This window comes from Suricata suricatta, chromosome 9, assembly GCF_006229205.1.
Source record: "Suricata suricatta isolate VVHF042 chromosome 9, meerkat_22Aug2017_6uvM2_HiC, whole genome shotgun sequence".
NCBI lineage: Eukaryota > Metazoa > Chordata > Mammalia > Carnivora > Herpestidae > Suricata > Suricata suricatta.
Genome location: NC_043708.1, coordinates 10,154,748 through 10,258,404, shown reverse-complemented (window position 1 = coordinate 10,258,404; position 103,657 = coordinate 10,154,748). Strand labels below are relative to the sequence as shown.

The 103,657-nt window shown below is 42.3% G+C and overlaps 2 protein-coding genes across 7 annotated transcripts in view; one reads left to right on the top strand and one right to left on the bottom strand.

The window, feature by feature from the left end:
- The window catches only part of UBR7 (ubiquitin protein ligase E3 component n-recognin 7 (putative)), a 20,261-nt gene extending 8,709 nt beyond the window's left edge, over positions 1 to 11,552 (top strand). Inside the window, exons 7-11 of the mRNA XM_029950783.1 lie at positions 1,011 to 1,219; positions 1,401 to 1,550; positions 2,136 to 2,298; positions 4,012 to 4,073; positions 9,313 to 11,552. Coding sequence (XP_029806643.1) covers positions 1,011 to 1,219; positions 1,401 to 1,550; positions 2,136 to 2,298; positions 4,012 to 4,073; positions 9,313 to 9,405 — 677 coding nt within the window. The 3' untranslated portion in view covers positions 9,406 to 11,552. The remainder of the gene's footprint in view (positions 1 to 1,010; positions 1,220 to 1,400; positions 1,551 to 2,135; positions 2,299 to 4,011; positions 4,074 to 9,312) is intronic.
- Positions 11,553 to 16,523: 4,971 nt separating this feature from the next.
- BTBD7 (BTB domain containing 7) lies at positions 16,524 to 95,883 on the bottom strand. Of its 6 annotated transcripts, XR_003912968.1 has the most exons (16): positions 95,747 to 95,881; positions 94,883 to 94,930; positions 75,597 to 75,784; positions 73,777 to 74,856; positions 44,864 to 45,072; positions 43,294 to 43,369; positions 38,743 to 38,903; positions 34,933 to 35,076; positions 32,942 to 33,131; positions 31,027 to 31,205; positions 29,077 to 29,517; positions 20,843 to 21,025; positions 19,532 to 19,614; positions 19,084 to 19,254; positions 18,403 to 18,521; positions 16,524 to 16,558 (listed from the first exon to the last, which is right to left on the bottom strand). XR_003912968.1 is itself a non-coding variant. In XM_029950771.1 (12 exons), the coding sequence occupies exons 3-12, from the start codon at positions 75,676 to 75,678 to the stop codon at positions 26,538 to 26,540; spliced, it is 3,378 nt and encodes a 1,125-aa protein (XP_029806631.1). In that variant the 5' UTR covers positions 75,679 to 75,784; positions 94,883 to 94,930; positions 95,747 to 95,880; the 3' UTR covers positions 25,531 to 26,537. The 6 variants fall into 6 exon arrangements, 5 of the variants coding, with proteins under 5 accessions (XP_029806631.1, XP_029806632.1, XP_029806633.1 ...); XM_029950771.1 differs by lacking the exons at positions 16,524 to 16,558; positions 18,403 to 18,521; positions 19,084 to 19,254; positions 19,532 to 19,614; positions 20,843 to 21,025 and adding an exon at positions 25,531 to 27,353 and having other exon boundaries at positions 95,747 to 95,880; XM_029950772.1 differs by lacking the exons at positions 16,524 to 16,558; positions 18,403 to 18,521; positions 19,084 to 19,254; ... (1 more) ...; positions 20,843 to 21,025; positions 94,883 to 94,930 and adding an exon at positions 25,531 to 27,353 and having other exon boundaries at positions 95,747 to 95,880.
- Positions 95,884 to 103,657: the final 7,774 nt, after the last annotated feature.

Below are 103,657 nucleotides of genomic sequence, written 5' to 3'. Positions count from 1 at the left end.
CAGTGCCGTCATTCGACATGAGCTTCCTTATCATGCTCTTCTCTTTTTGACAGTATTTCTGAGTCTGTATCCATCCTTTTTTTATTCCTTCCTTTCATTGAGAAAAGCTGGGTTTTTTTCCAGAACTACCCTTCTGCCTGTTTTTGTAGTTAAACCTCTTCCTGCTTCTTGCTTCCTGAGGTCTCCATCCTCTTTTTTACGTCTGCAATATTTTTCTTTTTCCTTTGCAGAGAAAATGCTTAAGTAGTGATTGGCATTTTTATTTCTTCTTTTAATGTTTATTTTTTAAGAGAGACAGAGTGCAAGTGAGGGAGGGGCAGAGAGAGAAGGAGACACAGAATCCAAGGAAGGCCTGATGTGGGGCTTGAACCCACAAACCACGAGATCATGACTTGAGCCGAGGTCAGATGCTTAACTGACTGAGCCACCAGGCGTCCCTATTTTTTTTTTAATTTTTAATTTTATTTATTTATTTTTAATTTTTTAAATGTTTATTTATTTTTTGAGAGAGAGACAGCATGCAAGCAGGGGAGGAAGAGAGAGAGGGAGACACAGAATTGGAAGCTCAGGCTCTAGGCTCCAAGCTGTCAGCATAGAGCCCAAAGCAGGGCTCGAATCCATTAACTATGGTTCATGACCTGAGCTGAAGTCACACACTCAACCGACTGAGCCACCCAGGCGCCCCTATTTATTTATTTTTAATGATTTATTTATCTAAGTAATCTCTACACCAAATGTGGGGCTTGAACTCATGACTCTGAGATCAAGAGTCACATACTCTTCCAACTGAACCAATTAGGTACTCCGTGATTGATATTTTTAAATGAACTGTTCAATTATTTGAATTCTGGATTAGATAGGCATAACCTAAGGAAAAGTCGATAATTCCTTTCTCATTATTCCAGAGATTAAGGTTGACTTTCTCTTTTTCCAGATTTTGAAATCTTTTTTAATCAGACTAAGTGATTTCACTGTGGATATGTGTGTGTTTCCTTTCATTGAACCCACAGTAACCAAAGTATCTGCGGAGGATGATGGGTTGGTGCTGAACGTTGATGGAATAGGTGATCAGGAAGTCCTCAAACCTGAAAATGGAGATCATCAAGACAGTACCCTCAGAGAGGATGTTCCAGAACACGGAAAGGATGCGGTCAAGGAAGTTAACGCAGAGCAGAGTAACGAACCATGTACCAGCTCTAGTTCTGCATCTGATCTCCAGGTAACATATGAAGTCTAAGCCATCAAAGAAATAAAGCTTAAGCAAAATTAATTCCGCAGGCTCTGTAGCTGTGGATCTCAACTATAAAGTACCCTTTGCCTAAAGAAATTCCTTTTATACAGTCTAAGCTATGAAAACTGTCACTGTAAAAAACACACTTCAAAACTTAATTTTATTTCAGACAGGACTTAAGAATCAACATCTCAACCCAGAATCACAGTCTGGCTGCAAACTTCAAGAGCTTAAGGCTAAGCAGTTTATAAAGAAAGACACAGCCGCCTACTGGCCCCTGAACTGGCGTAGCAAGTTATGTACCTGCAGAGACTGTATGGTGAGCGCCTGGTCAAGGGCAAGGTTACTCTGGTATATCGACTGGTGCTTAGAATAAGACCTTCTGAAAAATATGTGTATGAAATTGATGTTAGGACTGTAGAGAACTCGGAAATATTTCATAGTAAACACATTTGTGAAATGCTATTTGTAGTCTGAATGCTTGGGGAAGAAATTAAGAATTATGCAATACTTTTTATTATCTTCATTTTTTTTTACTTCATTTTAGTGGAAAATAGAAATTCTTATCTTTTATATCAGAATTTGCTTGGGAATAAAAATTACTTGAACGTTACAGTAAGTCAGTGGCTTTCATTTTTAATTAAAAAAATTTTTTTAAATGGTTTTTAAATAAAGATCTTTGAGACCATAGAACACCTACTGGGAAGTTGGGAGATTCCTAAAAGAGATTTGGGCAAAAAGAATAAATCATTCTCATTCACACAATTCTGTACTATAAGGCTCAGGCTTTTCTGGCAATTAATCTAAAAAATAAATAAATAAATTTTTAGTGATTCTCCTGAGGTTGACTTTCCGGGAATGATGTACGTATGTTCTAATGGTAAACCGGTTTTACTTTTTGAAGAAAATGTATGGCGACCTCGACGTGCTGTTCCTGACGGATGAATATGACACGGTTCTGGCTTACGAAAACAAGGGCAAGGTCGACCAGGCAGCTGACAGGAGAGACCCGCTAATGGACACCCTTAACAGCATGGACAGAGTCCAGCAGGTGGAACTTATTTGTGGTAAGTGCTGTTTGAACCAGAAGTCTTGAAGTTCATAAAGCTTCTTGTACTGTCAAAATACATATAAGGAAAACTTGTAATACCTACAGTTTTAATATAACACAGAAAAAGCTTAAGATTGGAATTATGGAGTAGGCTTCAGTGACGCTTGCCGACGGTAGCGCTGCTGTGAGTTTCGCGGTGATTACCACTGAGTCAGCGTTAGGTGCTAGAGTGGTTACGTGCTTGGGAGACCTTACGTGCCGTTCTGCCTCAGCGAAGATGTATGAGTACGGAGTAACAATTTCTTTGCCCATCTGTTGAAACAGTTTTCATGGAGCATTACGCGTCCTCTTTCTGAGCAACTCGTGTCATCTTTTTGAGGTCCTTGAGGCTGCTTTAGGGGTTCACAGGGAACCGCCAGAGGGGCAGATATCCCTGAGCCCTGGACTGCAGGCGTCTACATTTTTTCCCTCCAGCATGACCCACTGATTTTAGTAATTTCCACCCCAGTCAGTCTCAGATGCCGCCACCTCTGGGGCATTGATCATTTCTATCTTATTTTTAACTCTCTGATTGATTTCTTTTCTCTTTATTAAACTTAAAAGCTTTTTGAGGATGGAGGCTGCATTTGAAGGATTTTTGTAGCACTCAGGGTGCCTCATACATAATATGAGCTGTTGGGTGAGTGAAACGAGTTTGAAACTTAAAGTTTGAGGAGTCCAAGATTATTTCAACTACTAGAATTCCAGAGAGATAGGAAACCCTTTAAAAAATTCTTAGCTAGGGGCATCTAGGTGACTCAGTCAGTTAAGCGTCTGACTTCATCTCAGGTCATGATCTCACAGTTTGTGAGTTCGAGCCCCTCTGTGGGCTCTGTGCTGACAGCTCAGAGCCTGGACCTACTTCAGAGTCTGTGTCTCCTTCTCTCTCTGCCCCTCCCCCATTTGTGCTCTGTCTCTCTCTGTCTCTAAAAATAAATAAATGAGGGGCGCCTGGGTGGCTCAGTCAGTTCAATGTCTGACTTTGGCTCAGGTCATGATCTCACTGCTTGAGTTCGAGTCCCATATCAGGCTCTGCTGGCTGCTCAGAGCCTGGAGCCTGCTTTACATTCTGTCTTGCTCTCTCTCTCGGCCCCTCCCCCACTCATGCTCTGTCTCTCTTTCACTCTAACATAAATAAAACATTAAAAAAAATTTTTTTAAAGAAAAAAATAAGTGAAAAAACATTCTTAGCTAATCTTTTTGGAATGAGGATTTTTTTTTTAGTTTTTTGTTTGTTGTTTGTTTTGCTTGCTTATTTGTTTTAAGAAGTAGGATCCTCAGTATCAAAATGAAAGAACTTGAGGGGCGCCTGGGTGGCTCAGTTGGTTAAACATCCGGCTTCAGCTCAGGTCATGATCTCACGGTTTGTGGGTTTGAGCCCCGCGTCGGGCTCTGTTCTGACCGCTCAGAGCCTGGAGCCTGCTTCAGATTCTGTGTTCCCCTCTCTCTCTGACCCTCCCCTCTCTATCTGTCTCTCAAAAACAAATTAAAAAAAAACATAAAAAAATTATTTAAAAAAACCAAAATGAAAGAACTTGAGAGAAATTGGGAGCAAGTTTCCATGCATGTTTCATTTAGAGAAAAATTTAAAGTATTAACCTACTCAACCATCAGTGGGAAAGAAGCTCTTTGTTTTAAAAGCAAATGACTCATCTAAAGTCTATGTACCTTTTTGGTTGTTTTGATTTAGAATACAATGACTTGAAGACTGAACTTAAAGATTATCTCAAGAGATTTGCTGATGAAGGCACGGTATGTATGTTGCATTACAGAATGTTACTCATAGCTCTGCATTTTGAAAAAACTGTTTATTATCTTGGATGAAAAAATGACTGTGTGTCTTAACCTGGATCTTTAAGAGGGGATTGCGGGCAGGGCTCGGGAATCAGGAGCAGGTGGTCGGTCAGTCAAGGGCCTGGCCTCACCGGGAGTCCTTTCCAGCTCTGGGCTTGGGGAGGAGTGGGAGGCAGTCACACGGGGTCTGGAGAGCGCCTCTGCGGCTGAGGGGAGGCCGGGACCCTGGCAGAGGTCCTTGGAGGAGGAAGAGGAAATGACCAGCAGGGAAAAATTAATTCCAGATCCCTTATTTTGGACTTTGGATTCTATAATTTAGAATAAAAGAATATCAAAATTGAGGCTAAAATATTTTTCTGGCTAGTAAGAGAGTCTATCTACTTTCAAGAGTGACACTGATTCTAAAATGAATAATATTTAAAATCATCATGGGGCGCCTGTGTGGCTCAATTGGTTGAGCGTCCGACTTTGGCTCAGGTCATAATCTCGCGGTTCATGGGTTTGAGCCCCGTGTCAGGGTCTGTGCTGACAGCTTGGAGCCTGGAGCCTGCTTTGGATTTGATCTGTCTCTCTCTCTGACTCTCCCCGGCTCACACTGTGTCTCTCTCAAAAAAATGAGTAAACATTAAAAAAAAATGGTTTAAATAATCTTCCAGATTAATTTATAAGTACTACCTCGCTCTTTATTATTCATACGTTTGTGACAGAATTTTTTCCTGAAATACTTTTCTGTCTTCCAAAGGCAGATATAAAACAAAATTTAACTTTTCTTGTTCTAAGGCTGTCCTTATAGACAGTTGATGCTTTGTTCTGCTATGTCTGGACACAGAAATCAAGTCACATGTGGGTCTGACGGGTACTGGGAAGTGTGCTAAGGCTTGCTTGCTTGCCTTTTGTAATGTTTGTTTTATTTTGAGGGGGAGAGAGAGAAAATCCCAGGCGGACTCTGCATTGTCAGTGTGGCTCAGTCTTATAACCCTGGGGTCATGACCTGAGCCAAAAGCAAGAGTGAACCGCCCGAGCCCCCTAGGCGCCCCCAGACTTGTTTTCTTGGAAGGAGTGTCTGCCATGTTGCGTGGGCCGCTCTCCTTGCTCGTGAAGGTGGGACGGACTTGGGGCTTTTGGGGGCACAGGATCGCAGCGCTGCCTTTCTGCAAAGTGAGTTGTGAAGTCAGAAGTTTAGAGTTTTGTCTTTAGTAGATTTCTTATTTGTTTAGAGATTGTTCTCTGTGGTCACTGTCTACATCCTCCTGTGTCTCCGCAGTTCTGAAACGAGTTATTCCCGTCCCTCTGCCTACCGCAGACTCACGCTTCTCTTTTGCTAGAACTAAGAATGCTCATAGGTGTAACTGGTTTTCACTTTGGCCCGATTTCATTTCTTTAATGTTTATTCATTTGTGAGAGAGCACAGAGAGCGGGACAGAGAATCCCAAGCTGGCTCTGTGCTGACAGCAGAGAGCCTGATGCGAGGCTCGAACTCATGAACCACGAGATTGTGACCTGAGCTGAAGTCGGACCCTCAACCGACTGAGCCACCCAGGTGCACTTGGCACTATTGTTTTTGTTTTTAATGTTATTTATTTTTGAGAGAGAGAGAGAATGAGTGGGGAAAGGGCAGAGAAAGAGGGAGACACAGACTCTGAAGCAGATTCCAGGCTCTGAGCTGTAGAGCCTCATGTTGAACCCATTATCTGTGAGATCATGACCTGAGCCAAAGTCAGACGCTTAACCAACTGAGCCCCCCAGGTCCCCAGCACTTTTGTTTTTTAATCACAATAAAGTTGGCACACACTCTTATATTAGTTTCAGGTGCATGTTGATATCTGTACTATTAATGGCCATTTCAGGTCTTTGCATATGTGTTAAAGCATGTGTGTCTTTTTTTTTTTTAATTTTTAAAAAATGTTTATTTTTGAGAAAAAGAGAGCAAGCAGAGGAGGGGCAGAGAGAGACAAAGACACAGAATCTTAAGCAGGCTCTGATGCGGGGCTCAAACTCACAAACTGAAATCATGACCTGAGCCGAGGTTGGACACTTAACTGACTGAGCCCCCCGCCAGGCGCCCAGAGTATGTGTGTTCTTGACTCTACTCTTGTGCGGTTTGTGGTCAGAAGGCTCTTTATTGATTTGACCACACGTACTTAAGATCATGTAAAAGATACAGTCTTTTTCCATTCACATTTGAAACAAGCAATTTTTTTAAAAAAGTTTATTCATTTATTTTGAGGGAGAGAGAGTGCGCAAGCAGGGAAGAGGCAGAGAGAGAGTGGGAGAGAGAGAATCCTAAGCAGGCTCTGTTCTCTCAGTGCAGAGCCCAACGCGGGGCTCAATCCCATGAACTGTGATATCCTGACCTAAGCTGAAATCAAGAGTCGGACACTTGACTGAGCCTCCCCAGGCGCCCCTGAAACCAGCAATGGTCTTCAGTCTTCACTTGGATCTTCAACATAGGGATCTTTGTCATCACTAGGGCCGCTTTTTATGAATCTATGATAATTTTTTAATCTAATATGATGAGTTAAAAAGACATGAAAATATACTTATTGTTTATTCTATGACATTATGAACTAGGTCTTTACAAAAACAAATAAAAACTTTAAGTTTTGGGGGCGCCTGGGTGGAGCAGTTGGTTAAGCATCCAGCTTCGGCTCAGGTCATGATCTCCTAGTTCGCCAGTTCGAGTCCTGTGTCAGGTTCTGTGCTGATAGCAAAGCTCAGAACCTGGAGCTTCTTCAAATTCTGTCTCCCTCTCTCTCTGCCCCTCCCCTGCTCAGGCTCTGTCTCTCTGTCTCTCAAAAATAAACAAACTTTAAAAAAAAAAAAAACGAACTTCAAATTTCAATAAGTTTAATCTACTTTGGTTGTATTTGTTCACATAAGATTATAAATTCTAGATGTTCTCAGGTGATGGACTGCCTTTTATTTTATATTTGTGTCTGACTATAAAAGAAGAACACTCAGGGGCCCTGGATAGCTCAGTCAGTTGAGTGTCCCACTTCAGCTCAGGTCATGGTTTCGGAGTTTGTGAGTTCGAGCCCCACATCGGGCTTGCTACTGCTGTTGGCCTAGACTTGCTTTGGATCCTCTGTCCCCTTCTCTCTCTCCCCCTCCTCCACTCAGGCTCTCTCAAAAATAAATATTAAAAATAAGTAAGATTTAAAAAACACTTAGGAACTACAAAACTTCTGAAAGAAACCAATATATAATGATTTATATTGAGCCCCAGTATTTATTCGTTAACATTTCTCCTCTGCATGTTGGCCGTGACCATTTTGAGGGTCAGAAGCTAAAAATTACATGCTCTGACTTACGTGCTTTTACATCCCCTCTCCTAACATCCTGGCAGGAAATTTTTTTTTTTTTTTTTGCCTTTCAGTGTTTAGTGTTGGCCATCCAAGGTAGGGACAGATCCTTCCAGTTGGAATTTCTAAGTGTCCTTTATATTAGCATTTTGTAAGTGTGAATTTCCAAGCCAGTTAGCAAATATATTAGAGCTTTGAGCTTTCATATCAAAAGCATCTTCAGTATCTAGATCTTGAATCCATCAAGGGTTCTGAGTCCTCCCTGCCTGACTCGGTGCTTGTGAAATCGGTGTATCAGTTACTAGTCTGTGGTTTTCCATTTCGAGGATGAATGAGTGTTTTCCCCCGTGGAACTGACTCACGTCTGCTGGGTGTGTGTGTGTGTGTGTGTGTGGGTGGGTGGGGGTGTGGGGGTGTGTGGTGTGTGGGTGTGTTGGCAGCACTTGCCCTTGGGGGGGGGAGCATTTTATATCCAAGTATTTATCTACCTTCTTGGTTTTTCCCCTCCCTCTGGCTCACCTGCATTCACGAGCTTCTTCTCTTCCCCGCCCTCGCCCTGCGGCACCTGCGTTCCTTCAGAACTACCAGAATGTGTTACCTTTGTAATTAACAAGTAAATTAGCACACCTGTCTCCTGTGATAGACCGGAGGCAGCTGTTGGGTCAGGGCAGCTGGCGGAGGCACCCCTGGGTGGGGCTCCTGCCAGATTTTCCCAGTTTACTTTTTGGTCCATATTGTCCCTTTGTCTCCTTTTCTTATTTCTAGTGTTTTATTTTGCTAATATTTTGAACACCTATGTGTGATGCTCTGATCTTTTCCCAATCAGATGGAAGACAAATTTCTCGTTGCATAAAGTGCATATTCCATTGACTTAGAGCTGTGCTGCTTTACCTTTTTGTTGCCAGTTATTCTTTTTAGGCGGCAAACATCTCTAAATTTGGACTCCTGAAGAGGGAAAAGTTTCTTAGTTCCTTTTTTCCATTAAGGAAGAAAACATAAATCTCAAAGCAAAACAGACTTTCCTGTGGGCACTCACGCAGTGCTGAAGGGTGTTCCCAAGAGACAGCTGTGGTCCTGGGCGCGGGCAGTGGGCTTGGGAGAACTTCAGGCGCTCAGTTAACAACTTACTCCGTGGGGCGTCTGGGGGGCTCAGTTGGTTACACTTCCAGCTTCGGGTCAGGTCATGATCTCATGGCTTACGAGTTCGAGCCTCTGTTGGAGTCCGTGCTGACAGCTCAGAGCCTGGAGCCTGCTCCCGATTCTGTGTGTCCCTCTCTCTGCCCTCTGCTGCTTGTGCACTCACTCTCTCTGAAAATAATTAAACATTTAAAAAATTTAAAAAACCCAAGGACTTACTATGTGCCAGGCAGTGTTTTACAAGCATTAAATCCGATCGAATCGTCCATCCTGGTAGATGGGTGCTGCTTTTATTTCATTTCGGGTCAGGAAGGCACGGTGGGTTGTGGAAGCTGCGCTCTCCGCACTGCTCCGCTCTTCGTGGCCGTGTGACCAGGGCCCAGCCGCGTCCGTGCGCCTGCACGAATGAGCGCCCTATCGGACAGCGATAGGGTGATTAGTTACACATTCAAATCATTCTCTTTTTTCTTTTTAAGTTTATTTATTTTGAGAGAGAGCACGAGCAGGGGAGAGTGACAGGGAGACACAGAGAGAATCCCAGGCAGGCTCCGTGCCATCAGTGCAGAGCCCGACACGGGTCTTGAACTTACGAAAATGGTGAGATTGTGACCTGAGCTGAAATCAGCTCAACCGAGCCGCCCGGTGCCCCGAGAAGACTTCTCATCAGCCACGTCGTCCAGCCCGCCCGGGAGCAGTGGGCCGTGACTGCTGCTCCGCACCGCGTCTCCCTTTCCTCATCTTCGCTTTTTCTTCCACAGGTTGTTAAGAGAGAGGACATCCAGCAGTTCTTTGAAGAGTTTCAGTCAAAAAAGCGGAGGAGAGTGGACGGGATGCAGTACTACTGCAGCTAGAGGGGACGGTGGCGCCTGCCCATCCGGGCCAGCGCCAAGGCCACTTACTGTGCCGGGAATAAAAGAGGCGTGTCTCACATCTGGTCCTGTTCCGGCCTCCCCTTGGAGAGGCCCCCCCCCCCCTCGCCCTTGAGCTTCCTTTCCTCCTTAACCGCTGTCGCCGCAATGTTTGTGCTGATTTCACAACGGCACCCCCGACTCCAACTCCGCTGTTGCAGCTCATTCCAGACTGCCGGCCGCCGGCGGACTGCTAGACAACCCCCAGGTCATTCGCTTAGAAGTTTTAAGAAGTTTGATTTGGTTTTGAGACAGTAAATTACTTGGTTTTTGTTTTTGTTTTTTTCCCTAACGATTTGTTCTTTAACTTCTGGACGTGTCTACTCTGCCACAGAGCTCTTCCGCCCTGGGCCCCCTCAGGCCGGGGCCTGGCGGGAGCGGCCTTCCTGGCCGCCGCAAGCCCTCCAGGGCCCTCACCCCTCCGATCGTGGTGCCTTGGGTCAGAGCTGCCTCAGGCCTGGTCTGCCTCTCCTGCCACATCCGAGCTTGGGCGAGTGTGGTGGCGGCTCAGAGGGCGTCTCCAAGGTCGCCTGCCCTGGGCCCGACCCCCGGCAGAGTCAGGGCTGATGGTTTTCTTGGCTGGACGTCGGTCACGAGCAGGGAGAGTGGCCGATGGCGGGACTGAGGAAGCCAGCCTTTGTTACGATTTTTACTAATAAAGTGACAACTTCACTCACAACTCCACTGGCACTAGAATACTAGCATTTCGGTACTGTCGTGCTCCCTGGGCTTCCGGCGGGAAATTCGCCAGTGTCCTAGCCCCTCTTCTGCTGCCTAGAAAACAGACCGGGTACGACCCTGTGAAATCTTAGTGGTTTACAAAGTCCTCTGGATTTCTTTACCTTATCAGGGATATTCATAAGCATATATTAAAAACGGACCTATTTTGATATTCTGTTATGAAAATGTTATTAGAACCCCAATAAATTATTTTCCCCTTAAATCTGTGCTGAAGGCGAAAACAGAACCGGTTTAGCTCACGTGTAGCGCAGAGCAGGGAGGGCCCTGGTGAGGAAGAGGCTCCGAACAAGGCCCCCGGGGCCCCGCGTGTTGAGCTTCATGTAAATAAATGTTCGAGTCCGCAGCCGGCTAACGACCACGAGACCGGCTTCTGAAGAACCTTGTGGAATGCTGGGTTTAAGGGGAATGTTGGGTTTCAGTTGGTAAGAAGTCTCTTTCCAGCCCTCGGCCTGTGCGGGAAACACCTTTGATAAACCCAGGCCTCAGTTGCTCTCCCGCTGGAGCAACACGGTCTCTCCTGACAACAGGGGACACACCTCAAGTATGTGACCCTAAGCACCGGAGGCTTTGGGGCCACACGTGTACACTGATTTTCCTTTGTGTGTGCAGCCGCTGCATAGGCCTGTCCCTGGAGGCGATGACCCGGCCTGCAGGACGGCAGGGCCTCCAGGACAGCGGCCGCCCTGTGGTGGTCTGCGTCTGCACCAGGTTCCTGATGGCACATCCCCACGAAGAGGGCTGCGTGGGGCCGCAGGAGGTGCTCACGTGCCCTGAGCTGGCCTTGCGGGAAAGCGAGGTGGAGACGCCGGGGCCTCCTCGAGGTCGTCCCCAGTCCCCAGCTCGGGGACCCTCTTCGAAGCCCGAGGATCCCTGAGCACCCGCTGTGGTTGCGCTGGCATGTCGCTGTGGCCGGAAAGCGGCTGTCTCCTCCGACGTTTGCTTTCACTGCCAGGACGTCCCTTGCTCTGATGACGGGTCAGGACCGGGTCTCGGAGGCGACGCCTGACCGCGCAGCGCGGTAACACGCCTCACGCAGGGCTGAAGGGCTCGTTGAGAAAGGTACTGCTCCTCCTTTTACATTAACCAGAAAACCTCTTTTCTTTCCGTCTGTGTTCACACCCAGTTTTCTTACTGACCGTAACGGACCGTCTCTTCTCGTAGAGACTGATTTTGGCCAACACGCGGCAGTTGATACGGATGCATGTTTTATGCCGAACGAGAATATGATCTTAGTTGCTTTTAAGGAATTCTGGCCTCGTATGTGCATTTTTGTAGACTTGTTACTGGACTTACAATTATACACTTCAATCAGGTTTCCGTAAAATTTAAATAAAACCAGTTCCACAAAATAGTGGCTTTTCAGACTCTTTCTAGTCCTATTTAAATGTGCACAGCCTCCCTCTGCAGCTTCTAAGACACACGAAGACGATGTATTATTGCAGCGCTCCTGCCCTGGGGCCCTGCTCACGCAGAGACTGGCCAACTTCTCCCCTGCTGTTCTAGAGGATGTGGCCTGGTCTGAGGCCCGCCAGCAGAGCCCCTGCTACCGGGAGGGGCCGGGGCTCCTGTCGGCCACCCCCCCCCCCCCCCGTCCCTGGGGCCTGGGTTGTGGCCAGGGGCAGTGTGTCCAAGTGCCACTGTGTGTGGAGAGAAGCCAGGAGCCCATGGTGTGGGGAAAGGGAGGTCCGCCTAGAGGCCCATCTTTGGCCTCACCCCAGCTCTTGCTTCTGTGAAAATTATTCAGACTTGTGGTCGCCACCAATGGGGAGTTAAGCTCAGGTGAACGGAGTGCTTGCCGTCTGTGGCCCCGGAACTGCCCACATGTCTGGAAACTCAGTGGAAAAGTCCAGAAAGCCACAACCAGCCTTTTTGCTTGGGAAAATACGCCAAGGACTGGGAGACCGAGGTGAGCACCGGGGACATTACCCTTGATGCCGGGAGAGCCCCGGTTCTCCCAGCTCCCGGAAGTACGGCAGGACCTCGGTAGGGACCTGGCTCAGCGCCCCAGTGACGAGTGTGGTCTGGGGAACGTGGGAACCGCGGGAAGCCAGCCCAGTTCCCAGCAGCCAGTGGCACTGTCTCCCAGCCAGGTCACCTTGAAGGGGCTGCTGGATGCAAGCCTTGGTCGGAGGAGGCACGTAGCATTTGGCACGGGGCGGAAGCCAAATGTGCCTCACTTGCCCCCCTGAACCCACTGGGCACTAGATGGTCTTCAGCTAACAATCACTGGGCCCCTAGGTTAGAAGGGACCGGAGAAGTCACCCAGCCTCCCCTTGTGACAGGACAGGAGATCCGCCCTCACGGATGATCCTCACAGGTGACCTATTCTGCTCTTGGCCATTTGACTCCCTTGTCTCCATGCTGTTGGTGCAGTGCCCCAATCTCTGCTCCCCCACTTCCTGCCATGTGGTTTGAGGTTCATTGATCACACTGTTCCAGCTGCTGGTATCAATCTAAGCACTGGAGGGGTCAGTCTTTGGAGGGAGTTGACACCATGGAAGGCAAAAAGGAAAGAGAGATTTGGTGATTCAGGCATCAAGCCCCTGGATCAAGCCCTACCTGAAGCATGACAACTAGTAGACTTTTCTGGAGCAGAGAACTCTACTATGGTTCACCTGCAGTGCCAGAGTGCTGGCTGCCTCAGGCGGCACTCAGATCCCCTGTTCTCCCAGTCCTTGGTGTATTTTCCCAAGAAAAAGGCTGGTTGTGGCTTCTGGACTTTTCCACCGGCCTCCCATCAAATCTTTGGTCTTCTCCCAGTGATGCCTCCGGCAGAGTGGGAGGGGCTGTTCATGACGCTCTCAGGCACCTGCCTTTGCCCACCTGGCAACTCCCACCTGGGCTTCTCCTCAGCCAACTCTCCTCCTGCCGGTGCGTGGCTTGGGCTCCCCCTTCCTCCCACCCACATCCCACATCCCAGTCTCCTGGCCTCCCTCTTGCCTCCGCCTCGGGCCTGAAGGCTCCTCAGTAGTTCGAGCAACAAGTTTTATAACTGGATGAGGGTTCTCTGGAGAAACAGAACTGATAGGACATAGAGACATATCCTATTGGGTACGTGTGTGTGTACACACGCACGTTCACCTGCAGACGATGCGTATTATCTGTACACATCATGAGGAATCGGCTCACATGACGATGGAGGCGGAGAAGTCCTGCCATCTGCCGTCCGTCAGCTGCCGTCGGAAACGCTGGAGGCGTGGCTCCAGTCTAGGGCTGAAGACCCAGACCCGAGGGGAGCTGGCGATGGAAGCCGCAGCTGAGAGCTGACGGGCTCTCCCGTTCAGAAGATCAATGTCCCGGCTCGGACAGTCGGGCGGAGAGTAGAGTGTTCGTTTCTCCACCTTTTTCTTCTTTTCAGATCCTCAACGGATCGGAGGATGCCCGCCTGCCCCCACCCCTGCCGGGAAGGGCTGCCTGCTGTACCCAGCCCCTCCATCTAACGCTACCCTCATCAGGAAGCCCCCTCACAGACACCCAGACATCATGCTGCCCCGATGTCTGGGCACCCCATGGCCGAGTCAGGCTGACGCATAAAATCAACCATCACAACAACCAACCCGTCTATGCTGTCTCACTCCCCAGCAAGCATGTTTGTGCAGTAAGGTCAGCCCCTGGGGTCTCCGGGGTCCTGGGTGCCCGTACCCTGGGATCAACAGGGTCCTCTCTTGCCCTGGGCACAGCTGTTCCCGATGTGAGAGGCGGGACGCCATGGTGGGGTGGGCGGCGTGTCAGGTCCCAGCACCCCGTGCGTGGGAAGGGGTCTCAGCTCCCTCAGGAGCGCTCACCCCAGTTAGCAGGCCCGGGCCCATCCGTAAAGTGGCATCAACCGGGGAAATAAGGAGCCACCTGGGAATGACAGCTGCACCTGCTCCGCAAGGTTTGTTCGTAGAAGCTACAGAGTCTGAAGTCACTAATTTCATTCCATAGATTCTCTGTCCGTTTGCAGGTCAACTGCTGCTGACTGAGGCTCCGGCGCTCCTGCCCGGCGTCCCCTCCCCTCGACGACCTCTCAGAGGAGGATGGAGACTCCTGGGCCGCAGGCGTGGCGCTCACTCCTTCACATTGTCCCGGCCTTGGCTCAGGCAGCCGTGACATATTCAGTTTATTTGCTTAATGTCTGTCCTCCCCGTTAAACTGGAAGTCCTGTGAGTCAGGGACTGTCTTTCCAGCTCGTTAATCCAGTGCTGGAGCCTGGCCCAACGCTTGCCCCCGGGGCCGTTGCTCCACCTCAACACACGCAGATGGGAGCCGGAAGCTTCTGGAAGCTTCTGTGAACATGATCTCACTTGTCCCTCATAGTCACCCTACAAATATCATTGTTCTTCCCCATTCAGAGACGTAGAAACCGAGTCTCTGAGAAGCAGTGACCCACTGCTCCCGCCTGGCCTCACTGGCCTCACTCCATCACAGGATTCCCGTTTTGCCCTAGGCTGAGAGGGAAAGGACACTTTTTGTGGTTTTATTGACTTAGACGCACCCGACACAATGGAACCGGCTTCCGGCATCTAAAGCACTTCAGGGAGGTTTCTCTAAACCTTCCAAGAACCGAGACACCAGCTCAGCCTCCCCAGGCCAGATGCAGGGATGGAAGGAGACCCCGAAGGAAGGCGCAGAGACTTCACCCTCCAGGGGAAGTGACGCAGGAGAGAGGACAAGGGCAGCAGTGGCCAGGCCGACCACTGGGGGGCCCTCGGCACCAGCGGCCACTGGGTGGCCGGAAAGAAGCACAGAGCTGTGGGCCCATCATGGAGCCTGTGGCCTTTCCTGGGGGCACCGAGCCCCGGACGCCCACTGGCAGTCCCCTCCCCAGCACCTCCGAGCTTAGCATCCTCTCCGGGCGGTGAGGCTCAGGACAGGGCCACGATGACCACGGGACAAGGGCGGTGAGGGGAACTGCAGCACGAGGCCGGGCAGACCTGCCCTCACACTTCCCCAGCCTCGGTCTCCCCTTCTGCCCAGTGGGGGTCATGACACTTCTGTGGCGAGAATTAGGGGCAGCTGTGCTGACAGCTGACCGGTTAATGGTTGGCAGTTAACCAAGTGGTGACCATTGCTATTACCGAGCGGCTGGCGAGGAAACAGGCTGGCGGAGCAGAGCCGAACCCGCGGTAACTCAGCAAGAGCGAGGCAAGACCAAGGTCTCTTGCTATGTGTTTGGTTCGGTGACTTTCTTTTAGTAGAGGAAGCCGAGTCTGTGACGTCATCAGGGTGAAAGCATTTAGAAAATGAAAATATGCTCCACCAAGTGGTTCCCATCTTCACCCTTTTGTCTCCAGCTCAGGGCCTGGCATGCAGGAGGCGCCCAATAAGTGTTTCTGAGTAACTAAGGAGCGTCGTCCAGAGCAATGTGGTGTCTGCACAGTCCTCTCCTCTCGGCGTGGCAGCTTTTGTCACATCGGCCGTTCGAACCTTTTTGGCCCACGGCCCGACAGGACCTAGGGGATCACCTTTCCACAACCTTGTCACTCTGTGTCCAGGGTGCCTTCTCGCCGACAGCTTGTGTCTCCCTGGGGGGCAAGGGAAGGGACTCCTGAAGGCAAGGCTGAAGTGAGGGTCAGTGTGCTGGACGCGCTAGTCCACAAGGTGGCGCCACGGTGAAGAGAGAGGCCGCGGCAGGCGCCTGGGTGGTTCACAGTCTGTTAAGCATCAGACTCGGCTCAGGGCATGATCTCATAGTCTGTGGGTTCGAGCCCCGTGTCAGGCTCTGTGCTGACAGCTCAGAGCCTGGAGCCTGCTTCCGATTCTGTCTGTCTCTCTCTGTCCCTTCCCTGCTTGCACTGTCTCTTTCTCAAAAATAAACAAACATTAAATTTTTTTTTTAAAAAGTGGGAGGCCGCTGGAGCTCGCCGTGTGATCCCAGGGTGTCCAAGGAAGACTGCGGTGTCCACTAGTGACTTGGGGGTCTGTGGACATGGAGTCTCCACCTTGCACGATGGCTGGGGCCCCGGAGTGGACAGCACAGAGGGAGGGACCAACTGCTCTGTGGCGGCACCGGGTAGGTTTGGGAGGACGGTGCTGGGTTGGATGGCCGTGCTTGGTGGGGGCGTCAGAGAGGAGGCGTCGTCAATGGGCCTGACGCCCAGGGGCCAAGGCAGGGGCGGAGCTGGGAGTCATCGGCAGGCTGAGTGAAGGAAGCCGTGGGAAAGAAGAAGCCCTCCCTCGGGGAGATGTGAAGAGTCAGGAGGGAGGATGCCAGGAGCGCCAAGGTCGGAAAGATGAGCTGAGGAGCACGCGGGTGTAAGCATCTGGCTTCGGCTCAGGTCATGTTCTCACAGTGCTGACTGCTCAGAGCCTGGAGCCTGCTTCGAATTCTGTATCTCCCTCTCTCTCCGACCCTTCCCTGCTTGTGCTGTCTCTGTCTCTCAAAAAAAAAAATAAATAAATAAATAAAAAAAAAAAAGAAGAAAGAAAAGAAAAGAATAGCGGAGAAACAGGAAGCCAAGAGGCAGCCAGAGCGGCAGGACAGGGCCCAGGAGCCACGGCACAGAAGCTACGGGTGTCATGGGGTCACTGTTGCCAAGTCACATAGGATGAAAAGTGTCTGTTGAGATCTAGACATGCTTAAGCCAACTGGGCCACGAGACAAAGAGGTGAGGTGGGTGGGTTTCTTCCCCACCCCTCCCCTTCATCCCTCATAAAGCCGATTTGGGTCACGTGACTCACTCTGTGGGGTCATGGGCCCCTGGTCCTGAACTCTGGGACTGGGCACACATGGCAGGCACCCCGACAGACAAACAGGGTCCCTACTGCCGGGCAGGCTTCCCTGTTGACCGAGGACGTTGCGGAGTTCCTGTCATCTGTGGGTAGCTGGTTCCCACGACAGAGGAAGGAGAGAAGAGGCCTGCCCAGGGACAGAGCCTTGCCAGCCTGTCCCCTAACATCGACTCCCAGCAGTCACGCACACTCCCCAGTGCCCTCCACACTTCATCACACGAAGGTGGTTGGGGACCAGGCCAGCGGTGGCGGCGGGGAGGGAGGGGAGCCAACAGCTGGCAGTACAGGGAGGAGGGTGGGCGGGAGAGGGAGGACATGCACCTGAGTCAGAGACACTAGGGTGACTAAGTGCTGTGTGAGGAGGTGACCCCCGGAGCAGAGGGGCTGCAGGTGAGAGCATCGCTGGCCAAGGGAGGCCTTAGGAGACAGGAGAGGGTGGGCTCCAGAGCCCACGGGGCCGGGGGCCAGGCTGCCTCCCTGCACCAGGAGCCGGGCGTGTGGGAGGTGTGTTAGTCCGAGGCCAGCGCTGAGTGTCCATTGGACGGCATCTGGCCTGCAAGGCCAAGGAGCAAGCAGTGAGCTGGAGGGGGGCCTTTTGGGAAGGTGGGGAGAGCAGGCGAGGGCTGGGGACCACATGACTGTCTTCAGCAGTCCCTCAAAGCTGGGTCTGGGCACAGGCCACGGCCGCGGCCATTGTTTATGCGTTGAGTTTGGCCAAGGGGATGGCCGTCGGACTGCAGAGGGGAGGAGGCAGACACTGCAGCGGGGGCGTGGGGAGGTCAGGGGCCGGAGTTCCAGAGAGGGCACAAGAGGGGCGTGGGGAGGACCTGGCCAGGGGAGATGGGGCCTGAGAGCAGGAAGTGAGGCGAGCCCTGCTGGGGACAAGGCGTGTCACGGAGTGGGCAGCGAAATGGAAGAGTGGGGAGCTGGAGGCGGTGAGGACGTGGGTGGGGAGGACAACAGCCGGGCTGAATCGGGGCCTGAAAGGAGAGCCCGTGGTGGGGGAGGTGGTGAGCAGGGCCGCAGGGCTGGCAGACGGTGGGAGCTTTGAGGTGCGACTGAGGGAGGCCACCGCCTACCTGCCATCCTGACCCCCAGTGCATGGAAGGTGCTGGAAGGAGCCCATGCTCAGGAGCAGGCTGCAGGGTGTCCGGAGAGCTGGGACCCCGCTGAGGTGGAAGTGGAAGAGGAAGAGGAAGGTGTTGAGGGGACGGGACACCCCGGGCAGGGCGGGGTGATGGGCGGGGTCAGGGACTTCCACGGGAGCCGGAGAGTCCCGGAGAGTCCCGAGGGCTGGGCGAGGCCCCGGCAGGGCGGGGAGCCCGGGGCAGTGGGAAGTGGGGGTGCCCTGGTCTCTCAGGGGTTGGGCGCACCTGCTGGGATAGGCAGAAAAGGGAAGAGCCGCTGCTTTTAGTTCAGGCCCAGAGGGTGGGGAGGTATTTATGGTACATCCCAGAGAAGATTCTGGATATGGAGGATACTCACGTAGCCGAACGGCGAGAGGGTGCAGGGTTTCAGGAGGAGTGTGCAGGAGGCCGCAGCTGCAAGGCGGGTCGGAGGAGTTTCTTGCTCGAGAACAGGAACAAGACTTTGGTTCAGGGTGCCTTGAGGATTAGGAGGCAAAAGAACACAAAGTCCACTGTCAGAGCTCAGCGAGTAACGGGCTGCCGCCCCATTTGAGGATGAGCCCCTGGGGTACCGTTAGCTGCTTGGCCCCAGGTCCCTGAGGCCCGGATGTGCCCTGGTTGGTGCCCCAGTGACTGTCCTGGCCTCACCTTCCTCACTCCCTCCGAAGACCGGCCACCATCCAGCAGATTCCCCAAGGTTTAGAGACAAGTGCTGCCGGCCTGCAAATCAGGGGCCCTGCCAGGACGTAAGGCTCCCGCCCGGGGGCCCTCGGAGGAGGACGCGGCCCAGGGGCTGAGCAGAGCTCAGGCGGGCGTCTGAGGAAACGTGCATGGCCAGCTCCAGGGCGGGCACGTGGGGAGGTCTCAGAGACTGAGTAACAAGGGGTTCAGGGGGCAGAAATATGCAGATGGAGGGACGTGTCAGGGGGTCACTGAAGTGAAGCCCATGAAAAATTCCAATGTCATTATCAATGACATGCATGCATTTGGAGTAGGGACAGTGCAAGGTTAGCAGGTGATGGAGGGCAGAGCCTTGTACCTTCCGTCCTTCCTGTCAAAGGGAACACCCTTCAAATCCAGACAAGAGAGCACGTGACAGGAGGATCTGGGGATCCTGAGGTTGACTTCCTGGGAGGCGGCAGGCCACTGTCCTCTGTACGGAAGATGACCACACACTAGGAACGACCACACATCTCCGTCCCTGGAACCACTAAGTGGGGAATGTAGGTACTGGTACCTGCGACCAGGGACCCTCCAGGGTGTTGAGGATTCTAAGACGAACATTCAGCTACTGCTGCCCGATCTCCGAACACCGCAGAAAGCAGCTGGATCAGGAATGGGGTCTCCCAGCTCCTCTCCCCCGCCCCCACCCCAGAGCCGCTCAGCTTGTGTCTGCATCTCACCTCCCACCCCGTCCCCCCAGCCTGCAGCCCCGCCAGCCCCCTGTCCTCCGCGGGCTGCCAGCTCAAAGCATCTTTGGGCCTTACCTTCCCAAATCTCTGAGCAGCAGCAGCCACTGGGTTGACTTCTGAGGAGGGCGTGGAATTGGCCTCTAACTTCTTTTAGTTAGCTTGAAAAGGGAATATATGCATGTAACTTGCAAATTCAACCCGTTAAGCCCCCACCCACTGACAACGCCCCTTCGGGCACCCTGGAATGCCCTGTGGACATCTTTACGTCTATGCGAGCGTATTACAGACCTCCATTGTCTTGTTTTCCCACAAGTAGGAGCATCATGTGCGTTACTGTGTATTTTCACTTCTTTTACTTTCTATATTCTGAAGATCATAGTCCCTGCTTTTTTTTTGTTTTGTTTGTTTTGTTTTGAGATGGCCAGGGAGAGTCCCAGGCAGGCTCTGCACTGTCAGCACAGAACCTGACATGGAGCTCGAACTTCACAGAACTACGAGATCATGACCTGAGCCAAAGTCTTAATAGACTGAGCCACCCACGTGCCTCATAGTCCTGGCTTTTTAAGCAGCCTGGCCTTTGGATGCCACACATGCTGGTTTCCTTTCTTCCTGGTGGGCGGCCTTAGCCAGCAGCTCCTGCTAGCTGAACTGGGAAGGTCAGAGTTCCCCCAAGTTGATTCCTGGGCCTTCTTTCCGTCATTTTCCCCCCAATGTTTATTTTTGAGATGTGTGTGAGCGGGGGAGGGGCAGAGAGGGAGACACAGAATCTGAAGCAGGCTCCAAGCTCTGAGCTGTCAGCAGAGCCCGACGCAGGGCTTGGACTCACAAACCATGAGATCATGACCTGAGCCGAAGTTGGACGCTTAACTGACAGAGCCCTCTTTTCATCTTAAACCTTCCCCCATAGTCACTCATCTACTCCTGAGGCTTTCCGCACCCCCACATATGTGGACAACTCCCACCCAGCACCCCCAGCTTGGACCCTTTCCCGAGCACCTAGCTTGCACCGAATGGCCAAGGGCACACGACCGACGTCAGACTCCCGACTCTCTGCCGGCCTGACTCCTCCTGCCTCAGGTTCTGCATCTCCCTAGAAACCCCTCCCCAGTCCCTCTCCTCCTTGCCCTGTGGCTTGGGCTTTCCCTTGACCACACTCTGCAGTGCACGTCCACATGGTCTTCCCAATCCCGGGACCAGTCAGACCCCAGCCTTAACCTCTGTAACAATCCAGGGTCTTTTATTCCTCGAGACCCAGAAATTGTTAGGGGCACGACTGTTTTGTTCATCACCATCACTTCAAAACTCGGCAGTCTGGCAGTTAGAAGTCACTTACTTCTTGAACAAATAAATGTTTGCAAAACAAACTCACGCCACGCTCATGCCTACCTCCGTTCCTGGCACGTTATGTCCCTGCCTGGGCCACCGTAATTCCTGGTGCGCCGTACAATTCCATGGTTGAGAACCTGGGCTCCAGAGCCACACTGGGTTTGAGCCTGGGGCCTCTACCAACTTATTAGCTGTGTGACCTTGGACAAGTTACTTGATATCCCTGTGCTTTGGTTTTCTCATCTGTAATAAAATAGTGATAGCATGTAATTCAAAGAGGATTAAAGGAAATAATATCTAATTCATTCGTTGATTAAAGAAAAAAAAAATAAAGTGCCTCCTACTGAATCTGGCACCCGTTTCTCCTCCCATTCATTCCCGGGCCATGTCAAGCCAGTCTTCCCCTCAGCCGCGATAACCTCCTACTGCTCTGCACTGCTTTGAGTCTGGGACAAAAGTCATTTCCAGCAAGAGTCCCAAGTTTCTGGGAAGAGGGGTCCTGTTGGCTCTGTGCGCTGCAGAGACTGGACCCAGGAACTGCTCCTCCATGCTCTGAGGAGGGGCCCGGATGTGGCTGCACCCGCCGTCCCAGGGCCCTCCGGAGTGAAAGCTGACTTATTCAATTTTCAATTTTTAAGAAGCTCACATACAAAAAACCCTTCTGTTTTATCTTAAAGCCACAATTAAACCTGAGATGGTCACAAAATACAGTGAATTGCCTTAGTAAGGCACAAAGGGGGAAAGGTTAGAATGAACTTATTAGTAAAGTGATTAAAGAATGATACTGATTTTATAGAAACTGGGAATTAGGAAACTTTCTATTTCACATACAGTTTTTCAGAAACCTGGGCTAGATCATGACTCCACTACTCTTTCAAGTTGAAAACTATGGATGAGCCCTAGTTTGAAAGAGAAAGCAGCACAGACACTTGGACACCTGTGCATCTGGACCTCTCACTGACGGAGCGCCGCGCTTGGCACCCTCCGGGCGGGGGTTCACTGGGCAGAACGCAGAACTTCCTTTGGAGACGCCTGTGTAAGTAACTTTGCTAAAGTCTGTAAGCTGAAATCTCTCAGAAATGTCCCATTGAAATAAAAGAATGAATCGGACTCAGACAACAATGCGGTATTCCGAGAAAACCGTAGTAATTTAAAAAAGCCCCTGATGGGTTGAAACCCTGGAAAGAGGGGACGTTCACCTTTCCTCCCAATTCTGCCCCTGGAGCGGCACAACGGCCGCAGAGTTGAGGACCGCACGCTCTGGGGCCGAAATAGACGATCCAAGCCAACAGGTTCTATACAAGCTGTTTATTGGAAATGCCAACTATATGGAGGATAAAGTCAGTGCTACATGCTCATCAGTAACAGTAGAAAAATAGAACCAGTGGAAACCTTTGTACAACCATAATGATACTCAAAAGAGAAATGTATCATTTTACAATGCTTCACACGGACGAATTCAAGTTTGGAGGTACCTAAATAAAAATACTATATATTTCTTTAAAAAACACTATGTACAATTGAAGCGTAAACAAGTTTTACAAAGTACTGGTTATGCAGGTTGTAGAAAACACTTGCATAGGACATGAAATCAGTTTAAGAAAAATTTCTGAGCCTTTAGCATTGAAGGCACTTGACTTTATACCAGTAACAGCACAACCACAAGAAATGCAGTGTTGTAGAAGACACCACCTCTCTGAAGTATAGACGTGGCGCATAAACAGCAAGAGGGGTTCAGGGACCTTTCTCTCAGCCAGCCGGTCTAAGAGCAGGGCCCCACCCGCCCACGGGACCCTGACGCAGAGTTACGGGTAGCACACAGCGAAGCGTCCAGAGCTCATCTCTTAGAACCCACGTAAACATACAAACACGAGAGGTTACTTTCAAGACACACACTTGCAAGTCAACTTTCTATAGAAACAGCCACAGCATTATAATATTCAGAATGTGGAAGATTGACACAGGGTCTGAGGGTTTTCTAGAATGAAAAACAAATCCCAATACTTGCCAACAATTATATAACCGCTGCTGCAATCTACAGGACAAGAAGACAACTTAACAGTTCACAAAACATTGTTCAGACAACAGTGTTAATGGAAAATAGTCAAATACTTTTTAGTGTGTGACGGCAACTCTTTTAGTAAGGTTATGCGCAATGAGGTTTGAAAGTAAACCACTTAGTAGACAAAGTAAACCATTGCAGAACCGGGAATAGCACCCATCACTGCTGCTGCAATAGTGACTTTCAACCCAAAGTTGAAAGTCAACCAAATAATAATTAAAAAAAAAAAAAATCAAACATTTCCCTTTGAGTTCATTCCTAAGATAAAAACATGAATGCCTTAGAATGGCAAAGTAAGTGTCTTAGAAGTGTTTCATGAAACATGTTTCCCCCTAAAAGGCAGATTACACATTATGTAAATACCTATTTTGTTGAGTAGTTACTGAGAAATGTTAACCCTTTCCCTCCAGAGTCTGGTGCAGGGTCTGCCGGGAGTCCCTGCCGCCCCCCCCCCCCCCCCCCCCCCCCCCCCCCCCCCCGCACTCTGCATCATCACCTGCATTCAAATGGACAAGGGCGACCACTGCCAGAAGGTGACCAACCAACCAACCAAAAGAAAATCCAATAAAGGATGGCAATCTTGTAATAAGTAGTTGAGGATGCAAAACCAAGAATTAGGTAAAGTTTCACAGTTCTACAAAAAGACTCAAATATAAAGAACTTGTTAAAAATCCTGAAGATCCAACTGGTTCTGGAAAACGCCAGGAGAGCTTAGGTCTAGGGACGTGTGCCTGGAGAAGGCTAAGGGGCGTGGGACAAAGGCCATGGTATGCGAAAACCCAAAGGGCTGCTTTTCAGTGATCGCTTTTGCCTTTCATGCTGCTATTTCTTTTTGAGTCGCAGGTGACCCTGAACATAAATCATCCATCAAAATCACAAAACTAAAACAACAATGTGAGAAAAAGACCAACAGCATCTTGAAGAAACACGACCTTCTCTTTGCGCTCCAGGAGCTGACCAGCAGTCCTCTGAACTGCCGCGCGCGGGCTCCGAGGGCGGAGATTGTCTGAGGCCTGATTGTCCGCGGTCTCAACAGGAGATCTGGGATTCTGAGATTTGGTTCTCATGAGATTTCTAAACCGAGTGAAATGCTGGGTCTTGTGGGCTAAATTTTATATTACACATACTGTTTTCCCCCTAAGAGCCATCTTACTCAGACTTCTCATTTACTGCAACTGCATTAGAAGGTTTCAACGCCCAGTTAGCATTACAAAAGACCGAAGAGGTGGGTCCCAGAGCCAGAGGCACACAGCGAGTGGCCCACCCTGGCCACCACACCTCACACGGTGCCTCAGAAGCCCACTGACGCCCACCGGAGCGCGCGCACACAAGCCACGTCTGCTTACCTTCTGCGCACCTTCTGCGCGTCACACCAGTCCACAATCCCACGGATTAGAGCGAGTTCCTCTCTACACACAGTTTAGTCAGAGCAGCTACCAAATTAGTAAAAGCAAACTTCATAAATTAAAGTGGGAACAGTGGCCACTTTTTTTTTTTTTTTTTTTTTTTACGTTTGGGGAACAAGAAAATATTTGATAAACTTTCATAAAAATGAACGTGTGACATCAAATAGCTTGTCTAACATTTTAAAAAATACAGGTCAGAGATGAGAAAGCGTTTTCCACCCAAATTAGCTCTACTCACTGTTATCTGTAGTATCGGCGCGGTATACAGTCTGAATTCAGAATAGAAACTTAAAACTATATCAAAATAATTCATGTCAATACACGTATAGAAATACACATTAAGGAATATGATGGGACTAACAGTTTTTGTTTCTGAAGAGAGACAGAATGCGATTGGCTTCAAAAGACACCATCATCTATTATAGAGTCAAACCTAAAACTGAGAACAGAGTCCTGTGTTTTTTTACCTCTAAAAAAAAAGAGCCTCGAAGGCGAAGCTAGCCAACCTCCCAGGGGCTGAGGGCTTGCTCCGGGAGGGTGGGCCCGGCGCGCACCCGGCAGCAGCTAACTAGGCGGGCGGGCGGCGCGGGGCAGCGGTCTGCCGGTGGACGTGGATAGACGGCGTGTTCCTCATCTTTGAGACTACCTACTGTTAGGGGTTTTTAATGTCAGATTATTCCTGAGTGTATATCCACAGGGTAAAGTAGGAAAGACTGTAAGAGAAACTACAGCTTCGGGAGAAACCAGAGTTGTTGACACCCAATAGAAACCTATTTACTTAAAAGTGCATGTAATTCATTTCTACGGTAGCTTGTACAGGCTCCCGAGCCCTGCATAGTTTTAGAGTGAGTGTGAGTGATTCATAGTTTTATATATATATACATACACAGAAATGAGGCTCCCAGACCTCCTTCATACGAGGGGATGTTAGGAAGTCTCTTTTCTTCTAAGTGCTACGGCTGTGTATGTGTTTGTAAAAATACAAAGTGAATGCTCAAATAATGTCAAAGTGATCTAAAAACTCAAATACTAACATATTTACACTGAAGAGTAAGAAAACAGAAACAGTCCTTAGCTCACACATTGCCCTTCCAAGGGAGAGGATCTCCAAAGATCCCACGTGCGCAGTGGTTCAGGAAAACCCCAAACCAGCGTCCCCAATGGAGTTCAAGTGGACACCTAGTGTTTCACTGAGGGGGGGAGGGGTAAAATGGGTTCCTTTTCTTTTTTTGGTGACAAAGCATTATGCATTCTACAACAACTTTTTCAGGACACCAAAATTCAGACACGCTTTGAAAAACATTTAAAAGAAAACATAGGCTTACAAACACCAAATGACATCCGTAAGACTGAAGCCCTTTTGTTTTTTTCCACAGAGAGCAAGACAACTGAAGGCAGCGAGCAGCCCTCAGCCGGAGAGTCGGAGCTCAGAACCCGAAATCCCGTAGCGCGTGCTGGAAGTCACTTCGCTGTTCCCACTGCCTTAGGATTCCAGGAAAGCTGATGTCTCTAGAACCTCATCTAGTGATCCGCTGGTCCACCTACCGGCATTCGCAGGGATTCTGACCGTGTCCACACTGGGAACAAAGCAAGAGCTTTAGCCTGGGCACAAAAGGCTTTGCTCCTTTCTATTCTTTACTGAACCAGCAGAAAACTCCAGGATCCTGATTGGACTCCCGCTGGAGGAATGAAGACCAGCTCCCAAGACTCGATAAGAAAGAATGATACTAGGTTTATGGAGACTGAGCAGGAAGCTTTCTGAACTAAAACAATTACCGAAAAGAGAGGAGCATTTTGATGTGCTGTTCTTTGGAATTTCTATAATTAAAAAATAAACACAGAACTATTTCATAAGAAAATACATCTTAGTGTGCAATCCAATGCACATGGAAACTGGTAGATGAAAGGTAAAATGCAAAAAAGTATGAAAATACAGTTCCTTTAAATGTGGCAATAAAGTTTAACATACTGATATAAAATCAACACATAAAATAAATGTACAAGTGCAAAAAAATCCCATCATTTGTAAAGAGAAAAAAAAAGTGCCAGCTTGCTTGCTCTTAGAAATGCCTCCCCACATAATTGTTCAAACACAAAATAGACAGATGCAGCATTCAAAATAACCCTCTTAGCATGCCATGTCTAATAAACATGTATATACAAAAACGAGAATAAAATAATGTGAAAATGAGTTAGCTGGCATCAATAAACTGGTCTCTAAGTTGTTGGGTTACATCATAAAATGGGATGTTTCACATCTCAGGCACGGACGACTTGGAGGTTGCTCTCAGAGGGCAGACTTTTTGTAGAGGAAGTCTGGCTTGCTTGGTGACCTCCTTCCCCTGCTTATTGAATCTTCCCTTTCTAAATCGGAATTTCGCTGAGCTCCATGGCCCAGGGACTCGCTGTCAGCCAGTCTCCTACCGGGTCTCTCTTCTGGAGCTTCAGAGCTGCATGCAGAATGTGAGGGTCTGTTGGGAGTCAGCCCAAAAGTCAAGTCAGTTTCTACTGCTGTCCGTCCCCTGACGTGGGCTGGGCCACTGCCGACACCTTCTGAGGCTGCCAAAGGCAAGTCTGACCGCTGCGGAGGTTGCTCCACGACATCAAGGTGTATCGGCTCATTCTTTTGTCTGTGTGGATGCCCATCAGGGGAAAGTGGATACTCTCTCCTAGCTTCTTCCTGCTTCTTAGGAGAGGTCTGGCTAGGTAGGTAGGCTGACTTTAAGCCATTTGGTGATGCCTTATTGTGGCTATACAAATCGGGACCAAAATATCCACCTTGCGAAGGGGAGGGGGTGCGTCTGCCAGGAGCAGGCGTAGAAGGTCTGCAAGCAGCATTTGAGAAGTCATAGAAATCCGGATATTCCTGCTGATTTTCTCGAGCGTCTGGTTTTTGCTCTAATGTGTGTTTCTTTCGAGACGTGTGTGTATGCCTCTGTGGAATACATGACAGGTGCTGGGGAGGCCCTGGTCCTCCTTCAGAAACTGACTGGCTCAATTCCGTGTCTACAGCCAGTTCTGGAAGCCTCCTGTCCTTGAGGGACAGTGTGGACACGCCCATGGCGATGTCCGGCATCAGATCATTGAGCACAGGCTGTGTGCACTGCAAACAGAGGTAAAGGAAAAGAGGTTAAAAGAAAAAGGCCCAGGAGTCCCTCTTAGTAAAAATAATGTTCAAAATGATTTTGCTTCCTCATTATAAAAGTAATTCACGCTTATTTTTAAGAATGATAAAAATAAAGAAAACCATAAAGGCTCCAAACACCCCAAAACAAAAACATTAACCTTCCCTGAAATAATCACCATTAACATTTTGAGGTATTTCTCACTTCTTCTTTTCCTCTGCACATATATTAATTTTCACAAAATGTAGTACATATATAATTGTGTCACTGAATTTTGAGATTACTATTCCACTGTACTGATGAGCCATGGCGTGCTTAACTGTTCTCCTGCTGCTGATATTGAGCTTGTTTCCTATTTATCATTATCCTAATCAAGACTGTAATGGGAGTATCTGGCTGGGTTGGTGGAGCACGTGACTCTTGATCTTGGGGTTGTGAGTTTGAGCCCCATGTTGGGTGCAGAGACTATTTAAAAATAAAAACTTAAGAAAAGAGACTGTGATGAACATACAAATAAATTACCTTTAAAAGGAATTTTATTTAAAATAAAAAGAAAGGGCACTTGGGTGGCTCAGTTAAGCGTCCGACTCTTAATCTTGGCTCAAACCATGATCTCACAGTTCGTGGGATCGAGCCCCATGTCAGGTTCTGTGATCACAGCAAAGAGCCTGCTTAGGGTTCTCTCTCCCTCATTCTCTCTGCCCCTTCCTTGATGGCATGCATGCACGCTCTCTCTCAAAATAAATAAACTTAAAGAATAAAATAAGATAAAAAGTGGTAGAACTCTGTAATTGCAAAGCGGAGGGCCAGGACAATAGGATGGGAATTTGGCTTATCAAACACTATCAATCTCTTTTGTATCTTCTTTTTTAGGGGGTGGGGAGGACAGGTAGCAGGTATAAGGTGAGGAAAGGTCATAATCTGAACCAAGGTGTACATGAGTTCACAGATCCAAAAGCTGTATTTTAATAAAGAAAGATTCACTGAATTAATATAAGTATCTTTTGTTTTTCTACTGAAGGCCACTCTGATAATGTGTGACTGAGCAGTATTTAAAAATCACTACTGTTTTTTCCCCAAAGGTATTATATAAAAAGAAATTCAGCCTTTCACACGGTGCAAAACCAAGCAAGGTCCTCACGGAATTTACTAGCTACTAAGGTCAGCTCCTGCGATTCCCAGTCAAATGAATCCCCTGATGGCAGAGCTTGCCAGAGGCTAACACAGGCCTGAGGACCGACGACCCATCCACTTTCTGAATGGGGCGTCTTCTGCCACATTGCGCCTGACAGTATACACAGCTACCAATCACTTTCCCTTCCCGCCCCGTCAAAGCATTTGGTAGAAGAGTAGATTCTATAGAAGAGAAGCTACGGCAGATTCTAGACACGTCTCTGAATGGAGCACGGTGAACTTGAGAACATCCAGTGGCAATGCCCAGCAGCGCCACCCTTCCAAGTATCTACAATGAACACAAAGACAGGGAAGGTACCAACCACCCTCCCCACACACCCTGTCTCTCTTCCTGTCTTCTCCCTTGGCTGCACCTCCTTCTCCCCATAGTCCCAGTGTCCGGCCTTTCAGCTTGTTGGTAATACTTCTGGGCACTGCTGAGCCCACTAGGGCTCTTGGGGTCAGGGAAATGGCCTCTAATATTCCATGAACACTTTAATTCACTGAATTAGTGAAGTGCTAACTTACCACTTGTTTCTCAGAAGCTACCGCTGCCGAGGTGGAGGCGGCGGCGGCCACGGTCTGTCTCCCCAGTCCTGTGGTGTTGGTGCAATCAGGTGCTGCTGCTTTAACGCCTGGCAGGTAGACAGGAGGGGGGCCGGCTTTAGGGGCCGTTCTGGAGGGAAACAGTGAATGATTACAGGGGTAAGAGAAGGAGCGTGAAGGGTGCTGGCTGGGAGGTCTCTGTTTCCAGCCTGCTTTGAGCTGGTTATGGATTGGGGTCGCTGGGGGGTGGTACGGAGGCGGCGGTGGGGGCAGGGGTGGATGGAAGGCCACAAAAGAGTCCAGATCTGTAAACATGGTTTCTGCAGTGGGGGTGCTGTTGACTCGACATCTCCCAGACTGTCTCATTGTCAAGAGCGGACTTTCGTCCCCAAAACGTTCCTCCGGAAAGAACTTGTGAGGATTCTGAAAGATTTAAACAAACAAGACATTTATTAGCAAATTTCCTAGATAGAAATGTACAGGCTGAGAGCGGTAAGTGAGAGCGTAAGAAAACCACATTCACCAAGAGTAAAGGCATAACGTATTTCTCCAGGCCAGAAGCCCAAGAAAAATTTACCTGAATAGCAGCACAAAAGGACAGAGTGGGGCCTCTGCAGCCTAAGACACCGCTATCAAGGAGAGTTGCTTAGCTAAATATTCCAGCAAGCAGGTCGGCAAGCTCTCACAAGATTATGTGATAATGCAAAAGCAGGAAATAAAACCTAATTCAAATGAGTCTTTGCTGAGAAAATAAAATTAAACACCAAAGGAAGAAAAGGCATACAAGTGAGGATCCTCCCAGAACTTTCTGAGAAAACATCTATACTCTGTCTCAAATAAAAACTATAAAACACTAACCCTTACCCATTACATATGACTCAGTTTTATTAGTGTTTTGATAAACATTATGTAAGCATACTTAAACTATAAAACCTTTACTCAATTTAAGAGATCAAATTAAGATACAGTTCAGAATGGCAAAGAGGAAAGAAATTAGTAGAATATAAGACTATCTCACGACGGAAACCACAGCAAAATAAATAAATAAATAAATAAACAAACAAACAAACCAAGAACCTGCAAGTGGCCTGCTCCCTGCCTAAGAACATCACACATGCTCCCCTTTGAAGACTCTGGTGGAACAAGTCTGGAGACTGTGGCAAAAAAAAATTCAATTACTTGACCAGACAAAATTAAATTTTATTTTAGGCTCTGATTTAGCAGCTGCATGCAGACTACTTTACACATTCTTCTGTCACTGCAAAACCAACGCTACTGCTCCTGTACTTGGTAAGAAGCGAGTTTTTCCCCCTGCTGGTTTAAAAAAAAAGCACCTTCATTCCTTGATTCTCATGCTTGTAGGATTTGCAACATCATGCAAAAAATTTCTTATCATATGGAAGAGGAGGAGAGAGGAATAAGAGGGGAAGATCTGGAAGATCTGTTAAGTCTGGTAGCAGGCCACAATCTGAAATCTAGAGACCCAACAAGGGACAGAGAGCAGTAGAAGGTAGAATTTCCTACTTCCTTTTTCACCTCTGACTGGCATGCACACTAGTAACTTTTAGCAGGCCTATCAGGTATCAAGAGACATAGTCGCTTACATACAGCACCTCTTTGTTTTCACAACATCCACTTTACTGGTAAGGAAACTGATACTTGGCAGTGGTTAAGTGGTTGGCCCACGTCACCTAACTGGTAAGCAGCAAAGCCAAGCTCTAAGTTCAGCTCTCCACCAGAGCTCATGTGCTCTGTCCACTCTACACACCGCCTCTACCCAGGAGGACTTCCAGGCTATCCCAGACCCTTGAGGCAGTGAAAGGGCACGCACTAAGAAGCAGATGCATGCTGGGAGAGCCCCTGAGATGTCTGAAATACCATCTGCACGAGGACCAAGGCTCCCTAGTTCACCCAGTCAAATGCCATCCGCACCTGCAAGAGCTCTGCAGCAGCGTCTGCAAGACCAAACTCCCTCAGCACTCGAATCTGAATCTCATAGCTGACCGTGGCGCCTTCCCCACAGTTGAGTGCATAGGCTCTCTGCACCTGCTCGGTGTGCCGTAGCTCCTGCAGACGTCTGACCATGTCTTTCATAATGAGGAGACGAGGAACTGAAAGAAGAAAAACAGTCTGTAGGCAAAATATCTGAGATGCATCAAAGGCCACCCATTGAGCACAAAAAGAAAGCCTGTGTTGTTCAGCATTCGAATTTTCTTTGTTGACAGCATTTTAATTTCCTGGAAACATATCATTTATATGCTTCTAATTATTTTTTACAGTTTTAAAATTTCACTGTGCTCAAAATGCTGCTGCTAACACGAAACAGTTACTGAACTGTCTTCTTAGTTCACAACCTAACTGAAATTCTACTTGCATGTACTCTCTTCTACATCTCAGGGTATTTCAGAAACCTTTTAAATATATTTGTTCTTTTATTCAAATAAGTTTTTGAGTCCTGGTTATGTGCTAGGTATTGGACTTGGGTACTGGGATGCTCCAATTCAAAGATGTGATCCCTGTCCTCGAAGAGCTCTAGTTTTAGAGAAGTCAACTAAGTGAAGCAGGAGAGCACTGGCCATGAATGGTCTCAAAGCCAAACATGCAAAGGATGCTGACGACACGTGGAGGAAGGGCATCCTGAGTGGAGTCTGGAAGAATGAGAGAAAAACCAGGCAGGTAAAGAAAGCAGAGTGAAGGTATGTGTCTCGAGCAGAAGGACCAGGCGTGTGTCAAACACGCAGGTGACAGCACGGCACAAGCAGCTGGCAGCACTAGCAGAACTCAGGGTTCACAGGTACAAGCAAGAGTAGTGTTAAGAGAGAAGGCGAGAAAGATATGGAGGAACAGATCACGAATGAGCCTGCATAAGGAATTTAAATTGTACCTTACAAACAACAAGTAGTCCCTGGTGCAGGGGAAGGACAGGATCAGGCCAGTGATGGAGAGCATGTCCGAGAAGAGTGCACAGCAGGGGTTGGCGGACTACGGCCTGGAAGCTGAACTGAGCCTGCTGCCTGTTCTGTAAATAAAGCTGTACTGGCATACAGCTACACCTGTTTGTTTATGTATGGTCTGTGGCTGCTTTTTTTTTTGTTTTTAATTTTTTTACATTTATTTATTTTTGAGAGACAGAGTGAGACACGGTGCGAGTGGAGGAGGAGCAGAGAGAGAAGGAGACACAGAATTCAAAGCAGGTGCCAGGCTCCAAGCAAACATTCAGCATAGAGCCTGACGTGGGGCTTGAACCCACGAACCATGAGATCATGACCTGAGTCGAAGTCAGACGCCCAACTGACTAAGCCACCCAGGCACCTGAATGGGGCTATTTCTAATAACACTATATGGTTTGCCAATGTTTTTGAATCTTGCGTTGGTAACTGGCAAGAGCTGTAAATCTCTGACTCCCGGATCACTGTGCATTTTCTTACCTTAAAGATGGACACTAGAGCCCTTTGGTTAAAATCAACATCACCTGATGCTCAGAAATTTTTGCATATCCCAAAAAACAGTTATACCTCCATTTATAGTCAATTTTCTCAGTCATCACATAAGCCTGCACTACCAACAGAATTCACAGAGCAGATCCTGGGAAGCTAGATGGATCTCTAGGAAACCAACAGTGATCACATTTGAGGGGACATGTCTAGACTCGAAGAAACAAGATTAAAACTCAAAGAGTCTTCTATGAGAAATGTTTCATGGTGATGAAAACTCTGAATTCCTTTGAACTAGTGGTTCTCAATAGGAGGCGATTCTGCCCCACAGGGCACATTTACCAATGTGTAGAAACATAAATATGAGAGTATTCATTTAAATATAAAGGCCTGACAGAAGGCTAGTGCCTCACCTGGAATTTCATTGGCTACGACGGAAGGAGGGCTTGACTGGTGACTGCTGATCTGCTGGTGGCTCATCATGTGACAGCACTGTGGCACAGCGGTATTAACCATGTAAAGTGTGTCTGGCACGTTGGACATCCTAACCATTCGCAAACGCACAAGATCTGTTTGCTCCACCATCATCTCGTCCAGCACTGACTAAAATAAAAATTCGGTATGAAGGGAATCTGTCAACCATCTCTGTAAACCACATCCAGAGAGAGATTATTGCCTTCAGCATATAAAAAGGGAATTAGTTTATTGTTTTCAATGTATAAAGCTTGAAAATAATGAAAGGAGAAAGAACCCTGAACTCCTTTTTGTTTGTTTGTTCGTTTGTTTTAGGTAGGCTCCACATCCAGTGTGGACCCCAACATGGAACTTGGACTTAGGACCCTGAGATCAAGACCTGATCTGAGATCAAGAATCAGACACTTATCTGACTGAGCCATGCAGGAGCCCCTTTACTTGTTTTTTTTTTAAAAGCTCTTAAAAATTTTTTTTTGAAGCTTATTTTGAGAGAGAGATCACCAACCATGAGATCATGGCCTGACTGAAAACCAAGAGTTGGATCTTTAACCAGCTGAGCCACCTAGGCGCCCCAACCTCTTTAATTTTTAAAAAATCTTTCTGTAGCATCTTTGAAATAATCATCTTCTGAAAAGTTTGCTTTTAATTAACGTGTTTGAAATTTAAAGGAAGGTATAAAACTAGTCCGAAGTAACTTATACCTACAGAAAACAAGGTATATGTGGGCTAAGTATCAGAATCAACAAGAAATGTTCAAAATACTGAAGATCGATTTAAATTTAACGGACCTATATATGAACCCAATTGTTAAGTAAGTTTCAGATGACTCTCAACAAATTGCAGAATTGACAAAATGAAGTAATGTATAAGCCTTTCCCACATTCACTGAGGGCATTCATCTATGAAGTGTGGGCACAGCCATCAGAGAACGGGGAAGTCCCAGGAGGACTAGCTGACTAGCTCCCTGCTGCCCCGTTCTGACACAGGGCAGGACGCATGGTAGTTTGTTACAGACCTTTTATCGCGAGCTGCACCCTGGGTAAAGGCCTCTGCTACTTGTGTCCTGTTAAGCACTGAACTTATTTCTGAAAGACCAGACTCAACCATTACACTTTTTTCCCTTCTTTTTGACTATTTAAAGTGTCAACTACTCAATAAAATGTAGATTATCGATCTAGTCAATACAATGAACTTCTCACAAATCCTTTCACATATCTTAAGCTAGGAACTCTGACAATCAAAAAGAGAAAAAATTTAAGACAACTTAATTCTACACCCAAACAATGCTTTCTTTGCCTGTTAATTTGTTTCATAAACTTTAATGGTGATTTCTGACTTTCAGAGTGTTAGTTCCTCAAAAAGCCACCCCAAAGTTCTCATGGCTAACTACAGCTAATAAAAATCACTATACTTCATTTTCATATTACCGCATTTTCTTGGAGTTCTTCATATTATAATACATAATTTACTTAGAGAGCCTGAAATTCTATCTTAGTTCTGTGTGTTCTAAAACTAAAATATAATTTCCAGAAGTCAGTCATTACAGAAATATTTTGCAAGAAACGGTGTCATTTCTTTAGTTTAAGAAAGACAAAATGTGTGTAATCTTTTCGCATCTTGAAGATCACAAAATACTGACAATCATTTCAGTAAAATTAATTTTTCTCCAAATTAAAAATTTGCAACACAACTAAGATAAGAAAAATGTAAAAGGCAATTTAATATGAACTAAGTTATAAAGACATGACTGATAACTAAACATTTCGGAAAACTATTCTGGCGAGCAAACTCAGTTTACTTTCACGTTCCCTAGAACCGGGTCCTCAGGCTCGCTCTCGGTGTTTCTACGCCACCGTGAATCCCTGCGTGCTTTTAAGCACGAACTACAGTACATAAAGGTGCTCCAATATCTTAAGATGGTTTCTGTTACCTTCGCCTCCTCCACGTACGGAGAGAACAGTCGAGGGCGGACATATATTCCAGCATTCTTTTGCCGTAACCAGGCGTTTGACTTTCCACCCTCTGTTGCCGGAAGCATATCTGATGGAGGAGTACTAATCAAGCCTCTTTTCATCTTGGAAGAAAAAAAAATTTTTTTAGATGAACTAGAGATCTGAGTGAACTAGAATATTATTAAGATAAAAAATAATTATACCTATACATCAAAAAAATTTAGGAAGAGATGTTAAATTTCAAAATATGCCAAATGCTTAATAATATTTCAAAAATTCAGCAAAAAAAGGCACTACAATTTACCACTTTTATCTATATAGAGAAATGATGTTTTTAAAACAAGAGCTATAGTAATTAAAAATATAATGAGTTGGGCTAGCTGTCAGAACTTCTAACAAAAACCAATTTCTATTTTTTTCCTTACTCATCTAGAAATGGATTCCACCTCCCCCCTCGCCCCAGAAAGAACATCTTGGGCCTAGATCTACAGTACGAGGAGACAGGCAGCGACATGGTGGTTTGGGGCAGGAGCTCTAGGGGGAGGCAGATTTGGCATAAACCCCTAACTCACAGTTGCATGACCACAGACATGCCCATTTTTGTTTTTCAATGTTTTGTTTATTTTTGAGAGTGCAAGCGGGGGAGGGGCAGCGAGAGCAGGACAGAGGATCTGAAGCCGGCTGACAGCACTGACAGCAGCAAGGCCCATGTGGGGCTTGAACTCAGGAACCGCAAGATCATAACCTGACCCAAAGTCGGACACTCAAATAAATGTCTGAGCCACCAGGCGCCCCCACAGACACGTCCTTTCATCTGAGCTTCACTTTAATGGCTCCTAGATGGCCCTGGAGGTGGAACACGGCACAACTGTATGTAGTGGCCCTGCTGTTCCCTCCTCCACGCCGGGAGAAAATCAGCCCAGTACCTATGCTTCCTAAGGTGGCTGTGAGGCGGTCGCACAGGTAAAAGCACTCCATGCACACTAAGATGTTTTATGGTTTTAATAGCATGACTAGCAAACTTTCACTGAGAGCTTAGGTGTGAAGTGAATTAAGAACAGAGATAGGTATTTTCTAAAAAAAATTTTTTTAATGTTTATTTATTTTGAGGGAGAGAGAGTGCAAGTGGGGGAGGGGAAGAGAGAGAGGGATACAGACTATAATTTTAGAAAAAGGATATAAAGTAATGTGTTTTTATGTATTCTAGAATTCAGTTCTATAAACATCCATTTGAAAAATACTAGCATGAAATAAATCAGCATTATTACAGCTGTAATACAGTTAGGAGTTTTTCTCTGTTTTCTAAATACTATCTAATGCTATATTTTGTTAGTTATAAACAATTTTAACTAATGCAGCAACTAGACATTTATTATTTTTAACAAGGTTATTATCAGAGAAATGATGTTTGGTTTTGTACAGTAGGCTCCATCCAGGTCCTGAGCTGTCAGCACAGAGCCCGACGCGGAGCTTGAACTCATGAACCACAAGATCATGACCTGAGCTGAAGTCGGACACTTAACTGACTGAGCCACCCAGGTGCCCTAGAGATAGGTATTTTCTAAGTCTACTAAACCAAAGTTCTAAAATACTTTTCTAAACCAAATTTGGGGTTCAATTTGGTTAGTGTCCCAGGTTTTAAACAAAACTAAACATCGTTTCTCCAATAATAACCTTGCTAAATATAATAAATGTCTAGTTGCAGCATTAGTGAAAACTGTTTGTAATTCATAAAACACAGCATTAGATAGTATTTAGAAAACAGAGAAAAACTCCTAACTCTATTGCAGCTGTAATAATGCTCATTTATTTCGTGCTAGTATTTTTCAAAAGGATGTTTACAGAACTGAATTCTAGAAAACATAAAAATACATTACTTTGTATCCTTCTTTCTAAACTACATTCTGTTAGCATTTTTCATGTTGCTATATTAGTCTTTATAACTATTGTTCAGGGCAGCAAAATACTCTGAGTAATCATACTATAGTTTACTTTTATTTTTTTCTACTATTAGACATTTAAGCCATTTCCAAAAATTTAAGGACAATGCTGCTAATGCATCAGCTATATTTCCCCTATGGGATGGTAATATAATTTCAAAAATTACTGATTTAATAGGTGAAAAAAATGGTAACTTATGGCATTATTTTGCTTTCTCAGGTATGTGTGGTTACTAGTGAGACTGAATATTTTTTCTAATCAGAAATACCATAAATATTTAATTATTTTCTTCTAGTTTTTCCATGTTTCGATTTAATATTTAATTCTTCAATCTAACAGGGATTAATTCTGTGTGCAAGTGAAATGAGGGTTTAACTTTAAACAAATTCCCCTCCCGCTCATCAGCTAGTCTAGCACCACAATGATTCACTGATTTCTGATAAATTATATGCTTAATTCTCTTTTAAAATGTATTTTGAAAGAGACAGAAAGAGCACGAACAGGGGAGGGGTAGAGAGAGAGAATCCCAGGGAAGGCTCCATTCTGTTAGTGCAGAGCCCAACACAGGGCTTGAACTCATGAAACTGTGAGATCATGACCTGAGCTGAAATCAAGAGTTGGATGCTAACTGAATGCACCATCTAGGTGCACCTATGTTTAATTCTTACATATTAATTAGGATCTTTTTCCCGGCTATTTTGTCTTGTCTGTTTTGCTACCATCACAGATTAATTACCAGAGGGTGTTTTTGTTTGTTTGTTCCAAAGTAGGCTCTAGGCCCGTATGGGGCTTGAACTCACTCAGGGCCCTGCGATCAAGAGTCCCATGCTCTATCAGCTGAGCCAACCAGGCGCCCCTTGAGTTTTGTAATGTATTTTAAATTCTGGAAGAGTTATCCTTTCTTCATTATGTACTTTGTAGAGAGCTTAAAAAAATTCTGTCAAATAAACAAAACAATTGAACAGCAGAGGGAGGGGAAGGAAGGAAAACCAAGAAACAGACCTAGCTGCAGAGAACTGGAGGTGATGTGAGGGGGGTGGAACAGGTGATGAGAATTAAGGAAGGTACTAAGGCACGGGCTGTGATGAGCACTGCGTGTTCTATGTAAGTGACGAATCACTAAATTCTATACCTGAAACTAATATTACACACTAATATTAACTGGATGGAATTTAAATAGAGACTTGGAAAGAAACAAAAACACTTTGTATATAATGGAAAAAAATTCTTAGCAGTCTTTTGCCAGATGACTTTTATGTTTCTGAGCAGTTGAAAAACTGTGTCCATAAACCACGCACTGACGTTGTAAGCCAATTTGTAGAGAAGGAATATTTATACTATTAATTTTTCATAACCATTAATTCAAGCAATTCTACTGGTTTAAAAAATTCACTTTGAAAAAATTATGAAAGTAACATGATCAGCTCCATTCATCTTTAACTGAAGTGCCATCAGAAGAGTCAGCCATCCTTTTCACACTGAATCGCTCTCCTTCCCTCCTGCTCCCTGATTTATTGCCGTGTTTGAAAAGTCCCCAAAGGTAATTTCTCCCCTTTCCTTTGTGGAGAAGGCCTACTTGACCTACGCTGGTAAACGGCTGAAGTAACTCCCCCTGGAGACTGCCAGCCCCGCTCACCTCTCATTCACCAAACCTCACCTGTGCCGGCGATGGGCACTGGGGACACGACAGGGTACAAAACACATGTCTGTCTCTGTCCTCATGGGCTTCACAGTTTCACGGTACTCTTATTAGTAGATATTATGTATGATGATTTAAAAAAAGACAAACCTGTACAGTTTTGTGTATTTTCCTTTGACGAAAGGGATAAATAAAGACAGACACTTACTGCATCACTGAGGACTTCACTGTTTATAGGTAAGATGTGTTCAATTCGCACAAAAGGTAAGAGAGAAGAAAGGATCTCTCTAAGCTCTTCGATGTCCAGGTCTCGTCTTTTTACGCCTCTTCTGTTCACACTGTGGGCAGTGCCACTCAGTAAGTTTGGCTCTATGAGACAGAAAATGAGAAGTCTCATACCAAATCCTAAATTTCAAACTTTCCTCTCTAGTACGCTTTCAGTTACATTCTTTATTCTTAGGTGCATCTGCTTTAAAAAGGATTATAAATTTTTTTGATGTTTTAATACCTTTACTTTGATAGATGTTCTTCAACAAAGAAAAAGCATGATGAACTTCTTTTGATTGTTCTGCACTAAAGAATTAAGAATTCTTTTCCATATACTAACTCAAAGGAGAAAAGAGGGCACTCTATTAAAAGCTACTCTGACCAAGGGCTTCTTCTTAAGCATTCTCACTGTTATGCCCAGTTTTTAGTACAATTAAGGGCACTGCAGGGCAAGTAGAATTTCTGGTCACTGTGGTTATCAGTATACTTGTTAGGCTACCGTATGTTTACCAGCAACTTAACAAGATATTCATTACCTGGTATCTAAAGCAGCAAAACCTAATGTGCACTGTATTTAACTCTGATTTCTAGGATCCCCTTACTGTGGAAATGTTACTGCATCAAGCTAACCCTTTGATCTCTGACATGCAATGTATTTCCACTGTCCAGAGCAGAAAGTAAAGGTTTTCTTCATTAGGTATCAGTGAAAGGGGAAGATGTGAAGTACATATAAGTTTAGGATACTGAGGTAGAAAGAAAAATTACTTAAATCCTGGGAATGTTTAATCATGTCTATAATCTAGGGACTATATATTATTTTTCTTAAAAAATAAGATCTTTCTCATTCACAAATATAAATGCTATCTTTTTTTGCAAATACTCTATAGGCAAATAGGTATTTCCTTTAAATCACATTGATAGATGGATAGAGAAATAAGGAAATAATTGTTTTTGAAAAGCTAAGCTTTTTCTGACATGGTCCGATAAATCTGTTGCAGGTATGTGGAAAAAAGGGTTTTTCTTCTTGCCTTGCTATGATCTGGCTTCATACTTACACAAAGCGTTGCTTTTCAAAAAGAAAATTTCCCCTTAAAGCAGTGGCATTTTGTTTTCAAGTGAAATTTTACATAAAACTCCCAAATCTGTAACAGCTAAGGGCAGAACCATTATACATGAAAGTGACCGAAAGGTACAGCCTACAGGCACCTGGGTAGCTCAGTTGGTTAGGTATCCGACTTTGGCTCAGGTCATGGTCTTCTGGTTCATGGGTGCAAGCCCCATGTCAGACTCTGCACTGACAGGTCAGAGCCTAGAGCCTGGAGCCTGCTTCAGATTCTGTGTCTCCCTCTCTCTCTGCCCCTCCCCCACGCATGCTCTGTCTGTCAAAAATAAACAAACATTAAAAAAAAATCTTTGGGGCCTATGGGTGGCTCAGTCGGTTAAGTGCCCAACTTCAGTTCAGGTCATGATCTCACTGTTTGTGGGCTCAAGCCCCACATCAGGCTCTGTGCTAACAGCTCAGAGAGCCTGGAGCCAGCTTCAGATTCTGTGTCTCTCTCTCTCTGTGCCCCTCCCCTACTCGTACTCTCTCTCTCTCAAAAATGAAAAAATGTTAAAAAAAAATTTTTTTTTAAATATTAAATAAAAAGAAAAGAGCTTTCTGTTCTAACCTGGTCTGAAAATGATAGGATTAAAGGAAATTTTATCAGGGCACCTGGGTGGCTCAGTTGGTTGAGAGTCCGACCTCAGCCCAGATCATGATCTTGTGGTTCACAAGTTCAAACCCCGCATCAGGCTCTGTGCTGACACCTCAGAGCCTGGTGCCTGCTTTGGATTCTGTGTCTCCCTCTCTCTCTCAAAATAAATTTAAAAAAACTTAAGGGAAATTTTATCAAGAATGCTCAATATCTGCCCAAATATGACATTTCATCATTACTCACCTTGCATCAATGAACAAACCCATGGCCTATAATTATGCAGAATTATATACAATCTACTCTTGTTATTTGGAGTAGTCACATTCTATAGAGTCACTATAAACAGTCTGTAAATACTGAACCACTGCTCCTAAGGGAAAACATGGGTAGGTTCCTGTGAGCCTCTGTTCCCAACCATTTTTTCCACCGATCAAGACTAACCTTTTATGTGTATTTCTGTTTAAAGACACCTTATTATGTTGTTGATTTATTAACATTGAATTCATAGCTGGTAGCACTGTCACTCGTACCTGAATGAAGCTTAATGTGACTCACAGTTTCTCTGTAAGGCACATCACAGCACTCCTGTGCTTAGGGACACTACGCGGCACTGAAAGTTACACCTGGAGGCCATTCCGATCGGTGAAATCACACCCCCATAAGGTATGAAAAACACAGCACTGAATAGACTGTGAAAAGAACCTTGTTTGCGGTGTGAGAACTTAAATAAGAAGGCAGAGTGTCATTCTCTTCCACCGCAAGCTGGGAACATGTGCTACAGGGAACTCAAATTTTTTGTCACGCTGGGCATATCTGCAATTGACGGTGAAAGGGCTGTAGGTACTGATTTTAAGGCTGTAAATAAATTTTAGCAGGTAGGTGAATTTGTAAATATAGAACCTGCAAATAAGAAGGATAGATGGCATACTGGCATTTCAAAAAGTCCCCAATTAATAGTAGTGGCTTTCATACTAAAACCATTCACATCTGATAGGGCACCTGCGTGGCTCAGTCGATTAAGCATCTGATTTGGGTTCAGGTTACGGTCTCCTGGTTCATGGGTTCGAGCCTTGCATGGGGCTCTGCACTGTCAGGGCACAGATTCCCTCTCTCCCTTTTCAGCTTGGGATTCTCTCTCTCTCAAAATAACTAAAAACTTAGAAAAAAAATCACATGTGAGAATTGCTAATGGCTTTTGCAGGCCACAGAAAAATAAATTAGGAAAAATAAGAAGTTCTGAAAGATAGGCTTAGCTTGAAATTTTTATGCATTTTAAAATGTGACAGAACAACTCTGTAAGTGCACTAAGAATCATGACTTGAACACTTTAAATAAGTGAACTTCATGGTATGTAAAGTGTATCTAAATACAGCCATCAAAAAATGACAGGAAAGGGAAATCTGCATTTTTCTAAAGTAAAATGTTTTGGAGAAAAGTGTTGATTTGGGTTTGCAGAGAGAGGAGCACAGCACTCTGAGGGAAGGAGCGTGTGCGTGAGGTTTTCACCTCTTCTGCAGGATCCCGAGTTGGAAGCCATTCAAAAGCATTATTTTTCCTTTACCTTTTAAAAAATTAAAAAATAAACCACACACATAGGATTTTTTTGGGGGTAATCATCTATTTTTTTAATTGAGGTAAAATTCACATACATAGCACAAGTGGGGGAGGGGTCGAGGGAGGGTGAGGAGAAGAGAGAAGGGGAGAGAGAGGGGGAGCGAGAGAGAATATGAATTCCAAGCAGGCTCTGCACTGATGCAGGGGCCCAGATTCAAGAAGCCATGAACTCATTCATGACCTGAGCTGAAACCAAGGGTCGGACACTCAACTGACAGAGCCATCTAGGTGCCTCATCATTTTAACTCTTTAAAGTGTATAATTCAGTGGCTTTTAGTATATACAAAGTTATTTTTTTAAACAAGATTAAAAAAATTTTTTTAATGTTTTTTACTTTTCAGAGACCGAGAGAGACAGTGCAAGCAGGGGAGGGTCAGAGAGAGAGGGAGCTACAGAATCTGAAGCAGGCTCTGGGCTCTGGGCTCTGAGCTAGCTGTCAGCACAGAGCCCGGAGCCTGCTTCTGATTCTGTGTTTCCCTCTCTTTCTGCCCCTCCCCTCTCTGTCTCTCTCTCCCTCTCAAAAATAAACAAACATTGAAAAATAAATAAATGTATGTTTATTTATTTTGAGAGGGAGAGAGAGTGCACGTGAGCAGGAGTGGGGTGTGGGGAGAGGAGAGAGAGGAAGCGGGAAAGAAAGAGAGAGAGGGAGGGAGGGAGGGATAGACAGAGAGAGACTGAGAGAATCCCAAGCAGACTCTGCACTGTTAGCACAGAGCCTAACGTGGGGCTCCAACTCACTAACTGTTGAGATCATGACCTGAGCCGAAATCATGGGCCGGATGCTTAACCAGACTGAGCAACCCAGGTACCCCCAGTATATACAATGTTACACACACCACCACTATCTAATTCCCAAACACTTCCATCAACAATATGCTATGGTAATATTTTAATCATTAGATGAAAATCTTCATCCTAATACTTGTATAAATCAGTATATAATACTCCATGTACTATTAAGGACACAGAGAGGTAACACTGAAGTACCCTTTTAAGTTGTAAAATGAAATTTTCTGCTATATTTATTTCTAACACAGTATACTCTTCTCCACTAAAGGATTTTACAGACTGTAAAAATTTCTATTTTCACCAGGCAAGAGAGGCTATTGTCAAGACTGACACACAGTATGCTTCTGGATTAAAAAAACTTATAGCATAAGCTAATTTTCTGAGCTTACCTCTGTCAGCTATTCTTTTCATCAATTGATGCTCACCCCATTTAATCAGATATTTAAGGATATCTTGTTCACTTGCCTATAATAAAAAAAATGATTTCGATTTATTTTAGTGGCATTAGAGCGATGGCAAACTTCGTTCACGACTGTTCCTAGGTCACAGCTACACGGTGCACAACCTAGCCACGTCTCACGCGGCTGTTTGACACATGCCGTCAAAGCCGTGCTCCACCAGCACCAAACACACAAGACACTCTGCGTATGTTCTGTCCAGTAACTTCTTGGCTCCAACTAAATTTTTTATTCTTGTTTTCATCTTTATCCTATTTTCTTCACCTATTTCAAACTTCTTGCTTTTTCTATATGGTCTCTACACAGCTTCCTTAAATTCTTTTTGGGACTAGGTGGAGATAAATAGATGAAAAGTAAACGCCTACGGATACCAACTGATTACTGTCTCCTGCAAGAACAGAAAAACAGGTACGACAGCCACTTCTGGCAGAGAGGCTACAGTGTGCAGATGGCATGCCACTAGCTGGTGAAGGACCCTCCACAGTCTGTGAGGTGGCAAGGTGCCCCTCATTTCTTTGTACTTTACCGAAAATCGTAAAGCCAGTCTAGGCTGCTCTCTAAGGTTTTTACCTTGTAAGTAGAAATGCAAAGCTTGCTAAAGACAACAGTCTGAGAAATCTGACAAATCCTAACTCCCATAATGCACACAGTCTAGATCAGGACAATGAAATGAGGTTAATGAACACAGATCCTGAATTAATCAAATCTAATTATGACAACATTTGTACTGCAATCAGATCACAGATGCCAAGTGGATTATTTACCTCTTCGCTTAATTTCTGACTGGGATGGAAGGATTTTTATAATTTTTCTAGTACAAATATAAAGAAAAAGGAAATGGCTCAATGGGTTTATGTTTTTAGAACATTAAAACTGGTGTATAGTTTCCGGCATAAAATTCATACAACCAATGCCAAAAAAAATTAAACTTGAGCATATGTTACTTGGAAGTATTTTTTGCAGTATTTTAAATCCATTGTTGGTTTAAATTACCAAATGAGATTGACATATATAAGTCAATGACACAGGAATTTGCTAAAAGCTACTTCTGATTAAAAACAAATAGTTGAAAACATTGTTATATTTTGGCAAGACACATACACTGAGTTTTTAGAAGCGTTTGAGTAGATCAGAAATGGACTACTCCTCTTTGTTTAAGCTACTATCTACAGTCTAAGTATCTGATACTCCACTAAAACCAGTAAGTTGTTACAGTGAATTAATGGAAGCCAAGAAAATCACTGTTGGGATATGCTTTTGACCTTGCCTACTGCCTCAACCCCTTTGGTGTAGGTGGTTGGGACCTGGGCTTATTCACAATGCTGAGTCATAGCAGCAGGTGCACTAAGGGCCAGAGAGCCAGAAGGCTTTTCCTGCACACATCTGAAGAGGGCATCCCCGAGTGGGCCGATCTCCCTAGATAGGAGAATAGCAGAATATAGATGGGTTTCCTGGTGCCCATATGGATGGCAATGCATTTGTGAGGTGTATAAACAATTACCTGTAGGTAGTCAGACTGGATAGCAGTAAGCAGATGATCTTTGCTGAGTTCATAAAAAACATCCGAAGTCATGACCTGGGAAAATTCCTCACAGAGGAAATGTAAAGCTTGTCGGTGCACCCATTTAGAGCCATATGGATGAGAGCTCCACTTGAGGATGGCAATTAAGGTATCTAATGAGATGCTCTCAGCAATGATATCCTCACAGCCTAAAAGAGAAGGCAAATACTTCTTAAGATTAATCATAAATATTATTTATTGAACACTGGTGTGTTAGACACTATTCTTTAAAGTAGCAATAGTAAAAAAGAACAGGAGAAAAATAAAATTCATGGAAGTCACCAAGACTTGGTGGAATGGGATAACTACAGTAACAACAGACTATAACATCTTTGAGAAATCTGCTTTTCAACAGAGACAGATCCACAGAAAATGGCAGAGAATCCTCAAAATTGTTTAAGAAAAGAAGTACCTATCTGCAAATCCAACAATCTGAGTAAGACACTCCAGTAGAGAGCACTGGACCAAAGGGGAAAGAAAAGAAGGTAGAAACGATACAGTTGTGGGAAATAGCCAGTCAGAGGAAGGGTACAGATGACACTTGACTTCTACGAGAATCCACACCTGAGAGGACAGGTGGGCTACCTTCCATGAATTAGTAGGACATCTGTTCTTTGCATCATTCTAAAAATGAAAACAAAATAAAAAGAACCTTGTCTTATTAATGGTTTAATCCCTCAGCATAGAGACAACATAATGAACTTTATGCTCATCTGAGATTAATTCTGAGGAATTAAAAAGAAGTTTAAGTGAAAGGACCAGGCTTCTGGAAAAAGTGAGCATTACACTGTACCTGTACACTTTAAAAAAGTGAAGGTCACCCAAGGATGGTCAACTATTTTCCTTAGGAGAAATAATTTCAAAATATCAATACAAAATGTAAGTAAAATCTGAGTGACAAAGTTTGCGGAAGGGAAAGTGGCTAAAGTTGGACAGAAATTCTTTATAACTAAGTTTACTGTAAAATCAAAAGGAACCCTGTAATTTTGAGGGGAAAAGAAGTGTTTATCACTACCAACAACAAAAATGAGGCTTAAGAGGCTGTTCTCTAATGAGCCTAAGGCTTTGAAAGACACAGCCAAAAGAAAAGGCATCAATGAAATCCAGAGACTTGCAAAAAGCTCAACATTGTGAAATCATGAAAGGCGAAAATAGAAAGGTAATGACTATGATCACCCTTTCCAGGTGATATAAAATCATTAGGAGCCAATACAGAGTGTGAAAAATAATGCTTCATTTCCTTTTCTGATGTGGTACCAGATACCAAAAACATCAGAGAATTGTGTAACCTGACGTCTGCAAAGCATTTAATATGCTTCTTGATGTCTCCAGAAAACAGGGACTGTGGTCTTCGCTGTATGTCTAGCACCTTCTTGCCATGGTAGGTGCTAAATAAGAATTTGTTGAGTGTGCAAACGAGTTCTTTGCAGATTAAGATGAAGAACTGTAGATGGATGACTGAACAGTGGTTAAGGGAACCATTTGGAAGTGGCCCTGATTAGCGTGGGGGATGGAGTGTGGATTCTATTTTCTCGATGTTAATCAAGAACTTGAAGGAAGATGTGGAAAATATGCTTCAAAATCTCCTGGTGACCGGAAACGGAAACACAGAAACACACTGGATGACATGATTATAACTGGCTAAACAGATGAGTCCAAAGGAGGGTGAAAAAGAACCAGGAAAATTATAAAGTTCGATACTTCAGTGGAAGAAAATCAACTGCCCGGCAGATAACAGAGGAGAGCTAGCCTACCCACAACCTATGTAAGTAACCCCTGGGCGCTCTAGGGGGTGGGTGTGAGGTGTGATGTGGCTGCTGGAGAGCTGAAGCGACCTCAGGCTTTTAACACTCAAGCACAGAGTCCTAATCAATGGACTAGTGCTGCGCTCCTCAACTGCGTGCAGTGTTGTGTTCTGCTCTAGGCCCTGAGTTTTAGACGGAGCACTGACAAAACACCAGAATTCTCAGAGGAGAGCGAAAGAACAGTAGAGTTTGAGACCCGTCACAGAAGAAAAGCTCCGAGCAACCAAGATCACTTGGCTTATGTAAGAGAAACCTGAGGAGGGACACGGGAGCGATCTCCAAATGTCTGACAGACCTGCACGAGGCAGAGGAGAAATGACGGACTTCCCTGATGTTCCAAGGGCAGGTCCAAGATGGGGGTGTTAAAAGAAGGGGATTTTGCCTCAACACTAAGAAATTTCTAACAATTAGATTTGCTCCCCTCAAGAAAATAAAAGGATCCTTCTAGAAAAATGTAGGTGCGAAGGCTGGCTCATTACGTAAGGAACAGAGTGCAAAGAAGCCTTCCGCTGGATACGGAGCTAAGGTCAGAGAGCACCCAAGCCACTTCCATCACAAAGATAAAATCATTCTGAGAAAAGTGGTAACAGAGCATCAACAGACCCTAAAGATTCATTTACTTAATTAACATGAGATCCTGATAAGGAACACTGAGACCAGCACAATGAAATATGCATGTAAACAACACCCAGAGAGGTGAGTACGTGCTAATGAGGAGAAATACGGAGAAGTTCTAGACTGCTCTCATGAGTTTATGGTGAACCAAATGCCAACCTGAAGACAGGCCTCCCCTAGCAGCCAGAGGACCTGCACCCAGCTGCTGCAGCAAACAGGCACCAGACCAGACTTGGGGAGAACGGGTCAATCTGATAGGTGTGCTCGGGAATGAACCAAGTGAAGTTAGACAGGAAGTGGTTACCGAAAAGGATGTATCACGATCCCATGAAACCAGGATACTGGCAGAAGTAAAGAAAAAGAGTTAATAATAACATCATATATTTAAACTTCAGAGGTTTTCAAAGAAGTGAGACATGATAGGAAAAAGCAGCCTTTGAAATCAAGATATACTGCACTTGAAACCCACCTTGGCCACCTAGAAGCAAAGCCATTTTGGACAGATCCTTAACCTCTGTGAGTCTGAAATGTTCCACTTGTAACACTGGAATTATACTCTACCTCAAGGTTGTTACGAGATTTAAATGAGTCTACCTTTGATACTCTTTGTTTCTTCAACTGGCAGTACCTACTTGCCAAACACTGAATACACCGCTCTTTTTACTACACCGTTTCCTGGGTGACATCACCTGTCCCCTGTCGCTTTAACTCCCAAAGCATCCTCATATTTTCAAGTCTACTTATAGTTCCAACCCAGAGCTCTCTCCTGACTCCCGACTCACCCCTTCAACTCTCCACTGGAGAGTTCTGGGGCTATTTTGCAGACCTCTTAAGTGCAAGTCACTTTGTTTCCTTTGGGAAGTCTAGTAACCCCCTTCTTTTTCAAAAAAAGAAAAAAAAGAAAAAAATAAAAAAAAGTTTTAAATGCTTTTATTTATTTTTGAGATACACAGAGAGACAGAGCACAAGCAGGGGTGGGCAGAAAGGGAGACACACAATACAAAGCAGGCTCCAGGCTCTGAGCTGTCAGCACAGAGCCCAATGCGGGGCTCACACCCACAAACTGTGAGATCATGACCAGAGCTGAAGTCAGACACTTAACTGTCTGGGCCACCCAAGTCCCCCAAGACCCCCCTTTCGTAAGCCCTGCTTTAGAGAAAGATACCTCCTCCTATTCCCAGTCACCAAAGCCAGAAATCTTAGTACTATTACTGATTCTGTCTTAAGCCCACATCCACTCAACATCAAATGCTGTTCATTCTATTCTTATTTTAAATCCATCCCCTCCACTGAATCTCTACCACCTCCCCATTTCAGAATCTGATACTTCTTTCCCCGCATCACCAAAATAGCCTCAAAAAGTTCCCATCTTTCTCCCTTCCAATCTGTTCTCCATACTGTTGCCAGATGATCTTTTAAAATGTAAATTAGATTATATATGTAACAAATTATTCAATAGCTTGCAAATAACTTCAAGATAAAATCCAAACTACATATTCTTGATGGTCTGGCCCTTGCCAACTTCTCCAGTTCCATTTCTGCTCATATTCTACATTACAGTCATCCTGCATTCATTACTTGCCATTTCCTAGAGTTCCACCAAACTCTCACCTTCAGGCCGTTGCATATGCTGTTCCATTTTTCTGAAATGCTTTTCTGGTTGTTTGTTAAAAAAAAATGTTTATTTATTTTGAGAGAGCAAGTGTGCCCAAGGGGGAAAGGGCAGAGAGAGAGGGAGAGGGAGAATCCCAAGCAAGCTTCACCTTGCCAGCGCAGAGCCTTACGCGGGGCTTGATCCCACAGAACATGAGATCATGACCGGAGCTGAAATCAAGAGTCAGACGCTTAACTGATGAACCACCCAGGTGCCCCTGAAATGCTCCTAATTCTCCTTGACTCATTCACATTTTTTAGACTCAGCTTAAATGTTGTCTCTTTCAAAAGCCTAGCTTGATCTTGTTCCCCAAAGCCCTAGGTCATATGTTCCTCTTACCTAAGTGTCCAGGTTGACCTATTTCCTTCTATATAATAGCATTAAATTATTTTATATTTCTGAAATATTTGCCTGAATCCTCTACCAGACTGAGAACTTCTTTGGGGAAGAGGCCCACCTTAGTGATTCTACAATGCCTGACAGCTAGTAGCTAATCACTTAAAAACAAAAATAGCTAATATTTAGGCCTGTACTTAACATACAATTATTTGATTTTAGCACTCTTTCTCAAAGAGGGTGGTATATATTATTCCCACTTTACAGATGACAAAGATTAATGCACTTGCTTAAAGTAATACATCTAGGAAGAAAAACTACTTAACTACACATAGCCTTTCCCCCCTGCCTAAAAATTTCTCCCCGTTTTTATGTCTCTAAACTTAGGTCTTACATGAATCAATCCTCATCAGAACCTCTTCACTTTGGACCACTCCTCTTATGGACAGAAAAGCACCTCATAAATATACCAAACACGGTGACATTAACTCACAAATGTGAAAGGAAGACAATTAGGCAAAAAACTGGAATGCTGAAAGATAGATTTTAAAAAGAGATTTATATACTATTGTCAAATGTAGTATTTCCATATTACAGTAAAGGATTTCAGCTAGCAGTAATTTGCATTTTGTCAAGGTTATCTATAATGGAATGAAAATGTATATATAGGAGCAAGGCAGAAAGGATGCTGGCAGGGAAAGGCCAGCAAGCAAGATGTAAAAAGGCTTCACACAGTGCCATTTCCTTGGTAAACTTCAGACCAGTCTTGTTGGTTCAGAAACATGACCAGCACACTCTCAAAGACGGCTGGATTCCTGTTGACAAAGTGATCCTAACCCAAACCCTATGTGACCAATGTATAAACTGGAAGGTTCACTTATGTACAGTGCAGGCATTCATTCCTAGTGAGCAGAGTGCCACATTCTGTCTGGGCTCTTCTCAAACTATCTTGGGTGGGTCAAGAAACAGTTGTTTTTGTTTCTTTTTAAATTTCTAATCTGTCATGGACCAATAGTTTAGAAAAGACACCACTTGAAAACTGTGGCAATGTCAAACTGCCAAAGAGTTCCTAAACGTTTACTCTCAATAACTGTACTTACCTCATTATAGACACACTTTGAAGAGCACCACTCTATCCAGAATCCCTTCCCCTAGGTCTGTTTCACAACATATAAAAGTCAGATTTGTTTCCAGATTTGGTAATAATTAACTCTCAGAGGAAACTTTTTCTTCCTTTTTTGTTTCTCTAGAGTTTAACTAACTCCATTTTCTAACTAGAGATAAAATAGTATCTATATTTCTTTAAAACATTTTTAAATGTTGATTTATTTTTGAGAGAGAGAGACAGCGACAGCATGAGAGAGAGCGCAAGCAAGTGGGGGAGAGGCAGAGAGAGAGGGAGACACAGGATCTGAAGCAGGCTCCAGGCTCTCAGCTGTCAGCAGAGGATTCGAACTCCAACTATGAGATATAACCTGAGTCAAACTCGGATGCTTAACTGATTGAGCGGACTGAGCCACCCAGGCACGCTGGTATATTTTTTTCTTTAAAGACAACTAAATATATAATCAGACACCTATTTTATCTTTTTAAAACCAGAAGCTTAGAGCTTAAGACTGTTATCCAGAGATGGCAGATTACTGTTCATACTCACCACCACACATGCCCTCTGATCCCACCCCACCTATGGGCAGAGTATACCTCCTGACCCCAAGACTTGGAATTGGCCATGAGTTCTTCTTTTGACCAATGAAAGGTAGTGGATATGATGTGACAAAGATTTCAGAAGCACTTTTAGGCCCTGGGCTTGCGCTCTTGCCTTCTGCCACCATCACATTAAGAGCATACTACGGCTAGCTTACGGACCCTAGGAGCATGAGCAGCAGTGGGAACAGAGCCACCCAGCCCTGCTAAGCCACAGTGACAATCTGAAAGACCCCAGCTGCAGCAGACATAAGTTTGTAGTTTTAGCTGACCTGGAAGTCTGTAGGAAATACATGTTCAGGTACTGTACCACTAAGACTCCCCAGCTGGCTGTTACACAGCAATGGCTGACCAATATGCCATATGCCTTTCCAGATGAACTTACAAGTCTTTGTCAGTTTCCTTGTAACAAAAAAATTCATCTGTAGCCACGGCATCTAATGGCTCAAGGGTGCCCACATATTCTGCTCTGGTAGCAGATTTTCAATAGTACAGCTGTGAGGTTAGCACATGAAATATGAAGGCCACTTCTTATGATTTTTCTCTTTTGGCTTGTGTGAAGACATTAGGAACTCTGAGGACCTCAAATTGGCTGGCTTTAGCTAACTGGTTTCAAAGACATGAAAAAAGGAAACAAGAGGCTCAGGTTAGCCACCCCTCAATTTAGGCATTCTGTCAAAGTCGGAAGGCTTCTAGGTCAGTGTTTTTAAAAACCCTTATTTCCTGCAGCTGCAGAACAGACTGCCAACACTCAGGCTCCAGATTTAATTTTAAAGATATCGGACTCACAAAGACTTGAATGCAAAGCCTTAACAAATCTAAGATAAAATCTGGGTCCTAATAGAAACAGTTGGTGACAGTAATCTGGAATGTGTATATTTGGGTGGATGAGTGAGGAATGTCAAACCCCAAGATCCGTCTGCACTTTCTGGCTTGGGAGAAACAGCTCTCCCCTAACTCCTTGAAGAGGACAGCGGCCTCTGTCAGGAGACCCAGCAGATGCCTGGAAAGACCATGCCTGTCCCCTTCAAGATCTGTCTCGCACTCCTCTCACTAGCTCCAAACCCATAATCAAGATCTGATCCTTCATAAACACAGTCTGAGCGAGAAAATACAGGTTCTGTTATGGGAGGAAAGAGTGTATTCTTTCTCTCAAGAATGACAAGACCTGGCGATCTGGACTGGCCATGACCGAGGATTGCTCGCGGGAGCAGATCTTGAGAGTGCTGGACCAGGGTGCTAGGTCTGGGGCAATAAAAACAGGTGCAGGAAGGGGTTTGTCTGAAATTCAAGGGATTCACCAGGACATCCTTTGTTGTTTCTCTGTCCAGTGACAACAGAGACTGGGAAACTGTAGCAACCATAGATCAAGCAACTAAGAGCTCAGAGACCTCTGGGATAAAAGTCTGGGTCACCCCACCTGGCAGGCAGCCCAGACCTGCTGAAGTATTAGCAAAGGATAATGAAAATCTAGGCTGGGTGACAGAAGAGGGAGACTGCCAATCTGTAATATTTCAACTTGCTTAAGCCTAAACCGTGTCCCACAATCTTCATTCATATATGGTTCCAGGCGAAGTTGTTCAAGCGAGAAATGTGTGAGATCTGGAAGGCAGAAGCAGCAGTCAGCCCTCTCTACAAGTCACCATAACTGGGTGTGGGGACAGGCAGGCACAGAGGTGCCCCTGGGTTCCAGCTTTTCCTTGCCCTCCTCTGCTCCCAGTCCAGTTCTCCCTCCCAGCTGCAGCCCTGGTGACTACACCAGCCCCAGGCCACCATCAGATGCTTGACTGAGAGCCCCAGACAAAACAGCCACTCTCCACAGGCTCCCCTCCCTCGTGCAGCCTCTGGGCAGCGGCTCAGTGTGCTGCACCCCCAGGTGGACCTGCAGTTAGGGTCTCTGCATTCTGTTTCCCTCCTGGTCCCACCCTCCCTTCCCCTGGTTGTCTGAGGCTCAATTCCTAGAATTCTCTTATCCCATAAGTCAGAGCTGCTCAGCTTCCATAGCTGAACTCTGAGTGATGCAGTTTTGAGGAGAATAACAATCACAGCCTCCAGCCTGTTGCAGCAGCTGGGACTGTGGCTAACTGCACCGTCCTCCCTGAATTGTCTTCTGTAGAGGTATGGTTGATTATCACCTTGAAGGCTCTGTGATGAATTGGATCTAAAATACCATTAAGTTACATCACATCAAATTGCTGATATTAGACCATTTTGACATGTGAAAATAACATACGATTAAATAATGTATTAATTTTCTACGACTGTGTAACAAATTGCCACAAACTCAGCAGGTTAAAACAACAAATCAGCTCATATTTTCCGTGGGTCAGGAATCTGGGCTCAGGCTGCAGTCAGGTGTCAATGGGGCCTACATTCTCATCGGAAGAACTGGCCTCCAAGCCCATTCAGGTTGTTGACAGAAATCATTTCCTGTGGCCATAGGACAAAAGGCCCGGCTCCGTGCTACTAGCCGGGAGCCCCATACTCAGCCGAGGCTGCCTGAAGTTCTTGCCATGAGGTCTGCTCAACAGGCCATCTCACAGTACAGCAGCTTGCTTCTTCACAGCCGGCAAGCGCAAAAGTCTCCAGTGAAGTCAACTGTTAAGACAGTCTTCTCAAATGTCATGGGCATGACGTCTCATCTTTGTCAAACTGTACTGGCTAGAAACAAGATGTGTGCTGCACTCACACTTAAGAGGAGGAGAACCCATTAAGGCTATAACTACCAGGAGATGAAGATCATTAGGGACCACCTTAGGGTCTACTTGTCAAAGTAAGTTTATGACCATTTTAGTAACACCGCTTCTGACATACTGGACACTTCTGACATAATGGATACACACTGCCATCATTTTGGTCTGCCCTGAGCGCTCCTTTCTTTGATCTACTGCAGTTGTCTTTTCTGAGAACATGTCTAACTTTCCACTTCTCTGAAGAGGGGTAAGAAAACCTGCCATCAATATTTTAGGTAAAGGTACATTATAATTTGGCCAAAAATAAATGAATGAATGAATGAATGAATGAAAAGACTAATTGACAAGGGAGCCAAGAATACACTAGGGGGAAAGGTTTGTTTCTTCAAAAAACGGTATTGGAAAAACTGGACATCTACGTGCAAAAGAATGAAATTGGACCCGATCTTACACTGCTCACAAAAACTAAATAAAATGGACTAAGGACTTAAATGTAAGACCTGAAACAATGAAGCTCCTAGAAGAAAGCATAGAAATAAAGCTCCTTGACAGGGTCTCGGTCATGATTTTTTTTGGATAAAGACCTAAAGCACAAACAACAAAATAGAAAATAAACAAGTGGGACTACATAAACTAAAAAGCTTCTGCACAACAAAGGAAACAATCAACAAAATCAAAAGGCAACTTACAGAACGAGAGAAAATATTTGCAAGCCATGTATGACAGGGAGTTAATATCCAAAATGTATAAGGAACTCATATACCTCAACAGCAAACAATCGGATTAAAAAGCTGGGCAGATGACCTGAATAGACATTTCTCCAAAGACATATGAATGGCCGAAAAGTACATGAAAAGGTGCCCAACATCACCGATCATCAGGGAAATGTGAATCAAACTACAGAATATCACCTCACACTCGTCAGAACGGCTATTATCAAAAAGAGAGGAGGTAACAATGCTGGCAAGGATGTGGAGACCCTGGTGCCCTGCTGGTGGAGATAGAAGTTGGCAGAGCCACTACCCAGAACAGTGTGAAGATTCCTCAAAAAAATAAAAACAGAAGCACCATACTAGTCAGCAACCCACTTCTAGGTACACATCTGAGGGTGAGAAATCACTATCGCAGAGAGGCCTGCACTCCCATGTTCACTACAGCATTGCTCATCACAACAGTCAAGATGTGGAAACCAATGGATAAAGAAAACGTGGTGTGTCTCTCTATATGTAATGGAATATTATTCAGCTATCAAAAGGAAAGCCTGCCATATGCCAACGACATGGATGAACCCTGAGAGCATCATGCTAAGTGAAATAAGTCAGACAGAGAAAGGCAAATATTGTGTGACCTCACTTACACGTGGAGTCTAAAAACATCAAACTCACAGAAATAGAGAACAGAATGGTGGTTTCCAAAGGCTGAAGAGTGGAGGAAATGTGGAGACGCTAATCAAAGGGTACAAACATTCAGCTGTAAGATGAATAAGGTCCAGAGGTCTAATGTGCAGCATGGTGACTACAGTTAATATTGTATTATACACCTGAAAGTTGCTTTGAGAGTAGAGCTTTACCGTTGTGACCGTAACAACAAAATGGTAACTATGTGAGCTAAAGGATGCATAAACCAGTATTACTGTGGCAAACATTTCACAACATATAACATGTATCAAATCATTACACTGTATACCTTAAACTTAACACAATGCTATATATCAATTATGTCTCAAAGCTAGGGAGAAAAAAGAAAAAGAAAAAGAAAAAGAAATTTAGATTAAAATCTATTTTCACTACAAAAAAAAAGATGAAAAGTAAGTTGAGTTTTTCTGGGTTTTATTTCTCATACCCGTTTGGCTATGTTCTCATAACATTTTGGCTAATGTTCAGAATTCGGGTGTTCCTGTTGGGTAGATATTAAAAATACTCTTGGTGGTTCTGGTGGTTGAATATCCAACTCTTGATTTCAGCTCAGGTCTTGATCTCAAGCCCTGCATCGGTCTCCGCACTGAGCTTGGGGCCTGCTTGGGATTCTCTCCCTCCCTGCCCCTCTCCTACTCTTTTCTCTGAAAATAAATAAATAAAAACTACCCTCTATACATAATATAGAGGCAGACTCTTAAAGTGCACCGTATTTCTCTACATGGAAGGTTATCTTTCAAGTTTCTCCTCCTTTTAATAGTCTCACAAGTTCCCTGCAATACCTAAATGCCAGAGGGCATTAGTAATATTATAGATCTAGTCCAAATACTTTTTCACGTTTTCTTTCAATACATTTTAAAAGATATGTACTGAGACTATCTCTGGATCATCTACCTCAACAGACAGATACAAAAGAAACCGGGAACACTGGCTGCCTCCGTGAAGGGAACTCAGCGGTGCGGGACAGAAAGTTGGGAGAACAGGACACTCTTCGTGGAGTACTCTTTGTACCTTTTGACTTTTTGTTCCATTTGAATATATTATCTATTTAAAAAAACAACAAAGCAAAAACAAACAAAAACCCTCAGGCTATTGAAGTTGCCAGGAGCTCCTTCCCTCAGTGCCAATATAAAATCAATCACTGACCACAAAATCCAAGCAAATATTGGAAAGGAAATGAGAAGGTTCTCTGCTTTGAGAACATTACTCCCTTCTGATGGGAAAGAAGCAATCAGGGAGATTCTTGGTGCTTGTGTGTGAAAATGTACCCTGAGGGCTTGTATTCTTTATTCAGATAGCTTTCCCCAAGCTGTGTGAGAAGAATAGACTGAGGAAGATAGGAAAGAAGTTACTGCAGTCACTTGGTAAAGAAGGGAGGAGGCTAAAGCCTACAATTATAACAGATTAAAGATTTCTCTAAGCCATGAAAGGAAAAAGACCAAGAACCCTTAAGATACTTACTTGGAAATATATATTATATTGTTTTAATGTTTACTTTATAACGATGTCTAATATGCTATTTTTTACTAGGCTTAAGGGTTTTTTGGGTAAGTGAACACAGCACAATGAAAGGGAAAAGCATCCGTGGGGTTGTCGGTTCTGTAATTAAGGACACCCTACACGACATGTAAGCCTCTGCTATATTACAATGCAGGGGGATCTAATTTGGAACCTACAGGATGCCCGATCTTCTTGAAATTGAATACATATTGTAATGTGCAGCCATCTTACTAGAAGAGAGATGCAAAATACACCGTTAGAGTCAGACTGACCAGCGACCCAATCCCAATTCCCTTTAACTGTGTGATGTGTGAAATTTTGCCTGTTTCCTCATCTGAAAAATGTTCCCTAATCCTCAAAATCTACCTCATTGGGGTTATTTTCAGGATTAAATAAGCTGCAACTCTTACTATAATTAGGCTTCCCTATACATTATTATCCTGGCATATTCTAATTCAGAAGCTAGCATGGGACCTGTGGGGAGTGGGGCAGGAGAGGACAGCAGAGTCTGGAGGGGGCAGGGCAAGTTAAAGCTCATAAAGGGAACAGAAATGCTGACAACCCAAATGTACTGTGCACTTACCACTCATATGTCATTTAATTTTTTTTATTGTTAAACAAAAATTTTTTAATGTTTTTTAGTTTTTGAGAGACAGAGAGAGACAGTGCAAGCAGGGGAGGGTCAGAGAGAGACACACACAGAATCGGAAGCAGGCTCCAGGCTCTGAACTAGCTGTCAGCACAGAGCCTGATGCGGGGCTCGAACCCACAAACCGCGAGATCATGAGCTGAGCCCAAGCCAGACGCTTAATCGACTGAGCCACCCAGGTGTCCCCGCATGTCATTTATTAAAATGTTACACAAAAACAATTTAATAGTCTCGGTATGTGAAAAGCTCAGAGGTTCACATCCTTTGGACTAAAACCAAAAAATACCTATTTACATCTATACTTTACTATGCCTTTTTTTTTTTTTAATGCTTATTTATTTTTGAGACAGAGACAGAGCTTGAGGCGGGGAGGGGCAGAGAGAGAAGGAGACACAGAATCAGAAGCAGGCTCCAGGCTCTGAGCTGTCAGCATAGAGCCCGATGTGGGGCTTGAACCTACGAACCATGAGATCGTGACCTGAGCTGAAGTTGGCCACCCAAACCAACTGAGCCCCCCAGGCGCCCCGTATACTTTGTTTACTATCCTTAAGTCATTTCCCCACTGTGGCAAAACAGTAAGTTAGTATCTTTAATTCCATTATAATAAGAAACATCCAAGCTTTTCGGGTAGAGCCATGTAATAACTTTCAGAAAACTTTGTGATATTTACTGATGAGTTATCTCTTATGCTCTACCGACTGAGCTAGCCGGGCGCCCTGATGACTTATCTCTTAACAGGACTGTGCACTCCCTTCAACACTAGGTACCTCACTGATGATTCCTTCTCATGGAGGCGATGTTCCCTCTTCCCCAGTGATGGGAAAGATTGGCTCTGCAACTGGAAAGACCAGGATTCAAATCTTGGCCATAGTATGTTCTAGCTGTAAACCCAGGTAACAATACTTAGAACCTTCAGTTTACCTGTAAAGTGGAGATACTACCTACCACAGAAGATAACGTAAGTTATGAGCTTAGCAAAAAATAGGTGCTCAAAAATTCTACTAAATAAATGAATAAATATAGTAAGAAACTTTAGCAATTTTTGATGTGTAATTGATAGATTGTATCTGTTTATGTGTTACCCCCCCCTCCCCTCCCCTCACCCCCTACAATTTCTGGAACATTTCTTAAGGTGTCTGCATGCTGCTTATGGTCTCAGTCAAAGAGATCTTTCAGAAAATGCATATGTAATCAAGTCCTATGACTTGCAATGTTCAGGGTAAAGCCAAGCTCTTTATTATACAGCCCTACTTGTCTCTGTGTCTCATTTCTCACCACACCACTCTCCTCTCTGCAACTGCCAAAGGGCCTTGCTCTCATTTATCCCTGGGCCTTTCTACCTGCCTTCCTTCTCCCTAACCTTTATCTCTATCTTTCTTTACTTAACTCATTCATTCCCCAGGGATCCCTTCCCTAACTCCCTATCCTGAGGTCTGCGGCTCTTCTTCCTGTGTGCTCCCCTTCCACCCAGTGCTTGGCTCCACCTGAGCACTCGCACAGGTTTGGTTCTTACCACGAGACTCATCACTTCAATCTCAGGGTCTGCCTATAATAAGTCTGCTAAATGAATGAAGTATAAGAGTCATAGTGCTAATTCTATACCAAGGTCTATTTGAATTGGCAGGTTTTTTTCTTCCTTCTCCTCCATAATGTCCCATTTTCTCCTCTATTTGCTGAAAACTCAGACTGCTGCTATTCTCTCAGGATTACAGACCTATAACGATGATCAGATTTACAACACTGTATTCATCTATTTCTATTTAACTTAGTATCTCTAAAAATTTGACATAAAAATGTAGTTTAGAAGTGGGGCTCATAACACTGAAGACTTCAGATACTTTATATTTTTACTGCTTACACTTATAAACAAAAACTATCAATGTAGAAAATAATGCATTAGAATAACAAAAACTAACCTCAGTTTAGCTTAGAAAAATTTCTGAACTGCTCATAATTAGATACAGCTCAGATATCAAGAAGTTTAGGGAACCAATGTGATACCTATGTATCTTCCAGAAGTATTTTAGCGAATCAGTGTCAAAATTCAGCATTGTTCTTTAATGTAAGCCTCCATCAGGAAGAAACTACGGACAGGAAGGAAACAGTATTAAAACCAACTCATTTTGGAAAAGGCCTAACTCTATTATGGTTGAAGAGGAATATGGTTAGAAACAAAGATGTGTACGTGTGTAAACTGTGTTTTGGAGTTTTGGCACAACTTTTATTTCACCTTCAAATGCCATGACATGTAAAGCACATATCAGAAGTTTTACAGACATATTGATGCTAAGTATGAGGTATACAAAAATGTTACAGTGAAGACAACCAAAACAGAGCTCAAAGTCTTTCTATAAATCAAAGCCATTCCCTTTGTGGAGACATAGTGCGGCCAGCCCATGTTAATTTGTACTAGAAACTGGTATTACTTTTCATCTAAATATATGAAAAAATAGTTGGAGGCAAGAACTTCCTGGTCAGTTATATATACTCCAAACTAAGATTTAGTCTTTACAAGGTATTTATAAAAAGGCACTACTTGTTAGCAGTGTTTTTCACTGGGAAGTGAGACTGAAGGGTTCTTAAACATTTTTTGTATTATCTATATTATCTGAATATCCAAACATCATTACTTCTCTTATGTTTTTATTTTTGGGGAGAGAAAGCAGCACATGCATGTGTGTGCATGGCAGAGGGAGAGAGTGAATTCTTTTTTTTTTTTTTTTTTTAAGTTTATTTATTTGAGAGAGAGGGAGAGAATCCCAGGCAGGCTCTCTCTAGGTGCAGAGCCCGATGCAGGGCTCAATCCCACAAACTGAGATCATGACCTAAGCCAAAATCAAGAGTTGAACACTCAGTGAACTGGGCCATCCAGATGTCCCAATTCTTATATTCTTAGAAACAAAAAATACATTAACGTAAAGTAACTCTACATTTATTGACACAGTTTTTCCAAAGCAAAGTGTGAAAAGGCAAGACAATAGTATGTATAGTGTGGTGTTATGTATTTATACTACAACAAAACCAGGAAACAGAAACACACATTCACATATCTATAAAGTAGATTTGATCCGTAGAAGTGGCCCTGGGGAAGAAACAACGTTTCTGTTCCCGCATTTCCACAATGGGAACAACGATGGTAGCTACTGTACAGGTTACCATAAAGATCAAGTGAGGGATTCCACACAGTAATAGCTAGACAATGTCATTACTAATCTATCGTAATTCTTGGAATAGTTTCTTCCTGTTATTTCTAAAACTAGAAGTAGACAAATGCCTGTGTCTGGTCAAAGTCCTTCTACTTTAGATACTTTAGGAGATAAGTATAATATTTGTTTTTAAGGCAGAAACTGCAACCCTGTATCTCAATACTGAGTTTGAAAAGCCAAGATATTTGTACAATGCTGAGGTTCTCCCCTCTGCCATTTTCTTCCCTCTATCACTAATGCCTTCCCTCAAATAACCTGCATCTTGGATTGCACTCGTTTTGTATTTCTTGGTGACAGGTTATAAGAGGAGAGGTCAAAAATTGACTATTGCAGAGTCAGAAAAATAAAAATACGTTGGGGCTTTTGGAAAAGGCAACAATTAGGCCACTTCTCTTAGTGCTTCTGTAAGAAAAAGGGACCATAATCGAATCAAATGTAGTGGGAGTTTACACCAAACAGCCTACCACCATGGAAAAGCTCTGTGGACCATATTTTATGGCTTTGTTTTGCCATCTAACATTGAACGGTCCCTGCAATTGCAATCCTAGGTATCAGTGTTAAGTCTGAATCTGGTAAATTTTTTTTTAGACTTTGGAAACTTGGCACCATGCTGTCAAGTGATACCTAAGGAAAATAACTCAACTCTATCTTTAGAAATTATCTACCAAAGAGTTAATGTAATTTGGTTTTAAAAACATTTGTTAAGACCCTCCCAACTGCCAGGCATAGCGCTTGATGCCCCGCACTTCAATGAAGAGAAAAGAGACAAGCTCGAGTTGAGGAACCCAGGAAGAATTTATATGGTTAGTACATGACAGACCAGGACGGGAGCACAGATCTAACCCCAGACTTCATATTTATAAAATATCATTAAGCTTAGGTACTCTTAATTCGCTCTCAACCTGAGGAAATGAGAGACCCATTCTTTAAGCTTCGCAGGGTTGTTGTGAAGATGAAAAGACGTTAAGTACCTGGCCCGTCATGACGCTAGATACATAGTGACGTTCACACACTGTTCTTTTAATTCTCCTCTCCTTGGTATTGCATCTTGCATAGCAATGTTGTTCAAAAATTGCTAACCTGAAATCAAGTCTCTACTTCAGAATACACTGTATTGGGTGGCATCATTGCAGATGCTTTCTACTATTCCTTCATGGTGTCTAGAGTTCAATATATACTTTAAATAATAAATGCACAGCTCTTTCTTGTCCTCATGTTGTTCAAAGTTTTGTGTTCATATCCATAATGACCTGAGTACAGTATTTCATCTTTTGTCTCATTATATTAATGTCTGTAAAGTTCAAATTAAATCTCTCAGATCCTGACTATAATAAACACATAATTTGTGTTGGGGAAGAAAACCAAACCAAACCAAACCAAACCAAACCAAACCAAACCAAACCAAGCAAGTCTTCCTCTGTTTCACAGTTTCCCTCGACTGTGCAGCATCCCTGGGATTTTAGTATGACAGAGAAGAGGTTTTGCTTATTGTTGAGAAAAGGCTTCTAACTGTCTTCAGATTAAACTTTCTGACTTTAAAAGATTAATAGCCTTGACTGGCTTCCAAGAATATTAAAAAAACATTTTTTAAAAGATTATTTTTGAGAGAGAGAGAGTGTGAGTGGGGGAGGAACAGAGAGAGAGAGAGAGAGAGAGAGAGAGAGAGAGAGAGAGAGAGAGAGAGAGAGAATCTGAAGCAGGCTCCAGGCTCTGAGCTGTCAGCACAGAGCCCGATGCAGGGCTTGGGAACTCACAAAACGATGAGAGCATGACCTGAGCCGAAGTCGGACACTTAATTGACTGAGCCACCCAGGTGCCCTGCAAGAATATTTTAAATTCAACTGCTATCTTATTTCATAACAGTAGACAAAAAAAATAAAAAGTTGATAAGAACAGTATTTGAAATTTAACTTAAAACTGAGTTTAACGGTATAGAATTATACAGTATTTAGACCACTTCTAAACTTATTTTTAAAAATAATGGTTCAGGGGCTCCTGGGCGGCTCAGTTGGTTAAGCATCTGACTCTTGGTTTCAGCTCAGGTTGCGATCTCACGGTTCACGAGTTCGAGCCCCATGTTGGGCTCTGTGGTGGCAGTGTGGAGCTTGCTTGGGATCCTCTTTCCCTCTCTCTCTCTGCTCTTCCCCTTCTCGCTCACTCTCTACCAAAATAAATAAGTAAACTTAAAAAATAAAAATAATGCTTCATATTTATCCCCTAGACTGAGCCATTTTAATTTTATTTGCAACTTCTACAGCTAAACATTATATGCCCTCCCCCTCTTTTAAAAAGAAAAAGTTTCTCAGTTTTCATAGGTATAAAGATATTTTGGTGCGCCTGGGTGGCTTAGTCAGTTGAGCATCCAACTTTGGCTCAGGTCATAATCTCCGGGTTTGTGAGTCTGAGCCCCACATTAGGCTCTGTGCTGACATTGCCAAGCCTGCTTGGGATCCTCTTCCTCTCTCTCTCTGCCCCTTCCCTACATGTGCACATGGACTCGCTCTCTCGCTCTTTCTCCCTCAAAATAAATAAATAAACCAAAAAGAAAAGATAATTCAAAATATGTAACTGAGAGTCCACCAAGAGCAAAAAAGCGCTGTGCTAAGTTCTCTGGGTGGTTCAAGATGACCAAGATTTTGACCCTGTCTTTTGGGGGTTATATAATATACTAGTTGACAGAGGAAATCACGCATGTACACAGGTAATTCCAAAATAAGTTAGGAAATGTAAAAACCTAAAAGAAACATAAAAGAAGTGTTTTGGAAATTTGCAGTAAGTAGAAAACACTTTTAATTTGTAATGAGAGGGAACAAAGGAAGTACCATGTGAATTTGGTCTTAAAGAGTGGGGTAGCACTTGGACATTTAGTGGGCAAAGGTATGCTATGACAAAACAAAAGTGTGAGCAGAGGGGCAGAGGTGGAGAGTTTATAGTCTACATGAAAAATGGTGTAAGTTCTAAAATAAAAAGTACAATAAAATATTACACTTTGGAACGCTACTCATAATTTTGAGTAAAGAATTTAAGTGCTAAGTGTCCTTATAATTAGAGATATAGAACTTGAGTCACCTGAACTGCCATTCCTGAAACGGAGACAAAGTTTTCATCTATGTTGTTGCAAAGTTGACCGAAATCTCCATTTACTATTCTGAGCTGTTGATAATGGTCTTTAACTTAGCTCCATTATTCTCTAGGAAATATATTCAGACTAACTTGCTGAAGAGGAAATAATTACAGACAGAAGTAAAATGAACTGCCAGTTCAACTGAACTGAGACAGAAGAAGAGTGTTAACATGGGGACAATGGAGAGGACGGGAAGAGGGAGGAATGGCTCAGTGAATGGAGACAGTCTTTACTGCTTTGCATTTGTTTCAAGCCACACACTCTTGAAATCTGACCAAGTTGCTAAGGGGAAAATTAGGTCATTGCTTTCAGTTGTTTCTCTGTTAAGATTTTTAATTCAAAAAAATATAATCACATGCATTGTAACTAAAAAGATGGGCAATACATTACAGGATCCACTTTGGAGCTGTTGTAAGTAAATTTCCTATTCCAAAGACTGAAAAATACATTTTTGAGCAAGCTAAAAAAATAAATTCTGCAGTTAAAAAATTTTTTATTAATGTTTTTAATTTATTTTTGAGAGACAGAGAGAGACCGCACGAGCAGGGGAGGGTCAGAGAGAAAGGGAGACACAGAATCGGAAGCAGGCTCCAGGTTCTTGAGCTAGCTGTCAGCACAGAGCCCGATGCAGGGCTTGAACCCACGAACCATGAGATCATGACCTGAGACGAAGTCAGATGCTTACCTGACTGAGCCACTCGGGCGCCCCTAAAATCTGCAGTTTAAAGTATCCTACTGTCAAATATCCCGAACTGGAACATGCATGTACATGTCGGCGATAATCTGGGCTATTTTGTCCTGAGGTCAACAGTATTTACAACAAGGAAACATAAGTGCTTATGGTAGGCCATGGGTGGTTAAAATTCATGGGAAAACAAACCTACAGTTCCTCTTAAGAGTGGATTTTTACTCAAAAAGTTAGAAATCAATATATATTCTCACCGTAGTGCTCATGTTTTCAGAGGTGCTTACACAGTGTATGCTAAAATCATTGTGAAAGTCAGTGATCAAACACCTGCCCCTTTTTTTGAGGCTCTTCTAAACTAGCCACCTATTTTGGAATTTTATACACTGGTCTTTTTAATGTAAGGACTCTTATCAAACAGGCTTCCAAGCTGCAACCACAGAAAACCAGTCTAGTTGGCTTAAACAGAAAAGGGCTTTATTTGAAAGGATTCTGTTAGCCCATAGTTGCTGGGAAAGCTGAAGACCAGACTTGGAAAACAAACAAGAACAAAGGCTATGCACTGAGGACCACATCCAGGTAAGAGCCCAGTGAGTAGCCTGTGTTGCTCCGGGCCCCTGGCCACTACAGCTCCTGCTCTGTGTAGGGACAGTGGATGCCCTCTCTGGCATCACTGCCACTGACCTCTCTTTCCCGCTGGATGTTTCTGCTCCCACCCTGCTTACAGAAAGAATTCTCTACAGCCCTTGTTTTTAAACGATGTCTTTAACGAATATATTAATTTTATTTATTTAGAGAGAGAAAGAGCGCACACATGTGTGAATGGGGGAGGGGCAAAGGAGGAGAGAATCTTAAGCAGCCTCCATGCTTAAGTTCCTGAACCGCCTCACGTAGGTCAGAGTGGCTAAAATGAACAAATTGGGAAATGCTGGCGAGACTGGATAAACAGGCACCCTCCTACACTGTTGCTGGGAATGGAAACTGGTACAGCCGCTCTGGAAAACAGTGAGGAGATTCCTCAAAAAATTAACAATAGAACTCCCCTATGACCCAGCAACAGCACTGCTAGGGATTTACCCAAGGGATACAGGAGTGCCGATGCATAGGGGCACATGGACCCCAATGTTCATAGCAGCACTGTCAACAATAGCCAAATCATGGAAATGTCCCTCAACTGATGACTGGATCAAGAAGATGTGGTTTATCTATACAATGGAATACTACATGGCAATGAGAAAGAATGAAGTATGGCCATTTGTAGCAACGTGGATGGAACTCGAGGGTGTTATTCTAAGTGAAATAAGTCAGGCAGAGAAAGACAGATACCATATGTTTTCACTTATAAGTGGAATGGGAGAAACTTAACAGAGGGCCATGGGGGAGGGGAAGGGGAAAAAATAGTTGGGGAGAGGAAGGGAGGCAAACCACAAGAGACTCTTGAATATTAAGAATAAACTGAGGGCTGATGGGGGTGGGGGAGAGAGGAAGGGATGGGCACTGGTTGTTATATGGAAACCAACTTGACAATAAACTATGAAAGAAAAAAATGAATAAAATAAACATAAAAAAAAAAGAAAAAAGATCCTGAGATCATGACTGACCCTGAGTCAAAAATCATGTCAGACATTTAACTGACTTGAGCCACTCAGGTACCTTTAATTTTATTTATTTATTTATTTTTTAAAGTAATCGCTACACTCAATGTGGGCTTGAACTCACAACCCTGAGATTAAGCGTTGCATGCTCTACCTACTGAGCCAGCCAGGTACCCCTCTATAGTCCTCTGTGCTATGAGCTCCTGATTCAAAAAGCCCAGTTAATGTGCTTAAACATTAACCACTGAGAGAAAGCAAGTATTTAACCTTTTAAGGTTTTATACTGAGAAGTGCACTCTGCCTTCAATCAAGACCTATATAGTGAGGAATTTCTCAAACTAGGAAAAAGGTCCTTATGCAGGCAGCCAAAAGTCAAATAACTGCTACAGGGACACTCATCTATTCAGGAAAGAAGAGCCTACTCAGTACAAAGCCCTCCGTTCTCCAGCTATGTGTTCTGAAGCAAAGTCTGAGTGATGACCTACCCAGGCCCCTGCTCCGTGTTAAACCTCCTCGCTGGGCCCACATTTTCCTCACTTACTCTGACCCAAGGGATTCAGCACAAATCAGCTTCATGGCAGAGACTCCTCTGAGTTGATGCTTCAATCCCTAGGCTGCTATTCTGTTCCTACAACTAGGCCCACAGTGGCCTCCCACCTTCATCCCTGGAAACTGGTTTCTGGGCTTGGGGTCAGAAGTGCTGGTAGGAGTCACAACCTTATCACTGACAAGCCGGAGTAAAGGCTAGCTACTCCTCTCTGAGCCCTACTATACTGACAGATTGTCAGGACAACCAAATGAAAGTAAAAACCTTTTGTAACCTAAAGTGATAAGCACAATCTTTTTAGGTAACATTAGTGATAGGTATGACAAATGGCCCAGTTCCTTAGGATTACGGCCTAGCCTATCTAGGTCTCTCTGGTTATTCTGAGCACTGGTGTCATACCATAAAAAAATTAATTCTGTAATCAAAGCAGCATATGCTCATAATTTAAAAAGTCTTGTAGCTAGTAGTAATAAAGCTTCCTCTAAAATCCCCCGCCCTCTTTTCCACTCCCAGTTCTGTTCCTCAGGGGCAACTACTCTCAATTCTTGTTTCTTCTGGTATTTACCTGTCATAATTTTTTAAAATCAATATTCAGTATACATATTATGACTATTTAAATACTGTTTACCACTGAGCGAAGCTGTGCAGCTAGCATTCTACTTTCTTCCATATGTAATTTTAAATTTTTCTTGGAGGTATTTTCTTCTTTTCCCACTTGCTTTGTTTCCTATAAACCTATTGTTAATTCTTCATAAAAGCACCACAAAATCCATGAAAAAATTTTAAGGCTTATTTATTTTGAGAGACAGCGAGCGCGCATGCACGCTACTGCACAAGTTGGCTACTGCACGAGGGAGGGAGAGAGAATCCAAAGCAGGCTCTGTGCTGTCAGCTCAGAGCCTGATATGGGGCTTGATCTCACAAACCATCAGATCATGAGTCAGTTCCTTCACCTGACAGCCACTCAGGTGCCCCCCCAACCACCCCATGAAATAAATCTCCTTCAATGCCACTTGTCATTTACCGTGCCTGGAGGCTTTCGCTTTCCTCATCCAGTCTAGACTTGATGCCCACTAGACCTACTATCTAGCTGGTACTTGGAATTTCCCTTTCTTACTTCCTGTGTTTGACACCATTTTCTGGATCCCACACTTGTCTGTTCTTGGTTCACTTCATTTTTTAGTGGAACGCATCTTTAGTAACTTCCTCAGTAGGGGTGCAGTGGAGATAAATTTTCTGAGGGAAGACTGAAAGAATGCCTTTATCTAGCCTTTCACTTGATTGACAGTTTGGCTAAATATAGAATTTTGTGTAGAAAATAATTTTCCATCAGCTTTTTAAAGGCGCTATGCCACTGTATTGCAGCACTCAGCTGCTGCTATTGAAAAGTTCAATATTATTCAGTCCTATTTCTTTGTATGGAACCTAATTTTTCTCTCTGCAACACTGTAGAATCTTCTCTTTTTCCCTAGAGTTCCCTAGGGAAAGGGATAAAACTTTTTAATACAGAAATTCCTTTAGCTTTAGTAGTATTTATATTGCCACTGCCTTCTCTTCCATTTTCTCTGGTACGTTTCTAAAACCACTGCTTGTTAAATTGTTACACCTTCTGGACCAATACTATAGTTTTCTTATTTGTCTCCACTGTTGCCCATATTATTTGTTTTACTTTCCAGATTTCTTCAATTTTACCTTTGAATCTTTCTATTGTATTTTTCATCTCTGCTACCTTATTTCCAACAGCTTGTCTTTACTCTTACAGAATCCTATTTATGTCTTGTTGATTCAATAGAATGCTTTGATAAAAGGTTTTTTTTTTTTTTTTTTTTTTTTAAGGAGGCTTCATGCCCAGCTCGGAGCCCGGTGCAGGGCTGAACCCCCGATCCCGAGATTAAGACCTGAGCTGGGATCAAGAGCTAGACACTTAACAGACGGAGCCATCCAGGTGCCCCTATATAAGGGTATTTTGCTTTTGCTTAAGTTTTCTTCTGCTTTCAATGGTTTCTTCTAATACTTTGTTCTTTTTGTTCTGATCTGTGTCAATTTGGAAGCTTTCCTCAAATGTTCACTGAACCTTAGACCAGTTTTCATATTTAAGAATGAAGCAGTAAGAGCTGTGTAGAAGCTCTGCTGCAAAAGCAGGCTTGCTGACTATCTTTGCAGAACTGGAAGGCAAACTGGCTTTTTCACCATGGAACTCCCCACATCAATCCATCAGTCTGTATGCGCCTGGTCTATTCACTATTTCTAGAGCTCCAGTTTTTTAATTTATTTTTTAAAAATCTTTTATCTGCCTGGCTTGAACTAGAGCAGGGAAGAAGAGTGATTCTGACATTTAGTTTGTAGCTTTTACATAAATTCAGACTTCAACCCTGTGCTTTACCCCACACCTGTGCCACCCTTCCGTTCATAGCTATTTCCAGATTTGAGATCTCTCTAGTTCAATTTCTTCAGAAAATAAATCTCAGGTTTATTGTGTTTGGTGGGGTGAGGGTTGGGGGTACAGAAGAGAACTGAAGGGCAGATTAGGATTGGTTACCTGGCACAAGTGATACTGATGCAAGAATAAATGGGCCATGGAGACAAAATGGAAAGCACTGACCCATATATACGTGGGAATGGGATAAAAGCACAAAACATAATAGCATATGGATTGTTTATTTAATACAGGGTACTCAGAAAACCAGCTCATTCTATGAAATAAAACAAAACCCCATTCCTTTCCAACACCACCTATAAAGGTGAATTCCATGGTGGTGGGGGAAAGGGTTCATCCATTCTGTATTCGGACTTAACATCAGATTTCTTTTTACTTCACCATGCTTAGCCCTTCTTTCTAGAGTACGAAAAAGTCCCTGCGAAATGCCTCCCTTATTCTCAGTGGAACCCTCTATAGGCTCTAGAATTATAGACTTCTCTGGCAAGCCAATAATCAGTCATGATCTGCTTTCCAGCTTCCAAAACTTTTAATATCCTTTTCCCCCCACTATGGTTTTCCTCTCAGTATCTCTGTCCTGAGGGTTTATATTTGTTTTACTCCTTTACTATATACTATTAGGGCTTTGGAGGAGATAGAAATAAACTTATGTTTAATCTGCTATTTAGGAAATCAGGTGAAATCAAATCCAATCCTAAAATGCCAGTCTAGTAACCTGAGGCCCCATTACCTGTTACTTCACCTCCCTAACAGGGACTGCCTATTTGTCTAAATAAAACACATTCTCAGTATAGTCCAAAAACCTACTCTTTTATCCAAACCACTCTGGCTGCCTGCCTATACTGCCTTTTTATGGTGTTCTTGAAACTATTAAACCACCTCTCCATCTTGAAGGACATATATAGTCTAAAGGTCCTAGCCTCCCCTGAGTTTGTTTCCTTTTAAAACTTGGCTTTAGGGGGACATTGGTGGCTCAGTCGGTTATGGGTCCGACTTCGGCTCAGGTCAGGATCTCACGGTTTGTGGGTTCGAGCCCCACGTCGGGCTGTGCTGACGGCTAGCTCAGAGCCTGGAGCTGGTCTTCGGATTCTGTGTCTCCCTCTCTCTGACCCTGCCCTGCTCATGCTGTCTCTCTCTCAAAAATAAATAAAACATGAAAAAAAAGTTTTAAATTGGGCTTTAACTTTTGCAGTTAAATCTAATTTGGAATAAAAAGTAACAGTCATTAATTCAAAGTCATTTACTGAATGCCCACCATGTCTCAGGCACAGGGGACACAAAGGTGAGAACAGTACGCTCCAACCCTCAAGTTGCCCAAGGCTAGTCTCACAGCATTTTTTAAAACTGGAAGTTAAGCCCTTGTCTGAATCACAGATCACAGATGATTTGGGTGGCTATTTATTTCCTTAATTTTCTCCAATATGGTACGTAACTATCACCATGTTGGATGCATCTGAGAGATGCAAATTCATCAGACACCAGAGATGCCTCAGTATCACAGGCTTAATCTGCTTGTACAACTCCTGTTAACAAAAACCACTTGTAAAATGATAAACAGCCAGACATTTACAACAGTTTGATGAGTGGCATGTGCCACCTCACTAGTGATAAAATTATAAGAAAAACTTAAAATCAGTAATAACCTAGTAAAAATGTATAAAATATGCTTAGTATTAGGTTTAATCAAGGGAATGATAAAATTATTTTTTAAACATAAAGTTTTAGAAAAGAACATGGTAGTGAATGAAATATGTTCTGATGATTATCATTTAGCAGCCAATATTTACTGAATGCTATGTATCAACTGCCAGTCAAATCACTTAATATATATTACTTCCTTTAATCCTTATAATCCTACTTTACAGGGTTACTATTCTTATTTTATAAATGAGATAATAGGGGCTTAAAAAGTATGGATAGAGTCCAAATGTCCATCGATGGATGAAAGGATAAAGTTGTGGTGTGTGTGTACACACACACATACATACACACACACACACACACACACACACACACACACACACCCCTATGGAGTATTACTCGGCAATCAAAAAGAATGAAATCTTGCCATTAGCAAATAAATGGATGGAACTAGAGGGTATTATGTTAAGCAAAATTAGACAAATATAAATATCGTGTGATTTCACTCATATGAGGACTTTAAGATATAAAACAGAAGAACATAAAGGAAAGGAAACAAAAATAATATAAAAACAGGGAGGGGAACAAAACATAAGAGACTCTTAAATATGGAGAACAAACAGAGGGTTGCTGGAGGGGTTGTGAAAGTGGGGGATGGGCTAAAGGGGTAAGGGACATTAAGGAATCTATTCTTGAAATCATTGTTGCACTATGTGCTAACTTGGATGAAAATTAAAAAAGAAACAAAAAATAAACGAATAGAAAATAGGGGCTTAGACAGTGACCTGCTCTGAGGTCAAGCAAGTTAAAACATAATAGTGAAGGAATCAAATCCAGTTTGGTTCCAGAGCTTGAGCTCTTAATGTTATAAAATTCTTCTCCAAGTGACCAAATATTCTCCTCCCCACAAAAATGAGGTAATTATGAATAATGAAAGGAAACAGAGAGCCACTGGCACCTAGATTTAAGGGAATATATATATAATTTTACAGTAACCAAGACATGTACAAGGAGTATTGTTTTATATCTTTATTTTTTTTAATGTTTTTTATTTATCTTTGAGAGACAGAGAGAAAACAGCATGAGCAAGGGAGGGTCAGAGAGAGAGGGAGACACAGAATCTGAAGCAGGCTCCAGGCTCTGAGCTGTCAGCACAGAGCATGATGCGGGGCTCGAACCCACGAACAGTGTGATCATGACCTAAGCTGAAGCTGGACTCTTAACTGACTGAGCCAGCCAGGCGCCCCTGTTTTATACCTTTAAATGTACTACAAATATATATATATATATATATAATTTCTAGCCAAATGATTAAAAAAATTAAACTCACTTAACAGAAAAGAACTTTAGATCAAGTATTACTTAACATCTAAGAGCTGGCTCACAATTTTTCATTCAAAACTTAAGAACCCCTCAAAAACCTATATTAAGGGATGCTTTCCCATTTATAAGAAAAAAATTTTCAAGTGTATTTATTTAGAGAGGAAGAGTGAGCAGCGTAGTGATAGAGGGGAATAAACAGAGAGAGTGAGAGTGAGAGTGAGAGTGAGAGTGAGAGAGAGAGAGAGAGAGAGAGAGGGAGAGAGGGAGGGAGAGGGGGAGAAATTCCCAAGCAGGCTCCTTGCTGACCTGCCATGAGGCTCATTCTCATGAACCATGAGATTATGACCTGTGTGGAAATCAAGTCAGATGCTCAACCAACTGAGCCACCCGGGAGCCCAGCTTTCCTGTTTTTTCAAAAGCAGCAAAGTGTATACGATACACTTTGGTTTCTTATTATTTAAATATGTCAAAAAAATAAATCCAATTTGAGAAAACAAAGGTTACTATACCTTTTGAATAATGATGCAACCTTCAAATTTTCTGTAGAGGCATTTTCTGATAAATTTGGTTTTACAGAATAAAACAGTGGTAGGTCAAGCTGCTAGATTATTTTTGAGAACACATTTTCCTATAGTCTGACATGAAAATAGCCTATTATTATTAATGCAATTTATTGTAAATTAATGAAAATATTTTAATGATTTTGATTGTGGTAATAAAACTAAATTAGTACTATTGCTAAAAAGATAATGGTAAAATAAGATATTGAGAGAACCTTTATGTAACAGAAATCTCAACTTTTGTCACTCAAGTTTATCGATGCCTTCCTCTATATAATTCCTCTCATTGTATTAACTTATTATTGTTGTTTAACTGGACTCTTACCTCATTTCTCAAAGTCCTATTAATTTGTTGATTGAGTCATACAACATACATTTTATTTTCAAGTTAGAAAAATGCGCTTAGCTTTCATTATTCCTTATTTCATTAAGTTCTTGTGTTTTACCCCAGCCATTAACATTTTCTTCTAATTGGCAATTTCTAATGTTCTTTTAGCAAATACTCATTAGCTGAATTTCTCAAGTAATTACATGTCATATAACTTGTTCTGTTTTAATATATGGCCATAGAAGGCAAAGAATGCATCTTTTCAAGACAGCAAATTCTCTTTGCCATGTGTGGAAGGCTGATTTCTAGCTCTGAAATTTTAAGATTCTAATGTTTACCAATGGATATATAATTGTTTAATGTTACTTTCATGTATTCATTTGCCTATATATAACACATAAAAATGTGCCGTCCTAATCTAAAAGGCTTAAATTAAATGAAACAGGCACAGGAGTCTAGCACTGACCTTACACACTGTAGGCTGTTGCTTGATGTACAAGTTGAGCTTGAAAAGAAGATACAGAATATTTAAAAATTTAAATAAAAAACCTTATCTAATTCTTTGATTCAAATACACGTGTATCCAAATGTGACTATCTTCATTTTTGGAATGAATATTCATTCTTCTTCCAAGCATTTAAGCATCAATAACTTACTGAGTAGTAATATGAGAATCTATGTTATCTAAGAAGTCCTAGATCAAGAATAACCATGAAATCTGGGAAATGAGGCTAGTTCAAAGCTTGGGTGTGGATAGGGTGCAGGTGGAAATTATATATTCCCACACCTATTGTCTTACATCAGGGAAAAAGAGCCTCACATCTATTGGTTCTTAGTCACTCATTCTGAATGCTTGGTTTTAATACCAAATGAACAGCCACATTAATACTAACACTCAATTCTTTCTCAAATTTCATAACTATAGATTTGAAAAAAACGACCCTGTCACATCCCAAACAGGGAAATCATGGAGCATATTGGCTGTGTTTTCAATGTGGAAGATGAATATGTAACTCTAGAAATCAAAATGTCTTACCTTGTGCAAGCATGTTAAATTCCAAGAACAGTGCTATGTGGTAAAGTTCCATGGCTTCTTCTGCCCTGGTCATGTTCGGCTTCCCTGCGACGAGAGCCTGAACCTCACTGAGACTCCCCACAGAGGGGCTGCAGTGCAAACCGGAGAGGTCCACCACATCGGTATACATACAGTGTAAGATCACTTTCGCATATTTTTTCGGTATAATGGACTCGTCTAATATAATTCTGGTGGGAGTCCTCAAAGTTCGGTCTGTGATTTCTTCACCAGTCCGTATTCTCCTTTGTAATAAATTCCGAAAAAATGGGGACCTTGCTGAAATAATAGCCTTGTGAGCTTTGAGCTCTTCATCTAAACAGTTCTGATTTCCACCAAAAGCTTCAACCAATTCAGAGTCTGAAGAAAAACTAAGGACAACATCATAATAACACATATAATCAAAAAGTCCACGCATATCTACATCAAGGGAATTTGGTGTTCCAAATTCTTCACTAAGCTGGACGAGAATATCAACATTTTGAAACCTTGAGTCCTCCATTCCAAACTCTCCTGTATAAAGGTAGTGTAGCAAAGCAGAAAACATGGGCATGTCTATACCAGCCGTATTGATGTCCATAATGATCTCTGCTCCATACTCTGGTGAGGAAGAAAGCAGCGTTTTAAAAAATGGACACCTTGCTGCCAAAATGGCACGATGAACAGGGAAACAAGTTTCTTGAAATATTAAGTCTACATCAGTACAGTACTTGTACTCATAAAGATCGGCCATATCTTTCTGTAATGTCCGAGCTTCTGGTCTAGCCAAACTGGCTTGTAGGGAAAGCTCCTTTAAGGCTGAAGTCCCCTCATATTCCTCCACTAAAGCATTAACATCTCTAACATCCCACCCAGACAGGAGTTCTCGCATCTGCTTGGCGTGATCGGCAGACCTATTAGATTTTCGACGCTTAATAAACTTCTTTTTGAGGGTGGCAAGGCCAGAGGTTCTCTTCTTTTTGTCTTGTGGTTTCTCATGGCCATGGTCAAGGCTATATAATTTTGATTCACAACCATAGCCTTGCTGAGAATAGGATGATGTCCCTAAAAAGGAAATCAAACAAATGAAAATGTATTTCTCTGTTCTTAACGTTCATTCGCAATGTTCACTTTAACACATATTTTATGCTAAAGATTTTTAGAGAAGACATTCCTGAACCATTCAAATAAAGTTGACTTTTGTTTCTATAAAGAAATTAAAATGATCAAATCATTCATTTTTATATTAAATAAGGAATAGAGACTGACAGAGCACATTATTCTTTACTTGAAAACATGCTTTTGGTTCTCTATCAAAAACTAGACATCATGCATTTTAATCATGCAGTGTTAGGAAATGAGAGTTAACTGGATTTTTAAATTCAGAATATTGCTTATATATTAATTGTGAAATGTTCCTTCCTTCCTTCTTCCCTCCCCTTTTCCCCCCTTTGGTTTACTACACCAAGGCTGCTTTGCACTGGGGAAAATAAATGGACCAGGACACAAGGAGCATATATTTCACTATTTTCACACCAGTGGAGACTGCTAGCTTTCCTGGGACAGATGGCAATTGTGGTGAAGACACCAAAGAAAAGATCAATGGTGCTACAGCAGCTTTGTTAGGATAAAAATCATACAAGCCAGATTCACATTTGTTGGGGAAAAATCTGGATGCTACAGAATTATTATCTATAATAACGTCTTCGCAATTCAATTCTCTTTTCATCTAAAAAGACCACTGAAAACACAATTCTAATTATATTCACAAAGGAAAATGAAATCAGAAAAACGGAAAGTGTTACCTATAAAAGTCTGTTGGGCTTGAGGATTTCCCCCTACCCTCGGGGAGCATGAATGAGGATAGTTAGATGCATTAGCACCCATTTTCTTCAGTCACTCAGGCATTCCATCTGCTGGCTCTTCAGAGTGTAATCCCAGAGGCCTTTATGAACTGTCAACCCTGGATCCAGCAGCCTCTTTTCATCCATTTCTTGATATGAAACAAAAATAATTTTATTCATTTTTTCAAATGTATCTCAAGTTGCAGTTTTTTAAAAAAACGAAGCTACTGAAAACTGCTTTTATTTGCAAATGACATGCTGTCAAATTCACATCTAAAAATTTCAGAAAATGTAAACAAATAGTTAAACTTGAATTATGAATCAGTGTTAGCTGCAATTCTGAGCCATAAAATGAACCAATTATGTACTTTCTAAGGCAATGAAAAGTAACAAATCAGACTAATTTAAATATATAATTATGGAAAGAGTATTCCAAATCATAGGAAAAAGTAGACTAAAAAATTGGAAAAAAATTATTTATTTTTTACTCCTTAGAGTAAAACCACCAGTTATTATAATCTAACGTTTTATAAGCAATTTATAAACACTGAAGGGGTTGATACCATAACGTGATCCTTTTTGTGAAGTCCTGAAATAAAAATACTACTTTCGGGGCAGCTGAGTGGCTCAGTTGGTTAAGCATGCAACTTTTGATTTCAGCTCAAGTCATGATCTCATGCATAGTTTGTAGGATTGGGCCTCACATCGATAAAGGCAGAGCCTGCTTGGGAATCTCTCTTTTCCTCTCTGCCCCTACCCTGTTCATGCTCTCTCTCAAAATAAATAAATAAACTTAAATATATTGCTTGCTATTACTTGATAGGACGACTTAACGTGGAAAGGGGGGGTACCAGTAAGAGATAATTTTAACAGAGAAAATTCCATACTGTGGAAGCTTAATTCTCAGAGCTGCCAGCATAAGATATATACACAAAGAGAAAAAACTCTAATATCAGAGAACAGGGTTAATCGGTATACTGTACCTGTATAGCATCTGGATACATAAAATTTATCTGACTGAATGGGATAATGGTTTAAGAGAAAACACAATTTAAAATCTATTATTGGAATTATTAGGAAACCAACCAGGAAGTAGTTAATCTAGCCTCATACTGAAGAATGAAGGATTTTAACAAATAGAGTTAAATACACACATACAATAATCACAAAAAAACCTGCTAGAGAAAGAACTTTATCAAGATTCCTAAAATTTATTTTCATCTGTTACTGACACAGCATACACTTAGGAAATCAAGTTTAAGAAAATCACTGTTAACATCTGTGCTTCCTTCCATCTTTCCCCACTATATATATGAGAACTTAAGCGCAGAATGATCCCCTACAGTGTTCAGGACTGGGAAACCTTCCACAAAGTAGATACTATGTGAAGCGGCAGTAACTGCAATCAAATCATATACTCACACAAGCAAATTTCCTATTTGAAATTCACCTACCTACCAAGGAAAACAGTATGTTATGACTTTTTATTCTGTTACATGCTTCTGAAGTCAGAAATGCTATGGGCAGCCAGAGATCTGACCACACATTCTGTAAGAACTACCCAGGAAAGAATCTAGAGTTTTACATACTATTTTGTAAACACTAAATGGTGAAGAAAATTACTTCTTCCAGCAAAGTCTGTTTTCTTAAAGTCTGATGCTTAGAGTAAGTTAAATTCACAGTTTTCTATTCTTAAATATTAGCAATGTTAGAAGGGGCCATTTTAGATAATTCTGAATACTGTCAATTAAAAAAAATTTATCATTGAAGTATAGTTACATTAAATGTTGTCAATTCTTATAAAACAGAAATTAAATCTGCCTGTGTTAATTTTAGTTTAAACTTCAAAAACAGTTAAGTCTAATAAAGCTTAGTTTTCAAATTGAGCTCCTTAAAAGCGTCTACATTCTTTCAGGTACTTTTAGCAGCTCTTTAGAAGAAATTAGGGTCCTGGAAGCCAAATTTGTAGCTTTATTTACAGGTTAAATCCTTTTCTCACTGAAGAGCTGTGGTTAAAACATAAAAATAGGGGTGCCTGGGTGGCTCAGTCCATTAAGTGTCAAGATTCCTGATTTTGGCTTTGGTCATGATCTCACTGTTGGTGAGATCCAGCCCTGCACGGGACTCTGCCCTGACAGTGTGGAACTTGCTTGGAATTGTCTTTCTTTTTTTTCTTTCCTTTTCTTCTCTTTTCCTTCCTTCCTTCTTCTCTTTCTCCCTCCCTCACATTCTCTCTCAAGATAAAAACCCACAAAAACGGCACAGAGAATCCTTTCTCAAATTTGAAATATATTAAGAAAAAGTAAGAAAAATCCAGGAGCACTTGGCTGGCTCAATCGAAAAGAGCCTTTGGTTCTTAATCTCAGGGTTGAGCTCAAGCCCCACGTTAGGTTTAGAGATTACTTAAAAATAAAATTTTTGTTTTGTTTTGTTTAGAGAGAGCGAGAGCGAGCACGTGAGTAGGGGAGAGGGGCAGAGGGAGGGGCAGAGAGAGAATCCCAAGCAGGCTCCACGCTCAGCATGGAACCCAATGCAGGGGTTGATCCGATGACCCTGGGATCATGATCTGAGTCAGATGTTCAACTGACTGAGGCACCCCGGCATCCCCAAAATAAAATATTTTTTAAAATCCAGAATAAAAACATTATGTAAAACGGAAGCCTTAGCAAAATGAGAGAGCTTTACCAAAATGATAAGCTTTGAATGTGGAAGTAACAGATGGTAAAAAGTACTGGTAAAATTCCCTCCTTTGGTAGGTCTCTTCTCATTTCCTTCTTCACTCATTCTTGAAGTTACACATTGCTTCCCTTGTTTTGTTTGCTTTTTAATAAAAAAATTCTTTTAATATTTATTTATTTTTGAGAGAGTGAGAGTGAGAGTGTGTGTGAGAGAGAGAGAGACAGAGAGAGAGAGAGGAGGAGGGAGGGAAAGTGCTCACGTGCGCACAAGTGGGATATGGGCACAGAGGGAGACAGAGGATCAGAAGCAGGCGCCGAGCTGTGAGCACAAGCCCACTGTGGGGCTCTGCCTCACGAACTGTGAGGTCTCGACCTGAGCTAAAATCAACTGAGCCATCCAGGCTTTTTATTTTTTAACGACTGCAGAGCAAACTCACGAACATGGCAAAAAGTATGCTGCTGAAACAAAACAAGGAAGAATGGCACCACGCTTCTAGATGAAGAAAAATCAGAGTGTCCAAAGTAGTGGCTAGTTCCTACTCTCACTTTGTCACACTGTAACACAGTGTGCAAACACCTGGAATTATTTCCAATGAGAATTTTGCAAGGTTTGTTGCTACACAAAATACTATTACACTAGCCTGTCTGAAATTTAAACCATGTCAAAAATGCCTTTTCTTTCTTTTTCCTTTTTTTTTTTTTAAAGGTTAATTTTACTATGAGCGTAATGAGACATTCTAAAGCAACCATACAAAGGTTGTAAGGCATCACCAACTAGCAATCCCTAGGGAAGTCACAAGCTGACATAAGGATGTTTGACCAGTTGCCACTGTAATTAGCACCTCAGGGACAGCTGGGGTCTTACCCTGGTGAGGTGGCTTGAAGTAATTTGAGACTCAGGGACAGAGTCTCTCTTCCTGGTAGCTCCTCGTCAACAGGGATTCCCTTCAAGATGAACATTCATATTCCCTACTGGAGCTCTAATACTAAAATAAACATAGGGTCTTGGAAAGATTTAGTGGGAGAGATTTTCTGGATCAGATATAACCCTTAAGTCTACCTTGTGTCCCTAATTCCAAATCCTGGGGGTAACCCTGACTGTGCAGTTATAGTACTAAAGCCCTATTTCTCAAAATACCCAGAGAACAATTTTATTTATTAAGTAACCAAAAGCCTATGCGATACGGAGCACAGCAGTTATGTTATTTAGTTCTTAATCTAATCCACTGTCTTCAGATGCTGGAAATGAGAATAAGTCACAGTTTAATCTCTCCAGGGATATTTTCATTTTAGGCAAGCTTTGTCTATCTGCTACATAAAATAGGATGAAACCCAATCTTTGAATGATACAGCAGGAAAGGAAAGGAAAAGAGAGGGCTTATAAGACTGGGAAAGGCCCACAGGATGCAAAAGGCCCTAGAGAGCTGATAAATCCTTCTCTGAGAATCACCATTCTGGGGGTGCTCTGTTAACAGTTAATATGACCAATTTCAATCAAAATCAAACTGGCTTACAACAAGCTTCAGTGATTGTAGCTGACCCAACCGAGAGGAAAAATGATATTGAAGGCAACAGAATTTACAATCTTGTGAGAATATTTTTAGAAAAAAAAAAATCAACCTCTCTGCCTTCCAAAAAACCTTAGACCAGCATTTCCAAAGAGTTTTCCCAAAGTGTGGGAAATACAGGATTAAACAAAACAAATAGATTTCTTTACTTTGGAATTTTGCAGCATCTTTAAAATGCTAAGGTGCATCGTGAATCCCCAAGAGGAGGTATTTTGCGTGATCTGAAGGAGCCTTTTGTACCACAGAACATAAGGCACTTGGATGAGACACTTTGGAAAACCTTGACCTTTGCCAAAAAAATACTTTTTACCACTTTATGCAACAGAGAGAGCAACAGGCGTCAAGTTACCTGGGATAGAGTACTGTCGTCACTAATTTATACCACTTACCTAGGATAAGTCACGTTTAACGTCTATGAATCTCAATTTTTACTAACTGAAACTGAGATATATAGGTAAATGTAAATAAATGTAAAATAAAAAAAGCTGATACAGGGTTCCCGAAATCCAGTGAAGTTGTATGACATATTGGCTTGGAAAATGAGGATGGGGAAGGGCATTATTTCTATAATAAACGTTAGTGTACAAAGGAGGAAAAAGGCAAGTGGATTTTGGGTTTTAAACACATGTCTTTGGGGTGCCTGGTGGCGCTCAGTCAGTTAAGCGTCCGACTTCAGCTCAGGTCATGATCTCACGGTTCGTGGGTTTGAGCCCCATGTCAGGCTCTGTGCTGACAGCTCAGAACCTGGAGCCTGACTTCAGATTCTGTGTCTCCCTCTCTCTCTGCTCCTCCCCTGCTCATGCTGGTGTACGTGCGTGCTCTCTTCTCAAAAATAAACACAAAAAAAATTTTTTTAAATACAAGTTTTCTCTTTATTCTGATTATTAGCTATAGTTATAGAAGGATAGGAATGTGGGGCACCTGTGAATATTCACGAAAAGCAATTAATGAGAAAAGAGAAATGCAAAATTATGATAATCCTGTGTTCCTGTCAAACTTAAGGTGACCATATAATGTACCATCACACCAGAATGCTTGAGAGTAAAAAGGGGTACGAACTAGATGAGATGCCAGAATATAGAGAGCCCAGGTCTAATGGGGCCAAGTGGGATAAAGACCACCCCTACAGCCAAACCTCACATTCCCAGACCTAGAAATAAGACAAAGTTTACAAAACACAAACCAAAAACTCCTGGGTGCCTGGGTGGTTCAGTCAGTTGAGGGTCCAACTCTTGGTTTCGGCTCAGGGTCATGATCTCTACAGTCTGTGGATCTGAGCCATGCGTTGGGCTGTGCTGACAGAATGGAGCCTGCTTGGGATTCTTTGTTTCCCTCTCTCTCTGCCCCTCACTTGTGCATGCGTGCTCTCTCTCTCAAAAAATAAACTTAAAAAAGAAAAGAAAAAAACCTCCTAAAGCCCAAGTTAGAGGAGTAAGACTTCCTATGTCCATCTCTTTCCCCAAGCATGTTTTACTTAACACAGCAACTCACATTTATTGGGGTTTTACAATATGCCAGTCTGTTCTTAGAACTTCATGTGAATTAACCCATTTAACTCTCCCAATAACTTTTTACTGATGAGGCTGAGAGGTTAGTAACTTGCCTAAGATTTCAGAGATATTAAGTGAAAAGGCAGGATTACGTGTAACCTTCAATTCTATCCTTGGATCTATTTTAAAAACAACAAAACAAAGAGAGACTGAACAGTTAAGCCAGAAGCCAAGTCAGCAGTAGACCCTTGCTGTTAGAAGATCTCTTCAAAAAGGTGAGACCAGTTTGGAAGAGAGTTCAGAAAGCTACCAACTAGACTCATATGTGTTCTCGGGGGCCATTTAATACAGAGGCAGATGACCTCCACCCTGCACTGCAAACCTCACTGAATCCAACAACACAAACTGTTTGTGATAGCAGCAGTTTATTCAAAAGAAAGGCAAGATTATGTTCCATTAAACATTTATTAAGGCAGAAAATCCACAGTGATGGAGCTGGAAAGGGACTTGATTCTTTTGGTCAATCTTGTTTTTGAAGTGAATTATAACCTCATAGAATGGGAGAAAGTATTTACCTATCATATCTGATAAGGGAGAATATCCAAAATACTTGGAGAACTCCTACAACTCAACAACCAACCAACCAACCAACCAAACAAGCAAACTGATTAAAAAATGGGAAAAAAAACCTTAAACATTTCTCCAAGGGAGGTATATGGATACCTAATTAAGCACATGAAACACATCACTAATCAACAGGGAAATGCAAATAAAAACCACAATGATATACTACCTCACTCCTACTAGGATGGCTATTATCAATAAAACAGAAAATAAGTGTTGGTAAGGATGAAGAAATTGGAACTTCTGTGTACTGTTGGTGGGAACATAAAATGGTTATGTTGTGGAAATGGCCACTGTGAAAAATAGCATGGAGGGTCCTCAAAAAATTAAAATCAGATTTACCATGTGAGAGCAATTTCACTTCTGGCTACAAACCCAAAAGAAATGAAAGCAGGGTTTCAAGACATGTACACCCATGTTCATGGCAGCATTATTCATAATAGCTAAAATGTGGAAGCAACCCAAGTGTCCATCAACAAATGGAAGAACAAGCATAATGTGGTATTACATACAATGGAATAATTCAGCCTTAAATTAAAAAGGACAAAGACTCTGATACACACTACAACACTTAGGAATCTTGAACACATTATGCTAAGTGAAATAAGCCAGTTACAAAAAGACAAGCATTGTAGGGTTCCCTTTATATGAGCACATAGAACAGTCAAAATAGTAGAGACCTAAGTAGAATGGTAGTTGTCAGGGGTGGGGAAAAGGGAGAGTATGAGGAGTTACTGTTATATGGGTACAGACTTTCAGTTGAGGAAGATGAAAAAGTTCTGGAGACAGACGGTGGTGACAGTTATACGATAATATGAATATATGTAACACCACCGACTGCACAGTTAAAAATGGTCAAGATAGGGGCGCCTGGGGGGCTCAGTCAGTTAAGCGTCTGACTTCACTTCGGGTCATAATCTCATAGTTTGTGGGTTTGAGCCTCATATCGGGCTCTGTGCTGACAGCTCACAGCCTGGAGCCTGCTTCTGATTCTGTGTCTCCCTCTCTCTCTGCCCCTTCACGCTCATGCTCTGTCTCTTTCTGTCTCCAAAATAAATAAAACATTTAAAAAATTAAAAAGAAAACTACTGTCACCAAAAAACATGTATTTTTGAAGCTTTACAGCTAAGGTTTGCAAGTGACTTATCTAAGAAAATTTCTTTCCAGGTGAAGTAAAATAGTTATTATTGTATTTCTCTTTTTTTATTTTTTAAAAATGTTTATTTATTTTGGAGACAGAAAGAGACAGAGCATGAGTGGGCAGGGGCAGACAGAGAGAGAGAGACACAGAATCGGAAATCGGCTCCAGGCTCTGAGCTGTCAGTACAGAGCCAGACGCGAGGCTCGAACCCACGAACGTGAGATCATGACCTGAGCCGAGGTCGGAGGCTTAACCGACTGAGCCACCCAGGCGCTCCTGTATTCTCTTTAAGCATTAGAGAATTCATCTGCAAAAAATTTAGACAGGCAAAATCTTTCCATTTCAGGAATATTTCATTGTATCAACCATTAATAAAATATATACAAATATTTCAATGTCCAATAGAGTATCTCATAAAATTATAATATTTGCCAGGAATAATACACTTTAATTAATTTTTATATTTAGAAAAATGTTATTTGCAAACTTTTATATTTATACATTTCTGATTTTAAATTCTATCATGAAAAATTTCAAAAATACACAAAAGGTAGTAGTGTACTGAGCCTTTAAGCAGTATCATCCAGATCCCAGAATTGTCAAAATTGTTTTGGCTTATATTTAAATGTTTGAATTTGATGTACAAAGCTGATGGCTAATATTTAGGTGTTTGTTATTAGCTTCTTACATAAATAAAAACCTGAAAGGATGTATGTATATTTTGATTATAATCATCATAATACTGATCAGTAATTGACTATGAGCCAGCCATTCTTAACCATTGTACCTGAATTAACTCCTTTAATTTTCTCAATCAGGTCTATTACTATCTCCACTCTGCACAAGAAAAAGACTGGCAGGTTCGGAAAATGACGCATGGAAGGCTTAGTTACTTACCCAACATCACAGAGCTGGTAAGTTGCAGAACCAGGCTTGGCATTCAGCGCTTGTATCTATGGACAATATTATCTTTGTAATGTCCCCCTTAAATGTTTGAAGGTGAAGTTTCCAAAGCAGACAAATACAGTTCCATTCCAAAAATGGGAAGTGAGTACACACCTGACAGTGTTACTTCTGGTGCTTAAAAGGCTCTCTCATATAAAGCAAAAAATGACTTAACTGAAAGGGTAGCTTATGAAATCAAAGCGAAAGTGCCTTTCTGGCAACACCTGGGTGGCTCAGTTGGTTAAGTGGCCGACTTCAGCTCAGGTCATGATCTCAAAGCTCATGAGTTTGAGCCAAGCGTCTGGTTCTGCACTAACAGCTTAGAGTCTGGAACCTGCTTCAGATTATATGTCTCTCCCTCTCTCTCTGCCCCTACCCTGCTCATGTTCTCTCCCTCTCCATTCCTCCCTCCCTCTCTCTCAAAAATAAATACATATGTGCTCCTTAATGACAGGATGACACTTGTTTATGATTGATCATACGTATATACATACACTCACTGACCCACTCAACTCTGAGCACAAGGCTTTCTGACACCCCCTAAGAATACAGGGGTGATTATACCCTGTATTGGATTTCTCATTAAATTTTTAAAAAGGCTACTGTTCTGACTTCTTAGTTTAGAGCCAGACCTTCAAGAATTAATAGAAGTGCATCAAGTAAAAAAGGGAAGGTCTTTCAAGTTAGAAGAAACAGGATGAATAGATGAGAAAAAGTCCAGTCCCAGTCTGCTTCCCTGTCCCAGTTCTCACAACCCTGTGCCTCTATTATCTACTAACACCGCAGCATGATTATATTTCCACTGAACTGTACACTTCCCAAGGGTATGCGCTGAGCTTCTTTAACTTTCTTACCGCTACCATACAACGCAAAGTAGACACAACATTCAAGTTGAAAAAAATGTTAGCAATTATCATCAACATTGATAAATAATGTGTCTAAGGCCTAAGGAGTACCTATGTTTAAGAGTATGGGCAGGGGCTGGGTCAAAAAGCCTCAAATCCCATACTAAAATGTTGAGCCTTTACTCAGAACACAATTGGGGAGCTACTGGAGCAAAACATACAATAGTGTGAGGGAAGCACCCTTACATTTGTTTTAAAAGATTACGAGATGATCTGAATGCTAGAAGCCTTATTAGAGAAGTCTTGCTATATAGTCCAAGAAACTGTTAATAAGGACCTGGCTTTCCTAATCCCTCAAATGAGGACACTATTACCTACCTCACAACATTAAGAGTTAAGTAAAATAGTACCGACTGACTGTGGAAAGCAGAAACAGCCTATAAGGATTTTCATGGAGGTGGGGGGCTGGTCTTGTGCCAGGTCTGACCTGGCCTGAATGAAATACATCTTAGAGATGTTGATGTATTCTGAAATACCTGTCAATTTCTAGACATTTAAAGCTGAGCCAATTCCCAGAAAGAGGTGGATAAAGGACCTATGTGGCTACACACTCAAGATGTGAATAAACCTCTTACTCTGCAACCTTTATCTCAGAACTCACATTCAAAATGCTTCATGCAGACCTAGAACCTCAGAATAAGACCCTCCTGAAGTTACTGGTGGAAAAATGGGAATACAGGGCTGACAAGGTTTGGAAGGCTGACACTCAGCTCCTGGGCTTTTGTCTACCCCCCGTGTCTGGGCCTCTGGCAGCAGTAACTGAGATCTGATGGGGCTGCAGGGGGTAGAACAGTGACCTCTACAGCAACCAGAGCAGGAGTGCTTGGCGGAGCCATCCCCGACACCCGGCATGCACTTTGCTGTCTTCTGTCAGCTATATGCCCCAAACTGAGGTAGATCTTCAGGAATGGGAAAAATGTTCTCTAACAGCTAGGAAAAAGGGTCTGTAGGCCAAGGGTGGAAATGATTATGAGGCCCTCCAAGACAGATTATAGAACTGCCCAATCAACTGTCTTACAAGATCATGGTGTCATTTAGTGCTTTTGCGTTCATGATAGGAAGACGAGCTTTGAACCAAGCACACAATATTTGAATGAATAAATAAAATTCCTGTTCCAATCAGGGATAACTTGTTACTGTTGGCTTAGTGGTATATAAAAAAGCAGCTCTGAATGATTCAGTGAAGGCGATAAGAAATCTCAGTCTAGATTTGAGTTTATAAAGGATTTACAGAGAGAAATAGAGCTGAAACCAGAGAACATACTCTAATCAACTGAATTTATAAGAAAAAACATGGAATTTCAAACTTCATTCAAAGCCAAAAAACTCACATTTTCTCAAAACAACTTACAAAAATGTTGAAAAAAAATACAAGGACCTATTTCTTGTTGATGAGTTTCTGTGGGCTCCAGTGTTAGAGATGGAGAGATTAACCGCCCCCCCCCCCCCGCCAAAAACATAAACAGCAAGCTGAGAGAACTGGATGGTTACCCCATTACCTTAAATTTTCAGTGAAAAGGGATGGCAAGCTACCTATAATGAGGTGTTAGCTTTAATAAAAGCTACTCATTCTGAAACTTACAGAAGTTTTGTTGACATGTCAAATGCAGAGTTCCTCCTAATTTTTTTCTGAAGTCTATAGTTAGAAAGAATCTTGTATACAGAGGTGTTGGTAAAAGAAATTGGTTTGATGATGAACAAGTTTTGAGAAATGTCAGCTAGAAAGGACATCTCGCAGAGACACCAACAAGGCCTCTTTGGTAAAACAAGAAGTAGAAAATCAGACAACTCTTATTCTCATAATGATTATCAGAGGTCTTTTTTCCCCTCTCCTCCCTTGATCCCACTGCTCATCCTGTGCTACTCATTTGCTGCAGAAGAAACACAGGAAGAGGATATTACGGTCCAGATATATAAGACTGAAACAGATATTCTAGGTCCTGTTTATGCAATGTAAGTCTGCACCTTAAAACACTATTTTGCATTTGTTTAGGAGCTCTAATAATAAAAAACTGAGATAATCCCTATGAAGTCCTTATCATAGAACATCTCATCAAATCAGTGAGGGGATGATGGAAAGGAAGAAGGGAATGATGATGATGTCTCTACCTTGCATGACCAGGTGGTTAGCAATGCTATGAACCTAGGAGAAATACAGGACATACAATTTGTGGGTGAACTGGGAGTACCAAGGAAAATGGGTTTCAGGTTCCAAAAATGTGGGGGAAATAGGTTCAGGAATCCCTTATACTTAACATAAATGGGTTAGGAAAAAAGCTCAGGGTGGAAGGTGGCCCCCATGGGGCAAAAGCGCCCAAGGTTAGTTAGCAAGATATTGTAATGGAATCATAAGAAACTTGTTATATCACCTGTAGGAAATTACTTTCCATCTGGCACCAATGTACCTTGATCACAAACACTACTCACTCCCTGACCCTCTGCGTACTCACACAAGTTAATGATTACTATCTGATTGTTTTCTTCACATTCACCATGTGTGTAAGATCTTCAGTGCTCAATAAATATGGAGACAAAACCCCTGTTCAGGGCTCTTGTCTCCTCCAGGACATTAGCCTCTTTCACATTCAATTCTGCATCTGCTCTCTTGCTGGACAAGAGAGAACTCCAGACTCTGAGTCTGTGACACAGAGACATACCAAGGAAGAAATAATACAAAGAGCACATGTAAAGGAAAAGTCTAAAAACAAGATTTTCCTAATACTTTCAATTCTAGAGAGAACACTCAGATATGTATTACAATATAGCATTCTCTCAATATGATCATTTACTTCTGACGGAGGACATGATCTATAAATGTTTGCAAAAGATAGAGAGTTTAAGAAATGACAGTGTTCCTCTTTTTTTTTTTTTTCTTTTTTTAAAGTAAGCTCTATGCCCAGTGTGGGGCTTGAACCCATAACCCTGAGATCAAGAGTCACATATTCTACTGACTGAGCCAGACAAGCTCCCCAACACTATTGATTTTCTGAGACCTAAAGCCATCTCTGGCATAATTTCATTACTGCGTAGGGCCTGGTCCAGTGAAACAAAGGTGATATTGAAGCGCTCCTCCAATCTTTAATGTGTCTTGAGTCCATGTGTTGTAATAGTATCTATATTATAGTCATATATGCTGTCAGTAAGATATGCTGGATATTAAAGCATTCTATTAACTAAGACTTTTAGATTTCTTGAAACAGATTCTCTTATCAGTTGTCTCATTTCTGCCTTGTCTGAACGGAAGATAATACCCTTTGGGTTCACCATGCCAAGAAAATTATACCTTAGAGGAAGAGGATATGTCTTCCATGTGGTAATCATTATTGGAATGTCTTGTCAGCAGTAATATTTTGCCAGCAGTAATATTTTGCCAGCATCTTCCACTCCACACATGAATAGATGAATGGTATTTTCTAGAATCATTAACAGAATATACAAATAAATCTCCCTCACATTTTTTCCATCTTAAATATTCCCTTTCTAATGAAATATTTTAAAACAATCCATTTCTTTATATGGATACTGGATGCTGATTAAGATAGACAGGTCTTCATTTGACTCCTGAGTCATCTCCTTAGAAAGCACTGCCTGCCCCTACCTTGGTCCTGCTATTACCTTTGTCTGGAACACTTTTCCACAAAGTGGATTCACATGGATCACTCTCTCATTTTATTCAGATCTTTCTTTGCTCAAGTGCCATGCCCTCAAAGAGGCTTTTCCTAATTACCCCCTAGAAAACAACATGCCATCTTACCCCATCATCCTCTATCCCCTTTCTTCAGTTTATTTTTCTCTACAGCACTTTTCAACACTTGGAATTATATACTTGTTTCTTGTTAACAGTCTCACACTACAATGTAAGCTTTGTGAGAGCCAGAATTTCATGTATTCAACATTAAATCCTCAGCACACAGAACAATGCCTGGCAAATATGAGGTACTGAGGTGAAAACTGCTGAATGAAAGCAATTTTTAATAAATACACATTACAAAAGGAAAGACCCATTTATAATTATTCTTTAAGCTTTTTAATTCAAAAGTTGTTTCTGAGGATCCACTGGATATAGTCTAAGCCTCTTAGAAGAGTGTGATTGAAAAACTGCACTAGTATTTGGGAGTGGGGGGGAAAAACTTCCTAGAAACAAGACCCCTGTATCACAGTGTACATACTAAATAGGACACTCTGTTGGGATGTTTCAAAATGCACAACAATGAAGTAATTAGCTAAAAAGCCCACACTGATTCCTCAAAAAATTAAACACAGAATTACCAAGATGATCCAGCAATTCCACGTCTAGGCACTGGAAACATGAGGACAAAATGAAAACAGCGACCTGAACTGCTATCTGTACACCCATGTTCATAGCAACATAATAATAGCCAAAAGGTAGAAGCAAACTAAGTATCCATCAACAGAGGAATGAGCAAAATGGTATTTAACATACGACAGAGTATTATTCAGCCTTTAAAAGGAGGGAAATTCTGACAATATGCTACATCATGGGTTAACCTGGAGGACATTCTGTTAAGTGATATTTCAGTCAATGAAGGACAAACACTGTATGATCCTATTTTATATGAGGTACTCATGGTAGTCAAAATCATGGAGACACAAGGTAGAATGGTGGTTTCCAGGGGCTGGGAAATTAGTGTTTAATGACTATAGAGTTTCAGTGGAAAAGAAAAAAGTTCTGAAGACAGATGGAGGTGATGGTTGCATAACACTGTGAATGTACTTAAAACTATAGAACTGCACACTTAGAGCTCATTAAAATGATAAATGTTATATATACTTTTAGCCATAATAAAAAAGTACATGGAAAAAATCTCCATTAAAACAGACCGAAAAGCAATGTCTTTTCTTTTTCAATATTCTTTTAATAAATAGAGTGAAAGTATCTTAAAAGAGGGACATACAGTTTACAAAGTGCTTTTCACACAGCAACTTATTTTATTCTCACATCAAGTCTTCAATGTAGACAGGACAAGCTTCATTCTCTAATCCCTGAAGAAGGCAAGGTATGCAGAAAGTGACTTATCCAAAGTAAATATATTGTAAAATGGCAAAGACAAAACTAGATCCCAGGCATTCTGATCTCTGATCTAGCGTTTTGTCTCCTGAACAAAAAATCACCACAAGTCTTCAGTCCTATACCAACCTTTCTGAACAGAAGAGCAATGTCTTCTTTATCCTTCTTTATGTCTACTGCCTGCTGTTCTTGTTATTCACGTCTCAAATTGCTAAAGTTTCTACTTAATCAATTATGGTTAAGGGATAGGTCTTCATCTCTAGTGCTGTACATTATTGGTGAGCAATAAAAAGCTTCCAGATTGTGGATTATACTCTATAAATATCAATCCCACTAGTGACTACACTTCTCTGTTTTCACTCCTTCCTATTACTTTTTTCCTCCTTCGCAGAAGATACTTTTGCAGTTTCTGTAATGAAAAAAATGTACAAAAATAGAGAAAATAGTAAAACAGTCTCTGACATCACCAAGTTTCAATAATTGTCAACCTGTGGCAGGCTTATATCACTATATCCCAATCCATTCTCTCCCCAACCCCTCTGGATTATTTGAAACAATTCCAGATAGCATATACTATTTCATCTGTAAATATTTCTTTATATGTCTCTGAGAGAAAGGATGTAAAAGAACTACAATACTATTATTACATCTAAAGCAATGAACAATAATTCCTTAATATGAGTTTCCCAAGCAGGGTTCACATTTCCACAACTGGTTTATTTTTTCTAGTTTGACTGTGGATCCAATTATTAAGGTCTATACGTTGTGACTTCATGACCATGTCTCTTAAATAGATTCCTTCCCCCCTCACTTTTTTCCCCTTGCAACTTTTTTTTTATTGTTGTTGTTAAAAATATCAGATTATCTAGTAGTTTCCTATAGTATGGATTTTACCAAATGCATCACCAGGATGTAGTTTAGTATGTTCCTCTGGCAAATACACTATTTGCTGTAATTGACAGAACTAGTGATTTGATCAGATTCTGGATCATTTTTGTACTTTTAAAGTTTATTTTGCCAAGACTGCTTCACAGGTGGTGATGTGTAATTCCAACAATAGGTACTTCTCAGTTTGTGGTATTAAAAATTATCAACGATCACCAATTAGAATCATTAATTAGGAGTTGCAACATGGTGATGTTCTATCATCCCTTTTTTATTCATTAGCTGGACTACTTCTGAAAGAGAAACTCATGAACTATTCAGTTGTCTGATTTAAGATTTATACAAAAAAGGCAGAATAAATGAACTTAATTTACTATTTTCAAAACAATGAATTTCCCAGCATTCTCTAAAGATAATCAGCAAGTTTAAAAGAATTTTAAGTATTTATGGATTTAAATGTATTTAATGTATTTCAATCCTTTGTAGTTATCCTTACTGAAGCTCAAATTGCCCAATACTTGGACAGTGGAAGCTTATTTAAATTGGCTCTTGAGATCTCAGGACACAATACTACTTATCTCTGATAGTTTCTTTGCTTTCTGGGGTTATATCTTATTTCAGACATACCTTGTATTTTTCTATCCTTAGACTGGAATCAGCCATTTCTGTAAAGAAGTTCTAATTTCTTTCAATGGGAAATGGTATTTAGAAACCACGTTCTGGGTACTTGGGGAGCTAAGTGCCTTTTAAGTACACGGAGATAGGTAATTTTATACACACATCTACATAAGCATGTATACAGACAGAAACAAATATATATCATGAGTTTATACTGATTCTTCCAACTCAAATTAAGATTTATAGGGTTTTTACTTAATCTCATGGATCTTTCATTTGTTTCTCCCTTCTTACATGCCCAAACCCTATTCCTAATGCAGTCTACATAACTATTCATTTACTTCATCCTGCAGTATACATGAAACAGCTGAGAATTAAAATGTCAGTATTGGGACACCTGAGTGGCTCAGTCAGTTAAGTGTCTGACTCTTGATATTGGCTTAGGTCGTGCCCCCCTACCAGACTCCACACGGAGCATGGAGCCTGGGGATTCTCTTACTCCCTTTCTCTGACCCTCCCCCACTCAAGCTCATTCTCTCTCTCAAAATAATAAACATTATATATATACGTATGTGTATATGTATATATATATATAATCTCAGTACTATCTAACATCAACAATATGATAAATGAACATCACTTTATGTTTATTTATTGCAATTCTTTCTACCCTTAGGATATTACCCAACTCAAGATATCCTACAAATTACTGCATCACTTGAACAGTTTACTCTGTGTGATTATATCACTTACTGTAAGGCACGTTATAAGTTTTATGTTACTTTTGATTCTTAGGCATTGCTTTTTTAATTTAACTGCTACATATTTAGATAGGTTTAAAGTCAAAACCACAAAACAAGATATATTCAAAGATAACTAGTTGCTCTCCCTGTTTACTCTAATTTCATCCCTCTCTGCCCCATAGGTAACTTTATTAATGCTTCCCCCACCTCCAAATGTCCGAGTTCTTGGTCAGACTTGAAAACACTTTAAAACAAGTCCTTGGCAACCTCCAAATTATTCTTGGTGACCCTGATATCCCTCTGGCCATAATCCTGGAACCAGAAGGGCATATACAAAGTCACCTTTACTAATACTTCTATTTAGTACCCCCAATTCCCTCTTTTTTTGGTTACTATGTACTACCTCCCTACTATAAGCAATAATGAAATTAGTAACTTCTTTCTCCTGTCTCTCTACTCCAGCATCTAATTTTAAATAATATTTTTAATTTTTTAAAACATTTATTTTTGAGAGAGGGAGAGAGAGAGAGAGCATGAGAGGGGAAGGAGCAGAAAGAGAGGGAGACAGAGGATCGGAAACACGCTTGAACCAAAGGAACTGTGAGATCGTGACCTGAGCTGAAGTTGGATGCTCAACTGACTGAGCCACCCAGGTGCCCCAACAAATTGTAACATAAGTAAATAAAAATAGTATTCCCCCAATCCAACCAAAAAAGTCAGAAAGTATTTTTATTTATATTATGAAGATAACTTTTTTGTATAGTTGACATACTATGTAATATAAATTTCAAGTGTACAACATAGTGAGTCACAATTCTATACATTACCCAATGTTCACCATGATAAGTGTAGCTACCATGAAGATATCTTTTAAAATGCCATTTTCCTATAAAATTCCATCATATTACAAGTAGAGATTACTTGTTAGAGTTTTGCTTAGGAGAATCTTATTAAGCCCATGTGGGCTTTTTCTAATATAACCTATTGTAATTCAAAGCAGCTGCCAGTCCCCTGCTGATACTTTTATTTCCTATTAAAAATGCATTCTTAAAAGAATATAAAAGTACATCACATTCCACTAATGTATGCGACATTCTTTTAACTGTAACCATTAGAATTTTTAAAGCTAGACACTGAAGGAAAGAATGCAGAGAGGAGCCTGGTTCTTAGAACTCTGGCTCTACCACAGAGGGTGACAGCTTAGTTTTGGGATGGGCAGTATCTTGAGTTTTTTATAATAAAATGAAAATTATATTAAAAAATTTTTTTAAATTTATTTTGAGAGAGAGAGATAGAGAGAGGGAGAGAGAAAAAGAGAATGAACAAGTGGGGGAAGGGGCAGAGAAAAGGAGAGACAGAATCCCAGAGCAGAACCTGATGCAGGGCTCAAACTCAGGAACTGTGAGATCATGACCTGAGCCGAGATCAGGAGTCAGACACTTAACCAACTGTACCACTCAGGCACCACAAACTTATTACGTTCTTAATGTTCTCTTAGTATTTCTAGTTAGGAAATACTTCTTAAATAAAATGCCTACTTTATAAATGTGTATCTCAGGACCCCTGTGTGGGTCAATTGTTTGAAGGCAGAGCATCTGCCTTCTGCCTAAGTCATGATCTCCCTGTTCCCGAGTTTAAGCTCTGCATCGCACTCTGTGCAGACAGCTCAGAGCCTGGAGCCTGCTTCAGATTCTGTGTCTCCTCCCTCTCTCTGCCCCTCCCCTGCTCATGCTCTGTCCCCCCACCTCTCAAAAATAAATAAACATTAAAAAAATAAATGTATATCTCACGTGGTCTGAAATTTGTTATATTTTAACTGCTTAAATGATTTTAAAAGGATAATCTCTAAGGAGTCATGAACAACCTAGGAATAGTCACTATGGATATATATCATCATCCTAAGTAGGTTAAGAACATCAAAACCAATAAAAGTATTATTAAAAGAGATATTCAATTATTAAAGGTAATTTTTAGGCACAGCTTCAGTAGTCCCCCTTATCCACTGGTTCATTTTCTGCGGTGTACTGTCAGAAGGTCAACAGCAGCCTAACGCTGTGTCACAATGTCTATGGTCACTCACTTCACTTCATCTCATCACACAGGCAGTACTATATAGTAAGTAATATACAGTACAATAGGATATTTTGAGGGAGAGACCATATTCACATAACTTTTACTACAGTATGTTGTTATAATTCTTTTTTGTTAGTATTCTGTTAATCTCTTAGTGTACCTAACCTATAAATTAAACTTCATCCCAGGTATATATATAGAGGAAAGATCTTGGTATATATAGGGTTCAGTATTATCTGCTTTCGGGAACCCACTAAGGGTCTGGGAACATCCCCGCCCTCCCATAAGGGAAGGGTGCTACTGTGACTGCAAATTACTATCCTGAACTTTAACAATCCAACAAACAGTGAAGTATACTGAATCAGGGATTTCAACTCTCCTTTCCCATCCTTCCTCTTCTGTCAGACTTCATTGTTGAAGCATGTGACAGAACTATGACTTCGTAATTAAGGCTATAATGAGATTTCTCTGTCATAAGCTATTACTAAAATTTGCTGTAACTCATCTAGTTCTGCCACAAAGCTTTTTTTTTTTTTTTTTTTGCTTACCATAAAATTCTCACGTGTAGTCTCAAGCCAGAAGTATTTTGGGAAAGTCTGAAGACAAGAATGATTAGGTCTTATTAAGTATATTATGAAATTTTTCCTGAAGAATAATTCACAAATCCCAGATAAAACAGACCTGAATATAATTTCAAAATATAGGGGGAAAATACACATATTATGCTTGAAGTTAGTTCTGGCATTCAAGTCTCCTCCTGAAGAAGGAAGGAAGGAAGTTGCACAGTAACAACACAATTCATTATTGCTCCTTCTAGGACTCCTACTTTAGTAAGAATTTTTCATAAAATTCAAGGCACTATAGCCAGAGGAGGCAGTCAAACTTTTTATATAAGTTAACATTTTTAGAAAATAATTAACGGCAAACAATGAACACTTTGCATGTCTAATTGATTTCTCCATTTCACTTTAAAGACAATGACATACCTCGTGTTTATTTAAAAATTGTTTACAAAACCCTTTTTCATGTCATTATTTCATCCTGACAATGCACTGCTAAATATCTATAATGTAGCAGACACTGTGCCGCATCCTATAGGCTTTGGCTCAAAGTACAAAGTTACATGGAGGAGTCAGACATACAAGCAAGTGATTATAGTACAGTTGCAAAAGGGCTGGAAGAATGGGCCAAAGTACTAAGGGAGTGAGTACATGACTACTGGTAAAGGTCATATTTGAACTGGTCTTGAAGAATAAACACAACTGTATCAATCAGATTTTTGATAGCAAATAACTCCAAAGAAATGGCTTCAACAATAAAGAATTAATCTGTTAGGTGAAGAAATCCCATGGTAGGGAAAACCCTAGACCCCAGTATAGTATGTGTCTAAAATTATGTTATCTTGGACCTACGTTCATTTTCTCTGCTCTGTCATCTTCCAGGCGCGCTTCTTCACCTCTGGGGGTCATAAGACAGCTGCCAGTGGCAATTGGAGTCACATGTTCTCTTGTTCATATACAACAGGAGAAAAAGTCCTCTCCCCCAGACAAAGAATGTCTCCTTCCCTTTGGTCTGAGGGACAAGAAACAGTTTATGGAGAAGTGCCCAGGCTTGGAGTTATCAAAATCTACCGCTGGAGTGGGTGATGAACCATCTTCTCAGAGTCCCCTGGATGACAAAGAAAAAGAACTCCAAGCACTGGGATAAACACATGAAACAAAGAAGCACAGGAAACAAGAAACAGCTTGGTAAGGCTGGAGTGATGGGAAATAGAAGGTTGGATGGACACAGTCTACAAACTCTTGTGAGTTTGGACTTTATCCTATAAGCAAAGGGAGGTTAACACAGGTTTTTTTTTTTTTTTTTAAGTAGGGAGGTAACATGCCCCAATTGGGTTTTTTTTAGACACATAAATACGGTAGCAATATAGAGAATAGAAAAGCAGAGGGACAGTGGGAAAACAAATGGCAGAGACCTCGTTGGTAGCATGTTCAATAAATAGTTAAGACTAATAACAGGGAGGGAGAGAATTTAAGAGCAAACACAAGGAGGCAAGGCTGCTTTGTAAAACACTGTGATGCACACTGTGTAAAACACATACACACACACTATTGAGGAAAATGAAGCCCCAGACAGGTTAAAGGGCTTGCTTAAGATCACAAACCTATAAGCAGTAGTCAGAATCTGAATGGAGGTTTGAGTCCTAGTCCAATGTTCTTTTACATAACAACTATATCTAAAAACTTAACAATTCTCGGGGCGACTGGGTGGCTCAGTCGGTAAGTCTCCGGTTAAGTCTCCGGCTTTGGCTCAGGTCAGATCTCACGTTCGTGGGTTCGAGCCCCACGTCAGGCTCTGTGCTGACAGCTAGCTCAGAGCCTGGAGCCTGTTTCTGGTTCTGTGTCTCCTTCTCTCTCTCTGCCCCTCTCCCTCTCATGCTCTGTCTCTCTCTGTATCAAAAATAAATAAAACATTAAAAAAAATAAAATAACTTAACAATTCTCAAAAATCAGTTATGAATCCTGTGATGTAAAGGATGCTCTATGTTTTGGATTAAAGTGATTTCTATTTATTCCAACCTTAACATAATGTTCACTATATATATTCAATATCAAATTATATAACAGTACATTATTTATGTTTTTGATATATTAATTGAGATAGGATGTGAAAAACTCAATTTGTGATGTCAAATTTACAGACTGCCAAAATTTTAAAAATTAAAAAAGGATATTAAAAACCACTGCAGCTTGCATTAAAATAATTTTAAACCTGTTTTACAAATAAACTAGGTACTGAATATTCGAATTTCATTATAAATCTGGAGTCAACACATATCTGAAAAGTTTCTTCTAAGTTTCGTCTCCCTTTGAAACTTGGATTCTGATAAGCAATTTCATTTATAATCAAAAAGAAAACTCTTGCCTCACTTTAAAATATATACTTTTTTTTTAGTGTTTATTTACTTTTGAGAGAAAAAGCAAGAGAGACAGTGGTATGAGTGGGGGAGGGGCAGAGAGAGAGAGAGAGAGACATACACAGAATCTGAAACAGGCTCCAGGCTCTGAGCCGTCAGCACAGAGACCAATGTGGGGTTCAAACTCACATACCATAAGATCATGGACCTGAGCTGAAGTCGGACGCTTAATAAACTGAGCCACCCAGGTACCCCTGGCCTCAATTTAAAGACACTTGTTGCAGAAAAAGTCACTTGCCTCTTTCTTTTCAGAGTAGAGAAGTTTGATTATGTTTTGAAACCACTGTACCAAGACTGGGTTCATGAAAGATGGTTTAAAATAAAATAAAAAGACTCTGCCGTTAAAAAATTATAAGCAATGTAGCATCTTAGCTTATTTGGTTAAATTTTAAGTCTTCTGTTTAATTCAATTAATAATTTCAATGAGCACCTATGTCTTGGCACTATGCTAGATGCTGTGAATACAGTTTTGAGCAAAATTATACTATAGTTATTCAGGAATATATTTGTACAATTATTTTATTAGTGTCACTCATCCCTACCGAATAAACTATAGTACTATTTTTCTTCAGCCAAAACATGACTGTAAATGTACAGAGACAATGTCTAAAACATCAACTGAGCATTAATATGTTATTTTGCCAACAACAGCACAATTTTCCCTTTCACCAGGCGAGAAGCTCTTAACACCCATAACTGGTTTTTTTTTCCTCGTTAAAACATAACTGCTAAAACACTCTAGCAAACCAGGAATATAAGGATACCATTTCAACATAATAAAGGAAAACCCATAGTTAACATCATACTCAATGGTCAAACACTGAACATTTTTCCTCTAAGATCAGGACAAGACAAGGATGTAAATTTTCACCACTTCTATTCAATATATACATATATATATATATATATATATATATATACACACACACACACACACACATACATATATATATATTACTATATATATAGTACTGAGAGTCCTAGCCAGAACAATCAGGCAAGAAAAAGAAATAAAAGGCATTCGAATTGGAAGGAATAAAATTATCTCTGTTGAAGACATTATCTTACATGTAGAAAACTAGATTACACACACAAACCTGTTAGAACTCATAAATGCTTTCAATACAGCTGCAGGATACAAAAATTAACACACAAAATTGAGTTGTGTTCTAAACAGCAATAATGAACAACCCAAGGAGGAGATTAAAAAAATCAATCCTATTTATGATAGTTTCAGAAAGAATACAATACTAAGGAATAAATGTAAACTAAGGAGATGAAAGACTTTTACACTGAAAACTAGAAAATGTTGTGGGAAGAAATTAAAGAGACATATAAATTGGGGCGCCTGGGTGGCTCAGTCGGTTAAGCGTCGGCTTCGGCTCAGGTCATGATCTCACGGTTCATGGGTTTGAGCCCTGCCTTAGGCTCTGTGCTGACACTAGCTCAGAGCCTGGAGCCTGCTTCAAATGCTGTGTCTCCTTCTCTCTTTGACCCTCCCCTGTTCACACTGTCTCTCTATGTCTCTCAAAAATAAATTAAAAAAATGAAAAAAAAAATAAAAAAGAACATAATTTGAAAAAAAAAAAAACATATAAATTGAAAGATACCAGGGCACCTGGATGGCTCAGTTGGTTAAGCACCCAACTTCAGCTCAGGTCATGATCTCACAGTCCATGGTTTGAGCCCCACATCAGGCTATTTGCTGACAGTTCAGAGCCTAGAGCCTGCTTCTGATTCTGTGTCTCCCTCTCTCTCTGTCCCTCTCCCACTCACTCTCTGTCTCTCAAAATAAAATAAAGACAAAAAGATTTAAAAAATTTAAAAATTAAAAGAAAAGAAAGATACCTGGTGCTTATGGACTGTAAGACTTAATATTAATGTCAATATTGCTCCAACCTATAGATTCGGTGCAATCCCTATCAAAAAAATCCCAATGGCATTTTTTTTTATTACAGAAATTTAAAAAATCCATCCTAGAACTCATATGCAATCTCAAGGGACCACAAACAGCCAAAACAATCTTGAATTAGAACAGTGTTGGGATGTCTCACACTTCCTGATTTCAAAATTACTATAAAGCTACAGTAATCAAAACAATGTGGTACTGGCATAAGGACAGGCTCACAGACCAAGAGAATACAGAGTTCAGAAATAAAGCCATGCATGGTATAATCAAGTCATTTTCAGTACGGATGCCAAAACCATTCAATGGAAAAAAGACAGTCTTTTCAACAAATGCTGAGAAAAACTGGATATCCACATGCAAAGATCTAAACCTAAGACTTTTCTAGGGGAAAAGCTTCATTACTTTGGATTTACAATGATTTCTTGGATACAACACCAAAAACATAAGCAACAAACAAAAAAATATATAAACGGAGTCATCAAAATTAAAAACTTTTGTGCATAGGGGTGCCTGGGTGGGCTCAATAGGTTAAGCGTCCAACTTTGGCTCAGACCATGAGCTCACAGTTCGTGGGTTCAAGCCCTGTGTCAGGCTCTGTGCTGACAGCTCAGGGCCTGGAGCCTGCTTCAGACTCTGTGTCTCCCTCTCTCTCTGCCCCTTCCCCCTCATGCTCTGCCTCTGTCTCTCAAGAATAAATAAAACATTAAGAAATCTTTTTTTAAAGTCTTTGTGCATCAAAGGACACTAAACAGAGTAAAAAGGTAATCCACAGAATGGCAGATATTTGCAAATCATATATCTGATAAGGGATTGATATTTGGAATATATAAAGAACTCCTACAACTCAACAACAAAAAAGCAAACAAGTAGATTAAAAAATGGTAAAAGAACTCAGTAGTATTTCTCCAAAGAAGATATACAAAAGACTGAGAAACACGAGAAGAAATCATTAAACATTAGAGAAACACAAATCAAAACCACAATGGAGGCACTCAGCTGGCTCAGTCAATAGAGCATGTAACTTGGTCTGCAAGTTGTGAGTTCAAGCCCCATGATGGGTGCAGAGATTACTTAAAAATAACGATAATAATAAAGCCTAAAATGACAAGTCACTTCATACTCACTAGGATGGTATTATCTAAATAGCAGAAAATAACAAGTGTTGGTGAGAATTGGAGAAATTGGAGAGCCCTTGTACACTGCTGGTGGGAATGTAAAATTTTCTGGGTTATACACCAAAGAAATGAAAGCATGGACTCAAAGAGATACTATATATACATACAATGAAATAGTATTCAGCCTTAAAAATGAAGGAAATTCTTTTTTTTTTTTTAACATTTATTTTTGAGAGAGAGAGAGAGAGAGAGAGAGAGAGAGAGAGAGAGAGAGATCATGAGCAGGGGAGGGGCAGAGAGAGGGGGACACACAGAATCGGAAACAGGCACCAGGCTCTGAGCTGTCAGCACAGAGCCTGACACGGGGCTCAAACTCACAAACTGTGAAATCATGACCTGAGCCGAAGCTGTAAGCTTAACTGACTGAGCCACCCAAGCGCCCCCAAAATGAAGGAAATTCTGATAAATGCTCCAACATGAATGAGTCTTAAAACCATTATGCTAAGTGAAATAAGCCAGTCACAAAAGGGTGAATATTATAGGACTCCAGTAACATGAGGTACGTAGAGTAATCAAATCCATAGAGACAAAAAGCAGAATGATGGTTGTCAGTGGGTTGTGAGTAAAGGGAAATGAAATGGGAGTTAGTGTTTAACAGGAAAAGCGTTGGGGCGCCTGGGTGGCTCAGTCGGTTAAGCCTCCGGCTTCGGCTCAGATCTCATGTTCGTGGGTTCGAGCCCCGCGTCGGGCTCTGTGCTGACAGCTAGCTCAGAGCCTGGAGCCTGCTTCCGGTTCTGTGTCTCCCTCTCTCTCTGCTCCTCCCCCTCTCATGCTCTGTCTCTCTCTGAATCAAAAATAAATAAAACATTAAAAATAAAAACAGCAAAAGCGTTTCAGTAGGGGATGATGAAAAGGTTCTGGAGATGGATGGTGGTGATGGCTCCACAACAATGTGGATGTCCATAACACCACAGAACTGTATATGTAAAACCGGTTAAAATGTCAAATTTTATGTTTATGTATATTTTACTATAAAAACAAAAACAGTACCTCCCATGCATCCTTTCTACTGACTCTATCCTACTCTGGAGTCTCACCTCTTCATATTTAGGTAACTGCAACAGCTACCATCATTGCTGGTTCATTCCATTTTCTCATTTGAACTCAAGCTGTGGATCACAGACAGGTTCACCTTTCTGGTTTATCACATTGATATCTGGCTTCCAACCTTTCAAAGGCTCCCCATATCCTGCCCAAGAGGATAAAAAAATCCAAATCTCCTCAAACTAGGACTCAAAGCCTCCTACAGAAATCCTTCCACCTGTGTGATTTTTTTTCCCTCTTAGCCTCCCAAATCAGTTGTCAGGTCATCCTAGTTTCCCTCTATTCCTCTGCCCCAAAGCGAATCTCCACATCACATTCTCGCTTTTCCCTCACAGAGCAGCTACTCCAGGATCGCTGTAAATCTCAGCCCTCATAGGCCTGCCCCCTTCCCAAGTGTTCCAGGAAGTCCTTTCCACTCCGAAGACCTCACTCATCTCCCTCTAACCAAAACACCTACAGCATTTTTTGTATTCACAGAATGTACTAGATTGTCTTCTAGAGTCATAAGGGTACAACTTATCTTTCCTGAGGGCAAAGGCTACATATCACACTTCTTTCTTTTCTACTATAGTAACTAATATGATGCAAAAACACAAAGCAGACTTTCAACAATCACAGTGTAATTAACTGAACACAAGGTACAACTTTGATATGTGAGTTTCGCCGGGTAGAACATGATCACAATCATTTGACATCGCATCTCTGAAGGTTAACCCATGACACAACAGAGACTCCTGTAATTCAACACTAAAATACATGGAAGCTAGGCAGTATAAGCTAGCAAATGCCACACAGGTGTTTTACATCTTCACTGAGCGTCTGATACAAAGACCTTGTTTAAATGCTGGTGTTGGGTCACAGAACAGTAGTTTGGCTTGGTGGGGACAGAATATTGACCTGTGGGGTTTTACTGACTGCATGTAAGAATGGACCAGGCCTGTAATTGGGTGAAAATATAGTTACAGGCCTATGAAAACTCTAAATGAAGAATCAGAGTGAGGCACTCTCTCTCATTTCTGCTTTCAACTTTATTACACAAAGACCTAGAAGCACCAGTACTGGTGGGTAAGAATGCATTTCTCAATGAAGAATAAGAGGCTCAGGAGTGTAGCAAAAAAAGCTCTCTAAATGGGGGTGTAGCGAGGCTCGGATCCCAGTGGTGGCCCCATCCCTGGCCAGCTGTTAGGACCCACAGCAAGTCACTCATCTTCCGGGGGCCTAGATTCTCGGCTCTAAAACAGGTCATACCAGAGCTCTCAACGTTTTTCTGACTCCAAAATTCCAGGACAGGTTTAATCACAGCTTCCATTAACACAGATAATTCTTGCTATTTCAAATCTTCCTTCCGCATTTCCGGAAGAAAGTAAAGAATTTCAGCAACCTAAAAGAAATGGATGCTATTCAGGGACAAAAGATTCCGTCAGTTGGAAAACACTAAGTAATTCTGTAAAAATGCCTATTTCCTCATTACAGTAGGATGTTTTGGCAAGGGAACCGTTCTCTGGTAAAGATAACCAAGACTGCTTCTGTAAAGCAGGCCTACTCCAGAGTATTTATTATCGGTGCTGGTATGTAAGGGGTGCTATCATAGTTCAAAGCAGAAGTAACACTCCTCAGAGCTTCTCCAAAAGGACGGCGAGAAAGTTCTCATCCTCGGGGTAAGGCTAGGGAACAGCTGTGCAAATGGTAAGGCAGGAAAATGCACGCTTTTAGCCATTCAAGTACTCCAAGCACAGACTCCTTTTCTCAAACACTCGGTATTGTCTCCCTCCCAACCTGTCAAAACACAATTACAGAAGGAGCCCGAACAGTAACTTCCCCTGGCGATCTAACTTCTCGGCCCCGGCAGCCGTCCCTAGGCCTGCTCGCTCCCCAGTCCCGGCCCGCCGCTCTCACGCCCACCCCGGGGCGGTCGCAGCCCCGCAGTCGGGTAAACACACGCCCGAGTATCGGGAGCCGTTTCCCGGCGTCCTGGGAGCGGCGGGTCCCGCCCCTCGGAGCCCGGAGCCGGCCGGGCCGTCGTCGCGGCCACCTCGGGTCGCTCTCTCCGTCCCGAGTGCCACACCTCGCGCCTCTGCCCCCCGGGACGACGGCGCACAGCCCAGTCCGACCCTGGGAGCGTACGGGGACCGGCCAGTCCGCCGCCGCCGCCTCAGCTCCAGACGGACGACTGCCCTCTCCTCCCCGCCGGCGGCGCCTCCCGCGGCGGCCGGGCCCG

What these genes read in the sequence shown, in the direction of transcription:
- BTBD7 (XM_029950771.1), bottom strand. Translation starts at nt 75,678, where the DNA reads ATGGGTGCTAATGCATCTAACTATCCTCATTCATGCTCCCCGAGGGTA. An exon ending in GAAAAGAATAGCTGACAGAG is followed by an intron (nt 38,904 to 43,293) that starts GTAAGCTCAGAA and finishes TCTGTCTCATAG; the next exon opens with AGCCAAACTTACTGAGTGGC. An exon ending in CGTAGCCAATGAAATTCCAG is followed by an intron (nt 31,206 to 32,941) that starts GTGAGGCACTAG and finishes TTCTTCTTTCAG; the next exon opens with TTCCTCGTCTCCTCATTATG.